The sequence below is a fragment of the Artemia franciscana genome, chromosome 15, assembly GCF_032884065.1.
Source record: "Artemia franciscana chromosome 15, ASM3288406v1, whole genome shotgun sequence".
NCBI classification, from domain to species: domain Eukaryota; kingdom Metazoa; phylum Arthropoda; class Branchiopoda; order Anostraca; family Artemiidae; genus Artemia; species Artemia franciscana.
In genome coordinates this window covers 44,072,543-44,174,347 of record NC_088877.1, presented here as the reverse complement: position 1 = coordinate 44,174,347, position 101,805 = coordinate 44,072,543, and the positions used below count along the sequence as shown (strand labels likewise).

The 101,805-nt window shown below is 35.3% G+C and overlaps 4 protein-coding genes across 7 annotated transcripts; all 4 read left to right on the top strand.

Moving 5' to 3' along the window:
- The first annotated feature begins 740 nt into the window (after positions 1 to 740).
- Positions 741 to 47,221, top strand: LOC136036520 (probable basic-leucine zipper transcription factor J). 4 transcript variants are annotated; one of them, XM_065718823.1, is made up of 4 exons: positions 741 to 1,247; positions 20,393 to 20,758; positions 29,862 to 29,973; positions 46,419 to 47,221. In XM_065718823.1, coding segments are annotated over exons 1-4 (966 nt in total). In that variant the 5' UTR covers positions 741 to 760; the 3' UTR covers positions 46,420 to 47,221. The 4 variants fall into 4 exon arrangements, 2 of the variants coding, with proteins under 2 accessions (XP_065574895.1, XP_065574896.1); XR_010619744.1 differs by lacking the exon at positions 741 to 1,247 and adding an exon at positions 14,630 to 14,756; XR_010619743.1 differs by lacking the exon at positions 741 to 1,247 and adding an exon at positions 14,644 to 14,768.
- LOC136036647 (nuclear receptor ROR-alpha-like) lies at positions 7,527 to 10,543 on the top strand. The gene is made up of 2 exons (XM_065718944.1): positions 7,527 to 8,025; positions 10,319 to 10,543. Exons 1-2 carry the CDS (start codon positions 7,527 to 7,529, stop codon positions 10,483 to 10,485), a joined length of 666 nt encoding a protein of 221 aa, XP_065575016.1. The 3' UTR covers positions 10,486 to 10,543.
- A 30,140-nt stretch (positions 47,222 to 77,361) lies between the features above and the next one.
- LOC136036519 (uncharacterized) lies at positions 77,362 to 92,775 on the top strand. Its single transcript, XM_065718822.1, has 4 exons — positions 77,362 to 77,913; positions 80,394 to 80,759; positions 82,240 to 82,467; positions 91,121 to 92,775. The coding sequence occupies exons 1-4, from the start codon at positions 77,415 to 77,417 to the stop codon at positions 91,240 to 91,242; spliced, it is 1,215 nt and encodes a 404-aa protein (XP_065574894.1). The 5' UTR covers positions 77,362 to 77,414; the 3' UTR covers positions 91,243 to 92,775.
- Positions 92,776 to 94,787: 2,012 nt separating this feature from the next.
- Positions 94,788 to 95,909, top strand: LOC136036596 (uncharacterized). The gene has a single exon (XM_065718902.1). The coding sequence runs from the start codon at positions 94,788 to 94,790 to the stop codon at positions 95,907 to 95,909; it is 1,122 nt and encodes a 373-aa protein (XP_065574974.1).
- Positions 95,910 to 101,805: the final 5,896 nt, after the last annotated feature.

Sequence of the window (101,805 nt, the reverse complement as noted above, 5' to 3'; positions counted from 1 at the left end):
TCCAAGGTTTTAGGTTTCCCCCCTCCAACTCTCCCCAGTGTCATCAGATCCGGTCGGGATTTAAAATAAGAGCTTTGAGACACAATATCATTCCAAACATCAAATTTCATTAAGATCTCATCACCCGCTCATAAGTTAAAAATACTTCATTTTTTCTATTTTTTCCGAATTAACCGGCCCCCACTCCCCCCAGATGGTCAAATCGGGAAAACGACTGTTTCTAATTTAATCTGGTCCGGTCCCTGATACGCTTGCAAAATTTCATCGTCCTAGCATACCTGGAAGTGCCTAAAGTAGCAAAACCGGGACCGACAGACCGACAGAATTTGCGATTGCTATATGTCACTTGGTTAATACCAAGTGCCATAGAAATTCAGCCGATATCTAAAAATGACACTGATTCGCATATCGGCTGGCCGATATATCGGTCTGGTTCCATTCGTGACAAGTTAAGTATTCTCTGCATCATTAATGATTTCATTTACTTTGCCTTTTTGCACCCGTTTTGTGTCCACTTGTTATCATCACACATCTCTTTAAGCGGCTCTATAAAAATTAACTTAGAATCCGGTTGCATCTTGGAACCACCTAATCACCTCTTTTGTTTTAACCAATTAAAAACGAGGGTTTTATTGAAATTACCTCCCGGTCATTTTCAGTTTAAGAAGTGTGACGCAATCGAGGTTAATCAAGGGGATGTTTTTTGAGAAGCTCAGTTCAAAAAAGGCAAGTGTTCCGAACTGACCAAATTAATTTGGTTATGGCAGCGTGTTTTAGCATAGACGAATACGACAATTTTTGGCAGTCTGTTATTGAAAATGCTTTGCAATTAGATGATAGTCCTAGTAATTCTTCGCAGTTTGATTTTAACAATAACAGTAATGTTGTTCCAGAAAACAAAGAAAATCAAAACAGCGACTGGAATTATACGACAAACCAAGATACCCCATGTCTAGTTAATGGATGTCCTTTCAATTCAGCACCAGTTCCTGTTTTAAGCTGCAGATCGGTTTCAAGCAACGACAGTCAAATAACAGTGCATCCAAATGCCTCTGGGACAAATATCCTTAGTCATGTGAATAGATATTCGTTTTATTCAGCCCCAGTTACTGCTTCAAATGGTAGTTCTATTCCAAGTACTGGCAATCACATCGCCCCTCAACCTATTTATTACAATACCCCTAGACCGAATATCTTTGGCCAAATGAATAGATATTGCTTTCAATCAGCTGAGTTCTCTGCTCTAGGTAAGAGTTAATTTAATTTTAGGTTTCTGGTGTAATATTATGTCTCCACGTTAACTGTAAAATTTTATTTTTTAAATTGAAACTTGTTCTATTAATCCATTATAAATTTGGTATCCATCTTATTTATTATATGTACCCTCGACTTAGTTTTAATACAAATAAAATCCCCAAAAATATCACAATGATTATGATCATTAGATTAATTATTTGTAATATGGTGTCCCTGAGGTTTTTTTTAACCTGAGTAACTTCTCCTTCTAAGACCCCTTCCCTCCTGAAACAGCTCAGGAATTGGGATAAGTCCAGTATTTAAACGTTATTATCGTTTACGATCTAACAGAAAGTAAATTTAACTTGTGTTTCCTTTAGAATTAGAAAATAAAGAATCTTTGAGCAACATTTTTACTTCTGTTGCCTGTCACAGTCATCCTGAATGAAAGTTTTAAGTGTAATTTAATCACCACAATTAAATCCTTGGTGGGGCCGTTGTTTTTAAGGCCTCGTTTTGAGCCCAAAGTTAGTCGGCCTTATCTGAATTAAAATGCTTGAGTCTTGCATATAAGTAGTTTGTTCACTTCTTGTGGATACACTAACTTCTTACACCTTTAAAATGCAAATAAGATGTAGTTAAAAATGCCAAAAACTATATATGAGAAATATCTGGATCATGCCCACGGGGGAAAGTTATCTTCTGAACTTTTCTGAAAATGCCCAGATTTTACTATTGTCCCCATGCTTTCGCTTCTTTTGCTTCTTCTATTGTTCCTCTTCGAAACAACTTTCTGAATTTCAAAATAAGCCCCCAATCGATTTCTGACCAAAAGTGTTGTAAATTTAAAAGGACGGACTGGAAGCCTTCTTTAGGGTAATTTCTTCAGATATTTTCAAACAGTTCGTGGTAACAAACTGTAGTAAATAGTAATCAAAACTCTAAAGAATAGAATTTTGATACCAATGGTTACATCAAAAGAATTGCATTTTAATGCTGATTTTAAATATATAAGTTTCATCATGATTAGTCTTACTCATCAAATTTTACGAGCCTGAGAAAATTTGCCTCATTTTAGAAAATTGGTGGAAACACCCCCTAAAGGTCATACAGTCTTAACGAAAATCACATCATCAGATTCAGCGTATCAGAAAATCTAATTGTAGAAGTCTCGAGCTCCTATCTACAAAAATGTGGAATTTCGCATTTTTTGCCAGAAGACAGATCACGGATGCGTGTTTTTTTTTCCAAGGGTGATCGTATCGACTTAATGGTCCTAGAATGTCGTGAGAGGGATCTTTATAACGGAAATTATAAGTTCTAGGGCCCGTTTTTGGTGACCTGAAAATTGCAGGGAACCTAGGCCCCCTCCCACACTCAGTTTTTCCTCGAAGTCACCAGACCAAAATTCTGAGATAACCATTTTATTCACCATAACCGAAAAACCTAATAACTATGTCTTTAGGGCGGCTTTATCCCCCGCAGTCCCCGTGGGAGGGGCTGCAAATTACAAACTTTGACCTGTGTTTAAATATAGTAATGGTTACTGGGCAGTATACAGACGTTTTCAGGGGGGATTTTTTTGGTTTGAGGGGGGTATATAGGAGGATATTTCCATGGAGGAACTTCTCACGGGGGAAGAGAATTTCAATGAAGGGGGCGCAGTATTTTCTAGTATTATTTGAAAAAAACAATGAAAAAATAAATATGAAAAGTTTTTTCTACAGGAAGTAAGGAGCAGCATTAAAACTTGAAACTAACAAAAACTATTACGCATATGAGAGGTTTACCTGTTCGTATTACCTCACTCTTTACGCTAAAGTATTTTTAGTAATTTGAATTATGTATTCTACGGCCTTTGTGATTGAGAGGTCATTCTTAAGTAATTGGGACATACTTTAAGCTTGAGTGTAAAGAGCGAGGTATTGACGAGGGGTGAACCCCCTCATAAACGCAATAAAAACATTAGAATATAAAAGTTTGTTACGTAAGTTGATTCGTAAGTTGCGTATATTTTTTACTATTGAAAACGTTCCTGAAAATTTAAACATTCTAGTTCCCCTTTTAAGCAATCGAAAAATTGGAGGGCAACTAGGCCTCCTCCCTCCCTCCTTTTTTACTATCTTCCGATTAAAACTATGAGAAAGCCATTTGGCCAAAACAATTAATATGGAAATTTGTTTTGATTATTTATATGCGGAGAGCCAAGATCAAAACATGCATTAATTCAAAAACGTCCAGAAATTAAATAAAAAAAAACAAGTTTTTTAAATGAAAGTAAGGAGCAACATTAAAACTTAAAACGAACAGAAATTACTCCGTATATGAAAGGGGTTTTTCCTCCTCAACGCCCCGCTCTTTACTCTAAAGTTTTTTACTTTTTTAAATAATAGAATTAAGTGAAAGAGTCAAAGTTTTGCTTAAAGAGCGAGGCGTTGATGAGGAAAAGCCCCTATTTAATCAAACAGTTCGTGGTAACGAACTGTAGTAAGGAGCGACCCGGCTCAATAGAAACCAAAACTCCACAAAATGGAATTTTGATACCAATAGCTACATCAAAAGGATTGCATTTTAATGCTGATTTTAAATATGTAAGTTTCATCAAGTTTAGTCTTACTCATCAAATTTTACGAGCCTGAGAAAATTTGCCTCATTTTAGAAAATTGGTGGAAACACCCCCTAAAGGTCATACAGTCTTAACGAAAATCACATCATCAGATTCAGCGTATCAGAAAATCTAATTGTAGAAGTCTCGAGCTCCTATCTACAAAAATGTGGAATTTCGCATTTTTTGCCAGAAGACAGATCACGGATGCGTGTTTTTTTTCCAAGGGTGATCGTATCGACTTAATGGTCCTAGAATGTCGTGAGAGGGATCTTTATAACGGAAATTATAAGTTCTAGGGCCCGTTTTTGGTGACCTGAAAATTGCAGGGAACCTAGGCCCCCTCCCACACTCAGTTTTTCCTCGAAGTCACCAGACCAAAATTCTGAAATAACCATTTTATTCACCATAACCGAAAAACCTAATAACTATGTCTTTAGGGCGGCTTTATCCCCCGCAGTCCCCGTGGGAGGGGCTGCAAATTACAAACTTTGACCTGTGTTTAAATATAGTAATGGTTACTGGGCAGTATACAGACGTTTTCAGGGGGGATTTTTTTGGTTTGAGGGGGGTATATAGGAGGATATTTCCATGGAGGAACTTCTCACGGGGGAAGAGAATTTCAATGAAGGGGGCGCAGTATTTTCTAGTATTATTTGAAAAAAACAATGAAAAAATAAATATGAAAAGTTTTTTCTACAGGAAGTAAGGAGCAGCATTAAAACTTGAAACTAACAAAAACTATTACGCATATGAGAGGTTTACCTGTTCGTATTACCTCACTCTTTACGCTAAAGTATTTTTAGTAATTTGAATTATGTATTCTACGGCCTTTGTGATTGAGAGGTCATTCTTAAGGAATTGGGACATACTTTAAGCTTGAGTGTAAAGAGCGAGGTATTGACGAGGGGTGAACCCCCTCATAAACGCAATAAAAACATTAGAATATAAAAGTTTGTTACGTAAGTTGATTCGTAAGTTGCGTATATTTTTTACTATTGAAAACGTTCCTGAAAATTTAAACATTCTAGTTCCCCTTTTAAGCAATCGAAAAATTGGAGGGCAACTAGGCCTCCTCCCTCCCTCCTTTTTTACTATCTTCCGATTAAAACTATGAGAAAGCCATTTGGCCAAAACAATTAATATGGAAATTTGTTTTGATTATTTATATGCGGAGAGCCAAGATCAAAACATGCATTAATTCAAAAACGTCCAGAAATTAAATAAAAAAAAACAAGTTTTTTAAATGAAAGTAAGGAGCAACATTAAAACTTAAAACGAACAGAAATTACTCCGTATATGAAAGGGGTTTTTCCTGCTCAACGCCCCGCTCTTTACTCTAAAGTTTTTTACTTTTTTAAATAATAGAATTAAGTGAAAGAGTCAAAGTTTTGCTTAAAGAGCGAGGCGTTGATGAGGAAAAGCCCCTATTTAATCAAACAGTTCGTGGTAACGAACTGTAGTAAGGAGCGACCCGGCTCAATAGAAACCAAAACTCCACAAAATGGAATTTTGATACCAATAGCTACATCAAAAGAATTGCATTTTAATGCTGATTTTAAATATGTAAGTTTCATCAAGTTTAGTCTTACGCATCAAAAGTTACGAGCCTGAGAAAATTTGCGTTATTTTGGAAAATAGGGGGAAACACCCCCTAAATGTCATATAATCTTAACGAAAATTACACCGTCAGATTCAGCGTATCAGAGAACCCTACTGTAGAAGTTTCAAGCTCCTATCTACAAAAATATGGAATTTTGTATTTTTTGCCAGAAGGCAGATCACGGATGCGTGTTTATTTGTTTGTTTTTTTTTCTTTTCCCCAGGGGTTGGAATTACGCATATGAAGGGTTTATCTCATTGTATTACCTCACTCTTTACGCTAAAGTATTTTTAGTAATTTGAACTATTTATTCTACGGCTTTTGTGATTCAGAGGTTATTTTTAAGGAATTGGGACAAACTTTAAGCTTTAGTGTAAAGAGCGAGGTATCGACGAGGGGTGAACACCCTCAAACACGCAATAAAAAAATTAGAATATAGAAGTCCGTTACGTAAGTTGAATCGTAAGTTACGTATATCTTTTACTATTGAAAACGTTCGTAAAAAATTGAGAATTCTAGTTGCCTTTTTAAGTAATCGAAAAATTGGAGGGCAACTAGGCCTCCTCCCTCCCTTCTTTTTTCTCAAAATCTTTCGATTAAACATATGAGAAAGCCATTTAGCAAAAAAAAAAATTAATATGGAAATTTGTTTTGATTATTTTTGTGCGGAGAGCCAAGAGCCAAGATCAAAACATGCATTAATTCAAAAACGTCCAGAAATTAAATAAAAAAACAAGTTTTTTAAATGAAAGTAAGGAGCAACACTAAAACTTAAAATGAACAGAAATTACTCCGTAATATGAAAGGGGTTTTTCCTCCTCAACGCCCCGCTCTTTACGCTAAGGTTTTTTACTGTTTTAAAAAGTAGAGTTAAGTAAAAGAGTCAAACTTTTGCTTAAAGAGCGAGGCGTTGAGGAGGAAAAGCCCCTATTTAATTTAAGTAACGAGCGAAGTTTATCCTAGTATTGTAGGCAGGGTTTTAAGCATGACCGTTGCCTCCCCAAGGTTTTTTTTATATATATTTTACTGGTTTTAATGTGAAAAGGTAAAATACTTGCAGGAAAAAGAGTCATTTTAACTGTTTTAGAGATTATCAGTTTGGGTTTCGATACGCTTTTGAGTTTTTAATTGTATTCTCGATTCACTGGTCATAGTCACTGTTATGTCTTTGAGTTATATTTCATCTTTTGTATGAATTAAATACAGAACAACAACTTTTTTTAAATTAAAGTAAGGAGCGACATCAAAACTTAAAACGTACAGAAACTACTCCGTATATGAAAGGGGCTTTTCCTCTTCAACGCCAAGCTCTTTAAGCTAAAGTTTGACTCTTTCTCTTAACTCTACTTCTTAAAACAGTAAAAAACTATAGCGTAAAGAGCAGGCTCTTTACTTTACTTTTAAACTTTAGCTCTTTACTTTTAAACTTTAGCGTAAAAAAAAAAACAAAAAAAAAAAACAATTCCACAAAATAATTTTTTCAGAGAAATGTAAAGAGCTCCTTTAGACCAAAAATGAGCAGAAAATGAAATCAAATAATCTACCAAGCGTACAGCTACCACAAATCACCATTAATAAATGAACAAAACCGAAAACGAACAAAAATTATAATAAATAACAGAGTAAATATAATAAAAAGCGGAATAAAATGAATAGGGCTAAAAACCCCCATACCCTCTCATGACGAAAATATAATTTGCATTTTACTAGAAAATATTCAATTGCATAAGAAAAAAATCAGCCGATATCCAATAATTACACTCATAAAAAGTTAAGGGTTTTATGCATTATTAATGATTTCATTTACTTTGCCTTTTTGTACCCGTTTTGTGTCTACTTATTATCATCACACATCTTTTTAAGTGGCTTTATAAAAATTAACTTATGATCTAGCTACATCTTGGAACCACCTAATCACCTCATTTGTTTTAATCAACTATAAACGAGGGTTTTATTGAAATTTCCTCCCGGTTATTTTCAACTTGAGAGGTATGACGCAATCGAGGTTAATTAAGGGTATGTTTTTTTGAGAAGCTCAGTTCCAAAAAGGCGAGTGTCCGAGCTGACCAAATTAGTTTAGTCATGGCAGGGTGTTTTAGTATAGACGAATATGACAATTTTTGGCAGTCTGTTATTGTAAATGCTTTGATATCAGATGATAGTCCTAGTAATTCTTCGCAGTTTGATTTTAACAATAACAGTAATGTTGTTCCAGAAAACAAAGAAAATCAAAACAGCGACTGGAATTATACGACAAACCAAGATACCCCATGTCTAGTTAATGGATGTCCTTTCTATACAGCACAAGTTCCTGCTTTAAGCTGCAGATCCTTTTCAAGTAACGACAGTCAAATCAATCCACCAGATGAAGCGCATCCAAATGCCCCTGGGACAAATATCCTTAGTCCTGCGAATAGATATTCGTTTTATTCAGCCCCAGTAACTTCTTCAAGTGGTAGTTCTATTCCAAGTACTGGCAATCACATCGCCCCTCAAACAATTTATCACCATACCCCTAGGCTGAATATCTTTGAAAAAATGAATAGAAATTCCATTCAAACAGCTGAGGTCTCTGCTCCAGGTGAGAGTTAATCTAATTTTATGTTTCTGGTGCAATAATATCTTTCGATGTTGATTGTAATGATTGTTTTAATTTTAAAATTATTCTATTAATCAATTAAAAGTCTGGTAAACATCTTATTTATTATATGTGCCCTCGACTTAGTTTTAATACAAATAAAATCCCCAAAATAACACAATGATTAAGATCGTTAGATTATTTATTTGTAATAATGTGCCCCTAAATATTTTTTCACCCGGATTAAATTCTCCTTTTAGGACCCCCCCCCCCTCCTGAAACAACTCTGGAATTGGGATAGGTTCAGTATTTAAACGTTATTTTCGTTTACGACCTAACAGAAAGTAAATTTAACTTGTGTTTACTTTAGAATTAGAAAATAAAGAATCTTTAAGCAACATTTTTACTTCTGTAGCCTGTCACAGTCATCCTGAATGAAAGCTTTAAGTGTAATTTAATCACCACAATTACATCCTTGGTGGGGCCGTTGTTTTTAAGGCCTCGTTTTGAGCCCAAAGTTAGTCGGCCTTAATTGAATTAAAATTCCCGAGTCTTGCATATAAGTAGTTTGTTCACTTCTTGTGGATACACAAACTTCTTCACCTTTAAAATTCAAATAAGATGTAGTTAAAAAATGCCAAAAACTATATATGAGAAATATCTGGATCATGTCCACGGGGGAAAGTTATCTTTTGAACTTTTCTAAAAATGCCCAGATTTTACTATTGTCCCCATGCTTTCGTGTCTTTTGCTTCTTCTATCGTTCCTCTTCGAAACAACTTTCTAAATTTCAAAGTAAGCCCCCCCTCGCCTTCTCGGCTTCTCTTCGTTTACGACCTAACAGAAAGTAAATTTAAATTGTGTTTTCTTTAGAACACAAAAATAAAGAATCGGTAAGTAACATTTTTACTTCTGTAGCCCGTCACAGCCATCCTGACTGAAAACTTTAACTGTAATTTAACCACCACAATTACATCCTTGGTGGGGCCTTTGTTTTTTAAGGCCTCATTTTGAGCTCAAAGTTAGTCGGGCTTAATTGAATTATTAAATAAAGAAAAAAGCTAGTTCTTTTTAACTGACAGTAAGGAGCGACATTAAAACTTAAAACGAACAGAAATTTCTCCGTGTATGAAAGGGGCTGTTCCCTTCTAAACGCCCCGTTCTTTACGCTAAACTTTGACTCTTTCTCTCAATTCCACTTTATTAAACAGTATTTTAATACTAAAACATGCATTAAAAGAATTGAATTTTTATGCTGATGTTAAATATATAAGTTTCATCAAATTTAATCTTACTCATCAAAAGTTACGAGCCTGAAAAAATTTGAATTATTAGGAAAATAGGGGAAAAACCCCCGAAAAGACATGAAATCTTAACAAAAATCACACCATCGCAATCAGCAAATCAGACAACCCTACTGTAAAAGTTTAAAGCTCCTATTTAAAAAATGTGGAATTTCGTCTTGTTTTGCCAGAAAACCGATCACGGGTGCGTGTTTATTTTTTTTTTTTTACACTTTCTAAACTTCTTTTCTTGTTTTTTTTTAAACTTTCTAAATTTAAAAGTAAGCCCCCCCCCCTCGGTTTCTGACTAAGAGGGTTATACATTTAAAAGGACGGACTGGAAACCTTCTTTAGGGTAATTTCTTCAGATGTTTAAAGTAAAGAACAAAGTTCATCCTGGTACCATAGGCAGGGTTTTAAGCAAAACGTTAGGCTTTCCAAGGTTTTTTTTTATATATTTTGATGGTTTTAATGTAAAAAGTAAAATATTTGACAGAAAAAAGAAGTCATTTTAACTCTTTTAGAGATTATTAATTTGTGTTTCGATACTTTTGAGTTTTTGGTTGTATTCTCGATTAGTATGAAATAGTATGTCAGAAATATCATAGATATAAAAATGAATAAAATGAAGCAATGATTGTATCCTTTTTGGACCAACAAATTTTTACGAGTTTTAAGGCAAAGATTTTATGTATTGTATTTTATGGAGAGTTTGTCCACTTTTAAAATCATTTATGCAAGGTGGAGACCGACAAGGTGGGTTTATGCAAGTATGGTGGAAGTTCCCTATTATTAGCGTAGCATAACAATCAAGAAATTTCCTTTTAGTGTAGATTGGTCAATTATATAAAATGTGGCTTCAGGAAGGAGGGGTCTAAATGACATTATGTGAATGTACCATCTCCCTATTTTTTTTCTGTCTCGATGTGCCTTTATCTTTGGCTCATATTCTCACCAGTGTTTATTAACGATTTTTTAAGACCTAATGACTGAAGTTCGTTTTTATTTTCTAGCCCAAATCGAAATCCCCTGCAAGGTTTGCGGGGATAAGTCAAGCGGAGTCCATTATGGAGCAATTACATGTGAAGGCTGTAAGGCGTTCTTCAAAAGATCACAACTACCGATCACAAAATACCGATGCCTTAGAGGAAAAACTTGCTCGGTCGACAGAACCAACTGAAACCAATGTCAATATTGCAGACTGCAAAGATGTTTGGCATCGGGAATGTCCCGAGACGGTAAGTTTGACCCTTTTCAAGACATTTTTATTTTAATTAGTTCATTGAACAGTAAGTGGGAAAAATGAGTCTAAGGGTTTATCCCCCGCTGAAAATATCTCTACCGAAAATAGTTTTGAGGCTGCGCAATAATCCTCAAACCAACTCGAAATAAAAAAAAAAAAACAGTTTTATAGGCCTCACAAATGTACTATTTTTCTATTTTGATATTAATTTGACCTCCTCTAAATGCATTCGCTTAGGATTTATTCAATAGTTTAAGAAGGTTTAAAAGAATAAATATGTTTTGAAAACAGTTTTATTTTCTTTTTATTGCAACAATCACTGTCATAATAAGTATTTATGCCCTTATAATAATTTTAATGCAATTAATATATAAACATATAGTTTTTCTTCTTATAATAATACAAAATGGCGATTTAAGGCATATTAGAAATAGTCTCATAATGGGGGCTCAGTGGCAAGTCCGAGCTATTTTAACAAAAAGCAATGGAATAAAGTCAAAACAAGATCCATTAATAGTTTTCAATTCGAATCTCCAATCACCAGTTTGCATTATTTTATTATTTTTTTCGCTTATGAGCTTGAAACTGAAGAAAGCTCTTACCTTAGCGGAATTTTAAGACTCGATATATGGTCCTCTTCCACTACAGAGAACGATCTTAGTACTTGGAAGAGTAGAAAAACTTTGTGGTTTTGTGTTGGTCTAAAAGGCAGAATTTTTTTTTAAAGAATTTATTACTACTTTTTTTTTTCATGTTCTATAATTGAGCTTTTATTGTCTGACGGTGGTTTCCTCGATCAAATACAAAAATACATTGGTTTAGGACCGGGTACCATTATAGAAATAGGCAATGATCTGATAAAAATACTGGACTTTTACATAAAATGTAATGAATCCTCCTTTCATTCAAGTATAGCGAAAAATTTGATTTCTCTACACTATCCGATCCTAGTATTTTTCTTAGAATTTGGTGTGTAAAGGTGTTTCTTTGAACAATTTTATAATCCAAAGCAAAGATCTTTCAATATTTTCACTTACAAAGATGATCAATGCATAATTTCCCCGAATTTTTGGTTGGACTTTGAATCCATCTATCTTGTCGCCTAGCAGAACCAAGCTAATAAATAAGGGTGGAATTTATTTTTTTTACTGCCTTAAGAAAATTCCCAATGAACAGTTTTGTAGGCTATTTTTTCCTTAGGATTATTATTTTGAATATCTCATCAAATTTGAAACTATATACTTTAAGAGACAGCACCTTTTATTAGCTTGTAAGTAGTTTTTTTTCTTTTTTTTCCACTCAATGAAATCAACGGTAATGTCAGTAATTTTTTGTGGAGGGATAAACGCCTAATTAAGAAAAAATATATATCATTTGTACACACGCTTTGTGAAATAGGATGTGAAAGTTTTATCTTGGGCTGTTTAAATCGAAAAAATTCACTGCTCTATAAAAATACTCTATTATTAGAGAAAATTTATATGTCAAGGGCTCCTTATCACTACTACCTAAAAAACTAATTGATAAAATAATAAAGATAAACTAAATCAAATTCTTGTTTTTAAGCTCCTGCAACTATCTTTAGCTCATCTTTTCAATAGTTAAGCTAAAAGTTATGACTTTGCAATACCAAGTTTTTTCTTCTTTCAACTTCCAGCACTTTGATTGGCCAAATCAAATCGCCTCCTTTCCCCTCTATTTCCTTGTTAGATGTCTTGATTTTTCTGTATTAGATTTGACTAAAACAAGATGCATGTGTATAGATATAAACAAAAAAGTTAAAAGAGAAAACAAAACCAGCGTGTAAATTCATTTTTGTTTATTATCATTATAGTAGGCTAGTTATTTATTCTATCGCATTAGTCTTCGGCGAAAACTAATATTACAGATTTGTCGTGACATGTTGCCTACATTTCACTCAAATAAATAATTACTAGAATGCCGTTTAATATTTTGAAAATAGACTCACATGTCTTGAATTTACTGAAAAGCAAAAAATATTGATAATGACCTTTGAACCTCCCAAACTCCAAAACATTTTCAGCTCTTCTTAAGCATTGAAGTATAGTTCTTGAGCTGGATTATTTTTTACATCTTCATGTTTGATTATTTTTATATAAAATACACTTATAAACGAAAAAAGTTCTGAAAACCTACTTCCCGAAATTGAGATGAGATCTCAAAGCATTAAAATATTATATTTTCCTTTTAGCTGTGAAACTCGGGCGAACATCAAAAAAGCAAAGAGAAAAGATTGAAGAAGAAGTGCGATTCCACAAAGTCCAACTGAGAGGGAACGAACAGACATCAAATTTTTTTAATTGTAGTAATCAAATTAACGGCAACTTCTGACTTCAGTTTACAGTTCGTTGTTTTGTTTTAACTTTTTCTCATCTTTTTAAATTTATATATATTTCATTCAAATTTTAATTATATTTTCTTTTAGAAAATTTGCAAGATTTTAGTGTTCATTTATATAATGATTTAACTTATATTATACATTTTTAATGTATTTTTCTGTGTAAAGATATTTTTTGAATGTAGGCTTAACATATTTTGGAAATTACTATTCAGGAAGCGGAAAAAGGCAGTCTAAACTATTTTTGTGTCTGAACATTGGACCATAAAAAACTTACACTCTATTATTGCTTATTATTCTGTTCAGGATAAAATTACCTTGTTGATAAATTTTCTTATTTACTTGAATATTAAAGGTTCTTAAATTGACTTTCTGTCCTTTTCCTCTTCTTTTTCTTTGTTGATAGTTTCTTGCTATTTATATCAATTTTGTATTCTACAATTTCGCGAAAAATTCGCAAGATTTTAGTTTTCATTCGTATATTGGTTTAACTTAGCCTATATTATTTATTTTTAACTTATTTCTGCTGTGTAAATATATTTATGACTGTAACTTACTTTGTAAATTACTATTCAGGAAACGGAAAAAATAGTCAAAAGTATTTTTGTATCTGAACTTTGGACCATAAAACACTTAAACTCTATTAATGAAGTATTATTCTGTTCAGGATAAAATTACATTGTCGATTGAATTTTTGTTATGTAGTTGAATATTAAAGGATCTTTAATTAACTTTCTATCTTTCTTTCTCTTTGTTGATATTTTTATCGCTAGTTATTTCAATTTTATGTTCCACAATGCTAGAATTAGTGATACCTAAGTAAAGAGGGATACATAAAGTATTATTTATTATTACTTTTTTTAGACTAGGACACTTCGTATCGAAGAAGAAGTTGTAGAAACTTCAATAAGGGCTAATTTGATTGGAAATTAAAAGGACTAGTGCCTTTTGTAATAATTGAAAGTGTTGCACCTACCCCCTCCCACGCCCCCAATTTCCTCAAACACATTTAATCAAAATTTCAAGATAGTTATTTTGTGCAATGCAGTTAAAAAGGCCGTAAAATATGTCTTTAAGGCTAACAACCCCATTAAAGCTCACATGACATTCGTTGTAAGTTATGCCCTGAGGACATATAAGGTTTTAATCGAAAGGGTGGTTTTATAAGCTTTGGAGGGGCTCATTGGATTTTGTATAAGATTCTCTTGTTCCCTTTTTAAGATTCAAATTGATCGGGGGCAGCCCCCCCTCTTCACCTCGGGTTTTCTATAAATACACCCAAGAAAATTTTTGAGCTAGCAATTTGTTCAAAAATAATACAAAGATCATATAATAAAGGTTTTGGGGTTGACAGAATTCACCAGAGTCTGGTGTTAAGGATTTTAAGTTATGACCTAGGGATATATAAAGTCTTTATGGAAGGGATGGTCGTGTAAACCTTAGAAAAGGCTGATTTGATTCGAAATGTATTATTCTAGTTCTCTTTAAGAGTTAAAATGATGGAGAGCATCTAGCCTCCCCCCTAACATCCTCTTTTCCCGAAACGCATTTAATCCAAACTGCGAGACAGCAATTTTATTATCAATTGTTCAAAAATCGCATAAGAGAAGAACAGTGCAGTCTTATAAAAGGTAGTGGATGTGTCGACCAAATTTTCGCTCTTGGGTAAATATTTGAGAAGTGCCTTAGTTGTCAAACACCTTTGGTCCTCAGTTTTATAGAATATGAGCAAGCATTCGATTCTGTTAATAGAAGAGCTGTAGCCAAGGTCTTATCCTATTATAGTATACCAGACAAATACATTGAATTGATTAGTGCTATGTACGAGAATGATACTGTTGCGGTTAAGGTAGGAAATGAGGTTAGCAGCTGGTTTCTATAACATCAGGATTTAAGAGTTAGATTATGCTGATGGTTTAAGCATCTTAGATGAATGTTTGAGCAACATGAATGAACTTCTATAGGTAGATAACTTAAAACTTGAGTTTTACTGCTGATGATGAACACTGTATATGTGTTCGAAATATCCAGTTAAATAATTTTATATCTATTCACTGTCAATAAAAAGGTATCATCCCTATTTTGAACTGTTTTACTTTCTATAGGTTTTTCCAGTTCAGGGTGCTAGAATAGGTTTGAAAATTACTATTAAGAAAACTAAGTCACTAAGGATAAGATTAAGTGAAGAAGAAAAGGTGACGTTGAGTAACGATAAGATTGATCAGGGGGGTAGCTTCACTTACCTTGGTAGCATTATTATTAAAGACAGTGGGAGCAGTGTATGTGTTAAACACTGCTCTAAATTAAGATCCGATCATCTATTCGTAAGATAAAAATACCCCAATTTTCATGTTTTCCAAGAATTCCGGTTTCCCCCTCCAACTCCCCCCAATGTCACAGGATCTGGTCTGAATTCAAAATTAGAACTTTAAAGCACAAGATCCTTCTAAATATCAAATTTCATTAAGATCTGGTCACCCTTTCGTAAGTTACAAATACCTCAATTTTCAAAATTACCCCCCCCCCAATTCCACCAAAGAGAGTAGATCCGGTCCGGTTATGTCAGTCACGTATCTTAGACAGGTTTCTATTCTTCCCATCCAGATTCATCCTGATCTCACCACTTTAAGTATTTTCTAAGATTTCCGGTCCCCCAACTGCCCCCCAATTACGCTTGATCCGGTTGAGATTTAAAATAAGAGATCTGAGTTACGAGGTCCTTCTAAACATGAAGTTTCATGATGATCCGATCATCCGATCTTCGTAAGTTAAAAATACGTAATTTTTTCTTATTTTTCAGAATTAACCCCCCCCCCCTTCATAGAGCGGATCTGTTCCAACTATCTAAATCACGTATGTAAGACTTCTGCTTATTTTTCCCACCAAGTTTCATCCCGATCCCTCCACTCTAAGTGTTTTCCAAGTTTTAGGTTTTCCCCTCCCAATTCCCCCCCCCCAATATCACCAGATCGAGTCAGGATTAAAATAAGAGCTCCGAGACACGACATCCTTCTAAATATCAAATTTCATTGAGATCCGATCACCCGTTCGTAAGTTAAAAATACCTCATTTTTTCTAACTTTATAGAAATAACCCCCCCCCCCACAGCTACCCCAAAGAGATAGGATCCGTTCCGTTTACGTCAATCATGTATCTAGGACTTGTGTGTATTTTTCCCACCAAGTTTCATCCCGATCCCTCCACTCTAAGTGTTTTCCAAGTTTTAGGTTTCCCCCTCCCAAATCGCCCCCAGTGTCACCAGATCCGGTCGGGTTTTAAAAAAAGAGCTCTAAGACACGATATCCTTCTAAACATCAAATTTCATTGAGATCCGATCACCTGTTCGTAAGTTAAAAATACCTCATTTTTTCTAATTTTTCAGAATTACCCCCCACCCCCAACTGCCCCAAAGAGAGCGGATCCGTTCCGATTATGTCAATCATGTATCTGGGACTTGTGCTTATTTTTCCCATCTAGTTGCATCCCGATCCCTCCACTCTAAGTGTTTTCCAAGATTTTAGGTTTCCCCCTCCAAATCTCCCCAATGTCATCAGATCCGGTCGGGATTTAAAATAAGAGCTCTGAGACACAATATCATTCCAAACATCAAATTTCATTAAGATCCCATCACCCGCTCATAAGTTAAAAATACCTCATTTTTTCTAATTTTCCAGAATTACCCCCCACCCCCAACTGCCCCAAAGAGAGCGGATCCGTTCCGATTATGTCAATCATGTATCTGGGACTTGTGCTTATTTTTCCCATCTAGTTTCATCCCGATCCCTCCACTCTAAGTGTTTTCCAAGATTTTAGGTTTCCCCCTCCAAATCTCCCCAATATCATCAGATCCGGTCGGGATTTTAAATAAGAGCTCTGAGACACAATATCATTCCAAACACCAAATTTCATTAAAATCCCATCACCCGCTCATAAGTTAAAAATACTCCATTTTTTCTTTCTTTCCGAATTAACCGGCCTCCCACTCCCACCCCAGATGGTCAAATCGGGAAAACGACTGTTTCTAATTCAATCTGGTCCGGTCCCTGATACGCTTGCCAAATTTCATCGTCCTAGCATACCTGGAAGTGCCCAAAGTAGCAAAACCGGGACCGACAGAATTTGTGATTGCTATATGTCACTTTTTTTACTTCTGTGTAAAATTTAAAAGTAAATTTAACTTGTGTTTCCTTTAGAATTAGAAAATAAAGAATCTTTGAGCAACGTTTTTACCTCTGTAGTCCATCACGGTCATCCTGAATGTCATCCTTAATCCTTAATGAAGTCAATCCTTAATGAAGTCATCCTTAATGAAAGCTTTAAGTGTAATTTAATCACCACAATTCCATCCTTGGTGGGGCCGTTGTTTTTAAGGCCTCGTTTTGAGCCCAAAGTTAGTCGGCCTTAATTGAATTAAAATTCCCGAGTCTTGCATATAAGTAGTTTGTTCACTTCTTGTGGATACACAAGCTTCTTACAACTTTAAAATTCAAATAAGATGTAGTTAAAAAATGCCAAAAACTACATATGAGAAATATCTGGAGCCTGCCCACGAGGGAAAGTTATCTTTTGATCTTTTCTAAAAATGCCCAGATTTTACTATTGTCCCCATGCTTTCGCGTCTTTTGCTTCTTCTATTGTTCCTCTTCGAAACAACTTTCTAAATTTCAAAGGAAGCCCCCCCTCGGTTACTGACCAAAAGTGTTGTAAATTTAAAAGGACGGACTGGAAGCCTTCTTTAGGGTAATTTCTTCAGATGTTTTCAAACAGTTCGTGGTAACGAACCGTAATAAATAGTAATCAAAACTCTAAAAAATAGAATTTTGATACCATTGGTTACATCAAAAGAATTACATTTTAATGCCGATTTTAAATATATAAGTTTCATCAAGATTAGTCTTACTCTTCAAAAGTTACGAGCCTGACAGAATTTGCCTCATTTTAGAAAATTGGTGGAAACACCCCTTAAAGGTTATACAATCTTAAAGAAAATCACATCATCAGATTCAGCGTATCAGAAAACCTAATTGTAGAAATTTCGTGCTCCTATCTACAAAAATGTGGAATTTCGCATTTTTCGCCAGAAGACAGATGACGAACGCGTGTTTTTTTTTGTTTTTTTTCCCAAGGGAGATCGTATCGACTTAACGGTCCAAGAATGTCGTGAGAGGGCTCATTCTAACGGAAATTATAAGTTCTAGGGTCATTTTTAAGTGACCAAAAAATTGTAGGGCACCTAGGCCCCCTCCCACACTCAGTTTTTCCCCGAAGTCACCAGACCAAAATTCTGAGATAGCCATTTTATTCACCATAGTCGAAAAACCTTATAACTATGTCTTTGGGGATGGCTTACTCCCCCGCAGTCCCCGTGGGAGGGGCTGCAAGTTACAAACTTTGACCTGTGTTTACATATAATAATTGTTACTGAGAAGTATACAGACATTTTCAGGGGAATTTTTTGGTTTTGAGGGGGGGGTATATGGGAGAATATTTTCATGGAGGAACTTCTCACACGGGAAGAGAATTTCAATGAAGGGGGTGTAGGATTTTCTAGTATTATTTGAAAAAACGATGAAAAAATAAAAAAGTAAGGAGCAGCATTAAACCTTGAAACGAACAAAAATTATTACGCATATGAGGGGTTTATCTCTTCGTATTACTTCACTCTTTACGCTAAAGCATTTTTAGTAATTTGATTCTACGGCCTTTGTGATTCAGAGGTCATTTTTAAGGAATTGGGACAAACTTTAAGCTTTAGTGTAAAGAGCGAGGTATCAACGAGGGGTGAACACCCTCAAATACGCAATAAAAACATTAGAATATAGAAGTTCGTTGCGTAAGTTGATTCGTAAGTTACGTATATTTTTTACTATTGAAACGTTCGTAAAAAATTAAAAATTCTAGTTGCCTTTTTCAATAATCGAAAAATTGGAGGGCAACTGGGCCTCCTCCCTCCCTCTTTTTTTCTCAAATCTTCCGATTAAAAATATGAGAAAGCCATTTAGCCAAAAAAAAAATTAATATGGAAATTTATTTTGATTATTTTTGTGCGGAGTGCCAAGATCAAAACATGCATTAATTCAAAAACGTCCAGAAATTAAATAAGAAAACAAGTTTTTCAAATGAAAGTAAGGAGCAACATTAAAACTTAAAATGAACAGAAATTACTCCATAAAATGAAAGGGTTCCTCCTCAACGCCCCGCTCTTTACGCTAAGGTTTTTTAACGTTTTAAAAACTAGAGTTAGGTAAAAGAGTCAAATTTGTGCTTAAAGAGCGAGGTGTTGAGGAGGAAAAGCCCCTATTTAATTTAAGTAAAGAGCAAAGTTCATCCTAGTATTGTAGGTAGGGTTTTAAGCATGACCGTTGCCTCCCCAAGGTTTTTTTTAAACCTTGCAGGTAAAATACTTGCAGGAAAAAAAAAGTCATTTTAACTCTTTTAGAGATTATCAGTTTGGGTTTCGATACGCTTTTGAGTTTTTAATTGTATTCTCGATTCACTGGTCATAGTCACTGTTATATCTTTGAGTTATATTTCATCTTTTGTATGAATTAAATAAAAAAAACTAGTTTTTTTAAATGAAAGTAAGGAGTGACATTAAAACGTACAGAAACTACTCCGTATATGAAAGGGGCTTTTCCTCCTCAACGCCAAGCTCTTTAAGCTAAAGTTTGACTCTTTTTCTTAACTCTACTTCTTAAAACGGTAAAAAACTTTAGCGTAAAGAGCGGGCTCTTTACTTTACTTTTAAACTTTAGCTCTTTACTTTTAAACAGAGAAATGTAAAGAGCTTTTTCAGAGAAATGTAAAGAGCTCCTTTAGACCAAAAATGAGCAGAAAATGAAATCAAATAATCTACCAAGCGTACAGTTACCACAAATCACCATTAATAAATGAATAAAACCGAAAACGAACAGAAATTATAATAAATAACAGAGTGAATCTAATAAAAAGTGGATTAACAAGAATAGGGCTAAAAACCCTCTCATGACGAGAATATAATTTGCATTTTACTAGAAAAAAATTCTATTGCATAAGAAAAAAATCTGCCGATATCCAATAATTACACTCATAAAAAGTTAAGTGTTTTATGCATTATTAATGATTTCATTTACTTTGCCTTTTTTACCTGTTTTTTGTCTACTTATTATCATCACACATCTTTTTAAGCGGCTTCATAAAAATTAACTTAGGATCTAGCTGCATCTTGGAACCACCTAATCACCACATTTGTTTTAATCAATTAAAAACGAGGTTTTTATTGAAATTTCCTCCCGGTCATTTTCAACTTGAGAGGTGTGACGCAATCGAGGTTAGAAAAGGCGAATGTCCGAACTGACCAAATTAGTTTAGACGAATATGACGAAATTAGCATAGACGAATATGACAATTTTTGGCAGTCTGTTATTGTAAATGCTTTGATATTAGATGATAGTCCTAGTAATTCTTTGCAGTTTGGTTTTAAAAATAACAGTAATGTTGTTCCAGAAAACAGAGAAAATCAAAACAACGACTGGAATTATACGACAAACCAAGATACCCCATGTCTAGTTAATGGATGTCCTTTCTATACAGCACCAGTTCCTGCTTTAAGCTGCGGATCCGTTTCAAGCAACAACAGTCAAATCAATCCACCACATGAAGTGCGTCCATATGCCCCTGGGACAAGTATCCTTAGTCCTGTGAATAGATATTCGTTTTATTCAGCCCCAGTTACTGCTTCAAGTGGTAGTTCTATTCCAAGTACTGGCAGTAACATCGCCCCTCAACCTATTTATCACAATACCCCTAGGCTAAATATCTTTGGCCAAATGAATAGAAATTCCATTCGATCAGCTGAGTTCTCTGCTCAAGGTGAGATTTAATTTAATATCATGTTTCTGGGGCAATATTATGTCTTCATGTTGAATGTAATGATTTTTAAAAATTTAAACTTATTCTATTAATCAATTAAAGATTTGGTATGCATCTTATTTATTATATGTGCTCTCGACTTATATGTGCTTCCCAAAAATAACACAGTGATTATGATCGTTAGATTATTTATCTAAATTATTTATCTAAAATCATATCTATCTAGATTATTTATCTAGATCAATAGAATCAATCTAGATTATTTCTAATCTAAATTAGATAATAGAAATCAATCTAGATTATTTATCTAAAAATCATAGAATGTCATTTATCAAAATCACACCAACATACTCCACGTATCAGAGAATCTTCTGTGAAAGTTTCATGTTCCTATCTTCCCAAAAATAACACAGTGATTATGATCTTTAGATTATTTATCTAAATTATTTATCTAAAATCATATCTATCTAGATTATTTATCTAGATCACTAGAATCAATCTAGATTATTTCTAATCTAAATTAGATAATAGAAATCAATCTAGATTATTTATCTAAAAATCATAGAATGTCATTTATCAAAATCACACCAACATACTCCACGTATCAGAGAATCTTCTGTGAAAGTTTCATGTTCCTATCTGCAATTAAATAAAAAAAAAAACAAGTTTTTGTAACTGAAAGTAAGGAGCGATATTAAAACTTTCAACGAACAGAAATTGCTTTGTATATAAAAGGGGCTGTTCCCTCCTCAATGCCCCGCTATTTACGCTAAAGTTTGACTCTTTCTCTAAACTCTACTTTTTGAAATAGTAAAAAACTTTAGCGTAAAGAGCGGGGCGTTTTTTCCCTCCTACCGTCTTTGGCTGAGTTTTAATAAATGGGATATTTAATATCTAAGTAAACAAAATTCTTTCCGCTCACAGTATATTGTTTTAACATATCTTACGCTGTGTTCGTAGAAAACTGTTTTCACCTTGCACATAATTTGGGTGGGGGAGTCCGATAAAAATTGTCCGATCAAAACTATGAGAAAGCCATTTAGCCATAATATAAATTAATATGCAAATTTCGTTTTAATTATTCGTTTACGGAGAACCAACATCAAAACATGCATTAATTCAAAAACGTTCAGAAATTAAATATAAAAAAGCAAAAAAAAAACAAGTTTTTTAACTGAAAGTAAGGAGCGATATTAAAACTCAAAACGAACAGAAATTACTCCGTATATGAAAGGGGCTGTTCCCTCATCAGCACCCTAATCTTTACGCTAGAGTTTTTTACTATTTTAAAAATTAGAGTTTTGAGAACGAGTCAAACTTTAGCGTAAAGAGCGAGGTGTTGAGGAGGGAATAATCCCTTTTTTATACGGAGTAATTTCTTTTCGTTTTAAGTTTTAATATCGCTCCTTGCTTTCAGTTAAAAAATTTGGTTTTTTTTTAATTTAATTGTTTTTTCAAAAGACTTCGAAACAAAAATTAACACAATAGGCTAATACATGAAAAAAAGATATGAAAAAACGTTGTCCTCACAGGGACGGCAGTTAAATTTATTAACTGCTTACGTATGTCCTTTGCAAATTTGAGGATATTGTCAAAAATAAAGTTTAATTTAAAAAAAGACATTTTGACTCAAAAGATTATATCTACTTGGCTATAAATTTCATAAAAACATTTTTCAGGTCTTTTTACCCCTTCAGAATTTTAATTAACAACAACTAGTAATTAAAACAGCGCTAACAAAATGCGGAGCTATTAGGCTTCCTACTAAAAATCAGAAAAAATTAAAGTACTAAAAATCAGCCGATATCCAAAAATGACACTGTTCCTCCTATCAGCTGGCTGATATTTCAATCGGGTTCTAGTCATGACCAGTTAACTGTTTTATGCATCATTAATGATTTCATTTACTTTGCCTTTTTGTACCCGTTTTGTGTCTACTTGTTATTATCACACATCTTTTTAAGTGGCTCTGTAAAAATTAACTTAGGATCTAGATGCATCTGGGGATCGCCTAATCGCCTCATTTGTTTTAACGAATTATCAACGAGGGTTTTATTGGAATTTCCTCTCGGTCATTTTAAACCTAAGAGGTGTGACACAATCGAGGTTAATCAACGGGATGTTTTTCGAGAAGCTCAGTTCAAAAAAGGCGAGTTTCCGAACTGACCAAATTCGTTTAGTCATGGCAGGGTGTTTTAGTATAGACGAATATGACAATTTTTGGCAGTCTGTTATTGAAAATGCTTTGCAATTAGATGATAGTCCTAGTAATTTTTCGCAGTTTGATTTTAACAATAACAGTTATGTTGTTCCAGAAAGCAAAGAAAATCAAAACAACAACTGGAATTATACGACAAACCAAGATACCCCATGTCTAGTTAATAGATGTCCTTTCTATACAGCACCAGTTCCTGCTTTAAGCTGCAGATCCGTTTCAAGCAACGACAGTCAAATCAATCCATCACATGAAGCGCATCCTAATGCCCCTGGGACAAATATCCTTAGTCCTGTGAATAGATATTCGTTATATTCAGCCCCACTCACTGCTTCAAGCGGTAGTTCTATTCCAAGTATTGACAATCACATCGCCCCTCGAACAATTTATCAATATACCCCTAGGCCGAATATCTTTGGCCAAATGAATAGAAATTCCATAAAAACAGCTGAGGTATCTGCTCCAGATGAGAGTTAATCTAATTTTATGTTTCTGGTGCAATAATATCTCTCGATGTTGACAGCAATAATTGTTTTAATTTTAAACTTATTCTATTAATCAATTAAAAGTTTGGTAAACATCTTATTTATTGTATGTGCCCTCGACTTAGTTCTAATACAAATAAAATCCCAAAAATAACAAAATGATTAAGATCGTTAGATTATTTATTTGTAATATTGTGCCCCTAAAGGTTTTTTCACCCGGATTAAGTTCTCCTTTTAGGACCCCCCTCCCTCCTGAAACAGCTCTGGATTTGGAATAGGTTCATTATTTAAACGTTATTTTCGTTTACGACCTAACAGAAAGTAAATTTAACTTGCGTTTTCTTTAGAATTAAAAAATAAAGAATTTGTAAGTAACATTTTTACTTCTGTAGCCCGTCACAGCCATGTTGACTGAAAGCTTTAAGTGTAATTTAACCACCACAATTACAATTACTAAGTTAGTCGACCTTAATTGGGTTATTAAATAAATAAAAAAGCTAGTTCTTTTTAACTGAAAGTAAGGAGCGACATTAAAACTTAAAGCGAACAGAAATTTCTCCGTGTATGAAAGGGGCTGTTCCCTTCTAAACGCCCGCTCTTTACGCTAAAGTTTGACTCTTTCTCTCAATTCCACTTTATTAAACAGTATTTTAATATCAAAACATACATTAAAAGAATCGAATTTTTATCCTGATGTTAAATATATAAGTTTCATCAAATTTAATCTTACTCATCAAAAGTTACGAGCCTGAGAAAATTTGACTTATTTGGAAAATAAGGGAAACACCCCCTAAAAGACATGGAATCTTAACAAAAATCACACCATCGCAATCAGAAAATCAGATAACCCTACTGTAAAAGTTTAAAGCTCCTATCTACAAAAATGTGGAATTTCGTCTTGTTTTGCCAGAAAACCGATCACGGGTGCGTGTTTATTTGTTTTTTTTTCTTTTTTCCCACGGGACATCGTATCGACCAAGTGGTCCTAGAATGTCACAAGAGGGCTCATAGCTTGTGCATCCTTTATAGAGCGTTTTGGTTTCATGACAATCATTTTCTTTCTTAGTGCCATTAATGTGGACAGCAGCATTCCAAGAAAACAGTAATCGTCTTCCTGTAGTGTGGCAAATCTTCATGTGATTAGCTAATTCACATTGGCATGCTCCTTAAGGAAAATCAAGCTCAATTGCTTTCAACATTGGTAGGTTCAGCTTGGGTTAAACCCTGCTCAATCTGGTCCCACACTTCAATAATCCTTTTCAAAACATCATGTCGAAAATTTAACCGATTTGCTTTTGTAGCAAAATTAGTGTGCTCATATTGCGTTTTGATGAGATAATCTTCCCTTTTAAGGATTCTCTGAAAGTTCCAACTTAATAACCAAATCAATTTTTGAGATAAGCTATTTTTCCACTGTGTCAACACATAGCAAATTTTGATTTAGCTCAAATTTATTGTCAATACTTTTAAGAGATTAGTGTGGTAGCAGTAGTAGTGGTAGTTTTAGTAGTGTTGGTAGCATGCTAATATTGCCTTTTCAATCATCTCTTTTATCTTTTCCTGAATTTTTCAAATTAATATACTCAGTTATTCCTGTATTACACCCTTTTTACAATCCGTATACCCATAACGTGTTTTAATTGAGTTTAACACTTCTCTCAACATTTCAAAAGGCTTATCTGAATGCCCTGCATTTTTTTTTTTTTTGAAAAATGAAGGACCTTTTAATGCTGCTGAACAAAATAGTTCTCTTAAAATTTGATCGAACATGTTTTAGGAAATTATAGGCTTACGGCGGAGGGGCCTGATTGCCCTCCAGTCACTTTGACTCTTATAAAAGGCAGTGAGATTTTTGATTTCCAATCAAATGAAATCCATCTGATAAAGATTTTATGTGACCACCTGCTCAATAAACACCTTAAATGCTCCGGGGCATAACTTACAAACCTTACCCATGGGCACTTCGGGATTGCATCCTCCCAAAAGACATACTGTTATACGATTTTTGAACAATTGATATTAAAATTGCTGTCTCGCAGTTTGAATTGAATGCGTTTTGGGTACATTTCGAATCATATCAGCCTTTTCTAAGGTTCACGCAACCATCCCTTCCATAAATCCTTATATATCCCTAGGTCATAACTTAAAACCCTTGCCACCAGACTCTGGTGAATTCTGTCAATCCCAAACACCTTATTATATGATCTTTGTACTATTTTCAAAAAATGGAATTTAACCATTCTCTTGAATGATGCCAGACTTACTGCCGCTCTGACCAATTCTGGAAGGTCATTCCAGACGCTGACACCTATGTTCCTGAGAACAAATCCTGCTCTCGTTGTATTTCTTCTCTCGTGAGTCAAATCCTCCAAATTTCGGGTAAAATAAGGGTGATAAAACGAGTTAGTTTTAAAAAAATCATGAAAGTACTCAGGGCTTACCTTATTTACACTTTGAAAAACAAAAATCGCTAGCTGGTAATCGCGTAGCTCGCCTATGTTCAAAATTTCGTTCTTTCTAAAACACTTCGCAGTATTCTGACAGTTTTGAAATTTTCCTATCAGACGCAGTGCTTTGTTTTGTATTATTTGAGTTCTTTTATAATTCATCACGAAATTGCTAGCCCAAACAGAACAACCGTACGTGATGTAGGGGTGCACAATAGCACTGTATAACAATTTGACAACTGCTACCGGGAACACTTTTTTCAGCCTCCTCATCACTCCCAATCCTCTAGCTGCTTTTGCCGACACTATTTCACCATGCTTTTTCCAAGACAAATTACAATCAATATAAAATCCGAGATATTTACAAAAAAACACCTGTGTTATGCCAGCACCGTTATAAAGCACATTTTCAAGAAGTTCAGGTACACCAGTTCTACTAAACACCATAAAATTTGTTTTTCTTGGATTTACTGAAAGTGCTTATTCTATCCACCAATCTTCGTCCCCATTCCTCCACTCCAAGAGTTTTCCAAGATATCCCCCTCCAACTCCCCCAATCTCAAAAAATCTGGTCGGGATTTGAAATAAGAGCTCCGAGACATGAATTCCTTCTACATATCATATTTCATTAAGATCCGATCACCTATTCGTAAGATAAAAATACCAAAATTTTCACGTTTTCCAAGAATTCCCGTTTCTTTCTCCAACTCCCCCCAATGTCACAGGATCTGGTCGGAATTTAAAACTAGAGCTTTAAAGCACAAGATCCTTCTAAATATGAAATTTCATTAAGATCTAGTCATCCTTTCGTAAGTTACAAATACCTCAGTTTTCCAAATCCACCCCCCCCCCCCAACTCCGCCCTGGCCAAGTGGGTTGGTGCGCTGGATTCGATATCCCTTGTCTGAGAGGACGCGGGTTCGAATCCCAGTGTACCCAATTCTTCAGTTTGGGACGGGGGTCAGTGGCGTGACTCTGTAAGCTTAGCCAGAGTCGACCCAGCTATAAATGGGTACCTGGAGAAATCTGGGGAAGGTAAACAGTAAGGGTGTGCGAAAGCACAGGTTGGCTGGCCCCCAGCCCCCCATTGCACTTCCTGGCTGAAGGGCCAAGAAACGGAGATCAGCACCGCCGGTACGGACTGTAAAGTCTAATGCCGTATCCTTTACCTTTTTTTTTACCCCCACCCCCAAATCCACCAAAGAGGCAGATCCGGTCTAGTTACGCCAGTCACGTATCTTAGACAGGTTTTTATTCTTCCCATCCAGTTTCATCCTGATCTCTCCGCTTTGTGTATTTTCTAAGATTTTCGCCCAACCCCCAACTGCCCCCTCCCCAATGACGCTGGATCCGTTTGAGATTTAAAATAAGAGATCTGAGTTACAAGGTCCTTCTAAATATGAAGTTTCATGAAGATCCGATCACTTATTCGTAAGTTAAAAATACGTCATTTTTTCTAATTTTCCGAATTACCCCCCCCCCCAATAGAGAGGATCCGTTCCAATTACGTAAATCACGCATCTAAGACTTCTGCTTATTTTTCGCACCAATTTTCATCCCGATCCCTCCAATCTAAGCGTTTTCCATGATTTTAGGCTCCCCGCAATGTCACCAGATCCGGTCGGGATTTAAAATAAGAGCTTTGAGACACGATATCCTTCTAAATATCAAATGTAATTGAGATCCGATCACCCATTCGTAAGCTAAAAATACTTCATTTTTTCTATTTTTTCTATTTTTTCCAAATTAACGGGCTCCCTAATCCCCCCCCAGATGGTCAAATCGGGAAAACGACTATTTCTAATTTAAGATCCGTTTTGAGAGCGGATCTGTTGTGATTATTTTTCCACCAAGTTTCATCCCGATCCCTCCACTCTTAGTGTTTACCAAGATTTTAGATTTCCCCCTCCCAACTCCCCCCAATGTCACCAGATCCGTTTGGGACCTAAAACAACAGCTCTGAGACGTGATATCTTTCCAAACATCAAATTTCATTAAGATCTGATCAACCGTTCGGAATTTAAAAATACTTCATTTTTTCTATGTTTTCCAAATTAACGGGCACCCCAATCCCCCCTCCCCAGATGTTCAAATCGGGAAAACGACTATTTCTAATTTAATCTGGTCCGGTCCCTGGTAAACCTGCCAAATTTCATCGTCCTAGCTTACCTGGAAGTGCCTAAAGTAGCAAAACCGGGACCGACAGACAGACCGACAGAATTTGCGATTGCTCTATGTCACTTGGTTAATACCAAGTGCCATAAAACAAATAAACATGCACCCGTGATCTGGCCTCTGGCAAAAAATACGAAATTCCACATTTTTATAGATAGGAGCTTGAAATTTTTGCTATATGGTTTTCTGATACGCTGAATGCGATGGTGTGATTTTCTTTAAATTCTATGACTTTTAGAGGGTGTTTCAGCCTATTTGCCAAAATAAGGCAAATTTTCTCAGGCTCGTAACTTTTGATGACAGAATTTGATGAAACTTATATATTTAAAATCAACAGGAAAATTCGATTCTTTTGATGTATCTTTTAGCATCAAAATTCCGTTTTTACTCATCAAAAGCTATGAGCCTGAGAAAATTTGCCTTATTTCAGAAAATAGGGGGAAACCCCCTTTAAAAGTGATATAATCTTAACAAAAATCACAATACCAGATTTGGTGTATCAGAGAACACATAATAGCGCTGCACCCGAGGTATTGAAGAGGGATCATTTAATGTTCCCTTTTCATAGAATTTTGCTTCCTCGTGGAAAATCCCCCACATAAAGTTCTATCTGCATAAATAACCTCTTACCCTCTCGCGAAGAAAATTTCTTCAGACGATTTCATTTTGCACGTAAAAATTGTTGTTTGTATTAAGGGATTGCCCCTTCCTCAACACCTCTCTCTTTGCAGAAAGCGTTTAGTACTTTATCTGTTCATTTAAGTAATGCCTGGAAATTGACAGGAAAATGCCAGGAAATGCCAGGAAATTTAGCCCCACCTCGACAAAAAATACTCTGAACAATTACAATTAACAACTACAATTACAACTGAACATTACAGTTTACAACTCCATGTGAAAAATTGAGACGGAAAAGAGAATGCAAGACATCTAAAATAATTTTGTATAGGAATTCTGGCAAAGTTCTCCCGTGTATAATTTCTCCTGACAGGTTCACCACCTGGAAACTCTCCTCTCTATAGAGAATTCTACTGTGGATCCCCCCCTAAATTAAAGAACTTCACTCCCTAAAATCAAACATTCATAACGGGCAAATTTTATGGCTTGAAGACCTTTTCCCTGAGTCTGTGAGGGTCGAGTCACATATATAGGCTTAGTTATCTGGCCTTTGACTATGATGACCAAAATGACTATCACAAAATTTTAATCTGACAACTTTGGGAAAAAAGGGGTGGGGTAGGGAGCCAGGTTGGCCTTCAATCTTTTTTGTCATTTAAAAACAGCATTAGAACTTTTAGTTTCCTTTTGTTTGAGCATTCATTTGATATTCATATGAATCGGCCTGGGGAGAAAAAGAAACAGCTAATAAACACGCACCCGTGAAGTTTTTTCGGGCTTGTAACCTTTAATCGTAAGACGAATATTAAAATCAACATAACAAGCTAATTCTTTTGATATTGATATAGGAACTCCATTTTTTAGAGTTCCGGTTACTATTTAGCCATGTCACTCCTTACTTACTGTTTGTTACCACAAACTATTTGATTTGATATAAAACTTGTTTTTTACTCATTTTAAGTTTTAGTCTATAGGTTTTAATTGCCGTATTTAATTATTTATGAACTTCTAAATCTGTGACACCTTTTTATATAATTTCCTTAGGATATATAATATTAAAAGTATTTTTAGTATAATTAATCCATATTTTTATATATTTTCTATTTTAATTGGATTGTTGTTAACGCTTTTCTTCCATCCATTTACATCTACTTTTTTCTTAGGTATTAATTTTTACTTATCGTTTCCTACTCTGCTTGGTGCTTCAATCATCTTTTTTTATGCTTTAAGTATCCTGAAAAGTTGCCACGAGAATAAGGAAAATGCACGTTTTTAGTAAGCCAATTTTACGATTTTTAAGTTTTCTTTTTCCAATAGTGGTAATTTGCAGGATATGTCAGCCGAAAAGAAAAGGATAAATGTCCCTACTCTTCTCACTTAAAACTCTCGAGATACATATTTGTAATCCAATAATTTCCAGATACTGAACTCTCTTTAACCGTTTCAGGACATTTCGCGAGCTCCACGGTTCGCTAAAGTTGAACTTCAGTGGGCCATTAAGATGCATCATGTCAAATTAAATAGTATTTTTGGAACTTTTAAGTTTAATTTTAACAAACCCACTTAGTGCAGACTTTAGCTGTAGACAGTAAAGGGATTAAAGGGTTTGCAACAATATGTGTTCTATTCTAAGATTTATTTTTGTTCTATTCAAGAATATTATATAGATGACAATCTAAAATTAAACATTTTTCATTTTGTTTCTTCTTAGATTAATTTTAAGAAAGAAGGGTAAATTTCTAAGTGGGGTACTTTTAGCTATTTTGGAGAGGAAATAGGTTGGAAAAATGAAACTTCCAGAGATGGATGCAGAGACTGAAGTATATCCTGAGAGGGCATTTTGAAGTGCTTACCTTCACCTCTTCTTCCAAAAGAGGGTACAGACCTTTGATATGTTTTAAAAACTTGTTTTATAAAATTGTAACCTCGAAAAATAGATTTTCTGCTTAAATAAAGTACAAGAAAACTATTTTGAGCTTAATAACTTTCCTTGATCTGAATTTCCATGAATTAACGCCATTGGTCTCTAGAAAAGTAGACTAAAATCAAAATTAAGAATACAATTCCATTTGATGACTTCCTGCTACCTTAGAAAGTAGTCTATTTGAGTTCGGTGTGGCACTTAGGATTTTGTTTTTCGAAGATGGGTGTTTTTCATGTCTTCTAAAAGGATAGAAACAGAAGCTTAAAAAACAGGAGCATTTCAGATATGTTTCAGGCTCTAGATTATTTCGATTTAGTTTAATTACCCCCCCCCCCCAAAAAAAAAGAAGAAAAAAGTTCATGATACAAGAAGAGTATCATGTCCAGAATTTTATCAAACTGAATTTTACTAGGCTTTTACAATTTTTACAATAATGCTCATGGCTAAAGATTAAGAAATTGGTTTAAAATAAGGTACTAGAGGAATTTACAATATCAGGCGTAAAAGCCCCAACAGATTTCGCCAGGTTCATCATTAGATAAGCTAAGAATTGACAATGTTCTTCCTTTTAGTTTTTGGCTTTCAAAATACTAAATTCAGCCCATACATCATATTTGAATAATTTAGAATCAGTCTTTCCGTTTTAATTATGAATAATTATCCACTTGTCAACTATAAGAAACATAAGAAGTCCTTTTAGACTTAAGGTGGATCTCCGAGGTTTGAAGCCAATGCTATTTTCCTATAGCAGTGAAATGCGTATTAACAGCAGACACGAGCAGATTCTTTGATGAAAAAATTATTGTGGCTTCATTGAAAGCTTTAACATGAATAGGCCGAACAAATTCGCATTTTTATTCTTTAGAGCTTCATAAAAAATTAATTAGTGGGGACACCTCTAATTTTTAAAAGTAGTAATAAAATTACTTTTAGAAGATGTAGAGAATTGTAAAGTAGCCTCTCGATTTGCCACAAGATTTCAAAATTTTTGGCCGGGAATTTTTTTTTTATTATCATCAGTTTCCTTTAAAATTTGCTATTTAAGATATCCTTCCTTTACTATTTAAAAGAGTTGTACTAATTATACAGCCTTGATTTTTGTGTCATTTTGTAGATCTTATACTGATTAATAATCCCAAAGATTATTAAGTTTGTAGTTATAAGAGATGATTTTTAGCAATAATTCTTAGTATTCAAGATTTTCTCCTTTCTCATTGGCTTAAGCACTCCTTAAGGGGTTTGCCAGAATATCATTAAGAATGTTGACATCTTCTTATTATTACGACCAGATTTAAAAGGAAGTTGAAAACATGTATAATTGGCAACAACACCTTGAGGCAATATCATTTTTAACACCTCATACGAATGGGAATTTGTTAGGTTACACAGCTGTTACAAAGCAGATAAAATTATTGGCCTTTAAAAGTAAAGAAACACCGATTGTAGGCCTATAAAATGTATGAACATTATTTTTAAAAAGAACATCATTCTTAAAAACATATCATTTTAAACATTATTGGCCTTTAAAAGTAAAGAAACACCGATTGTAGGCCTATAAAATGTATGAACATTATTTTTAAAAAGAACATCATTCTTAAAAACATATCATTTTAAACATTATTGGCCTTTAAAAGTAAAGAAACACCGATTGTAGGCCTATAAAATGTATGAACATTATTTTTAAAAAGAACATCATTCTTAAAAACATATCATTTTAAACATTATTGGCCTTTAAAAGTAAAGAAACACCGATTGTAGACCTATAAAATGTATGAACGTTATTTTTAAAAAGAACGTTATTCTTAAAAAGAACATTATTCTTAAAAACACATCATTTTAAACATTATTGGCCTTGAAAAGTAAAGAAACACCGATTGTACGCCTATAAAGTGTATGTACTTTATTTTTAAAAAGAACAATATTCTTAAAGACACATTATTTTAAACATTATTGGCCTTTAAAAGTAAAGAAACACTGATTGTAGGCCTTTAAAATGTATGAACATTATTTTTAAAAAGAAAGTTATTCTTAAAAAGAATATTATTCTTAAAAACACATTATTTTAAACATTATCGGCCTTTAAAGGTAAAATCTTTTAAAGGTAAAAGATTTTAGGCCTATAAAATGTATGAATATTATTTTAAAAAAAGAACGTTATTCTTTAAAACACATTATTTTAAACATTATTGGCTCTTAAAAGTAAAGAAACACCTATAAAATATACGAACATTATTTTTTTTATCTAAAGTTGTAGGATATTCGTCCATTTTAGTTCCACGGGATCTCATTTTATTCCCAATAGTGCCGTATCTTAGAATATTTTGGTTTTTCCCCAACATCTCGTATAGTTGACGATTTATAGGCTCGTTCATAAATGACTGATTACCCCGGTTTGGAACCGCGGTAATCATATACTTTGCTTTACGGAGTTAAAGTCATATGTTCCTGAAGGTGCATAATAAACATTGGGCAATCTTGCCCTGGGGTCATAAATACAGGTAAGGGAGGAAGGAAACCTCTTAGGGGTATTTAATAAATTTTTGAATCTACTTATATTTATATACTATTCGTCAAAAACAAGAGCTAAGAGCTCATATGGCACTTGTGACGAGCTCAAGAGGAGCCAAGAGCCAAGAGCTCATGTGATATGAGCTCTAGTAAAATTCTAAGAATCAATAGCTTGCTTTAAGAGAAAAATCAAAGGCTTAATGCCGGTCAGGATTTAAAACAAGAGCTCTGAGACACGAGGTCCTTCTAAATATCAAAATTCATTAAGATCCGATCGCCCATTTGTAAGTTAAAAATACCTCAATTTTTCTAATTTTTCCTCTCCCTTCAGCCCCCAAGATGGTCAAATCGGGGAAAACAACTGTAAAGAGTCAATTAGTGCAGCTCCCTGACATGCCTACCAATTTTCATCGTCCTAGCACGTCCGGAAGCGCCAAAATCACCAAAGCACTGAACCACACCACCTAAGTCCCCCAAGGAAAGCGGATCCAGTCCGGTTACGTCAATTACGTATCTACGGCGTTTATAAGCGTTTTCCAAGTTTTCTGTTTTCCCCCTCCAACTCCCCCCCCCCCCCAATGTCAATAGATCTGGTCGGTATTTAAAAGAAGAGCTTTGAGACATGAGTTTTTTTTAATTATCAGATTTTATTAAGATCCGGTCACCCATTCTTAAGTTAAAAACACTTCAATTTTTCTAATTTTTCCAAATTAACAACTTCCAGCTCCCCCAAAGAGAACAGATCTATACCAATAATGTCAATCTCGTATCTAAAGCTTGTGCTTATTCTTCCCATCAAGTTTCATTCCGATCTCTCCACTCTAAGCGTTTTCCAAGATTTCCGGTTTCCAAGGTTTCTGTTTTTCCCTCCAACCCTCTATATCCTTGGATCCAATTCGAATTGAAAATGGATTATCTGAGACATAAGATTCTTCTATATATTAAGTTTCATTAAGATCCTATCACCCATTTGTAAGATACCTCGATTTTCACGTTTTCCAAGAATTCCGGTTTCCCCCTCCAGCTCCCTTCAATGTCATCGGATCTGGTCGGGATTTAAAATGAGAGTTTTAAAGCACAAGATCCTTCTAGATATCAAATTTCATTAAGATCTGAACACCCGTTCGGAAGTTACAAATACCTCATTTTTTATAATTTTACCGAATTACTCCCCCCCCCCACTCCACCAAAGAGAGCAGATCCGAGCCGGTTATGTCAGTCACCTATCTTGGACGTGTGCTTATTCGTTCCACCAAGTTTCATCCTGATCTCTCCGCTTTAAGCGTTTTCCAATATTCCCCCCCCCCCCTAATGACACTGGATCTGGTAGGGATTTAAAATGGGAGATCTGGGTTTCGAGGTCCTTCTAAATATGAAATTTCATTAAGGTACGATCGCTCTTTCATAAGTTAAAACACCTAATTTTGTGTATTTTTTTTAGAATTAACCCTCCCCCTCCCCCCAACTCCCCTAAAGAGAGCAGATCTGTTCCGGCTATGTCAATCCCGTTTCTAGGACTTGTGCTTATTTTTACCATCAAGTTTCATCACGACCCCTATACTCTAAGCGTTTTTTGAGACATGCTATCCTTGGAAATATCAAATTTCAATAAGGTCCAATCTCTCCTTCGTAAGTTGAAAATACCTTATTTTTTTATTTTTCAGAATTAACCCTCCTCCTCCCAACTCTCCCGAAGAGAGCAGATCCGTTCCAGTTGCGTCAATCTCATATCTAGGACTTACGATGGTTTTTACCACCAAGTTTCATTCCGATCCCCCCACTCTATGCGTTTCCCATAATTTTTGGTTCCCCCTTCCAGTTTCCCCCCAATATCACCGGATCCGTTCGGAATTTAAAATAAGAGCTATGAGACACGATATCCTTCCAAACATCAAATTTCATTGATATCTGATGACTCTTTCCTAAGTTAAAAATACCTCATTTTTTCTAATTTGTTGGAATTAACCCTTCCCCCCCCAACTCCCCCAAAGAGAGTGGATCCGTCCAGTTACGTCAATCACGTATCTACGATATTTGCTTATTCTACCCACCAAGTTTTATCCCGATATCTTCACTCTAATCATTTTCCAAGATTTTTGGTTTCCCCCTCCGCCTCTGGCCACTGTCACCAGATCTTGTCAGGGTTTGTAACAAGAGTGCTGAAGCACAAGATCCTTCTAAATATAAAGTTTCATTAAGATCTTATCACCCGTCCATAAATTACAAATACCTCATTTTTCTAATTTTTCCAAGTTACCCTCCCCCCAACTCTCTCAAAGAGTGCGGATCTGGTCCAGTTACGGCGGTTACGTATCTTGGATGTGTGCTTATTCTTCCCACCAAATTTCATCCTGACCTCTTCACTCTGAGCGTTTTCCAAGACTTCTGGTCCCGCCCCCACAACTCCCCCCAATGAAACTGGATTCAGTCAGATCTAAAATAAAAGATCTGAGTTGCAAGATCCTTCTAAATATGAGATTTCATTAAGATTCGATCACTCCTTCGTAACTTAAAAATAACTCATTTTTTCGAATTAACCGTCCCTCCACTCCCCCCTACAGACGGTCGAGTCGGATAAATGATTATTTCTAATTTAATCTTGTCAGGTACAGATTTTTCTCATTTTTCACAATTAACCCCCCTCCCTACTTCTCCAAAGAGAGCGGACCCATTCCGAATATGTCAATCACGTATCTAGGATTTGTTCTCATTTTTTCCACCAAGTTTCAAACCGGTCTTTTTTTCTGAATTAACCGTCTCCCCACTCCCCACAGATGATCGAATTGGGAAAACGACTATTTCTAATTTAATCTAGTCTGGTTCCTGATACGCCTGCCAAATTTCATCGTCCTAGCTTATCTGGAAGTGACTAAACTAGCAAAACAGGGAAAGACAGACAGACAGACTGACAGAATTTACGATCACTATATGTCACTTTGTAAATACAAAGTGCCACAAAAACTTACTAATACCACAGAAATTTACGAAACTTTTTCTAAGACCTTTTAAGCCCTGGAAGCAAGAGATAAATTAGGGTCTAACTCGGTGTCTTCAAGTATCGCTCTGATTTACGAACAATTAGCTACAACTGAAGCCCAGCTGGAGAAAATAAGAAGTCATCTGCTGGAAAATATAACCAATCAAATAGTTCGTGGTAACGAACTGTAGTAAGGAGCGACCCGGCTCAATAGTAACCGAAACTCTAAAAAATGGAATTTTGATAGCAATAGTTACATCGAAAGAATCGCATTTTAATGCTGATTTTAAATATATAAGTTTCATCAAGACCAGTTATACCCATCGAAAGTTACGAGCCTGAGAAAATTTGCCTCATTTTAGAAAATAGTGGGAAACACCCCCTAAAAGTCATACAATCTTAACACCATCAGATTCAGCGTATCAAAGAACCATAGAGTAGAAGTTTCAAGCTCCTATCTACAAAAATGTGAAATTTCGCATTTTTTTGCCAGAAGACAGATCACGGATGCGTGTTTATTTGTTTTTTTTTTTTTTTTTTTTTTTTCCTTTTTTTTCCAGGGGTGATCTTATCGACTGAGTGGTCCTAGAATGTCGCAAGAAGGCTAATTCTTATGGAAATTAAAAGCTCTAGTGCCCTTTTTAAGTGACCAAAAAAATTGGAGGGCACCTACTCCCCCTCCCACACTCATTTTTTCCCAAAAGTCACCGGATCAAAATTCTGCGATAGCCATTCTATTCACCATCGTCGAAAAACCTAATAACTATGTATTTAGGGACGTCTCACTCCCCCGCAGTCCCCGTGGGAGGGGCTGCAAGTCACAAACTTTGACCTGTGTTTACATATAGCAATGGTTACTGGGAAATGTACAGACGTTTTCAGGGGGATTTTTTTTGGTTTAGGGGGGATTTGAGGGAGGAGGGTTACATGGGAGGATATTTCCATGGATAAACCTCTCATGGGGGAAGTGAATTTCAATTAAGGTGGCGCAGGATTTTCGAGCATTATTTGAAAAAACAATGAAAAAATAAATATGAAAAGTTTGTTTCTACTCAAAGTAAGGAGCAACATTAAAACTTAAAACGAACAAAAATTATTATGCATATCAGGGGTTTACCTTCTCGTTATACCTCACTCTTTACGCTAAAGTATTTTTAGTAATTTCAACTATTTATTCTACGGTCTTTGTGATTCAGAGGTCATTCTTAAGGAATTGGGACAAAATCTAAGCTTTAATGTAAAGAGCGAGGTATCGACCAGGGTTGAACCCCCTCATATACGCAATAAAAACATACGGATATTGAAGTTCGTTACGTAAGTTCATTCGTAAGTACGTATATTTTTTGCCAATGAAAACGTTTGTAAAAAATTAAAAGTTCTAGTTGCTTTTTTAAGTGATCAAAAACTTGGAGTGCAACTAGGCCTCATCCCTCGCTCCTTTTTCTCAAAATATTCCGATTAATTGCAATTAATTCATATGCAAATTTCGCTTTAATTATTATGTGCGGAGAGCCAAGATCAAAACATGCATTAATTCAAAAATGTCCAGAAATTAAATAAAAAAAACAAGCTTTTTTAAATGAAAGTAAGGAGCAACATTAAAGCTTAAAACGAACAGAAATTACTCTGCATATGAAAGGGGCTTTTCCTCCTCAACGCCCCACTCTTTACGCTAAAGTTTCTTACTGTTTTAAAAATAAAGTTAATAGAAAGAGTCAAACTTTAGCGTAAAGAGCGGGGCGTTAGGAGGAAAAGCCCCTATCATATACGGAGTAATTTCTGTTCGTTTTAAGTTTTAATGTTGCTCCTTACTTTCATTTACTTTCAGTTACTGAAAAGTTCAATGATCCAAATTCACTGAAAAAAGAAGGTACTGAACTGATAATCAGCCAGGTTTATGATTCAACCACGCTCGAGTTTAATCCATAGTTTGCAAAAATTGAGCAGGCTCTACTAGGTAGTCTGAGATTTCAAACTGAAAATTTGTAGGAGAGAATTGGTCGAATAGAAAAAAAGCTTGATAATTATGATCAAGAGTCCATGCTTGATAGCCTTGTATTTCATGGGTTAAAGTAGTTTTACCTGGTGTAGAAACTCATACGACGATATCTAATATTATAAATAGCAAAATGTCTGTGCTGGGCCCTTTACTTTATTTAGTTTACGTGAACATGATGCACGTTTATCTAAAGGATACATATATTACTAACATTATTTCTAACAAAATTTGCAAAATCTGCAGATAATTTAATAGCTAAAGCTCATATTACTCTCAAAAGATTAGAGATGTTTACAAGTTTAAGTTTGCTGTGTGTGAATGTAAAGAAAATTTTTTACTGACATTCTGTGGAGTGGGTGATTCTGTTGATGTATTCAGTAAAGTTCTATTTGGTGAAAAACCTATTTTACAAGCTATATCACTGCGGTACCTCGGCTTCCATATTGATTCTAATCTATCGTAGAAGCATCATAGCGACATTATCTCCACCAAAGTTGCACTTGGAGTTGGCATCCTCAAAAGATTGAAGCATATTCTGCCGGAACATACTCTTCGCACGATATATTTTGCAATAATCTACCCATATATCATACGGATGTTTAGTCTGGAGAAGCAATTTTTATGTTAATTACAAGCTAAATGGTTTTCTCATAGTTTTGATCGGACGATTTCGCTAAAAAAAAGGGGGTGGGAGAGGAGGCCTACTTACCTCCCAATTTTTGGTTACTTAAAAATACAACTAGATTTGTTTTATTTTTTTATAAACATTTTTGTTAGTAATATACATTCGTACCTTACGAATTAGCTTATGCAACGAACTTATATAATTGTATATTTTTATTGTGAGGGGGTTTGCCCCCTCGTCAATACCTCGTTCTTTACAATAAAGCTTGAATTTTGTCCCAAATCTTTCAGAATGACCCTTGAATAACAAAGGCCGTAGAATAACTAGTTAGAGTTATATAAAATACTTTTTGCGTAAAGAGCAAGGTATTGTGGAAGAGATGAACCCCCTTATATAAGTAATATTTTATGTTCGTTTTAAGTTTTAATGTTGATCATTACTTCCAGTTGAAAAAAAAATAATTTTCTCATTGTCTTTTTGTAAATGATGCTAGAAAATCCTACGACCCCTTCATGGAAATTCTCTTCCCTCATGAAAAATTCCGGCATGGAAAGATCCTCCCACTCAACTTGCCCCCCCCCCAACCCACCCTAAACCCAACACAAAAAAGTCCCCCCGAAACGTCTGTACACTTCATAATTAACAACTATTATGTGTTAACAATGGTCAAAGTTTATAAGTTGCCGCCCCTCCCCCGGGAACTGTGGTGGATTTAGTCATCCCCAAAGACATAGTTATTAGGTTTTTGATTAAGTTAAACACAATGACTATCTCAAAATTTTGATCCGGTGACCTTGGAGAAAAATGTGTGTTGGAGGGGGTCTCGGTGCCCTCCGATTTTTTGGTCACTTAAAAAGGACACTATAACTTTTAATTTACGTTAGAATGAACCATCTTGCGACATTCTAGGACAACTAGGTCGATACGATCACCCCTGAGGAAAAAAACAAAAAAAAAACAAAAAAATACGCACCCGTTATCAAAATGCAAAATTCCACCATTTTTATGATAGGGGCTTGAAACTTCTACAGTAGGTTTCTCGGATATGCTGACTCTGATGGTGTGATTTTTTTAAGATTTTGTGACTTTTAGAGGGTATTTCCGCCTATTTTCTAAAATAAGGCACATTTTCTCAGGCTCGTAACTTTTGACCGGTAAGACTACACTTGATGAAACTTATATATTTAAAATTAGCATTAAAATGCAATTCTTTTGATGTAACTATTTGTATCAAAACTTTGTTTTTTAGAGTTTTGGTCACTATTGAGCCTAGTCGCTTCTTACTACAGTTTGTTACCATGAACTGTTTGAAATAGTAACTTGTAAATGAATAAAAGTAATACAATCTATTATAACTTTGAGATAGAACTTACTAATGTCTCAGGTTTTCCCGTCCCTTTTTTGTTTTTGTATTTTTTTTCTGCCCATCGTAAAAATTCAAATGCTAAACTGTTATCTGACTTGTAATCAACCAAATTCAAATGGTCAGCTGTTACCAATTAGACATGTGAAAAATCTAAATTCCCTTTAAATCCGGTCTTAATGTTCAGGGAAAGTCAACAGTCTTTAGATATTCTGATACAACCCTCAAGGAGCAATTAAGCCAATGAGAAAGGAGGAAATCTCGTAACGTATTTCAATGTTATTGGAAATAGAATTTGCTTTCAACCTAGGAGATTGACCTTAAACAAAATTTTGAAGGTATTTCACGACGGCAAGACCCTAACGAAAATTTTGTACCTTATTTGAATAAGTTATGTCACATTGCATACCTGATTAATGCTACCTTGACGAAGGCGATGCAGATGCAATATAACAGCCAATATACAATTAGCTCACATTTCAATATTTTCCCCTGAAAATTGCTTGTGCCTTTGAGTGATTAAACAAAAAAGCATGTTTTTTCAAGTAAAAGTAAGGATCTACATTAAAACTTAAGCTTACAGAAATTATCACGATATGCGGAGGATACCCCCTCCACAGTATCTCACTTTTCGTGCTAACGTTATTTAGTATTTTCATAAAGCTATCTTATTGTAATTTAAATAGCCTTGTTTTTCGCTTTTTGTTCGTAAAGGATTGCAACACAAAATGATACTTTAGTGTAAAGAGGAAAGTATTTAAGAGGGGGTATGCCATATATCCTACCACTGAAAATTCCTCCAGAGAAAATTCGCCTCCCGAAAAATGTCTGTTTACTCCCCAAAAACAAATGCTATGTGTAAGCAATAGGTTTTTCTTTTTTGAATTAACTGAAAAGAAGAATAAGCTTCTTAAACTGAAATTCAGGAACGAGGCTAAATCTTAAAACGAGAAAAAATTCTCCCGTATATGAATGGTGCTCTTCCCTCCTCAGCTTCTCGCTCTTTACTAAACTAAAGTTCGACTCATTGTCGCAGCTCAACTTTTTAAAAAAACTTAAACTTTAGCGTAAAGAGTGAGGCGTTGAGAAGGGAACAGCCTCTTTTATATACGGAATAATCTCTTTTTGTAATGTCGCTCCATACTTGGAGTTAAAAAAAGACTTGTTTTTTTCTTGAATTTTTTTAAACGGTCGAAGCTTGTTGCACAGTTTTAAAAAGTGTCACTACTCCAACTTCTAGGGCCATTTTTTCCATTCCATTATTAAAAGATTATGATTAGTTATTAATTACATTAAGTAGTGTAAAGAGCGAGGTATTGAAGAGGGGGTAACCCCCATCTTAATGTACTAATTTCTCTTCATTTCAAGTTTTGATGTTACTCCTTACTTTCAGTTGAAAATATATTTTTATTATCGATTTCAAATAATTCCAGGAATCATAATAATGCTCCCTCCGAGGTATTGAAGAGGGAGCATTTATTTCTCCCTTTTCATAGAATTTTTTTCCTCACGGAAAATCCCCCCCCCCTCTCGCCAGGAAAATTTCCCCAGACATTTGCATTCTGCACGTGAAAATTATTATGTGTATGAAGGGAATTGTCCCTTCTTTAAAACCTCTCTTTTTACACTAAAGCATTTTAGTACTTAAAAAATTCCTATTGTTCTAATTCAGCGACCTTAGTGTTTCAAGAATCGTTCTTAAAGAATTAGGACAAAATTCAAAATTTAGCGTAATGAGTGAGGTGTTGAGGATGGGGCATCCCCTTCATACAAGTAAATAATATTTGTTTGTTTTAAGTTTTACCGTTGCTTCTTACTTTCAGCGCAAAAAATTCGTTTTTATGGCACTTAGTATTAACCAAGTGACATATAGCAATTGCAAATTCTGTCGGTCTGTCTGTCGGTCCCGGTTTTGCTACTTTATGCACTTCCAGGAAAGCTAGGAAGATGAAATTTGGCAAGCGTATCGGGGACCGCGCCAGATTAAATTAGAAATAGTCGTTTTCCCTATTTGACCATCTGGGGGGGGGGGGGTACCGTTATTTCGGAAAAATAGAAAAATTGAAGTATATTTAACTTACGAACGGTTGATCAGGTCTTAATGAAATTTGATGTTTGGAAGGATATCGTGTCTCAGAGCTGCCGGAAATCCCAACCGGATCTGGTGATATTCTGGTGATATTTTTAATTCTGAAAAATTAAAAAAATGAGGTACGAACAGGTGATCGGATCTCAATGAAATTTGATACTTAGAAAGACCTCGTAACTCAGACTTCTTCTTTTAAATCTCAACCGAATTCAGCGTAATCGGGGGGGGGGGCAGCTGGGAGGAACCGGAAATCTTAGAAAATACTTAAAGCGGTGCGATCAGGATGAAACTGGATGGGAAGATTAAAAACCTGTCTAAGATACATGACTGACATAACCGGACAGGATTTACTCTCTTTTGGGTAGTTGGGGAGGGGGGGGATTAATTCTGAAAAAATGAGGTATTTTTAACTTACGAACGGGTGATCGGATCTCAATGAAATTTGATATTTAGAAGGATATCGTATCTTAGAGCTCTTATTTTAGATCCCGACCAGATCTGGTGAAATTAGGGGGGGGGGGTTGGGAGGGGGAAACTTAAAACTTGGAAAACACTTAGAGTGGAGGAATCGGGATGAAACTTGGTGGGAAAAATAAGCACAAGTCCTAGATACATGATTGACATAACTGGAACGGATCCGCTCTCTTTGGGGTAGGTGGGGGAGGGATTAATTCTGAAAAATTAGAAAAAATGAGGTATTTTTAACTTACGAACGGGTGATCGGATCTCAATGAAATTTGAATTTAGAAGGATATCGTGTCTCAGAGGGGGAAACCAAAAACTTGAAAAACACTTAGAGTGGAGGGATCGGGATGAAACTTGGTGGGGAAAATGAGCACAAGTCCTAGATTCATGATTGACATAACCGGAACGGATCCGCTCTCTTTGCGGTAGTTGGGGGGCGGGGGTAATTCTGAAAAATTAGAAAAATTGAAGTATATTTAACTTACGAACGGTTGAGCAGGTCTTAATGAAATTTGATGTTTGGAGGGATATTGTGTCTCAGAGCTGCCGGAAATCCCAACCGGATCTGGTGATATTCTGGTGATATTTTTAATTCTGAAAAATTTAAAAAATGAGGTACGAACAGGTGATCGGATCTCAATGAAATTTGATACTTAGAAAGACCTCGTAACTCAGACTTCTTCTTTTAAATCTCAATCGAATTCAGCGTAATCGGGGGGGGGGCAGTTGGGAGGAACCGGAAATCTTAGAAAATACTTAAAGCGGTGCGATCAGGATGAAACTGGATGGGAAGATTAAAAACCTGTCTAAGATACATGACTGACATAACCGGACCAGATTTGCTCTCTTTTGGGTAGTTGGGGAGGGGGGGGGGATTAGTTCTGAAAAAAATAAGGTATTTTTAACTTACGAACGGGTGATAGGATCTCAATGAAATTTGATATTTAGAAGGATATCGTATCTCAGAGCTCTTATTTTAGATCCCGACCAGGTCTGGTGAAATTAGGGGGGAGTTGGCAGGGGGAAACTTAAAACTTGGAAAACACTTAGAGTGGAGGAATCGGGATGAAACTTGGTGGGAAAAATAAGCACAAGTCCTAGATACATGATTGACATAACTGGAACGGATCCGCTCTCTTTGGGGTAGGTGGGGGAGGGATTAATTCTGAAAAATTAGAAAAAATGAGGTATTTTTAACTTACGAACGGGTGATCGGATCTCAATGAAATTTTAATTTAGAAGGATATCGTGTCTCAGAGGGGGAAACCAAAAACTTGAAAAACACTTAGAGTGGAGGGATCGGGATGAAACTTGGTGGGGAAAATGAGCACAAGTCCTAGATTCATGATTGACATAACCGGAACGGATCCGCTCTCTTTGCGGTAGTTGGGGGGCGGGGGTAATTCTGAAAAATTAGAAAAAATGAGGTATTTTTAACTTACGAACGGGTGACCGGATCTCAATGAACATGATATTTAGAAGGATATCGTGTCTCAAAGCTCTTATTTTAAGTCGCGACCGGATCTTGTGACATTGGGGGAGTTTGGGGTGGGGAAACCTAAAATGATGGAAAACGCTTAGATTAGAGGGATCGGGATGAAACTTAGTGGGGAAAATAAGCAGAAGTCTTAGATACGTGATTTACATAATTGGAACGGATCCGCTCTATTGGGAGAGGGGGGTTAATTCTGAAAAATTAGAATAAAATGATGTATTTTCAACTTACGAAGGAGTTATTGGATCTTAATGAAATTTCATATTTAGAAGGACCTCGTAACTCAGATCTCTTATTTTAAATCTCAAGCGGATCCAGCGTAATTGGGGGGGGGGGCAGTTGGAGGTACCGGAAATCTTTGAATATACTTAAAGCGGTGAGATCAGGATGAAACTGGATGGGAAGAATAAAAACCTGTCTAAGATACGTGACTGACATAACCGGACCGGATCTGCTCTCTTTGGTGGAGTTGGGGGGGGGGGGGTAATTTTGAAAATTGAGGTATTTGGAACTTAGGAAAGGGTGACCAGATCTTAATGAAATTTGATTTTTAGAAGGATCTTGTGCTTTAAAGCTCTAATTTTAAATTCCGACCGGGTCCTGTGACATTGGGGGGATTGGAGGGGAAACCGGAATTCTTGGAAAACGTGAAAATTAGGGTATTTTTATCTTACGAATAGGTGATCGGATCTTAATGAAATTTGATATTTAGAAGGAATTCATGTCTCAGAGCTCTTATTTCAAATCCCGACGAGATCTTAAGACATTGGGGGGAGTTGGAGGGGGAAATCTTGGAAAATACTTTGAGTGGAGGAATCGGGATGAAGCTTGGTGGATAGAATAAGCAAACGTCCTTGATACGTAATTGGACGGAACCGTACTGGATTTGCTCTCTTTGGGGGATTTGGGGGGAGGGGTTCAGTGATTTGGCGAGTTTGGTGCTTCTGGACGTGCTAGGACGGTGAAAATTTGTAGACGTGTCAGGGAGCTGCACAAATTGACTTGATAAAGTCGTTTTACCAGATTCGACCATCTGGGGGGCTAAAGGGAGAGGAAAAATTAGAAAAAATTAGGTATTTATAACATACGAGTGGGTGATCGGATCTTAATGAATTTTGATATTTAGAAGGACATCGTGACTCAGAGCTCTTATTTTAAATCCTGACAGGCATTAAGCCTCTTATTTTCCTTTTAAATCAATCTATTGATTCATAGAATTTTGTGATCCTCTACATCCTCTGGGGAGCAGTTTTTAAGTTACTATATCTACCCGTTGTATTATTTGCTATTGGGAAGTATGCATATATTTTTCTGGTAAGGAGGGGAGGACGCATATTTTGTTGAGAGGATTTTGCTAGGAGAGAACTTTTCATGGAAAGGGAAGTATCTATGGGATGAACATTCCGGGGGGAGTTTTAAAGTGGGTGATATTGTCAGAATTTCTATTAGAAATTTCTTTATGTGTCTTGGTTTCTCTTTACTAATTCAATTTTAGGCATGGAAATGCCAAGGGTAATTATCAAGGGTAAATTTTTGCGAGGATTGAAGTGCCCAGAGGATATTTCTATGAGGAGGGAAATTTTCCAGTGGAGGTTGTGCCAGGTATCCTGTCCTTATTTGAAAAATGATCAGGAATTAAATTTAAATAAACAAGATTTTTCAACTGAAAGTCAAGAGCAAGATTAAAACTTAAAATAAACAGAAATTATTGCTCTACGAAATTTTTGCCCCCCTTCTCAGTACCTTGCTTCTTACACTAAAGTTTGGATTTTGTCCCAATTCTTTAAGAACTAATACCGGAGCTCAAGGGTCGTTTAAGTAGAACAGTTAGTAACTTATTTTAAAATGCAAAAAAAATATAGCGTGAAGAGCGAGGTGCTGAGTAGGGGGACAACCCTCCTCATATACGTAATAGTTTATGTTCATTTTAAGTTGCTCCTTACTTTTAGTTGAAAAAACTTATTCGTTTTTTATTTAATAAAGCTTAGAGACAGACATTTTTCTAAAGGCAATGGGAAAAGTATTTCAATTAAAGTAAAAGTATATAAAAATGACAAAAATCAATTAATTGAAAAATACAAAAAACAATAACCTACTTAAAAAATTAAGATATTTAACTTTTGGCATTCAATTCTGTTGAGCAATGTCGAAGCGTGGAATGGATATTCATAGCAATATTGACATTTTTGAATTTGACATTTTTGAATTTCAAACACCAAAATATTTAATGCATTTAGACTCAATTGTTTAAAAAATAAAAATAGTATCCGTTCAGGGGAAAACTGCGAGCATGCCAATGTGAATTAGATAATCACATGAAGATTTGCCACACTACAGGAAGACGATTACTGTTTTCTTGGAATGCTGTTGTCCACATTAATGGCACTAAGAAAGAAAATGATTGTCATGAAACCAAAACGCTCTATAAAGGATGCACAAGCTATTTTGGATGTGACCTTGGTTGGTTTACACAACCAGTTTGGACATGCTTTTGGAATGCAAATAAGTGAATGTAGTTCTAAGGAGCTAGCAATAGCTACAGTAATCCATCCTGGTTTCAAGGGAATATGGATGCCACGAGACAAACATGATAGAATCATTAATATGATTTGTGAAAAAAGCAATGGATTTTGCTAGTCAAAGCTGATGATTAGCTGACTGATTGTGATGCCAAGCAAATCAAAGTGGCATTGATTGATTCCGATTTGTATTCTCTTTTTTTTTTTTACTTTTGACGGTGATTTTGTTGGGGCGAACGTTGTTTTTTCGTTTGGCTGTAACAAGAGAATTCACTTACCGAGGTTCATTAACAACAAATACTATTCAATTGAGTCCTTGAAAGAATATCCAGAAGCTGCAAGAGTTCACCAAAAGTCCAACACTGCCATACCACTGCCTGATCCAGTCTTCTGTTTGTGGTTCAGTTTTTGCTGAAGAACAGAGTTAGCTTGAAGATGAGAGCTATGAAAAACATTTGCAGTTAAAAACAAACTTCCAACTTTGATAAGGAATTTTTTTATGGAATTCGTTTTGAGAAAAAGATGTTTTGCGGCAAGAGTGTTTGTATTTTAGATATGTGTTTTGAAATTAAATACAAATTACTTCCCTGGCAATGTATTTTAAATTACTAATTAATTACTTTATGGTATGAGTAATTTGTTTGTAGTTAACTACACTTTAAAAGTATTTTCCACAATACTGGTATGAAAGTATTGCCTCTTGATCAGTAAAACATCCATCTTATCAAGTCCTGGAAGTTTCAACTTAATACAATTAGCCATTACTGTGACATTGCTGCACCTGTATGTGACAATAATACTACACCCGTAAAACTACCACAAATCACTATCAATAAATAAATGAAACTCAAAACAAGGAGAAATTACAAAAATACCCGAGTCAAAACAGAAAATATTATACCCGAGTACCCGATATATTAATTTGTGGTATTAATTACTCGGGTATTAAGTACTATTAATTACTATTACTATTATTACTATTGTTACTAATAGTAATTATACTATTAGTAATTTTATACTTAATAGTAATTTTATACTATTATTATTACTAATTATACTTATACTATTATTACTAATTGTACTAATAGTAATAATACTATTATTACTAATTAATTACTAGTATTAATTACTATTGTGGTATTAAGTACTCGGGTATTAATTATTAATATTAATACCCGAGTCAAAACATAAAATACCCGAGTCAAAACAGAAAATACCCGAGTCAGAACAGAAAATATTGTTATTAGTAGGGCTAATAACTCCCATACCTTCTCAAGAAAAGAACATACTATTCAAGCTCATTAGATTGTAATTTGAAAAGGGCTAGTGCCCTTTTTAATATTCTAAAGTTATTAGTGGGCGACCCCCACGAAGCCCATTATTTCCCAAAATTCATCCAATCAAGTTTTAATACAGCCACTTCTGTTCAAGGTGGCTAAAAAGCCCAGAAATTAAGTCTTTGAGGATGACAACCCCCTTTAGGGCCCTTAATGCAAGGGTTGTAATTTGTGCCCTAGGCGTACATAATTTTTTATGGAAAAGGGTAGTTGATAAACATTGAAAGCGGCTCATTCCATTGGAAATTGAAAGTCATCGGAATTAGACGTCAGCAAGCCAAATACCAATCAATATTATTTCATCGAACATATCTAATCAAGATTGTGTGATAGTTATTTTGTTCAGCATAGTTGGAAGGTCTAGTAAGCATGTCTTTAAGGATGATAGTTTCCCACAGCCCTCAGTGCAAGTGTTTTGGGTCATGTCTCTGGGCTACATAGTGTTTTTATGAAAAATGTGGTCACATTAACTTTGGAGGGTTCGAAAAAACGTAATATTTACATATTACTAATGCAATTACCACCACTACCACTACTACCATACCCACGCTACTACATTTTAAATATTGAGAAGAAATTTGAAATAAATTAAAAGGCACTGTCAGCGTAAAAAAGGCTCGGATAAACATTATTTTAATTTATCTTTAGTTAACATAAGGAACTATTAATTTATAAAGTGGCTAAATTGCCAATATCAGGTCATAGAAAACTTTTATGTTTATTCATTTTTATAGAACTTGGAGCGTCTTTACGATTTGAGCCCCAGGCCATTAGTGAGTTACAACTGAACTCTTTAGTAATGTTGTGTAATAAAAACATTTTCATTATTATTGAACTAAATATGTTTAATAATAAGGCTGTTAATTAATAAGTACCATTGATCGCAAATCGTTGCATACACATTTAAATGTTTAGTCTCAGATACTGGACATTTAAATCTTTTTGAAAAAGAAATGAAATGTTTTTCCTCGAACAGCTAAGTTAGACAGTGAAATCATTTCAAAAATAAAAAAAATGTTCTCGATTCCAATTTAAACCCTTTGGCAACAGTGATTCAATCTATTTTGATTCTAATTCATCATTCCATCATCAATTTCTGTATACCACTGGTTTCTATAAACTGTAAACTGAAGTATACAAATTATACTAACACCTTGATCGAGATTTTCTTTTTATAAACCCTTAATAGAGGCGGGATAGGGAATTAGTTTTCGCCAGTATGTTGAGCTCAGGAAGCTGAACGGTGCTCTAGCGTTGTAACTATGCTAGTAGTATAAATGACTGGATGTCAAAAATCTTTGTGCCCTTTATAAAAATCATGAGGCTGAACGATGTTCTGATGTTGTAGCTATACTAGTAGAATAAATGGATGATACCCGTAAAAGTGTCTTCACTGTTCAGAACTGCCTGAAAAATTTCCAATTAAGGAATATCATAATCGTCTCAAATCTTTTTCTCACTGGAATGTTTTTCTCACTTAGACTGAAAGAAATGTTTTGCTTTATAAGCTGAAAAAGCTAAAGGAATTTTCATGATTCTATAAGAATCCTATAATAATAATACACAACTATTTATTTCTAAACCACAAAATACAACAGAAAAACTGTGGAGTAAACAAAGAAAAAAAAACAGCCATAAACATATGATTCTATAATACAATATAAATAAATTAGCTCAATTCAAAAAATGGCCAAAGGGGATCAAAGGCACCAATCGTTTGCCGAGTTTTAAAACAAAGATATGCAGATATTTTTAGTCGCGAGGGCGCATCTACGATGTCATTAAAATTTAGAAACGATTCTATGGTTCGGATTCCACCAAAGCAAACGCAGTAGATATCTACAGTGCTTAGAATATCCTGAGCATATTTTCTTCGTATACTTCTTGCGAAGGAAGAAAACAAAACCAGAAGATAAAAAACATGCAAAGGCACAAAAACTAGAATTAAGACGGCAAAGTCCTTTTTGGTTATACCAACTAAGACTGGGTGTAATTTTTCTGTAGCCAACCCTCATACTTTTCAGTACGCTGGACAAAACAGCGAAGCAAGTTGTCAAAAGTGACGTGGAAAAAGATAGATCTAACCATTTAATACTTGCTCAACATGTTATAGTTGACTAATTCAAGTAACGAGGCGATGTTGGTGGAAGAATCCCAAAACACAAAAACACACACTTGGCAGCATTAATCAAGGGTATGCATATATCAACGGTTAAACAATACAGGGGGCTTTTTTGAGGAACAAATTGTTTCATAAGCTGACTTACAATGTGATTAGCTTGACCGAAGCCCTTACTTTTTCTAAAACCAAGCTGGAAGGGCGTAAAATCACCCTTGAATTTATTGTCTGGCAGCACATATTCAAATAGCTTACTAACAAGACACAGTGATAGGACAGTCACTAGAGCAGGCACTGGGGTCCTCACCCTTACACAATGGAAGATACATAACCGGACAAAAAACTATCTGGCAAAATGAACTTTGCCAAGCAAATCTAAAACAATAACTGCAAATGCTTCAGAAGTTCAGGGCAATCATTAGCAAAAAACTTAAAGCAAAGACCATCACCTTCGAGAAACTCAGACTTATTCACTTAAGAGCTAAGAGTATAACACTAGTAAAACTAGGAGTAAAAATACAAGAGTAACTTATAAGAGTAAAAATAGGAGTAAGTCGGCAAATAAAACGATAATCAGATCCCGATTATGCTGTAAATAATTTAAAAAATCTTCTTTCTCAGGACTTCGAAAACACTGAAAATATTCTGTGATTGTGTTTATTTTTCTCTTTTTTGTCATTTCTATTTTGTCCTTTTGTGTTCCTTGCTGGAACGCACGCTGAACAATAGTTTAGTGGAGGGCATCAGGTTGTTAGAGATCGAGAAAAAAGGAGAGCCAAATGGTAAGCATAATAATATTCAGTTATAATAATTTAAATACTTAAGTAATAGTACTTGAAGTATTATGAATAATGTAGTAATGTAATGTACTTCGAATAATCAGAAGAAAGTCACTTTTGGATTCGAGAGGGCCTTATGAACTGAATCCTGATAGGAGCCCCGTCAATTCCTAGTATGTTTGGAGTGCTTATAAGGTGCCAATCTTATCCTTATTAAACGAAATTGATTCCATTTAGTGGCTATACGATGCAAGAATGGCTTAGCTGTGTGCTCTGAAGAAGTCCTATTCCTAGAGTATGGCATTTGAAAGCTCTCAATAGAACTTGAGTATAGCATTAGAACATAATCAGGGGCGTAGGGTGGCTAGAGGTTTTGAAGCCCCTTCCCGAAAAAAATTTGCCCGAATCATTAAAATGTAACAAAAATTCATATTAACATATTTTTCATTCGATTTCAAAAGTTTTTTTGTGTCCAGGTTTCCAGCATTAAAGAAGCACGCAATGAATTCCGATGTATTTTTTGTTTTCTATTTCGTCATTTTTTTCTGTACTCCTCGTAAGGTACGTCCAAAGGGGGCACCGACCAAAGGGGACCTTGTCCCTGGGGTACATAATAAAAACTGCAGCCCCCTCACCTAGGGCAATAGATACAGGTGTAAGAGGAAGAAGGCCCCTTAAATGTACACTCAACAGGCCCACCAGCGTGTCTACACATCACACGAGTTACAAATCTCTGCGAGTAATAGGATAAATTGCATGGTAATCCAGAAGACCATCGTAGGAGGTTCCTCTATAGGAGGACAACCGCGGCAGTCCGTAAAATCCAGATCTTTGGATAACAGCCTAAGCAAAGGGCACCCTAGACACTTTTGGAGTACCTGCAAGACTGGTTACTATGTGGTTAACTGTATTCCCACTTGAAGGGGGGCGTACCTCGAGGAAATTTTAGCCTAGTAAACGATACAGCATTCGTAGGGGATTCTAATTAATGGATAATTCTCCAGAACTTGGTCTGTCTTGACGGGATTTTTCAGACTGACAAACCACTTCCTAGCTAATTTATCTACTACGGGTTGGCACCCCGTAGTAGTATAATATTTGTAGGGATGAATATATAATGAGTTGGAGGTAATATGCTTGCGACTGTTTGTGTATGATTTCAAGTCTTATTAACCCAAGAGTATCGACAAGTGCCGAAACCCATGTCTTGACCTAGACGGTCTCAGGATTGTACAAAGCTTCCATTCATACTCGAGGTCCCAGGGACTTCATGATTTCTGGTCTTAAGTCGGCTTAGGTGCTTCAGCGTAGACTTGAGAAGATACGTTGATCCCAGTCCTGCACTGGTATCCGGGATCATTGCTTTTCCTGAGACCAAAATAATATCAATGATTTAAAGAACATGAAAATTGGGACTTGGAATGTTACGACGTTAAAAAATAACTATCTTATTGATATTTTGACTGACGAATTCAGACGATTAAAACTGGACGAGCTTGATCGGAAACTCATATCGCAGGGGTAGGAAGTATGAAATTAGGTGATATTTAATTTGTATACTAGGCAGGAAGGATGGGGTGCATAGACACGGAGAAGGATTTATGATGAGTAAGGAAGCTGCTAAGTCTTGCTTAGGCTGGGAAGGTATTAATAGTAGAATACTAATTACTCACCATCTAGCAGTGTCTAGGGTTAATTTAAAGCTGAAATTTTGGAAGGGTAACGAGCTTGTGGGAATTTAGGATACTGGTATTCTCCAGAATGAGAATTTTAGAGAAACTTACCAGCAACAGTTGAATAAAATACTTGAGAGCTTAAAATTTGACAATGTAGAAAATGGATGGAATAATTTAAGAAAAACAATTTGTGAAGTTGCTGATGGTGTCCTAGGGAAGAAAGTTAAAACTAAAGTTAAAAATAATAGTGAAAATTCTTTATGTTTAAAAGAGGGGAGAAGGAGCTTGTGCAAGGATTATCTGAGAGATAGATCATATGAATCAATAGCAGTGTAAAGAAGGAAGCAAATATTGTACTGGCATGTTAGTAAATTGAGAGGGAGTAGTCAATCCTTAAATGTCCCAGTTAAAGATAGGAACGGGGCTACAATTACTGATAAAGAAAGAGTTAAAGAGAGATGGATGGAACATTTTGAGAAAATTGCCAAGGATCTGGAAGGTACAGCTAGACGGCATAATAGTAAAATTTTGTACTGGCATGTTACTAAATTCAGAGGGAGTAGTCAATCCGGAAATATCCCAGCTAAAGATCGGAACAGGGCTATAATTACTGATAAGAAAAGAGTTAAAGAGAGCCGGGTGGAACATTTTGAGAATGTGCTATACCGAGATGCAGCTACAGGAAACGATACAGAGGAAAATCAAAAGTTTGTGATACCTAGGATGTGAAGAAAGATTTGTTCTGTGAGGAAGAATTAGTAAAAGTACTGAAAGGATTAAAAAATAAAAAGGCTCGTGGTATTGATGGTGTAGTAAATGAGCTCTTTAAATATACCTTAATTAATCTTATTAATTAATCTAATTAATCTATTAATTAATTAATTAATACCTTAATTAAATAAAGCCTTAATTAATCCACTGTATAATAAATGTGAAAAAAGTGAGTTTCGTAGTTATCGAGGCATTAGTCTGGTCTCTCCAGGTAGCAAATTGCTTTGTAATATAATTTTTTCTGACTGAGAGATGCTGTAGACAAAGTTTTAAGATAAGAAAAGTGCGGTTTTAGAAAAGTTAGTGGATGTGTCGACCGTATTTGCACTCATAGGTCGATAATTGCGATAATTGAGAAGTACCTTAGTTGTCAAGCTCCTTTGGTCCTCAATTTTATAGATTATGAGCAAGCGTTTGATTTTGCTCATAGTTAAGCTTTAGTAAAGGTTTTGTCCTAATATGGTATGTCAGACAAATACATTAAAGAGATTAGTGCTATGTAAGAGAATATGACTGTGGCGGTTAAGGTAGGAAAAATGTTGACAGCTGGTTTTGTATATATGCAAGAGTTAAGTACGGTTGAGTTCTATCCCACTTTATATGGATCATTTTGATGGACTTTGCCTTAAAGAGGACAGGAATGGCAATGGGAGACCACAAAATCAAATGGGGAGGAAAAACTCTCCTGGACTTAAATTACGCTGATGATTTTAGCATCCTAGATTAGTGTGTGAGCAAAATGAATGAACTTTTAGAGGTTTTGGGAGTTAAGGGTACTAGAATAGGTTTGAAAATTAAAGTTCAGAAGACGAAGTCACTAAGTCTAAGAATGAGATAAGAAAAAGAGCTGGCGTTGGGTAACAAAAAGATTGATCAAGTGGAAACTTCGCTTACCTTGGAAGTATCAAACAGTTCGCAGTAACGAACTGTAGTAAGGAGCGACCCGGCTAAATAGGAAACCGAACTCTATAAAAGGACTTTTAATACTAACATATGAATCAAGAGCATCTGATTTTAATGTTTATTTTAATTATATAAGCTTCATCAAATTTAGTCTTACTCATCAAAAGCTACGGGCCTGAGAAAATTTGCCTTATTTTAGAAAACATTTGGTAAACACCCCCTAAAAGTCACATAATCTGAACGCAAATCACACCATTGCATTCAACGTATTAGAAAACCCTACTGTAGAAGTTCCAAGCTCATATCTACCAAAATGCGGAAATATAACCGAAATTAAAAGTTCTAGCGCCCTTTTTAAGTGACCAAAAATGGAGGTTACTTAGTCCCCCTCCCACGCTCATTTTTTCCTAAATTCAAACAGATCAAAATTTTGTTGTAGCCATTTCGTTTATCATAGTCAAAAACATAAAAATTGCGTCTTTAGGGCTGACTTACTCCTCAACAGTCCCCGGGAGGGGCTACAAGTTACAAACTTTGACCAGTGTCTTGGAAAAAATTTTCATGGGAGAACAGAAATTCCATGAAGGGATGCAAGATTTTCTAACATTATTTTAACAAACAATGAAAAAATAAATATAAAAAAGTGTTTCAACTGAAATCAAGGAGCAGCATTAAAACTTAAAAAGAACAGAGATTATTACGCATATGAGGGGCTCAACTCCTCCTAAATACCTCACTCTTTAAGCTAAAGTATTTCTGGTAATTCCAACTATTTATTTTATGGCCTTTGTGATTCAGGGATCATTCTTGAAGAATTGGGACAAAATAAAAGCTGTAGTGTAAAGAACGAGGTATTAATGAGGAGACAAACCCCCTCATATATATATATAATAAAAATATACGAACATAGAAGTGCGTTACGTAAGTTAATACGTAAGTTACGTATATTATTTTCTAATAAAACCGTACGTTGAAAATCAAAATTTTAGTTGCCATTTTAAGTAACCGATATAGGCTAGGCTACTGGAGAGCACCTCGGTCGCCTCCCACACTCATTTTCTTCCCAACGTAAATGGATCAAAATTTTGAAAAAGCCATTTTGTTCAGCATAGTCGAAAAACCTAATATCTATATCTTTGGGGATGACTTACTCCTTCAGAGTCCCTGAGGGAGGGGCTACAAGATACAAACTTTGATCACTGTTTACTTATAGTAATGGTCATTGGTAAGCGTGCATATGTTTTCATGGGGATTTTTTTTGTTAGGGGGTGGGGGTAGGAGAAGGGGTTACGTGGGAGGATCTTTCCGTGGATGAATTTTCAGGGGGGAGAAAATTTCCATGAAGGGGGCGCAGGATTTTCTAGCATTATTTAAAACAAAACATTAAAAAATAAATATGAAAAAAGTTTTTTTTTCCAACTGAAAGTAAGGAGCAGCATTAAACCTTGAAACGAACAGAAATTATTTATCATATAAGAGGCTCATCTCCTCCTAAATACCTCACTCTTTGCGCTAAGGTAGTTTTAGTAATTTCAACTAATTTTCCTATGGCCTTTGTGATTCAGAGGTCATTCTTAAGGAATTGGGAGAAAATTTAAGCTTCACTGTAAAGAGCGAGGCATAAATAATGGGGTTAATTCATAAGTTATATATTTGTTACTAATAATAACGTTTGTAAAAAAAATTAAAAGTTCTACTTGCCCTTTTAAGTAACCAAGATATTGGAGGTCAACTAGGCCTCATCCCCCACCTGTTTTCTCAAAATCGTCCGATCAAAACTAAGAGAAAGACATTTAGCGAAAAAAATTAATACACAAACTTCGTTTTACTTATTCATTTGCGGAGAGCCAAAATCAAACATGCATTAATTCAAAAACGTTCAGTAATTAAATACAAAAAAAATTAACTGAAAATAAGGAGCAACATTAAAACTTAAAACGAACAGAAATTACTCCGTGTATGAAAGTGGCTGTTCCCTCCTCAACGCCCCGCTCTTTACGCTAAAGTGTTTTACTGTTTTAAAAATAGGGTTAAGAGAAAGAGTAATTGAAAGAGTTGTAGTAAAAGAAAGCAATAGAAAAAGAAACAGTAATAGAAATAGTAATAATAGAAATAGTAAAAGAATAAAAAAGATAGAGTTGAGAGAAAAGTAATCTGGGGGCAATAAGCCTTATGTTTCTAAGTCCAGTAACTACATCTGTTGAAATATTTCGTATACGTACAAACCACGGTTGTGCAACGTGCACATTAGGTTTATATAGAAAAAACGAAATATACAGAATAAAAATCCACGAAAAAGACAATTGTAATAAGGAACGAACAGAAATTAATTAAATTAATATTTTTCTATAAAATCCCATGCCTTATCAAGACCATAACATAATTTTTTCCTTAACTGGAAACAAAATACATAAATAAAATTATCAAATTTTGAGCTTAACATATGAGAAATTATTAAGATTTTCAGGAATAAATATCAGTATATTTATTAAACTGACATTCCACGATCGTTTTTTTTTCCAGTAAAGTGTATTTTTTTAGATTGGAAATTAAAGGGTTAGTGCTTTTTTAATGGTAGAACGTGATTGGAGGGTAATAAGCCCCCCTCCCTCCGCCCATCAATTCCCAAAACAGCTCTACTCAAAATTTTGATATGGTAATTATAGTCAACATAGTTGATTGGTTTGGAAATTATGTCTTTGAGGATGACATCCCCCCACACTCCTCAGTGTAAGCGTCATAGGCTATATCCCGACGGCGTATATGTTTCTTATGGGAAAGGCTCCTTGTTTCAGGTCTTAAATTGAGCAGAAATTTCGCATATTTATATAATCTGAGCTTTTCGGAAATGATATTCCAAAATGAAAACATAGCTAGAAAATGAGGCATAACCAAAGCATTGCCTGGCTCGAATGTGCTACCCACTACACACGTGCCACGCTGATCCACCTTTACAAAACTAAACACCGAACTCCATCTTTAAAAAATTCATTTGTCTTTTTTCTTCCCTAGCCTCAGTGTTGCTGCTTCTACCACTTCGCTCTGGATCTGTCCTCACCTATGCGTCTTTACTGCAGAGCCACCAAGGTTTAGATCATATGGGCATCCGCATGAAGTTTTGAAAATCGGAGTCCACCAGATTAAGAAAATAATCGTACTTAGCATGATTAACCAAAAATTTCTCACCCTCACGAATCTTAGAGCGTAGAATGGGGTTCTGTGACAATTGTTAATGCCAGTTATCATGAAAAACTGGCTGAACTAGCCTCTTACTCTCCATCGATGGAAAAAACACCATATCTCAATTTTAACACGAATCGCCTCTAGGCATAATCTGAAATAATTCAAGGCCGAAAAACCAAAGGCCAGTGAAAACGATAGGAGTACAGGGAAGACAGCCAACAGTTTGAGCGAATCATTAATCAGTTCATTCTAGGTCCCCCTCCCATGGGAAAATCAAACGAACATGGTGCATTGCTACCAACTGAAGATGAAATTTGGACACGTCGCTCACTGAATATGGTTTGCCAGAAATAATTGTCGATTCCCATGAAGAGCAAAAATTATGAATAGGATTACTGGACAATGGTTTGGGTGTAATATGAAGTGAGTGGGAGAGAATATCCCCCAAGGAATCCAGATCAGAGAAGTAAAATCTTGGTAACGGGGTCAGGACTGGCCAACCAGTTATCCTTTTAGTAAACCGTCCATCATTTCTGAATCCCCAAAGGACTCCCCCCCCCCCCGATATATTAAATCTCTCTTAGAGTTGATAGAACCCATTTCATATTCCTTCCCTAGCTTTTCCAATTCAACCCAACATTCACTATCTCCCAACTTTTCCATAACCCGTCATAACCCATTCAACGATTTTATGATCATCTTGTTTTATTCCCAATGGGTCTTTGACATCTTTGTTCCCCTTATTATTTATTTATTTATGTTAGCTAGACATAGTCCATCTAATTTTAAATTCTCAATAAATATATATATTTTCACACTCGGGACAAGCCGTCAGCATTTTCCGTCATTTGTCTTGATTTTATTCAAAGTAATATTCTTGTAATCACAGGAAACATCGTGCAAATCGTCATTTATTATATTTATGTTTATTCATAATAGTCGTGTTAATTGACCGCATATACTATTGCAAGACATTCTTTTTCAATTTTAATATAATTTAGTTCAGGTTTCGACAATTTTTTGTATTTAAATATTATTGGATATTCTTCGTCCTCAAGTTCTTGAGATAAAATTGTCTCTAATCCGTAATCTGAGCTGTCTGTTTGCAGCAAAAATGGCAATGAAAATCTGGATTTCTAAATATTCTTTTCGCTATAGACAGTGTTTTTAAGCATATTAAATAAAAAAAAAGTTTTTTTAACTGAAAGTAAGGAGTGACATTAAAACTTGAAACGAAGAGAAATTACTCCATATATTAATGGGGTTGCTTCCTCCTCAACACGCTGCTCTTTACACCAAGGTTTTAATCTTTCTCTCAACTCTAACTTTAAAAAAGTAAAAAACTTTAGCGTAAAGAGCGGTGCTTTGATATGAGTCTGCTTCAGAAATACTATTCTGTTTTCTGTAGTCTACGCAAAATCGAAGGGACCCATCCTTCTTCGGGACTAATACGACTTGTGTTTGATTCTGAGTTTTGATGGTTCAATCACATCTAAATCAAGCATTCGGTCTAATTCTTTTTCATTTCCTTTTTTTATCTTCTGTTATTCGGTATGGGTATTGTTTTATTGGTTTGTTCTCTTTTACTGGTATTTTAAGTACCACATCCTCTATTTCTCCTATTTGTTTTTTTTCAATACGTACACAAACTCTGTGAATAACTTATTTAATTGGTATTTTTTTCTTTCTTGTGTTCTTCTAATTCTATTATATAGTTTACATCATTTATTTTGATTTTCACCTTAAATGGTCCTTTCCGTTTCGCTTTCAATTTATTATTTCCGTCTGTTAGCAATATGAGGACCTCATCCCCTTCAACGAAATCATGCACTTGGACGAATTTATATTACCATATTTTGTTTTTTCTGCTTATTCCCCCTGTTCCTGCTTGGCAAGCTCATGGTATTCAGTCAATTTTCCTCACAGTGCTAGCAATTGTGCTTTCACAGTTTCTTCATTTTTCTCATTATTTTCCCATAATTCCTTTTAACTATCTAATTCAAATGGCGAAAACCCTGTAGCTGGATGTGGAGTTTCTTTATATACGAAAAGGACACACAGAATCATTTTGTCCCATTGAATTACATCGTCTCTTAGAAAATATTTCAATATGCTAATTAGGATTCTGTTAAATCTTTCTGTCACTCTATTTACCAAAGGATGGAACAGAGTAGTTAAATTTTGAATGTATGTCGATATAACATTGGTTCCATTATCTGTTCAAATTCCCTTTGGGATTCCGTGACGTGAGACATATTTTACCAATTCTTCCCCAATTATGGTGAATTTACTGTTTGCATTGGGATAGCATCTGGGTATCTTGTAGCCAGATCAATAGTAATTAGAATGAACCCCTTTCCTTCACTAGATTTCGGGAGTAGATCTACGATGTCCAATGGAATTCTCACAAACGGTTTGCCAAAAATGGGTGATTTTTCGCTGGAGCTGTTTTACTTGGTTTTTATATGCGACTAATTTACAATCTTTGCATCCTTTACAAAAGTTAACAATATCCTGTCTCAGTCTTTCCACCAAAAATGCCGCAAGATCTTATCTCTTGTTCTTTGATAGTAGCTTTCCGTTACTACAAAATTGTTTAGCTTGCAGATTCTGTTTATTCGCTGTGGCTAGTTTTTTTTCTATCCCTACCAATTGTTTTTAATTCCATGAATTTTTCGGAGGCTACCCCGAGTACCCTAGCTACACCATCTTTGGCTATTTCCGGTCCCTTTTCTATGGTCAATAATTTTCCTCGTTTCTGGTTATATTCCCTTTTGTCCACCCTTTTTTGGCATTAAGGTTTTCTTTGTTTTGCATTCTGTATAAACTTTTTGTAATTAAATTGAAATTGGTTTTGTATTTTTTGATCTTCGATTTCAAAAGTGGTCGGCTTAGCCTCCCCTTTCTATTTTCCTTGGTCCCAGGACACCGCATTTACTTTTTCTTAGGCATGGAGGTTGCTTACAGTGAAAGAAGATTTCCGACATTTCAGAAGTCACCCCTTGGTAAAATATTACTACAAGAGTAGGTACCACACCTACTTTTATTTCCCTTTTTACCCGTATTTCCTTCTTTATTTGGTGATTTCTATTGTGACATGAGCCGTTGGAAATTTCTGCTTTGCAGCACAGCAGCAGCACAGCGCTGCCGCTTTATTCTCATAGTTTATGCCTGCTTTCTCTAATAAATATTTTGTAAAATAAGTTTGGTCAATGTAGAAAACAATAGCATTTTCCACCGATTTACCACTGAATGCAACACTTACTTTGTGTAATTCTGCAAATGCGCAAATTTTCTTATTTTCTGGGTTTCTAAACCATGTATTCCTCTTATATGTCTTATACATTTTCCCATTCTCTCGGGGTCAATCACTTCCTGTATTTTCCTGTTTTCCCTTGGGTCCATGTTCATGGGCACCGAAAAGGGGGGGGGGGCATGCCCCTGGGAAATTTGGGACTGTTAAGTAATTTTAAGGAAACCAAAGGAAAAAGAGCATAACAGGTGAAAACGATGGGAAAATGTATGTTGCATTTTTTCTGGCTGCCTGCCAATATATTTTGACCCTTAATAAGGACAATGACTTCTATATGATTTGGTTTTAGTAAAAAAAAAATTCATAGTAGAATGGTAAATAAATAACAATCCTTGTCAATAATGATAGTGTAAGAGCTTAACTACTGATAACATTCAATCAAAGAATCAGCTTCTTATGGTGATCCTAAATGAGTGTTTATCAGTAATTAGTGTAGTAATTAGTACACAAGAAAGTTCGTATAATTATAGAAAACACAATGAAAACAACTTAATAAGGAACAATTTCAGTAAAAAATATGCCGTCAATTTTTGCTTGCATGGCAAAAGTACCCATGAACTGACATATAAAGCTACTACAATCAGAAATATTTCTGTAATTGAATGCGCAAATTCAACACTCAACACTTAATTTAATTCAACACTCACTTTGTGTAATTCTGCAAATGCGCAAATTTTCTTATATCCCGGATTTCTAAACCATGTATTCCTCTTATATGTCTTATACATTTTCCCATTCTCTCGGGGTCAATCACTTTCTGTATTTTCCTATTTTCCCTTGGGTCCATGTTCATGGGCACCGAAAAGGGTGGGGGGGGGCATGCCCCCGGGAAATTTGGGACTGTAAACTAATTTGAAGGAAACCAAAGGAAAAAGAGTATAACAGGTGAAAACGATGGGAAAATGTATGTTTTACTTTTTACTTAATTTACTTTTACCTGGCAAAAGTACCCATGAACTGACATATAAAGCTACTACAATCAGAAATATTTCTCCTGAACAGAATGCTGGGAATTTTTCGCAGTTTTCCCCTGAACGGATACTATTTTTATTTTTTAAACAATTGAGTCTAAATGCATTAAATATTTTGGTGTTTGATAACCAAGTTCAAAAATGTCAATATTGCTATGAATATCCATTCCACGCTTCGGCATTGCTCAACAGAATTGAATGCCAAGAGTTAAATATCTTAATTTTTTAAGTAGGCTATTGTTTTGTGTATTTTTTCAATTAATTGCTTTTTTCATTTTTATATACTTTTGCTTTAATTGAAATACTTTTCCCATTGCCTTTAGAAAAATGTCTGTCTCTAAGCTTCATTAAATAAGAAAACGAGTAAGTTTTTTCAACTAAAAGTAAGGAGCAACTTAAAATAAACATAAACTATTACGTATATGAGGAGGGTTGTCCCCCTCCTCAGCACCTCGCTCTTCACGCTATGTTTTTTCTGCATTTTAAAATAAGTTACTAACTGTTCTACTTAAACGACCCTTGAGCTCCGGTATTAGTTCTTAAAGAATTGGGACAAAATCCAAACTTTAGTGTAAGAAGCAAGGAACTGAGGAGGGGGGCAAACCTTTCTTAGAGCAATAATTTCTGTTTATTTTAAGTTTTAATCTTGCTCTTGACTTTCAGTTGAAAAATCTTGTTTTATTTAAATTTAATTCCTGATCATTTTTCAAATAAGGACAGGATACCTGGCACAACCTCCACAGGAAAATTTCCCTCCCCATAGAAATGTCCTTTGGGCACTTCAATCCTCGCAAAAATTTACCCTGGATAAATACCCTTGGCATTTCCATGCCTAAAATTGAATTAGTAAAGAGAAACCAAGACACATAAAGAAATTTCTAATAGAAATTCTGACAATATCACCCTCTGTAAAACTCCCCCCGGAATGTTCATCCCATAGATACTTCCCTCTCCATGAAAAGTTCTTTCCTAGCAAAATCCTCTCAACAATATATGCGTCCTCCCTTCCTTACCAGAAAAATATATGCATACTTCCCAATAGCAAATAATACAACGGGTAGATAAAGTAACTTAAAAACTGCTCCCCAGAGGATGTAGGGGATCATTTTATCTCTAAAGACATAGTTATTGGGCCTTTCAATGATCCCAAATTTTGATTAGACGATATTGGGAAAAAATGGTGTAAGAGTTTTGTTCACTTAAAAAGGGCACTAGTACTTTTCATTTCTGTTATAATAAGCCCTTTTTCGAAGTTTTATGTCCACTGGGTCAATAAGACCACTCCTAGAAAAAAAAAAAAATAAACGCGCATCCGTGACCTTTCTTCTGGTAAAAATTACAAAATTCCACATTTTGAAGATATGAGCTTGAAACCTCTAAAGTAGGGCTCTTCGATACGTTGAATCCGGAGGTGTGATTTTCACTAGAATTCTATAGAATGGAGGGGGCCTTTCCCCCTTCTTTTTTTGAGAATCAGACTAACCTTTCAGGCTCGTAGCTTTTGATGGGCATGACTAAACTTAATGAAATTTATATATTTGAAATAAACCAGTTCGTGGTGATGAACTGTAGTAAGGAGCGATCCGGCTCAATAGTAACCAAAACTCTAAAAAATGGAATTTTGATACCAATAGCTACACAAATTATAACGCCCCGCTCCTTACGCTAAAGTTTGTTACTGTTTTAAAAAAGTAAAGTTAAGAGAAAGAGTCAAACTTTATCGTAAAGAGAGAGGCGTTGATGAGGAAGCAGCCCCTTCCACATACGAAGTAATTTCTGTTCGTTTTAAGTTTTAATATTGCTCCTTACTTTCAGTTGAAAAAACTTGTTTGTTTTTATTTAATCAGCATAAAAAGCCAATTCTTTTCATATATCTATTGAGCTGAAAATGACAATTGAGCAAAATTACTTTTCATTACTTTTCAATTTTTTTTTCATTATAATTCTATAGATTAGAGGGGGGGCCTTTTCCCTCACTTTTTGGAGAATCAGACAGACCTTTCAGGCAAGTAGCTTTTGATGGGCATGACTGAACTTAATCTTTTTAGCTGTTAATTAAAAAAAAACTTCTGAAAAAGATGTTTTTTCAAAGAAAAGTAAAGGTCTTATTAAAAAGTAAGAAAATTAGGTGAAATCCCCATTGATGATGAAATTTATTCTGACTGACGATGAATTTATATATGTATATATATATATATATATATATATATATATATATATATATATATATATATATATATATATATATATATATATATATATATATATATGTGTGTGTATATATATTGGTAGGAATAAGTTTATTTTCAATTACCTACCGTATAGAACTCCCAAATAAAAAGAGTAATTAAATTGCACGCAAAATGAAACAAAAAGAGACGGCAAAATGAAACAAAAACATGAAAAAGAAAAGGCAGATAGAATAATTGGAGCTGCAATCGAAGGTAAGTTAAATTCATTATTTTTCAGGTACTCCAGCGCAATCCAGAACAAGGTCGAGAAGCTTCCTGAATGGATTAAATAAAAAAAAACTAATTTTTTTAGCTGAAACTAAGGAGCGACATTAAAACTTAAAACGAAAAGAAATTACTCCATATATGAAATGGGTTGTCCCCTCCACAATTCCTCGCTCTTTACGCTAAAGCTTTTAATTGTTTTAAAAAGTAGAATTGTGGCAAAGAGTCAAACTTTAGCGTAAAGAGCTAAAAAAGAGTAAAAAAGTAAGAGTAAAAAAAATTAGTTTTTTTTATTTAATTTCTGAACGTTTTTGAATTAATGCATGTTTGGTTTTGGCTCTCCACACATAAATTATTAAAATGAAATTTGCATATTAATTCTTTTTTGCCTAAATGGCTTTCTCTTAGTTTTGATCAGACGATTTTGAGAAATAAGGGGTGGAGAAGGAGGCCTAGTTGCCCTCCAATTTTTTGGTTACTTAAAAAGGCAACTAGAAATTTTTATTTTTAACGAACGTTTTTATTAGTAAAAAATATACGTAACTTAAGAATTAACTTACATAACAAACTTTCATAACCTTATATTTTATCATGTATACGAGGGGGTTTGTACCCTCGTTAATACCTCGCTCTTTACACTAAATCGTAAGTTTTGTCCCAATTCTTTAAGAATGACCCCTGAATCAGAAAGGCCGTAGAATAAATAGTTGAAATTACTAAAAATACTTTAGCATAAAGAGCAAGGTATTTATCTCCTTCTAAATACCTCGCTCTTTATGCCAAATTATTTTTAGAACCCCTCATATGCGTAATAATCTCTGTTCGTTTTAAGTTTCAATGCGACTTCTTCCTTTCATTTGAAAAAACGTTTTCATGTTTATTTTTCAATGTTTTCTTATAGTAATGCTAGAGAATCCTGCGCCCTTTTCATTGAATTTTTCTTCCCCCATGACAGATTCCTCCAAGGAAAGATCCTCCAACATAGCCCCCTCTCCTCAGCCCCACCCCCAAACAAAATAAAATCCCCCTGAAAACGTCTGTACACTTCCCAATAACCATTACTATATGTAAACACTGGTCAAAGTTTGTAACTTGCAGCCCCTCGCCCAGGGATTGTTGGGGAGTAAGTCATTCCCAAAGACAAAGTTATTATGGTTTTCGACTATGCTGAACAAAGTGGAAATCTCAAAATTTTGATCCATTGACTTTGGGAAAGAATGAGCGTGGGGGGGCCTAGATGCCCTCCAATTTTTTGGTCACTTAAAAAGGGCACTAGAACTTTTGATTTCTGTTAGAATGAGCCCTCTTGCGACATTCTAGGACCACGGGGTCGATACAATGGCCTCTGGAAAAAAAACAAAACAAAAAAAACAAATAAACACGCACCCGTGATTTTTCTTCTGGCAAAAAATACAAAATTCCACATTTTTGTAGATAGGAGCTTGAAACTTTTACAGTAGGGTTCTCTGATACGCTGAATATGATGATGTCATTTTCGTTAAGATCCTACGAATTTTAGGGGGTGTTTCCCCCTGTTTTCCTAAATAATGCAATCATTTTCTCAGGCTCGTAACTTTTGATGGGTAAGACTAAACTTGATGAAACTTATATATTAAAAATTAGCATTAAAATGCGATTCTTTTGATGTGGCTATTGATATCAAAATTCGTTTTTTTAAAGTTTTGGGTACTATTGAGCCGGGTCGCTCCTTACTACAGTTTGAAAATCTGTTTGAAAATCTGTTTGAAAATCCAAAAGACTGGTTTCACAGTCACAATGATAAGTGACGGTTGAGAGAATTCATTAAAATGTATAATTTGGGCTGTATTTTTGCAAATCAGGGATCTTTTGTAGGGGCAAAATTATGTTTTTGAATGTAAAGGGAGCTTTCTGAATGTAAGGTCTAAGAAAACTGGTTTCAAACAGTTCGTGGTAACGAACTGTAGTAAGGAGCGACCCGGCTCAATAGTAACCAAAATTCTAAAAAATGGAATTTTGGTACCAATAGCTACATCAAAGGAATCACATTTTAATGCTGATTTTAAATATATATATTTAGTCGCACCCATCAAAAGTTACGAGCCTGAGAAAATTTGGGCTATTTTAGAAAATAGGGGAAAACACCCCCTAAAATTCACAGAATCTTAACAAAAATCACACCATCAGATTCAGCGTATAAGAGAACCCTACTGTAGCAGTTTCAAGCTCCTATCTACAAAAATGATCACGGAGGCAGATCACGGATGCTTGTTTATTTGTTTTTTTGTTGTTTTTTTTCCAGGGGTCATCGTATCGACCCAGTTGTCCTAGAATACTGCAAGAGGGCTCAATTTAACTGAAATTAAAAGTTCTAGTTCCCTTTTTAAGTGACCAAAAAAATTAGAGGGCACCTAGGCCCCCTCCCACGCTAATTATTTTCCCAAAGTCAACGGATCAAAATTCTGAGATAGCCATTATATTCAACGTAGTCGGAAAACCTCATAACTATGTCTTTGGGGACGACTTACTCCCCCACAGTCCCCGTGGGAGGGGTTACAAGTTCAAAACTGTGACCAGTGCTTACATATAGTAATGGTTATTGGGAAGTGTACAGGCGGTTTCAGGAGGATTTTTTTGTTGGAGGCAGGGGTTGAGGCAGGGGGATATGCTGGGGGAACTTTTCATCAAGGAATTTGTCATGGGGGAAGAAATTTTCCTTAAAGGGAGCGCAGGATTTACTAGCATTACTTAAAAAAGCAATGAAAAAGTTTTTTTTCACTTGGAAGTAAGCAGCAGCATTAAAACTTAAAACAAACAGAAATTATTACCCATATGAGGGGCTCACCTCCTCCTACTATCTTGCTCTTTACGCTAAAGTATTTTTAGTAATTTCAACTATTTATTCTGCGGCTTTTGTGATTCAGGGGTCATTCTTAATGAATTGGGACAAAATTTAAGCTTTAGTGTAAAGAGCGAGGTACTGATGAGGGGGCGAAACCCCTCATATATGTAATAAAAACATAAGAATACAAAATTTCTTTACGTAAGCTAATTTATAAGTTACGTATATCTTTTACTTATAAAAAGATCCGTAAAAAATTAAAAGTTCTAGTTGCCTTTTTAGTTAACCGAAAATCGGAGGGCAACTAGGCTTCCTCCCCCACTCTTTTTTCTCAAAATAATTCGATCAAAATTATGTGAAAGCCATTTAGCCAAAAAAAATAAATATACAAATTTCGTTTTAATTATTCCTCTGCGGAGAGCCAAAATCAAAACATGCATGGATTCAAAAACGTTCAGAAATTAATCTAAAAAAAACAAGTTTTTTAAATGGAAGTAAGGAGCGACATTAAAACTCAAAACGAACAGAAATTACTCCGTATATAAAAGGATTTTTTCCTTTGCAACGCCCCGCTCTTTACGCTAATGTTTTTTTTACTGTTTTAAAACGTAGAGTTAAGAGAAAGAGTCAAAATTAGCGTAAAGAGCGGGGGGTTGAGAAGGAAAAGCCCCTTTCATATACGGAGTAATTTCTGTTCATTTTAAATTTTAATGTCGCTCCTTACTTTCATTTAGAAAACTTGTTTTTTTTTATTTAATAACTGTAAAAGCCAATTCCTTTGATGTATCAATTACTATCAGAACTCCCATTTTTGATTTAGAGTTTACTCTAAATCCATCTAGGATTTACTATCAGAGTAATTCTTCTAGGGTTTTCAACAAAAATTTTGATTTCTCAATTGAAACTGGTGTAATCCGGGTTGCAATGGTAGCTAGCAACCTAGTAAGAGACGATCCCGGCCCATAGTAAAAACTAAAAAACCTTAGTTCCTAAGAAACGAGTCAGATCAAAACAAGAAGTACTCTATTAGAACTGCTTTGTCCGATATCTCTTTATAGAAATTTACCGTTTCTTGGTTTGAACACCCACGTTAATTATATTGGCTTGAAAATCAAGAAAAGTGGCTGTAACCACGATATTCTGCATATACGGCATCTTTTCTTTCTTTCCGTTTTTTCTACTCAACTAACTTGGCACTGGAAAATCATAGAGAGCAGTATAAGGGGTCACTTTGAAGGAAACTGCTACATCTAGTGCCTTTTATAATTAAAAATAAAATGATTTTCAAAATAGAATTAATTTTGACTGTAAAAACTGCATTTTCGTGTTCAAGCTTGATGAATTACATTATAATCGTATATGTTTTCAAACAGTTCGTGGTAACGAACTGTAGTAAGGAGCAACCTGGCTCAATAGTAAGCGAAACTCTAGAAACTCTAGAACCTAAATTCTGATTTTAAATATATAAGTTACGTCAATATTAGTCTTACCCATCAAAAGTTACAAGCCTGAGAAAATTTGCCTCATTTTAGAAAATAGGGGGAAACACCCCTTAAAAATCATACGAGCTTAGCGAAAATCACAGCATCAGATTCAGCATATCAGAGAACCTTATTATAGAAGTTTCAAGCCCCTTTCTACAAAAATGTGGAATCTCGCATTTTTCGCCAGAAGACAAATCACGGATGCGTGTTTATTTGTTTTTTTGTTTGTTTTTTTTCCCAGGGGTGATCGTATCGACTCAGTGGTCCTAGAATGTCGCAAAAGGGTTCATTCTGACGGAAATTAAAAGTTCTAGTGCCCTTTTTAAGTAACTAAAAAGTTGCAGGGCGCCTAGGCCCCCTCCCACGCTCATTTTTTCCCAAAGTCACCGGATCAAAATTCTGAGACAGCCTTTTTATTCACCATAGTTGAAAAACCTAATAACTATGTCTTAGGGGGCGACTTACTCCCCCGCAGCCCCCGTGGGAGGGGCTGAAAGTTACAAACTTTGACCTGTGTTTACATATAGTAATGGTTACTGGGAAGTGTACAGACGTTTTCAGGGGGATTTTTTGGTTTGGGGGATGGGAGAGTTGAGGGGGGAGGGTTACCGGGGAAGATCTTTCCATGGAGGAACTTCTCATGGGAGAAGAGACTTTCAATGGAGGGGGCGCAGGATTTTCTAGCATTATTTAAAAAAATAATGAAAAAATAAATGTGAAAAGTTTTTTCTACTGAAAGTTAGAAGCAGCATTAAAACTTAAAACGAACAGAAATTATTCCCCATATGAGGGGTTTACCTCCTCGTAATACATCGCTTTTTACGCCAAAGTATTTTTAGTAATTTCAACTATTTATCCTACGGCCTTTATGATTAAGGGGTCATTCTTAAGGAATTGGGACAAAATTTAAGCTTTAATGTAAAGAGTGAGGTATCGACGAGGGTTGAGCCCCCTCATATACGCAATAAAAACATACGAATATGGAAGTTCACTACGTAATTTAATTCGTAAGTTACGTATATTTTTCACTTATGAAAACGTACATAAAACATTATAAGTTATAGTTGCCTTTATAAGTAATCAAAAAAATTGAAGGACAACTAGCAGAGGCACCATTGGGGGGGGGGTCAGAGGTGGGCAAATGCCCACCCCAGATTTTACAGGGGGCCAACGCTACCACCAGAAAGGGCCCTTTGCCAGCCATAATAATCCATTATGTCCAGCATAATACATTCTGTCCAATTGATTTGAAATTACTGCACGCCTATTAACCAAAGAGCGTAATTACTTGACGACCCTTGGGGTAATTACGCTATTTGCTATTAATTATTGTAAACTTTGAAAGCAGGCAAGATACATAATAAAATTCTCGAGTTCCGTCAAATGCCCATTTCCTAGATGATTACGCAACACGAAGTGAATCGGAAGGGGGGGGAGGCCAAGATGGAGTTTAAGCCCATCCCAAGATTAGGTCCAAATGACGCCTCTGGCAACTAGGCCTCCTCCCTCGCTCCTTTTCTCTCAAAATCTTCCGATTAAAACTATGAAAAAGCGATTTAGCCCCAAAAAATTAATATGCAAATTTCGTTTTAATTATTTATGTGCGGAGAGCCAAGATTAAATTATGCATTAATTCAAAAAGTCTAGAAATTAAACAAAAAAAACAAGTTTTTTTAAATGAAAGTAAGGAGCGACATTAAAACTTAAAACGAACAGAAATTTCTCCGTTTATGAAAGGGGCTTTTCCTCCTCAAAGCCCCGCTCTTCACGCTAAAGTTTTTACTGTTTGAAAATGTTGAGTTAAGAGAAAGAGTCAAACTTTAGCGTAAAGAGCGGGGCGTCGAGGAGGAAAAGCCCCTTTCATATACGGAAGAATTTCTGTTCGTTTTAAGTTTTAATGTTGCTCCTTACTTTCATGTAAAAAAAACTTGTTTTTTTTTTGTTTTCACGGTCAAAATCATAAGTGACGGGTAACAGAATTCATTGAAATGTATAATTTGGGCGGTATCTTTGCAAATTAGGGATGGTGTGTGGGGGCGAATTTATGTTGGGTTATTTTAAGCCCCCCACCACATTTCTAATGTACAAAATTTAAGACTCTTTCTCTTAACTCTACATTTTAAAACAGTAAAAAACTTTAGCGTAAAGAGCGGGACGTTGATGAGGAAGCTTCCCCTTTCATATACGAAGTAATTTCTGTTCGTTTTAAGTTTTAATGTCGCTCCTTACTTTCCGTTAAAAAAACTTGTTTTTTTAATTTAATTTCTGAATGTTTTTGAATCAATGCATGTTTTGATTTTGGCTCTCCGCAGATGAATAATTAAAACGAAATTTGCATTTTTTTTTTGCTAAATTGCTTTCTCATAGTTTTATTCGAATGATTTTGAGAAAAAAAGAAGTGGGGGAGGAGGCCTAGTTGCCCTCCGATTTTTGGCTACTTGAAAAGGCAACTAGAACTTTTAATTTTTTTACGAATGTTTTTATTAGTAAAAGATATACGTAACTTACAAATTAGCTTACGTAACGAACTTCTGTATTCTCATGTTTTTATTACGTATATGAAGGGGTTCCCCTCTCAACAGTACCTCACTCTTTGCACTAAAGCTTAAATTTTGTCCCAATTTCTTAAGAATGACCCCTGAATCACAAAAGCCGTAGAATAAATAGTTTAAATTGCTAAAAATACTTTAGCGTAAAGAGCGAGGTATTAGGAGGAGGTGAGCCCATCATATGCGTAATAATTTCTGTTCGTTTTAAGTTTTAATGCTTCTCCTTACTTTCAGTTGAAACAACTTTTTCATAGTTATTTTTTCATTGTTTTTCTTTTAATAACGCTAGAAAATCCTGCACTCCCTCATGAAAATTTTCTTCCCCCCCCCATGGCAAATTCCTCCATGGAAAGTTCCCCCAACATATCCCCCTCTTCTCAACCTCCCCCCCCCCGACCTAAAAATCCCCCTGGAAACGTATGTACACTTCCAAATAACCATATTACTATACGTAAGCACTGGTCAAAGTTTGTAAATTGTGGCCCCTCCCACAGGGACTTTGGGTAAGTAAGTCGTCCCCAAAGACATAGTTATAAGGATTTAAAATAAGGCAAATTTTCTCAGGCTCTTAACTTTTGATGGGTAAACTTATATATTTAAAATCAGCATTAAAATGCGATTCTTTTGATATAGCAATTGATATCAAACTTTCATTTTTTAGAGTTTTGGTTACTACTGAGCCGGGTCGCTCCTTACTACAGTTCGTTACCACGAACTGTTCGATTTTAACGGTGATATTATCAGTGATGATACTTCGAAAGACTTAATCTCAGAGATTAAAGAGCTACCACGTGATATTTTCGGGGATATAAACTTTGAAGAAAAACACACTAACAGAGGTCAAAAGCGGGATGATAAGGAAACGGCTGATAAATAATTGGCGCTGCAATTGAAGGCAAGTTAAATTCATTTATTTTTAAGGTACTCCCGCGCAATCCAGAACACAGTCGAGAAGCTTTCTGAATGTAAGGTCTAAGAAATCTGGTTTCACGGTCAAAATGATAAGTGACGGGTAACAGAATTCATTTAAATGTATAATTTGGGCGGTATATTTGCAAATGAGGGATGGTGTGTGGGGGCGAATTTATGTTAGGTTATTTTAAGCCCCCCGCCACCTTTCTAATGTACAAAAGTGTAGCCTAAATTATATTTTACCATAAACTAAAATGATGCATTTTCATCATGTTTGAATATGATGAGCCTTAATTAACTTCTATAATGTGTTCTGTATATTATGGAAGTACAGTTTTTAATGCTGTTTTTATGTAAAATAAGGGTTCATTTAATTATTTAATCTTAATTCCATGACTGAATCTGTCTTGTATAGAAAATGGTAAAACCAATCTCATAGCGTCTCAAACACCCCTGCAAGCTTTAAGAGGTGCAAGATCAAGAACTTGTGCAAAGTCTTTCATGATACCAAAAAACTTTTTCTCCACCATTTTTGCTTCACAATCACGAAAAACCGAGCGTGCAGATTGGCAAAAGTCAGCAGCGGCCATGCTATCGATCTTCACAATCAATTTATCACTAGAGGCTCGCACAGTATCAATGGACTCGTGACCAGAAATACAGTCAATTCTTTCTTTGCGTTTAGATGCATTATCGATATCACGCAGTGCATTCGTGATAATAACAGTGGCTTTGCTTATATCACTACCAGTAGCACTGCTCGGGAGGCTGGGGAAATTCAGATCATAAGCTGACATTTTCTCATTAACTTGCGAAAGAGTCTGTTGAATTTTATTAAGCTTAGAAGCTATCCTGGAGTAAGCAACTGCTGGAATACATGGAACTTCGGCTGGGGAACGGATAACAAAGACAGGCATGTCCTCAAAAGCACTCTGATTTTGAAGAAGTTCTAACATGTCTTTCAAATGACTCAAAGCTGCGTTTGAACCCGAGCGCCTTGGATAGGACTCGGTAAATTTCGGCAGCGAATCCCGCAGGATTTTGTTTGATTTAACAATATGATTTGTGAAGTGATCTTAAACAAATTTTAAGATCACTGTAGCTTCGACACCTATTTCATTATTATACTGCAGAAAGTTCAGAACCGGGGCATAAACAAATCAGTCCATATCCATTTTCATGAAAATAGTCTGTTAATCCAATTCCGAGTCAAAAACATAACCATGGGCAAAACGCGTCTTAACCGCACGAAATTGTTTCCCTCATTTGCTGTTGGTTGTTCACACATTTCCTTTTTTTTTAATTTTTATTTTTTCCTTATTTTTTTAACTTGGCGCCTGCTATGCGTTACACTATTTAGCTGCATATGGAGGTCTGTTTCATTAAAAATTGAGTTCTTGGCTTTTCCTGATTTTTAAAGCCGTATATGGCTGTGTAAGTTTCCACTAAATCAATAAAAACCAGATTTCACTGTAATGTCCTTGGTACTTTGAGGTAGATTTTTAAGCTTTTTCACCTTTTTATTTACATAATAAACAAAATATAAACTATTACAGATATAAATCACTACGCAAGAGAAAAATTTAAATTCTGCTAATGCATAGCGATTATTTACATAAACATTCTTAAATACATCCTAAATTAAAAATAATAATAATAAAAAAATCTACATAAATGTTTCTAGAGGCATCCTACACTATTAAAATAATAATGAAAGGAATAAAGAAAAAAGACAATCACCTTCTCTCAAGCACCCCCAGGGTAACAACCCTGATCCAAATACAAGATTTTGCTAAACGAAAGCTAAACCTTCTTAAGCTGTTTTGTATCATATATTATTAGCTTATTTTGTTGATTTTTGGCCCAAATTCCTTTTTTCTTTTTAATTTTGCACCTGCTACTACTAAAAACTGCCTAATTTCGTATGAAGTTCTTTTCAAACAGTTCGTGGTAACGAACTGTAGTAAGGAGTGACCCGGCTCAATAGTAAACGAAACTATAAAACGGAATTTCGATGCTAAAAGACACATCAAAAGAATCGGATTTTCATGCTGATTTTAAATATATATGTTTAATCAAATTTATTCTTTGTCATCAAAAGTTACGAGCCTGAGAAAATATGCCTTATTTTGGGAAATAGGGGGAAACACCCCTTAAAAGTCATAGAATCTTAACGAAAATGTCACCATCGCATTCAGCGTATCAGATATTCCGAGTCAAATCCAAATAATCCAATTCGGAATCAATCCAATTCCGAGTCAAAAACATAACCATGAGCAAAACACGTCTTAACCGCACTAAAGCTGAATGGTAGGTGGCTAAATTTCAGAAGCTCAAAATACCAATAAGCGAGGGAAGCGTAGGCTCCTGCTATCTATTCCCCACAATTTAAGGGAGACGCACTCCCGGCAGGTATGACGACACTTGCTACAGAAAACCTACCCTCTTCTGCTCACTTATAAGTAAAAATTTCCAAAAATAATTAATGAGTCTATATGATTTGACAATTATGACCATAGGATTATCTATCGCTTACTGAAATGCTGCGTAATAATTATACTCAAGGTCACGAACTTTAATCCTTTGCCAGGTATTGCGAAATCTAACTAGTTCGCAGGGATTAAAATTCACTGAAAAAGTTTACTGGTTTGAAATTTATGATATCCAATTCTAGACAGATGTTTTCACCTTGAACTTCAAATCAATCAAATCAATTCTTATCAAGTTTTTTCTTACCCATAAAAGAAATACAAGCCTGATAAATATGCCTTATTTTCGAACAAAAAAGAAAAACGCACCCTAAAAATCATAGAATGTCATTTATCAAAATCACACCAACAGATTCCACGTATCACAGAATCTTCTGTGAAAGTTTCATGTTCCTATCTGCAATTAAATAAAAAAAAAAAAAGTTTTTGTAACCGAAAGTAAGGAGCGATATTAAAACTTTCAACGAACAGAAATTTCTTTGTATATAAAAGGGGCTGTTTCCTCCTCAATGCCCCGCTATTTACGCTAAAGTTTGACTCTTTCTCTAAACTCTACTTTTTGAAACAGTCAAAAACTTTAGCATAAACAGCGGGGCGTTTTTTCCCTCCTACCGTCTTTGGCTGAGTTTTAATAAATGGGATATTTAATATCTAAGTAAACAAAATTCTTTCCGCTCACAGTATACTGTTTTAACATATCTTACGCTGTGTTCGTAGAAAACTGTTTTCACCTTGCACATAATTTGGGTGGGGGAGGGGCTTCTCAGCGAAATCTCAAAGTTCTATTATTTCTCCTAAAATTACTTATATTTAGATATTTCCTGATCTTTTCTAAGTTTGAAGTTGAGTCCGTCCCCCCGCTCCGAAGCAAAATCCTGACTAGTTCCTGCATCCAACTCACAAAGAAAAAAATATAGCTTTTACGGTTTTTCCACAATTTCCTGAAATTTCTGTGTTTTTTTATTTTAATTTGATTTTAGAAATATAAGTTTCATTCAGTTTAAACTTACCCATTAAAAATTATGAGCCTGAAAAAATATGTCTTATTTTAGGAAATAGGAAAAAAACCCTTGAAATTGATAGAATCTTAACAAAAATCACGCCATCAGATTCAGCGTATCAGAGAACCCTACAGTAGAAGTTTCAAGCTCTTATCTACAAAAATGTGAAATTTCGCATTTTTTGCCACAAGACAGATCACGGATGCGTGTTTATTTCTTTGTTTTGTTTTTGTTTGTTTTTTTCCTAGGGGTGATTGTATCGACCCACTGGTCCTAGAATGTCATTAGAGGGCTTATTGTAATAAAAACAAAAAGTGCTAGTGCCCTTTTCAAGTGACCAAATAGCTGGAGAGCACCTGGGCCACCTCCCACGCTCATTTTTGTCCTAAACTCAACGGATCAAAATTCTTAGGGGCACGGGATTTCTTAGCATTGTTTCAACGAACAATGAAAAATAAAAAAGCAAAAGTTTTTTCAACTGAAAGTAAGGAACAGCATTAAAACTTAAAAAAACAGAAATTATTGCGCATATGGGGGGTTCACCTCCTCCTAATACCACGCTCTTTACGCTAAAGTGATTTTATTAATTTCAACTATTTAATCTAAGGCATATGTGATCCAGGGATCATTCTTAAGGAATTAGGACACAATTTAAGCTTTTGTGAAAAGAGCAAGGTAATGCCGAGGGGGGAACCCCCTCATATACGTAATAAAAACATACGAATATAGAAGTTCGTTACGTAAGTTACGTATATTTTTACTAATAAAGACGTTCGTAATAAATTAAAAGTTTTATTTGCCTTTTAAATAAACAAAAAATTGGAGGGTAACTAGGCCTACTCCCTCGCTCCTTTTTTCTAAAAATTGTCCGATCAAAACTATGAGAAAGCCATTTAGCCATAATATAAATTAATATGCAAATTTTGTTTTAATTATTTATTTGCGGAGAACCAACATCAAAACATGCATTAATTCAAAAACGTTCAGAAATTAAATAAAAAAAAAGTTAAAAGTTTTTAACTGAAAGTAAGGAGCGATAATAAAACTCAAAACGAATAGAAATTACTCCGTATATGAAAGGGGCTGTTCCTTCATCAGGACCCTGACCTTTACGCTAAAGCTTTTTACTATTTTAAAAATTAGAGTTTTGAGAACGAGTCAAACTTTAGCGCAAAGAGCGAGGTGTTGAGGAGGGAATAATCCCCTTTTTATACGGAGTATTTTCTGTGCGTTTTAAGTTTTAATATCGCTCCTTAATTTCAGTTAAGAAAAAATTGTTTGTTTTTAAATTTAATTGTTTTTTCAAAAGACGTCGAAACAAAAATTAATGCAATAGGCTAATACATGAAAAAAGATTTGAAAAAAAGTTGTCCTCACAGGGACGACAGTTAAATTTATTAACTGCTTACGTATGTCCTTTGCAAATTTGAGGATATTGTCAAAAATAAAGTTTAATTTTAAAAAAGACATTTTGACTCAAAAGATTATATCTACTTGGCTATAAATTTCATAAAAACAATTTTTCAGGTCTTTTTACCCCTTCAAAATTTTAATTAACAGCAACTAGTAATTAAAACAGCGCTAAAAAAATGCGGAGCTATTAGGCTTCCCACTAAAAATCAGAAAAAAATTAAAGTACTAAAAATCAGCCGATATCCAAAAATGACACTGTTCCTCCTATCAGCTGGCTGATATTTCAATCGGGTTCTAGCCATGACCAGTTAACTGTTTTATGCATCATTAATGATTTCATATCATTACTTTGCCTTTTTGTACCCGTTTTGTGTCTACTTGTTATTATCACACATCTTTATCGCCTAATCGCCTCATTTGTTTTAACCAATTATCAACGAGGGTTTTATTGGAATTTCCTCCCGGTCATTTTAAACCTAAGAGGTGTGACGCAATCGAGGTTAATCAAGGGAATATTTTTTGAGAAGCTCAGTTCAAAAAAGGCGAGTGTCCGAACTGACCAAATTAGTTTAGTCATGGCAGGGTGTTTTAGTATAGACGAATATGACAATTTTTGGCAGTCTGTTATTGAAAATGCTTTGCAGTTAGATCATAGTCCTAATAATTCTTCGCAGTTTGATATTGACAATAACAGTAATGCTGTTCCAGAAAACAAAGAAAATCAAAACAGCGACTGGAATTATACGACAAACCAATATACCCCATATCTAGTTAATAGATGTCCTTTCAATTCAGCACCAGTTCCTGCTTTAAGCTGCAGATCCGTTTCAAGCAACGAGAGTCAAATAACTACACCACATGAAGTGCATCCATATGCCCCTGGGACAAATATGCTTAGTCCTAAGAATAGTTATTCCTTTCATTCAGCTCCAGTTACTGCTTCAAGGGGTAGTTTTATTGCAAGCACTGGCAATCACTTTGCCCCTCAAACAATTTATCACCATACCCCTAGGCCAAATATCTTTGGCCAAATGAATAGAAATTCCATTCAATCAGCTGAATTCTCTGCTCCAGGTAAGAGTTAATTTAATTTTATGTTTCTGGTGCAATATTATGTTTCCACTTTGACTGTAATAGTTTATTTTTTAAATTTAAACTTATTCTATCAATCAATTAAAAATTTGGTATTTATCTTATTTAGTTTGCGTACCCTCGACTTAGTTTTAATGCAAAAAAATCACGAAAAAATTAAACAATGATTATGATCGTTAGATTATTTATTTGTAATATTTTGCCCCTAAGATTTTTCCACCCGGAGTAAGTCCTCCTTCTAGGACCCCCCCCCCCCCTGAAACATATCTGGAATTGAGATAAGTTCAGTATTTAAACGTTATTTTCGTTTACGACTTAACATAAAGTAAATTTAACTTATGTTTTCTTTAGAATTAGAAAATATAGAATCTTTAAGTAACATTTTTACTTCTGTAGCCCGTCACAGTCATCCTGAATGAAAACTTTAAGAGTCATTTAATCACCACAATTACACCCTTGGTGGGGCCTTTGTTTTTTCTTACACCTTTAAAGTTTCTTACACCTTTAAAATTTGAATAATTTGTAGACTAAAATGCCATAAACTATATATGAGAAATATCTGGATCATGCTAGAATGGTAGGCCACAGGGGAAACGTATATTTTGAGCTTTTCTAAAAATGCCCAGATTTTACTATTGTCCCCATGCTTTCGTGTCATTTCCCCCTTCTATTGTTCCTCTTCGAAACAGCTTTTTAAATGTCAAAGTAAGCCCCCCCTTCGGTTTCTGACTAAAATGGTTATAAAATAAGAAGGACGGACTGGAAGCCTTCTTTAGTGTAATTTCTTCAGATGTTTTGATTAAAGAGCGAAGTTCATCCTGCTATTATAGGCAGGGTTTTAAGCAAAACGGTTGGCTCCCCAAGGTTTTTTTTTTATAGATTTTGCTTATTTTAATGTAAAAATGTAAAATACTTGACAGGAAAAAAAAATCATTTTAACTCATTTAGAAATTGTTAATTGGGATTTAGGTACACTTTTGAGTTGTTAATTGTATTCTCGATAAATTAGTCATAGTCAGTGTTATATCTTTTGAGTTATATTTCATCTTTTTTATGAACTACTCTAATCATTGACTGACAAATTATGCAGGAATATTCATAATGGAAGCCATGAATAAATGAATCAGTAATTTCACTAGCCTGCCAGTATCTGATACGGCTCAACACATAGTATGTACATAATATGTCCCAAAAAAAATCAGTGATATAAAAAAGAATAAAATGAAGCAATAATTATTTTCTTTCTGGAACTCAAAATTTTCAAAAAGAAAATAAACTAGGGCTATAATATTATTATGGACCGAACATAGAAGTCATATATAAAGTAGTTTCAGAAATGGTGCAGTGTTGTCAGCTGTTTTGATAGATAGAGGAAGTGATATTGATAGGTGTGGCCAAAAAGTGTAAGTACCTGAAGACATTATGACATCTCTCTAAACCATACACGAAAAAATAACTCGTTTGTGTAAATGATTTTATTTCGTTTTCGTGAAGTGGAAACGGGAGATTTGCTGTTAAAATGGTAATAGGGAAATATGTACATATTTCCAGGAAAATATGTCCATGGATTGTTTTGGGTTCCTGTCTGAATCACCATATTTTAAAAAGTAAGCTGAAAGGAAAATATGTTTTAATCCAGCCTTTTAGGGCTATTAACAAAAAAAACAATTCCACAAAATAATTATTTTAGAGAAATGTATTTAGAGAATTAGACCAGAAATGAGCAGAAATAAAATCAAGCTATCTACCAAGTGGACAGCTACCACAAATCAACATTAAACAAATGAATAAAACCAAAAACGAGCAGAAATTATAATGAATAACAGAGTGAATCCAATAAAAAGCAGAATTTAACATGAGTTGGGCTAAGAACCCCATACCCTCTCATAACGAGAATACAATTTGCACTTTACTCGAAAAAAATTCTATTTCATAAGAAAAAAAATCAGCAGATATCCAATAATAACAGTAATCCCCAATTCGGATATCCGATATATGGGTCGGGCTCTAGTCCTGACAAGTAAAGTGTTATATGCATCATTAATGATTTCATTTACTTTGCCTTTTTTACCCGTTTTGTGTCTACTTTTTATTATCACACATCTTTTTAAGCGGCTTTATAAAAATTAACTTAGGATCTAGCTGCATTTTGGAATAGCCTAATCACCTCACTTGTTTTAACCAATTATCAACGAGGGTTTATTGAACTTTCCTCCCGGTCATTCTCAACTTAAGAGGTGTGACGCAATCAAGGTTAACCAAGGGGATGTTTTTTGAGAAGCTCAGTTCAAAAAAGGCGAGTGTCCGAACTGGCCAAATTAGTTAAGTTATGGCAGCGTGTTTTAGCATAGACGAATATGACAATTTTTGGCAGTCTGTTATTGAAAATGCTTTGCAATTAGAAGATAGTCCTAGTAATTCTTTACAGTTTGATTTTAATAATAACAGTAACGTTATTCCAGAAAACAATGAAAATCGAAACAACGACTGGATTCATATGACAAACCAAGATGCCCCATGTCTAGTTAATGGATGTCCTTTCTATACAGCACCAGTTCCTGCTTTAAGCTGCGGATCCGTTTCAAGCAACGACAGTCAAAGCGATCCACCACATGAAGTGCATCCATATGCCCCTGGGACAAATATCCTTAGTCATGTGAATAGATATTCGTTTTATTCAGCCCCAGTTACTGCTTCAAGTGGTAGTTCTATTCCAAGTACTGGCAATCACACTGCCCCTCAATCAATTTATCACCATACCCGTAGGTCGAATATCTTTGGGCAAATGAATAGAAATTCCATTCGATCAGCTGAGTTCTCTGCTCAAGGTGAGATTTAATTTAATTTCATATTTCTCGTGCAATATTATGTTTCCATGTTGACTGTAATATTTTTTTTATTTATTTAAACTTATTGTATTAATCAATTAAAAATTTGGTATACATCTTATTTATTATATATGCTCTCGACTTAGTTTTAATGCAAATAAAATTCCCAAAAATAACACAGTGATCATGATCTATAGATTATTTATTTGTAATATTTTGCCCCTAAGGTTTTTCCGGCCGGATTAAGTTCTGCTTCTAGAACCCCCCTCTCCTGAAAAAGCTCTTCAATTGGGATAAGATCAGTATTTAAATGTTAGTTTCGTTTACGACCTAACAGAAAGTAAATTTAACTTGCGTTTTCTTTAGAATTAAAAAATAAAGAATTTGTAAGTAGCATTTGTAACCTAGCAGAAAGTAAATATAACTTAAGTTTTCTTTAGAATTAAAATATAAAGAATCGGTAAGTAACATTTTTACTTCTGTAGCCCGTCACAGCCATCCTGACTGAAAACTTTAAGTGTAATTTAACCACCACAATTACATCCTTGGTGGGGCCTTTGTTTTGTATGGCCTCATTTTGAGCCCAAAGTTAGTTGGCCTTAATTGAGCTAAAATTCCTGAGTCTTGCATAAAAGTAGTTTCTTCCCTTCTTGTGGATACTCAAGTTTTTTGGACCTTTAAAAATCGAATCAATGAAGTTTAAAATGCCAAAAACTATATATGAGAAATTTCTGGATCAAGCTAGAAAGGTAGACCAGTGGAGAAAGGTATCTTTTGAGCTTTTCTAAAAATGCCCAGATTTTACTATTGTCCCCGTGCTTTCGTGTCATTTGCCTCTTCTATTGTTCCTCTTCGAAACAACTTTCTAAATGTCAAAGTAAGCCCCTCTTCGGTTCCTGACTAAAAGGGATATAAATTTAAAAGGACGGACTGGAAACCGTCTTTAGGGTAATTTCTTCATATATTTTAAGTAAAGAGTGAAGTTCATCCTGGTATTATAGACAGGGTTTCAAGCAAAACAGTGGGCCCCACAAGCTTTTCTTTTATATATTTAGATGGTTTTCATGTAAAAAAGTAAAATACTTCACAAGAAAAAGAAGTCATTTTAACTCTTTGGGTTTCGATACACTTTTGAGTTTTTGATTGTATTCTCGATTAGTCTGAAATAGTATGTCAAAAATATCATAGATATAAAAATGAATGAAATGAAGCAATGATTGTCTCCTTTTTGGAACTCAAAATTTTTGAGTTCTAAGACAAAGATTGTGTAATTGTATTGAATCGAGAGTCTGTCCACTTTTAAAATCGGTTATGCAAGGTGGCGAGTGCCAAGTATGGCGGAAGTTTCCTATTATTAGCCTAGCATATCAATCAAGTAACTTCATTTTAGATTAGGTTGGTCAATTATATAAACTGTGGTTTTAGGAAGGAGGGGTCGAAATGACATTATTTGAATCTAAAGTTCGTTTTTATTTTCTAGCCCAAATTGAAACTATCCCCTGCAAGGTTTGTGGGGATAAGTCAAGCGGAGTGCATTATGGAGCAATATCATGTGAAGGCTGTAAGGCGTTCTTCAAAAGATCACAGCCATCGATAACAAAATACCGATGCCTTAGAGGAAAATCTTGCTCGGTCGACAGAACCACCCGTACACGATGTCAATATTGCAGACTAAAAAGATGTTTGGAATCGGGAATGTCCCGAGACGGTAAGTTTGACCCTTTTCAAGACATTTTCATTTTCATTAGTTCATTGAACAGTAATTGGGAAAAATGAGTCTAGGGGCTTATCCCCCGCTGAAAAAAAAAAACTGCGGAAAATAGTTTTGAGGCAGCGCAATAATCCTCAAAACAACATAAAATAAACAAGAGCTAAGAGCTCATATTGCATTTGTGACGAGGCCGGACGAGCCAAGAGCTCATATGGTATGAGCTCTAGTAAAATTCTAAGAATGAATAGATTGATTTAAAAGGAAAATCAGAAGCTTAATGCTGGTCGGGATTTAAATAAGAGTTCTGAGTCATGAGGTCCTTATAATAATAATAATAATAATAATTTATTTATGCCCTCATTAAATACAAAAAGTGTACACAGAGGAGTATGGAAAGAAAACTGAAAAATTTAAAAATTACACTTCTAATGAAAATCAGTAAATCATAATAATAACATAACTCATAAACATAATTTATAAAATAGCACCCATAAACATAGCGCATAAATATCTATTTTATTACAGAAATAACAACAAATTCCAGATAATATCAATAACGTTATTCCATTAAATGAGACAATTAAGGGGAAAATTTATTCTATTTTCTCTAGACCGTCTAAGAAATCGGTCGTATTGTTGTTCCATTTTAACGGTAATGTCAAATATTCCGAATTTTCGTATAATATAACTATTTTTGAACCATAGTGAAATTCCAAGAAAATATTTACAAAACTGGAAAAAGTAAACGCGGATACACTTTTTATCACTTTTACTCAAAAACTTCAGAAATGGAACAATGAAAATTACATGAGGTGCAAACATTGAATTATAAATTATAGCAAGTGTTTGTTTATCAAAACGACCTTTCACCCTGACTAGCAGGCCATATGTTTTTCTAAGTTTTCCCAACACAGCTGTAACACCAACTCCCACGTAGCTTTAATTGACGGACCAAAAGGCAACCCAAGGTAATTAATGGAATCTTTATTAATAATATTAAGTGATCCCACCCTAATTGAATGATGCTGGATATTACTTTTACTATTTGCCACTAGGAATTCTGTTTTAGATGGTTCAATCTCTAATCCTATCTCTCGTAGATGTGAGTGTAATATATTAATTGCACTCTACATTGCTATTAAATTATCCGAGAACAAAAAATTATCATCAGCATACAATAAGTGGCTAATGTCGATACCCTTAATCACATATGGGGGTATGAACCGTGTGGCTGATCTAATTGCGTTATTAAATATAAAGGGACTAAGAACTGACCCTTGTTTAACTCCACAACATAAATCAATTCGGTCTGAAAGTTGCCCTCCCTAAAAGATTCTCACAGATGAATTACCATACCAGTCCCACAAACACTGTCCTATAAATGGGTTCACCCCACTACGCAACAGTGACAAAAAACCATGGCTATGCAACATACTATCAAACGCTTTTGAAATATCAACTTCACACACAAATAATTGTTTTTTTTAATCCTATGGTGGTGTTCCAATATTTCTAGAATTATTGCGTGTGCATTTTGAATCCCTACACCACTCCAAAAACCCAAGTGTTGATCCCCCATATCACACTTTGTTGTTATATATGGAAGTAAAAAATTTTCAAATAAATATTATAAATATAAATATCTTATAAATATCAAAATTCATTAGGATCCGATAACCCACTCCTAAGATATAAATACCTCCTTTTTTCTAATTTTTCCTCTCCCTTCAGCGCACGAGATGGTCTAATCGGAGAAAAAGACTTCATCAAGTCAATTTGTGCAGCTCCCGCACACGCCTACCAATCTGCATCGCCCTAGTCGTCCAGAAGCATCAAACTTGCAAAAACACCAAACCCCACCCCCCAAAGAGAGCAGATCCTGTACGGTTACGTTAATCCCCTATCTACGACATTTGCTTATTCTACCCACCAAGTTTCATCCTGATTTCGTCCATTCTAAGCGTTTTCCAAGAATTCCAGTTTTTCCCTCTAGCTCCCTCCACTGTCAACAAATCTCGTCGCGATTTGAAATAAAAACTCTAATACATGATTTTCTTCGAAAGTTCAAATTTCATTAACATATGATCACCCGTTTTCAAGGTAAAAGTACCTCAATTTTTTGATTTTTCCAAATCAACACCTCCCCTCCCAGCTCCTTCGAGGTGAACAGATCCGTTCCAATTATGTCATTACGTATCTATAACTTGTGTTTATTCTTCCCATCAAGTTTCATCCCAATCTCTCCACTCTAAGCGTTTTACAAGATTTCTGTTTCTCCATCAAGCCCCCTATGTCCCTGGGTCCAATACAAATTGAAAATAGAGCACCCAAAACATAAGATCCTTCTATATATCAAGTTTTATTACGATCCGATCACCCATTCGTAAGATAAAGATACCTTAATTTTCACGTTTTCCAAGAATTCTGGTTTCCCCTTCTAACTCCCCCAATATCATCGGATCTGGTCGGAATTTAAAACGAGAGCTCTAAAGCACAAGATCCTTCTATATATAGAATTCCATTAAGATCTGATTGCCCTTTCGTAAGTTACAAATACCTCAATTTTTCCAAATTATTCCCCCCCCCGCCGAATCCACCAAAGAGAGCGGAACCAGTCCGGTTATGTCAGTCATGTATCTTGAACATGTTTTTATTCTTCCCATCAAGTTTCATCCTAGTCTCTCTGTTTTAAGTGTTCTCCAGGATCCCCCCTCCAAATGACGCTGGATTCCGTCGGGCTTAAAAATAAACGATCTGAGTTACGAGGTCCTTCTAAATATAAAATTTCGCAAAAATCCGATCACTCCTTCTTAATTTAAAATTAACTCATTTTTTCTAATTTTTCAGAATTACCCCCCCCCCCCCTGCTCCCCCAAATAGAGTAGATATGTTCTGGTTATGTCAATGACGTATCTAGGACTTCTGCTTATTTTCTCACCAAGTTTCATCCTGATTCCTCCACTCTAAGCGTTTTTCATGATTTTAGGTCCCCCCCCCCAACTCCCCAAAATGTCACTGAATCCGTAGCAAATCCGGTCTGGTTATGTCAGCAACTTATCTTGGGCTTGTTTTTGTTCTTCCAGCCAAGCTTCATCCTGATCCTTCCACTTTAAGTGTTTTCGAAGGTTTCCACTCCCCCAACTACTATCTCCCACCCAATGACTCTTAATCCGGTTGGGATTTAAAATAAGAGATCTGAGTTACGATGCTCTTCTAGATAAGAAATTTCATTAAGATCCGATTACTCCTTCGTAAGTTAAAAATACCTAATTTTTCTAATTATTCAGAATTAACCCTTTCCTCCCAACTCCTCCAAATAGAGGGGATCCGTTCTGGTTATGTCAATCATGTATCTAGGACTTCTGCTTATTTTTCCCACCAAGTTTCATCCCGATCCCTCCACTTTAAGCATTACCAAGATTTCAAGCTCCCTCTCCCAACTCCCCCAAATATCACCAGATCCAGTCAGGATTTCAAATAAAAGCTCTAAGACACAATGTTCTTTTACATAACAAATTTCATTAAGATCTAATCACCCGTTCGAAAGTTAAAAATACCTCATTTTTTCTATTTTTCCGATTTAACCGTCCCCCCACTCCCTCCCCCCAGATGATCGAATCGGAAAAACAACAATTTTTAATTTAATCTGGTCTAGTTCCAAATACGCCTGCAAAATTTCGTCGTCCTAGCTTACCTGGAAGTTCCTAAAGTAGCAAAACAGGGACAGACAGACCAACAGACACACCGACAGAATTTGCGATCGCTGATGTCATTTGCTAGATACCAAGTGCCACAAAAACAGTTTTATAGGCCACAAAAATGCACTATTTCTCTATTTTTATATTCTTTTGACCTCATCTAAATGCATTGGCTTAGGATTTATTCAATAGTTTAAGAAGGTTTAAAAGAATAGACATATTTTGAAAACAGTTCTATTTTCTTTTTATTGCAATAATCACTGTAATAATAAGTGTTTATGCCAATATATTAATTTGTAATGTAATTAATATATAAACACATAATTTTTCTTCTTACAATAACAGAAAATGTCGGTTTAAGGCATACTAGAAATAGTCTCATATAGGGGGCTCAGCGGCAAGTCTTAACTATTTTACCAAAAAACAATCGAATAAATTCAAAACAAGATCTATTAATAGTTTTCAGTTCGAATCTCCAATCACCAGTTTGCATTTTTTTTTTTCGCTTATGAGCTTGAAGCTGAAGAAAACCCTTACCTTAGGGGAATTTTAAGACTCGATATATGGTCCTCTTCCTGTACTGTAAAAAGGCTGACGTTCTATCGATAAGCTATTCATAGAAATAAATTTTTTTTATATAAATTATTAAGGAATACCTTGATCATAACATTAGCGGGATTACATAAGCTTAGACCTCAAAGAATCCTATTTTTGGAAGCACTAAAAATTGACTCTTTCTCACAGCTCTACTTTTTAAAACAATAAAAAAAAAATAGCGTAAAGAGCGAGACGTCGAGGAAGGGACAACCCCTTTCATTTACGGAATAATTTTTGTTCCTTTGAAGTCTTAATGTTACTTCTTTCTTGCAGTTACAAAAACTTCTTTTTGTTTATTTAATTTCTGAACGTTTTTGAATTAATGCATGTTTCGAGTTTGGTTCACATAATTAAATGCAAAATTTGCATAATAATTCTTTTTCGGCTAAATGGCTATCTCATAGTTTTGGTCAGACAATTTTCATAAGAATAGGGGTGGGGTAGGAGGACTAGCTGCCCTCCAATTTTTGGTTACTAAAAAAAGCAACTAGAAGTTTTAATTTTTCTACGAACGTGTTTATTAGTAATAAATGTACGTAACTTGCGAATTAACTTACGTAACGAACTTCTATATTTGAATTTTTAATTACGTTTATGAAGCAGTTTGCCCCCTTTTCAAAACCTGACTCTTTACACCAAACCTTGAATTTTGTCCAATTCTTTAAGAATGACCCCTGAATCACAAAGGCCGTTGAATAAATAGTTGAAATTACTAAAAAATACTTTAGCGTAAAGAGTGAGGTATTGTGGAGGAGATGAACCCCTTTTTTATATAATAGTTTCTGTTCTTCTTAGGTTTTAATTCTGCTCCTTACTTTCAGCTGAAATTTTCCTTATTATTTGATTTCTCTTTTTCTTTTGAAATAATGCTAAAAAAAAATCATGCAGCCCGTTCAGAGAAATTCTCTTCCCTCATGATAAATTCCTCCATGGAAGGATCGTCCCATGTAAGTCCCTCAATCAACCCACCTCCCCCCCCCATCAACACGAAAAAGTCCCGCTGAAAACGTCTGTACACATCACAATAACCCTTACTATATGTAAACAATGGTGGCTTCGGGAAAAAACTGAGCGTGGGAGGGGTTTTTTGGTCACTCTAAAGGGCACTACACCTTTTGATTTCTGTCAGAATGATTCTTCTTGTGAAATTCTAGGACAACTGGGTTGATAAGATCACCCCTAGGAAAAAACAAACAAACAAATAAACACGCATCAGTGATTTATTTTCTGGAAAAAAAATACAAAATTCACATTTTTTGTAGGTAAGAGCTTGGGACTTTTACAATAGGGTTCCCTGATACGCTGAATTTTTTTTTTAACACTCAATCGCTTTAGGGGGAGTTTCTCTCTATTTTCTAAAATACAACAAATTTTCTCAGGCTCGTTACTTTTGACGAGTAAGACTAATCTCTATGAAACTTGTATATCTAAGATGAGCATAAAAATAAGATTCCTTTGGTGTAACTATTGGTATTAAAATTCTCTTTTTTAGAGTTTGGGTTACTACTGAGCCGGGTCTTTCCATACTACAGTTGATTACCACGAACTGTTCGAAAATCTGTTAGTTCTGTCTATAGTTTTGAATGTACACACACGTAGGCAGCCTAAGATCGTGCACTTTATTGTAACTTACATAGAAAAGGTAATCCATCGTTCATTATCAGACAGTTTGTGGTAATGAACTGTAGTAAGGAGCGACCCGGCTCAATAGTAAACGAAACTCTAGAAAACGGAATTTCGATGCTAAAAGATATATCAAAAGAATCGGATTTTTATGCTGATTTTAAATATATAAGTTTCATCAAATTTAGTCTTTGTCATCAAAAATTACGAGCCTGAGAAAATTTGCCTCATTTTGGAAAATAGGGGGTAACACCCCCTAAACGTCATAGGATCTTAACGAATCGTATCACACCATCGTATTCAGCGTATTAGAGAACCCTATAGAAAAAATTTCAAGGTCCAATCTACAAAAATGTGGAATTTCGTATTTTTTGCCAGAAGACAAATCACGGGTGCGTGTCTTTTTTTTTCCCAGGGGTCATCGTATCGACCAAGTGGTCCTTGAGTGTTGCAAGAGGGCTCATTCTAACGGAAATAAAAAGTTCAAGTGACTAAAAAAATTGGAGGGCACCTAGGCCCCCTCCCACGCTCATTTTTTTCCCGAAGTCAACCGATCACAATTTTGAGATAGCCATTTTGTTCTGCATAGTCGAAAACCATAATAACTATGTCTTTGGGGATGACTTACCCCCCACAGTTCCTGGGGGAGGGGCTTCAAGTTACAAACTTTGACCAATGTTTACGTAATAGTTACTGGAAAGTGTACCGACGTTATCGGGGGGATTTTTTTGGTTTGGGTGTGGGGTTCAGGGGATAGGGCTATATGGGAGGATCTTTCCTTGGAGGAATATTTCATGGGAGAAGAGAAATTCAATGAAAAGGGCGCAGGACTTTCTAGCATTACTATAAAAAAACAATGAAAATATAAACATGAAAAAGTTTTTTCAATTGAAAGTAAGGAGAAGCATTGAAACTTAAAACGAACAGAAATTATTACGCATATGAGGGGTTCTAAAAATACTTTAGCATAAAGAGCGAAGTATTTAGGAGGAGATAAATACTGCGCTCTTTATGCTAAAATTTTTTTAAGTAATTTCAACTATTTATTCTACGGCCTTTCTGATTCAGTGGTCATTCTTAAAGAATTGGGAAAAAACAAGATTTAGTGGGAAGAGCAAGGTATTAACGAGGGGGCCAACCCTCTCATATATATTATCAAAAAAATAAGAATATAAAAGTTTGTTACGTTAGTTAATTCTTAAGTTACGTATTTTTTTTACTAATAAAAACGTTCGTTAAAAATTAAAAGATCTAGTTGCCTTTTTAAGTAACCGAAAAATTGGAGGGCAACTAGGCCTCCTTCCTCACCCCTTATTTCTCAAAATCGTCTGATCAAAACTAAGAGAAAGCCATTTAGCCAAAACAAGAATTAATATACAAATTTCATTTTAATAATTTATGTACGGAGAGCCAAAATCAGACATGCATTAATTCAAAAACTTTCATAAATTAAATAAAAAAAACAAGTTTTTTGAAATGAAAGTAAGGAGCGACATTAAAACTTAAAACGAACAGAAATTACTCCGTATATGAAAGGGACTTTTCCTCCTCGATACCCCGCTCCTTGCGCTAAAGTTTGATTCTTTCTCGCAACTCTACTTTTTAAAACAATAAAAAACTTTAGCGTAAGGAGTGGGGTGTCGAGGAGGAAAAGCCCCTTTCATATATGGAGTAATTTCTGTTCGTTTTAAGTTTTAATGTCGCTCCTTACTTTCATTTCAAAAAACTTGTTTTTTTTATTTAATCTCTTGCTATAAGATCCCTATAAAATAGTAAATATGAGAAGACAGGTGAATTTGTGTCCTTGATTTTTGGTCCTTCCAAAATTAAAAAAAAAAATCTTTGTGGTATTTTCAAATGAAAAATGCCTTTATTTGGGCATTTTCATTTTCAAAATGACCAATTTGTCCCTTCTTAGATATTTAAAAACACATTTTGCCTCTCCACCTCTAACTTACTCTACGTAACAGCACTTACTGAAAGAGGGGTATTTAATATAAGTACCCCTTCTAAGTACCCCAGTCAGAGACTAGAAACTTAGTCAGAGATTAGAATCAGAAGCTAGTCAGAGACTAGCTGATACAATATAGTGTGGGGGTTTAGAAGGAGGGTGTAAGAAAAGACAGTCTACTGTGGATATGGGGTGTTGTGTTGCGACCAAGAGGTGAATGTGAAAGCCATTTTGAAATTCAAATAAGATTTGTCAGCGAAGGGAATTCAGGACAGTTTTTTCTGGGCACAAAAAAGCCTAAGAAGCCGATAAGTGTCCATCTTAATTTTGGTAGAGGAATACCTCTACCTTTTTCTGGGCACAAAAAAAAGCCTAAGAAGCTGATAAGTGTCCATCTTAATTTTGGTAGAGGAATACCCAATTGGCTCTTTTAGGTTGTCTAACTCTCCAATTTTATTTTTGAAACGGGTTTAAAGCTGATTCCGGTTTTGCTTTTGGCAAATTGTTGCGCTTATATCTGAAATCTTTTCAGATATTAATCTCAGATATTTCTTTTCAGATATTTGGAATCTCAATTCCAAAAATATATTTTTTAAGGACCATTTACCATTATAGAAATAGGCAACAATCTGATAAAAATTTCGGACTTTTAAATAAAATGGTAATGAATCATCCTTTTCTTATACCCTCCAACACTTATAAACGAAAAAAGTTCTGAAAGCCTACTTCCCGAAATTGAGATGAGATCTCAAGGAATTAAAATACTATATATTCCTTTTAGCTATGAAACTTGGGCGAACATCAAAAAAGCAGAGAGAAAAAATTGAAGAAGAAATGAGATTCCACAAAGTCCAACTGAGAGGGAACGAACAGACATCAAATTTTTTTACTTGTAGCAATTAAGTTAACAGCAACTTCTGACTGCAATTTATAGTTCGTTGTGTAGTTTTGACCTATGTTTATCTTTTTAAGTTTATATTTTTAAACTTCTGACTTTAATTTACAGTTCATTTTTTAGTTTTAAATTATTCTCATTTTTTAAAATTTATACATATTTCATTCAATTTTTAATTATATTTTCTTTAGAAAATTCGCAAGATTTTAGTGTTCATTTATCTAATGAATTAACTTATATTATTTATTTTTAATTTATTTTTCTGTGTAAAGATATTTATGAACGTAGGCCTAACATATTTTGTAAATTACTATTCAGGAAGCGGAAAAAGGCAGTCTAAACTATTTTTTTGTCTTAAAATTGGACGATAAAAAAGTTAAATTTTATTAATTATTTATTATTCTGTTCGGGATAAAATTACCTTGTTGATAAATTTTCTCATTTACTTGAATATTAAGGGATCTTGAATTGAATTTCTGTCTTTTTCCTCTTCTTTTTCTTTGTTCATAGTTTTTTTTTGCTATTTATATCAACTTTGTATTCAACAATTTCGCAAAAAATTCGCAAGATCTTAGTTTTCACTTTGTTTTAACTTAGCCTATGTTATTTATTTTTAACTTATTTTTACTGTGTAAATACATTTATGACTGTAACTTACTTTGTAAATTACTATTCAGGAAGCGGAAAAAATAGTCAAAAGTATTTTTGTATCTGAACATTGAACCAGAAAAAACTTAAACTCTATTAATTACTTATTGTTCTTTTCAGGATAAAATTAACTTGTTGATAATTTTTCGCCTTTACTTCAATATTAAATGCTCTTGAATTGACTTTCTGTCTTTTTCCTCTTCTGGTTCTTTGTTGATAGTTTTTTGCTATTTATATCAATTTTGTATTCTACAATTTCGCAAGATTTTAGTTTGCATTCGTATAATGGTTTAACTTAGCCTATATTATTTATTTTTAACTTAAATCTGCTGTGTAAATATATTTATGACTGTAACTTACTTTGTAAATTACTATTCAGGAAACGAAAAAAAATAGTTAAAAAGCATTTTGTATCTGGACGGAACATAAAATACTTAAACTCTATTGATTACTTGTTGTTCTTTTCAGGATAAAATTAACTTGTTGATAATTTTTCTAATCTACTTGAATATTAAAGGATCTTGAATTGACTTTTTGTCTTTTTTCTCTCCTTTTTCTCTGTTGATAGTTTTTCGCTATTTATATAAATTTTTTATTCTACAATTTCACAAAAAATTCGCAAGATTTTAGTTTTCATTCGTATATTGGTTTAACTTAGCCTATATTATATGTTTTAACTTATTCCTGCTGTGTAAATACATTTATGACTGTAACTTACTTTTTAAATTACTATTGAGGAAACGGAAAAAAAGTAGTTAAAAAGTATTTTCGTATCTGCACTTTGGACCATAAAACACTTAAACTTTGTTAATTAAGTATTATTCGGTTCAGGATAAAATTATCTTATCGATTATTTTTGTCATGTAGTTGAATATTAAAGGAACTTGAATTAACTTTCTATCTTTCTTTCCCTTTGTTGATATTTTATCGCTAGTTATTTCAATTTTCTGTTCCACAATTCTACATTTAGCGCTACCTAAGTAAAGAGGGATACAAAAAGTATTATTTATTATTATTTTTTTAGACTAGAACACTTCGTATCGACGAAGTTGTTGTAAAAACTTTAATAATGGCTAATTCGATTGGAAATTAAAATAACTAGTGCCCTTTGTGATAGTCGAAAGTATTTGGAGAGTACCTAACCCCTCCCACCCCCACCCCCCAATTTCCTCAAACACATTAAATCTAAGTTTCAAGATAGTCACTTTGGGCAATGCAGATATCCGGGAAATATGTCTTCAAGGATGACAACCCCCTTACAGCCCACCGGACAATCGTTGTAAATTATGCCCAAAGGACATATAAAGTTTTAATCAAAAGGGTGGTTGTATAAGCTTAGGAGGGACTCATTGTATTTGTAATAAGATTCCTTTATGCCCTTTTTAAGATTCAAATTGATCGGGGGCAGCCTCCCCCCCCCATCTCGAGTTTTCTATAAATGCACCCAAGAAAATTTTTGGGCTAGCTATTTGTTCAAAAATAGTACAAAGATCATATAATAAGGGATTTGGGGTTGACAGAATTCACTAGAGTCTGGTAATAAGGGTTTGAAGTTATGACCTAGGGATATATAAAGTTTTTATGGATGGGATGGTCGTGTGAACCTTAGAAGAGGCTGATTTGATTCTAAATGTATTATTCTAGTTCTCTTTGAGAGTTAAAATGACGGAGAGTATCTAGCCTCCCCCTAAAATCGTCTTTTCCCGAAACGCATTCAACTCAAACTGCGAGACAGCAATCTTATTATCAATTGTTCACAAATCATATAACAATGTCTTTTGGGTGGATAGAATCCCGAAATGCACATGAGCAAGATTTGTAGTTAGGCCTCTGTGCATTTAAGGTGTTTATTGAGCTGGTGTTCACATAAAATCTGGATCAGATGGATCTCATTTGATTGGAAATATAAAACCTCAGTGGCCTTTATATGAGTCAAAGTGAATGGAGGGCAATCAGCCCCCTCCCCCGTAAGCCAATAATGTCCTAAAACATGTTTGATCAATTTTTAAGAGAGGTATTTTATTCAGCAGTGTTGAAAGGCCCTTATTTTTCAAAAAAAATGAAGGGTATCCAGATGAGCATTTTGAAATGTTTAGAGAAGTGTTAAACTGAATCAAAACAAAGTCTGATACTACCAATAATGAGAAGCAAGTAATTTGCGGGTTCGAAAGGGCCTTATGAATTTGAAGCTGAATAGGAGCCCTGTCAACTCCTAGTATGTTTGAAGCACTAATAATGTACCAATCGCATCCTTGATAAACCTAGCTCTAATCAGATTCCAGGCCTAGGGTCGGTTGGGCTAGCGACCCTCCACCCGAAAATTAAGTGCTACGAAAAGTTACAATATAACCTCGGACCTGGATTCCCTTTTAAGGTCTCGACAATCGCGCGTTAATGGACATGCTGACGACGTCAGAAAGACTGACAGACTAAACCATATGGACCGACGGGGGCTACGAAAAGCCACCTGGAATGTCTTGACTCTGAATGCACCCAGCATCAAAGAACCTACTCTCTGAAGAACTTTGCAAGAATAAACTGTCAATTGCAGGTCTTACAGAAACACGTCTTACCGGAAGCGGAGAAGAGCGAATAGGTAACAGTGACTCATAGCTCTGGTCTGGAGGAAGCACGAGAAGGAATGGCGTTGGCCTTGCACTAAATAGCCTTACAAGAAAGGCCTTACTTTTACACGAAGCTGTATCTGACAGATTAATGAAGGCCCGCTTTGGGCACAAGCATGGCAGAATGACTGTCATCGCATGCTATGCCCCAACCAACGATTCTCATGATGTGACTAAGGAGGATTTCTACTCTACTTTGTCCAGATGCCTTACGACAGTGCCCCCCCCCCCATGATATAACTATTCTCCTTGGCGACTTTAATGCGACAGTGCGGGTTGATATGTGTGTATGGCGTGGCACAGTTGGTCCTGTATCCCCCGACCCAATTAACGACAATGGGCTCCGCCTACTTGAACTGTGTCGGTCTCATGACCTTTACATTGCAAAAACCTACTTCCAACGCAAAATTATTCATCAGTATACGTGGTATGGTAACGACGGTCGTACAAAGAAGATGATTGAGTACGTCATTACTTCCAAACGCTGGAGATCATTGGTGAAAAACTGCAGAACTTACAGATCAGCCAAGCTTGGAAATGCAGACCATAGGCTTATGTGCGCTGATCTTCGGCTTTACCTCCATGCACAACGATCGGAAAAAAGACCCGTCGCTGCAGATACTGGGAAACTAAAGCAACCAGAAACTCGCCAGAAGTACAGTATCGAGATATCGAATCGCTTCGAGGCCCTTGGCTCAGTTTATAGCACCGAAGATCTCTGGAAGCATATTAAATCGCAGGCAAGTGAAGCAGCACAACTAGTGCTTGGCCAGAGGAGTTACCCAAAGACTTCGTGGTTAACTAATGAAACACTGCAAGTCATAGAGCAAAGAGGGAAGGCAAAACTTCTTGGGGACATGACCACATATCGAAGGCTCAATGGAGTGCGGAACAGACTCATTCACCGGGATAGAACCCAGTTTTTTGCAAGGAAAGCCGATGAAATCGAACTAGCTGCAAAAAAGAAAGACATGGGCGGCCTGTTCAAGCACCTCCGAGATCTCACTGAAAATAAAACTCTCACCTTGGGTACCGTCCTGTCCAGGGATGGTGCACTTCTTTCTGATGAAGGGTCTTGTCTTGAGTGGTGGAAGGATCACTTCTGTTCGTTACTCAACAATACTAGTTCGTCTGCACCTCCTAATGATAGTCCAAGCCAACCTTGCAGTCAAACACCTGGAACAGATATTCCTCCAGATGAGCCTTTCAGTCCCTCAGAAATTGAACATGCAGTAAAAAGGCTCAAGAATAATAAAGCTGCTGGTATCTGCGGCTTAAATTCAGAGGTGCTAAAATATGGAGGTCCTGCAATGCTCCTGTTTCTACACACCCTGTCCTCTACAATCTGGCAAACGGAGATAATTCCCGAGGATTGGCGGAAGGGTATCATCATCCCCTTATAGAAGAGAAAAGGCTCAAGACGCGATTGCTCCTAACTACCATGGAATAACCCTACTTTCAGTCCCTGGCAAACTGTTTTTAATTATCCTGCTGGATCGATGTTGGAACATCATTCGAAAAATCCGACGACCAGAGCAAGCTGGCTTTATGTCGGATCGTTCAACCATCGAGCATATTTTCACGATTCGACAAATAGTAGAGAAGACTACAGAGTTCCGACAGAAAGCATTTATTGCCTTCGTTGATTTCCGTGCTGCATTTGACTCAGTCGATCGAAAAGCTCCTTGGCGGATTCTAGAGTAGACTGGCCTACCCGAGAAAAATTTCAGACTTCTCAAGGCGCTGCACCATGGGACGGAGAGCTGTGTAAAAGTAAATGGTCGGCATAGCCCGTTTCTGAAAATCACGACAGGGTCCGCCAAGAATGTGCAGTGGCCCCAGAGCTCTTCAATGTCATCGTAGATTACGTTATGACAAAAACCACTTCACGTCTCAGCTTTGGGCTCAAATTAGGAGATCATGCCATCACAGATGATTATTTTGCCATTCTGGCTGACTCCATGGAGCAGCTGCTGGAAGTGCTCCGATTTCTACGAGAAGAGGCTACCAAAGTAGGACTGCATATAAACTGGAACAAAGCTAAAATTATGGCCATAGATCCGTCTTCTCCTACTGTTAACTCTCCAGTTAGCCTGGACAGCACCACTAGCATCGACGTTGTTCAAGACTTCACCTACCTGGGCTCCATAATTTCTGCAAATGACTCGCTTCTCCTCGAGCTGCAGGCGAGATTATCTAAAGCGTCTTCTGTCATGGGCGGACTGAATCGTTACCTATGGTGAAAACCCCAAATCAGTCGCACAAAGAAACTGCGGATCTTCAACGCTCTAGTCGGCTTTGTGATGCTTTACGGAGCTGAGAAATGGCAAGCATCAGCTGCAACCCTAAAGAAAATAGACGTATTTCATGCAAAGAGCCTGAGGAGGATTGAGGGCCTACGATGGTCCGACTTCGTCAGCAATGAGAACCTTCTGCAGCTCACAAAGCAGTCTTGGTTTTCGACTCAAGCAGCCGAGTGAACCTTACGATGGTTCAGGCATCTGTTTAGAATGCCACTACATCTACCCGCAAAGATGATCTACGACTTCGACCCTATCAAACTTTGTTGGAAGCGACCACGTGGCCGACGGAAGAAACGTTGGTCTGACAGCCTGTTCGAGTTCCTGACGATGGCAATCAGACAGGGTGAAGAGCAAATACTCGCCATGGACTGAAGTGGATGGAGGAGGCAGACGTCACTCTCTACGCCGAGCAGTGTCCGGCAGGAGACTTAAGTGATCTGTCTTGTGGCAAAAAATGCGAAATTCCAAATTTTTGTAGATAGGAGCTTGAAACTTCTGCGTTAGGGTTCTCTAATACGATGAATCTGATGGTGTGATTTTCTTTAAGATTCTATGACTTTTAAGGGGTATTTCCCCCTATTTTCTAAAATAAGGCAAATTTTCCCAGGCTCGTAACTTTTGATGGGTAAGTCTAAACTTAATGAAACTTATATATTTAAAATCAGCAATAAAATTCAATTCTTTTGATGTAACTATTGGTATAAAAATTCCATTTTTTAGAGTTTCGATTACTATTGAGCCGGGTCGCTCCTTACTACAGTTCGTTACCACGAGCTGTTTGATTCATTTACGATTTTAAAGTAATTTTCAGCATTGCGATAGCCCAGCTAGGGAATATGCGAAAAATTTTCGGGGTAGTTTTTCACGGGGAATGGAGGGGTTTTTCATAGAAAGAATTTTCCAGGGGGAGGAAATTTTCCAGGGGTAGTTTTTCAGGAGAAATGTTACACAGAGGGTAAAGGAGGGAAGAGGATTTCCTAGCATGATTTGAAAAACTTTCAGAAATTCAATTTAAAAACGAAAGAAGTTTTTTCAACAGAAAGTAAGAAGCAATATTAATGCTTGCTTAATATTGCGCAGAAATTATTCTGTATATGACACTGGTTACACCTTTCCAACCCTCGCTCTTTAAGATAAAGTTTGAGTTTTCGTCCTAGTTCTTTAGGAACCACTAAAACCACTCAAACCACTAAACCACTAAGGCAGTCGATTTTGAATTAGAGGCATTTTTGGGAAGCATGAGATCTTTAAGACCTTAGCTTAAAGAGCGAGGGTTTAGCAAGGGGCAGCTCCTCATATACGGAATAATTTCTGTTCTTTTTTAAGTTTTAAAATTGCTCTTTATTTTCGGTTGAAAAAACTTTTTTCTAATCATATTCAAATGGGGATTCTTTTAAATTTTAAAATTTATTTGTTTATTTTTTTTTTGTTTTCGGTTATAATGGGACGAGGCTCACTCTTTACTAGGTTGAAAATATCGTTACAGCCATAATAGGACCTTGGTAAAATAAACATAGTATTTTGGTTAAATTTAGAATGTGCTTACTTGCAGGGCCGTCGAGAGGGGTCTTTAGGGCCCAGCCTTAAAGCGGTCCAGTGCAAGATTCTTTTAATATAAAAATATAGTATGGAATCTTTTAAAATTTAATCTATTATAAGATTTTTTTCAAGAATTTCTTTTGAATTCTTTATTTCCACGCAATTAAACACCAGAAAACAAAAGGAATCCGCCGTCAAAATGTTTGAGAAAATTGACGCAATTGTATACAACCCGAAAATCAATTACAGAAGCCGACCAGTGACGCGCAGTTTTTAATTTGCAAATGCCAGGAGCCGCTGCTGTTACTTGTCTTAATACATTTAACCATATTGCTAAAATGAAACAGGAAAGAAAAGGTGGCCACAAAGAAATTTGTCCCCGAGGCCCAGTCTAGACTTGAAAAACCTCTGCCTTTGAAACATTCTTTTTCTTTTACAGTTTTGTTTTCTTTCAAGGTCCTTTGTTGCCAAATTTGGATATTCCGGCAATAAGAAAATAGAGGTTCTTAGAAAAATTAAGATCACCAAACAAATGGCCATCGACGAAATCAAAATTCAAACTTAGATATTTCTTCTCTAGAAGATTTCCCTTTATAAGAAGGACATATTGCTTTCTCATAGTTTCAAAAGAAAGACCGGTCTTGAAGCGGATGAGTGTGAATTTTATGTGTGAATATACACAGTCAAAGGTCCAAACAGGAGATTCTACAGCATGACAGCATGGTGAGTAAAAAACTAATTTGATTTTGGACTTTGACTTATTGTCAAAATTGTTGGATATATCATTATGACAGAATATGTACATTCATCGATGTCAAATTTTGCGCAATTCAATCTCAAAAAAGGAGTAAGTGATGAAGTTATTGCTTACCATGCTGTTGGTTTTTCGATGAAAAGTCTATCATGACGGCTAAAATAGAACTTTGGTCTCGTGTTTACGAGGGTGAACGAGTACAAAGATGCCAAGGTGATCATGCTAATTACCGTTACATTCAAGACATGATTGAAATCTTCCAGAATTTCGATATCAAAATCTTTCTTTGTCAAAATACGTGATTATTTTGCCTAATGAGGCTCCTATTATTCCTGCTGTGGCTTATTCTAGCTTCGCCTCAAAGGTTGCAAGGATTGGTTCAGAACTAAATCAAATTCGTTATAAAATATCATCTAATGATCTTGATTTCCTCCCATTTAGCAACCCCAGCCCTCAGTCACTGAATCAGGATCAGACGACTGTTGTTATTTCAAAAGTTCTATGACAGATAAACAATCCTACGAAGCGTCGTGAAATAATAAAGTTTATTCCAGGTCATGAATGTATTTCTGGAAAAATATCACTTTTTATTGCTTTAACAAGACATTTTATCAAAATTTCCATCCATGATGGAAAGGGGGTATTTAAATTAAGCAGGATGAAGGAACTTCCTGCCCTCCGTTCGCTTCTGGACTTACTTCTGAGCTGAACATATCCAGAGCATTTTAACTTAGTATGCTTAACTTTCTTTAAGATAATGCTGATACACTGTTTTGACAACCAGCCTGAACAGAGTCTTTATATTACAATAGTAATAAATTTTAACATAAAAAAAAGCAGCAACAAAAACACCTAAATAAAACAATCAAAAGTTCCCCACAAGGGTTAAATGAATGCATGAGCGGGAGGGGGGGTTTTGAACAGTTTGTACCCTCTTTGTCATTGACTAAGTACTTAATCATGAAGGCAACAAATTATCAACAATTACAGATATAACTCAAATCTTAAGAACTTATTTTATGAAGCCCCTACAATTTTACTAATGGCCTTCACTCAAAAGAACTAGTACAGCCACAAACCAGTAAAACTAAATATAACTACAATTATTAACCACCTCAGTTATCTTAGGACCCAAAATTGTATGAAGAATGTGAGAATGTGAAGCAATGAATGTATGCATAAACTGGCGTTAATGCAGGAAGAAAAATATATCAACGCCATCTAATATGTAATGACACGAGGAGCTTCTGAAGCTTCGAAATAATTTGTTCGTCAGGAACTCAGATCAGATGCTTATTGCTGTCTTTATTATGCAAATTAAACTAATTAAATTAATCATTCATATTTTTAAACTGAGAAAATATCAAGCGTCACCAAACGCTAGGTGGCGTTGATAGTTTTTCTGTCGACTATAGAACCTGTTTTCACTCATAAAATTTACCCATACTGTATAGCATACATCTTAAAATAATAGAACAAGAAAAACAAGAGCTAAGAGCTCAAATGGCACTTGTGATGAGGTCGGAAGAGCCAAGGGCTCATATGGTATGAGCTCTAGCAAAATTCCAAGAATCAATATTTTGCTTTAAAATGAAAATCAGAGGCTTAATACCGGTCCGGATTTAAACTAAGAGCTCTGAGTCACAAGGTCCTTCTAAAAATCAAAATTCATTAAGATCCGATCACCCACTCGTAAGTTAAAAATACCTCAATTTTCCTCTACCTTCAGCCCCCCAGATGGTCAAATCGGGGAAAACGACTTTATCAAGTCAATTTGTACAGCTCCCTGACACGCCTAACAAATTTCATCGTCCTAAAATATCCAGAAGCACCAGACTCGCTAAAGCACCGAACCCCACCACCTAACTCTCCAAAAGAGAGCGATCCCATTCGGATCTGATTCGAATTGAAAATGGAGCATCTGAGACATAAGAGAAAATGGAGCATCTGAGACATAAGATTCTTCTATATATCAAGTTTCATTAAGATCTGATCACCCATTCGTAAGAAACCTCAATTTTCACGTTTTCCAAGATTTCCGGTTTCCCTCCAACTCCCTTCAATGTCACCGGATCTGGTTGGGTTTTAAAATGAGAATTTTTTAGCACTAGATCCTTCTAGATATCAAATTTCATCAAGATCTTATCACCTGTTCGTAAGTTGCAAATACCTCATTTTTCTAATTTTTCCGAATTACTCCCCCCCCCCAAATCCACCAAAGAGAGTGAATCCGGTCCGGTTATGTCAGTATCTTGGATTTGTGCTTATTTTTTCCACCAAGTTTCATCCTGATTTCTCCGCTTTAAGCGTTTTCCAAGATTTCTGGTCCCCTCTCATAATCACACTGGATCCGGTAAGGTTTTAAAATAAGAGATCTGAGTTTCGAGGTCCTTCTAAAAAATGTAATTTCATTAAGATACGATCACTCTGTCGTAAGTTAAGAATCCCTCATTGTTCTATTTTCTAAGAATTAATCCTCCCCCCTCTAAACTCCCCCAAAGAGAGGTAATCCGTTCCAGTTATGTCAATTCCGTATCTAGGACTTGTGCTTATTTTTTCCACCAAGTTTCAGCCCGATCCCTCCACTCTAAGCATTTTCCAATATTTTAGGTTCCCCCCCCCCTCCAACTTCCCCTTTACCAGATTCGGTCGGGATTTAAAATAAGAGCTTTGAGACATGATACCCTTCCAAACATAAAATTT

Coding starts and splice junctions, on each gene's coding strand:
- LOC136036647 (XM_065718944.1), top strand. CDS start 7,527: ATGGCAGGGTGTTTTAGTATAGACGAATATGACAATTTTTGGCAGTCT. Junction 8,026..10,318: donor AGCTGAGGTCTCTGCTCCAG/GTGAGAGTTAAT, acceptor TTTATTTTCTAG/CCCAAATCGAAATCCCCTGC.
- LOC136036519 (XM_065718822.1), top strand. CDS start 77,415: ATGGCAGGGTGTTTTAGTATAGACGAATATGACAATTTTTGGCAGTCT. Junction 77,914..80,393: donor AGCTGAATTCTCTGCTCCAG/GTAAGAGTTAAT, acceptor ACGTTATTCCAG/AAAACAATGAAAATCGAAAC. Junction 80,760..82,239: donor AGCTGAGTTCTCTGCTCAAG/GTGAGATTTAAT, acceptor TTTATTTTCTAG/CCCAAATTGAAACTATCCCC.
- LOC136036596 (XM_065718902.1), top strand. CDS start 94,788: ATGTGTGTATGGCGTGGCACAGTTGGTCCTGTATCCCCCGACCCAATT.
- LOC136036520 (XM_065718823.1), top strand. CDS start 761: ATGGCAGCGTGTTTTAGCATAGACGAATACGACAATTTTTGGCAGTCT. Junction 1,248..20,392: donor AGCTGAGTTCTCTGCTCTAG/GTAAGAGTTAAT, acceptor ATGTTGTTCCAG/AAAACAGAGAAAATCAAAAC. Junction 20,759..29,861: donor AGCTGAGTTCTCTGCTCAAG/GTGAGATTTAAT, acceptor CTTTTTTCTTAG/GTATTAATTTTTACTTATCG.